The 144,179-nt window shown below is 36.3% G+C and overlaps 2 protein-coding genes and 1 long non-coding RNA gene across 4 annotated transcripts; 2 read left to right on the top strand and 1 right to left on the bottom strand.

The window, feature by feature from the left end:
• Nucleotides 1–24,953: 24,953 nt before the first annotated feature.
• On the bottom strand, nt 24,954–103,054 carry LOC135734358 (uncharacterized). Of its 2 annotated transcripts, XR_010527296.2 has the most exons (6): nt 102,884–103,054; nt 102,752–102,793; nt 102,629–102,666; nt 102,340–102,460; nt 26,606–26,742; nt 24,954–26,240 (listed from the first exon to the last, which is right to left on the bottom strand). It is a non-coding gene; the product is annotated as an uncharacterized lncRNA (long non-coding RNA). The 2 variants fall into 2 exon arrangements; XR_012337067.1 differs by having other exon boundaries at nt 102,752–103,054.
• A 1,325-nt stretch (nt 103,055–104,379) lies between these two features.
• LOC135734357 (uncharacterized) lies at nt 104,380–106,365 on the top strand. Its single transcript, XM_065253244.1, has 3 exons — nt 104,380–104,938; nt 105,178–105,323; nt 105,414–106,365. Exons 1-3 carry the CDS (start codon nt 104,704–104,706, stop codon nt 106,332–106,334), a joined length of 1,302 nt encoding a protein of 433 aa, XP_065109316.1. The 5' UTR covers nt 104,380–104,703; the 3' UTR covers nt 106,335–106,365.
• Nucleotides 106,366–124,407: 18,042 nt separating this feature from the next.
• LOC135734385 (uncharacterized) lies at nt 124,408–135,220 on the top strand. The gene is made up of 3 exons (XM_073815306.1): nt 124,408–125,261; nt 127,364–132,421; nt 135,043–135,220. Exons 1-3 carry the CDS (start codon nt 124,408–124,410, stop codon nt 135,218–135,220), a joined length of 6,090 nt encoding a protein of 2,029 aa, XP_073671407.1.
• Nucleotides 135,221–144,179: the final 8,959 nt, after the last annotated feature.

Raw genomic sequence — 144,179 nt, 5'->3', positions numbered from 1 at the left:
AAACCCGCTGTGCGCCGGGGCAAAATACGAATGATACATGCGTCACTGACAAAGTCAATTGCGCTGGGTGCAAGATAGAGCCCTTTGTCTCATTGTATGTTTATGTGTTGCTAAGGGTGTTGCTAAGGGCGCAGTGATATTAAATAGAACCGTTGGGTGAAGCGGTCATAGCAGTGTTTTATCGTGAATAAAGCACACCTATTGACCAATCAGAATCAAGGATTGGAACTAACCGTTTTATAATGCGCAATAATGACAACACTTTGTGTGTACATAGAAAAAGTAATGGATCTTTGAGTTCAGCTCATGAAAATGAGAGCAAAAACAAAAGTGCTGCGTTTATATTTGTGTTCATGATAACCATTGCTAATACATCAGTGCTCAGGCTGATACTTTGCGACAAACTTTTATCTAATACAATCTAATAATCAAGATTTATAATCAAAATTACACTGTTAATGAAATGATTGATCAATCAATCATTATTTTCCTGATCATGCAGACCTACATTAGAACAAATTGGGTCAATTTCCCAGATGGAGTTTAGTTAAATCCAAGACTACGCCATACTTATATTAGAACATTTAAGTAGTCAACAAATGTTACAAAAACACAATATTGGTGTGCATCTTGAGACTAAACAATGGCACTGACATATGTTAAGATATTTCAGTGCAACATGTTTACAAATTAAAGCAACTCATACATGCATTTTTGTCTGAGACCAGCCTTTAACCCAGTCCGGGAAACTGCCCCATTAAATTGCTAAATTTGTGGATGTAAGCTAATCATACATTTCTGGTCTTAGCTTTCATGTACATATGAATGTGGAATACACTGAAGAAATACAATAACACCATGATCAAAAACACCATTGTATAAAACCAAATATACTAAGTTACTGTCATTTTCTGAACATTGCCTTTACTGGCATTTCTATTTTACTTGTCATTTTATAAAAAATATATCTTTCTATCACTATATAATTGCTTGTTACATTATATTTGTTTTCTGAATTTTTATATCACCACTGGCTAAACTTTAACTTTGCTTTGCATTTGGTAATTTTGTTTTTATTTCTTCAGCAAGGTTGGTGAAATCACAGTGAGAATAACAGAAGATCCAATCTCAGAAATGGTTAAGGTGAACAACAATGACGTTGAGCTACGAAAGATAACATCAGCAGATTCTACAGGTCAGATTAGCCTGGCACTTTGGGAACAACAAATACCCCATGTCAACCAAAGACAATCGTATTCCTTCACCAACCTGGGAGTGACAGACAAAAATGTCCTATACCTAACATGCACTCGAGAAACTTCTGTAAATGCCATGCCAAATATGCACCTACCTAAGGAAATGCTTATGAAACCAAAACAAGAACAAGAAGAACAGCTGTTCAGCATTAAAGGGGAAGTCACTGGGGTCTGCCTCAAACAACAGTGGCAATGTGTAAACTGCAATGGTCGTTACAACCCTGATGAAGACAATCTTGATTATGTACCATGTGAACAATTGTAGACCGCTGCAAAAAGCTGATTCTTTTCTCAAAATTGTCAGTGGAACTCTAAAAATTTACGACAACTAAATGACCACCAAACTAACTCTGTCTAATTCTGCATTACATGCCTTTCAGCAGAAACAACACATTGATGATTGCGTTAACACAAATACACTAGAAATACACATTATGAAATGTAAACCATGCTTGTTCATTACAGTGACAAAAACATTGTAACAGAAATGTCACCTTGTTCTAAGGGATCACAATTAAGCAGCTCAGAGACAGAAATGACACTAACAGATAACGAACCACAGTGCAGTAGCTGGGAAGCTGAGCCAACACCATAGGACAGGGTTCCTCAGATCTTAACCTGGAGATCTGAAGCACTGCAGAGTTTAGCTCCAACCCTACTCAAACTTACCCACCTGTGATTTGGTTTGTAGTCATGAAGACCATGATTACCTTGCTGAGGTGTTTGATTAAGGTTGGATCTAAACTTTGCAGTGCTCTGTACCTCCAAGGTAAGATTTAAAGAAGGGAAGCATAAGAAATAAAGACACTTTTTTTTACAAATTGAAAAATTGAAAGCGTTGAAAAGTTTTCATTTTCTTTTAAACATCTTTTCACAATATACAAAACATTTGTTTTTCCTCAATTGAGTTTATAGCTACAAAATGCAAATTCTAAAATTTGCAGCCAGTGACAATCATTGCAGCTGGTTTTTCTTATATTCTTCATATTTCTGCAGTATTTACTACAGGATTTTGTGGTCAAGTATGTAACATCACTACAGTATTCCTATAATATTCTTGTGGTATTACTTTCATATTTCTATAATACTTACCACAGGATTTTGTTGTAAAGTATAATATTCCTGCAGTATTCTTGTAGGATTGTGTGTCATTACATTAATATTTCTGCTGTAATCACCACATGATTCTGTTATGTAATATTCTTGCCGTATTGCTGGAATATTCTTGTGGTATTACTTTCATATTTCTGCAGTATTTCATCTTTTACCCTGTCTGTGAATAAATTTAAGAGAAATTCAAGAAATTAGTGCAAAACACTGTGGATTTTATTAAACAAACAATGTAAAATCACTGATTAGTAAATACAGGCAACAGTTTCTTTAGTGATTATTAACTTCTATTCCTTCTGCTTTCCCCCTTCATGCTCCTTGTCATTATAGATGCTTGTTGTCAAGTATTTAATATTCATGCAGTATTATTGTGGGATTGTGTGGTATTACTTTCATATTCCTGCTGTAATTACTAAAAGATTCTGTTGTGATGCAGTATTCCTGTAATATACTTGTGGTATTACTTTCATATTTCTATAGTACTTACCAGAGGTGGAAAAAGTAATAAAATATTGTACTCAAGTAAAAGTAAAGTTACTTGTCTAAAAATCTACTCAAGTAAAAGTAAAAAGTAACTCATTTTAACTTTACTCAGAGTAAAAGTTACTTTTTTTACAGCAGCAAGAGGTGGAGGATTCTAGTATAGTTAAAATACGACAAGGGAATATACATCTCAAACTAGTTGTTTTTAATTGTAGGAACATCTTTACAATTAAAGTGCAATAACAAAAAGTTAATAAAATAAAAAACTTTTTTAAAGTAAGAAACATTTATGGAATTGTTTAATGATTTTTACATGTGAGTTATGCACTTTTGAAGGTGGTCAGCAGCTTGTAAATACAATCACTATAGTAAGGTTGTAATTGATGTATTGCTGGTCACATACATTATTTTATTAAACTATATATAGTTTAAATGAGCATATAATAAGATGAGTGCCATGTCTATATACATTTGACACGTATCTTCTTACTTCCCTGACCTGGGTACCTGATGACCTTTATTCCTCTCTCTCTCTCTCTCCCTCTCGCTCTCTCTCTCTCTCTGCAATGTCTAATGACCTGCGCATTCTCGAGGACGTTTTGAAGTTGTGTTTGACTTGACGCGAAGCTGCTAGACCTCGGAAGATAATGCGCATGGTATTAAAAACGCGTCGTGCAATTTCGTACTTAAGAGCATGAATCCTACCTTTCATAGAAATGAAACACTGGCTTCGCGTCAGTGGTCACTTAAATATGACCAGGGGTTTCTTTCATAAGATTTGAACTGAGTCGGGTCTGCATTAGCGCGCGCCTGTCTCGTCTGTCTCCATGGTTCTTTTTGCGCGTTTCCCCGTGCCCCGCCCATTTACATCCATTGCGCGTCTTTATCACCTTGCTTTTTAAAATATTTTTTACTCAGTAACGGATATGATTTAAAATGTAGCGAAGTACAATACTTTAAACAAAACATACTTAAGTAAAAGTAAAAGTACAGATTTTAAAAACTACTCAAAAAAGTAAAAATACACAAAAAAACTACTCAATTACAGTAACGTGAGTAAATGTAATTCGTTACTTTCCACCTCTGGTACTTACCACAGGATTTTGTTTTAAAGTATAATATTCCTGCAGTATTCTTGTAGGATTGTGTGGCAGTACATTCATATTTCTGCTGTTATTACCACATGATTCTGTTATGTAATATTCTTGCCATATTCCTGTAATATTCTTGTGGTATTACTTTCATATTTCTGCAGTATTCCATCTTTTACCCTGTCTGTGAATAAATTTAAGAGAAATTCAAGAAATTAGTCCAAAACACAGTCTGTGGATTTTATTCAAGAAACAACGTAAAATCACTGCTTAGTTAATACAGGCAACAGTTTCTTTAGTGATTATCAACTTCTGGTCCTTCTACTTTCCCCCTTCATGCTCCTTGTCATTATAGATACTGTGCCCTGGTTACCAGGGCGAGACTGGTGCCACTTTTCAGCCTGGGACTTTAAGGTCCAACACCAGCCCACCTTTTCCATGGTGGAATTCCAAATTAGCACTTCTGCCAAATTGGATATATGAAGCATCAGTTTATCACTTACTTTTGTGCAGTTTTTATTAATATCATGGTTCAACAAATAATGTAAAAGTTAAATATTACTTAAATAATAATATACTTATTCACTACAAAAAAATAATTCTACTATCATTTTAAAGCATACACAGATTAAGTTTGAGTTTTGATTTCAATATTAAACTGCATAATATAGTCTATGAATCGCCATGTATTGGGTGATTCACAAAAGGCTAATATTTTGATAACATGCTTGTGAATAGGTAGACAACGATATTAGCAGAATAATTAAGTTGCTATTGCTAATGCATTACTATGCATATCTCTCTTTACCTGTCACCACTTGTGTTTGTCCTCTTGAAAATAAATCGGTAAGCTTGGCACATTTAGCAGCATCCTCCTCCAATGTCTTTCTTCTCTTCAACCTGGCTTTTAAAACGCGTACCGTTAGGTACCGGCCCAGCCTACCTGACAAAAGTCTTAGCAAAGACCCGCTTTGGACCGAACCAACTCTATGGAAGGGGATGGGGGAACTCACTCACATGGTACAACCCATGCAAGAGACTGCGCGCTGCCGGGTCAGGATGCGGAATATGTGTAGTGATTCAAAAAGAAGATAAACTCACTAATGTGACAAATGTAAAAAAAAAAACATTGACCGGCCCAAAAGTAAGACGGACCACCGGGAATTCTCCCGGTTTTTCCGATTATCCACCCCAGGCCTGCTGGTTGCCTTTGTCACAGCATCTGTCAAAACGTACATATTCAAAATGCTAAAATTAAAACACAATGGTTGTCCTAACAAAACTTCATTTATCAAGATTTCTTTCATTGCAGGATAACCCTTTTTAAAGTATTTAAGTAAATGTACTTTGTTGCATACAATTTTATCCAAAGGGACTAACAACAATAAAACATTTATCCTATAAAGACAATATGAAAAGTGTTAAGATATCACAATTCATATGTACTGCACTTTAGCTGTACTTTTTCTTACCATATAGTAAAAATAATTATATATCTTTTGAAATGTTCAAAGTAAAGACAAATGAATTCAGATCACTACATAGTGTTATACAGACTCCGCCACGAGCTCGTGAAGCGATCAAACTGCCAGCGCTCAAGCACCAAATCAACGGATAAAATTTAAGTTTATCATATATTAGTCATATCAAATTATACTAACATCACTGTAAATTAATTTCAATAAATCAACCAAGAGTTTAAGGAAACTTACCTCAGAATCTACCACAGTAACATCTCGCCTGAAGAGAAATTCCGTTATCCAGAATTAACGCGCGTCTCAGTGTTTCAAATGAATCACGTGATGACTCACGAAATGAACGTGCGCTTTCACAAGAAAGCGTTCAGATTTAACTGAATGTACAAAATTTTAGGATAATTAATTATAGTTTTATAATTTGTTATTGGATTGATCACTGTATGTATAACTGAATAGACAGACCCTCATGACAAATTATATATTTTTTTCAATATTTGTATAACCATTATTTTAGGAGTCAGAGTTTGTAATACATTCAAGCACATAATTTAAACATGATTCGAAAATCTCATAAAAATTACAAATTGATAATATTTTGTCTATACAAACATGTAATAGTTTAAAAGACAGCACTTTGATTTATGAGTTTCGTGCAAAATCTGCCTACTTAAGCTTAAAATTAGAAAAGTCGAATGTCCCATTAGTTTGAATGAGCATAACATAAAACAGCGTATGCAATGCTGATGAATTTTATTGCATGAAACGTTTACGTCCACTTTACATTCATATCACAGCGCTCTGTCTACAAGTACATTTCGGTGGCAGGCGCTAGTTCAACCAAGGACCTGTTAGAAAAGCCTGCAAGCTTAAAAATGCAGATATAAAGAATGACAAGAGTTACCAGAGAGACAGTTTTTAATGAATATATTAAAATGTAACCTTACATTCTAGCGACACCCTGTCAAATGTAAACTGTAACTGACTGAGCACAACTGACTGGGTAGAGGCACAACAGACGTCTGGTAAAGATCTGGAGCTCAGGATTCACAAAACATTCTTAAAGGGGCGGTGAATTTGTCGATTTTATTGTTTTATACTGTTGCCTGATGTCTACTTCTGATGTCCGCGTGGTTTTTACATTCAAAAACATCAAAAACAATAAGTAATAGGCTATTTTGTAACATAGATTAGTGGCTGTCTGGAGAAATGGTTCGTTTGAAGGGGCGGGCCGCATTGAAGACCTGGACGTAAACACCCACTGCTATGATTAGACGGCTTCATTCCCCGTCATTACATGTGGGGAAATGTTTTAAAAACATTAATGTGATAAAAATAGCAGCCGAACACAAATATGTTTGAGCCACAAAAGATTCTGGGTGCTAAATATGATACACATAAATGACAATACGTATATTAAAGTAGAAACAAAACTCGACGTGACTAAATTACCACAATATACAACACAGTAAGCGCGCATCAGAATCTAAACTGCGGCTAATAAATCCTTATCAATAACTTTGTATAATTCGATTGTGCTTGTGAGGTTGCTTTTACATTCACGTAATGTTAAATACCACAGTTATATGATAAAATATAGCTGCAAGCAGCAATCACCGGGGTCAAGCCAAAAAGGGCACAGCAGAAAGTAAAGTTGACTTCGTATGAGCAGTTTAAAAAACCTAAGAAAATCTCTTGATTTCAGACAAAACGTTATAACAGTTATCAGCAAAAAAGCTGTGTTCTCATTTAGTGAAATCTCTCCCTCTCTTTCGACGAGCATTGATAACTAGAACACTGACGTAAAAATGAGTGGTGCTTGCAGTGGCAATACTCAGCTCTCAAAATGTTACAGTGTTGTTAATGAGTCAAAAAAGCCCACCCCCGTGTCTCTACGATGTTCTGACGCAGAGTTATAGCTCTTGCAAAACGGTTGATAAGGTATTCTCATTGGTTGCTAGGGAGTGAATTGGCAACCACCAGTGATTATAGTCAAAGCCATGAAAGGAATAATCCATGATGACTCATGGTTTTAGATGTGCTGTTGCAGTAGATTTAGGCAAAAATAGCTATTTTCTATCTCCAAACCACTAGGGGGCGCTATGACAGAATCGTGAATGCAACCTCATGACTGCGTTACATCTAGCTAGTTTCATGACTATACACTTTAGTTCGGCAAAGAAATAGTTGTATGACCATAGGACTTGCTTGATATGAAATATTTTGTTCAATTATAGGGCCACCTAGTGGTTCAGGCATACCAATTTTTTTGTGTGGCCTCAGACTCTGCTCATACATCAGCGTATCAAATCTGGTGAAAAAATCTCTTTTCGTTGCGAAGTTATAACCATTTATGTGTAAAAACCACAAAATCTAAAGGTAATTTTTCGTTTTTTGCAATTTTCGGCCATTTCTGATGAAAATTTTAATATAACGCCAATAAACCTTTTTGTTCAGAAGGTAATGCAATGTTCTTCCTATGGTGTTTTCGAGTCGATCGGAATAACGCTCGCGGAGATATTCGTGCGTGTTTTTTAAGTGCTGTTTTGCTGCGCAGGGCTAACCGTAAAGCGAAATCTGAAATGTTTGGTATCGTTGGACTCGGCGACTACTCAGGACTCCTAAAAATCAAGTCCCGTCAAAATACGTTGATCGCAGCCAAAGTTATAGGTGTATAAATCATCTGTCTGGCCACTAGGTGGCGCTGCGACGAAACTGTGCATGCACACTCAGTTCATGACTGGCATCACAAGTACCAAGTGTCGTGTCAATAGGCCTAAGTTTGACGAAGATACAGCCTAAAATCAGTTTTTTTGCGCTCTACGTAAAATTTGTTGACGTGCTATACAACAACGGATTGATTTATCGAAATTCTTTTAATAACTTTTTGCCGTGAGTGTCTCTAGATGCTACATACCAATTTTTGCGGCAATCGGGTAAAAACTCTAGGACGAGTTCGCAAAAGTAGGTTTTACGAATAATTCAAAATGGCGGAAAAATTTTCATGACGGAAAATGACGTCATAGGGTCCAATCGAATCGTCTTGAGCCAAGGAATCAGAGGAAACAAGAATTTCGTTTCTAGGACTTACGGATCAAAAGTTATAAGCAAAAACATAAGTGCAACTTTGGACTGTTGGTGGCGCTAGCGGGTTTGAGATAGAGACTCCAAATTTGCTGTGGATAATATTTGGACTGTCCTTTATCAGTGTGCCAAATTTCATAACTTTCCTACGTACGGTTCTATGGGCTGCCATAGACCGCAATGGCGGAAGAAGAAGAAGCAGAAATATAGCTGCAAGCAGCAATCACCGGGGTCAAGCCGAAAAGGGCACAGAAGGATGTAAAGTTGCGTTTGGATAAGCAGACTGAAGAACTTAGGTAAACCTAATGATTTCAGATGAAAAAATGCAAAGTAATCAACAAAAATAATCTATGTTCTTGTCTACTGCAACTGTCCTTCGGTTATTGACAATCATGGGACATTAGAGCACTGAAGGACATGTATGTGATGCTTACAGTGGGCAAACATGGGTCACAACATGTTACAACAAGTTAAAAGAGTCAAAAGAGACCATCCCCATGTCTCTGCGATGTTCTGATGCAGAGAAAAAACTCTTGCAAAAACAGTTGATAAGGTATTCTCATTGGTTGCTAGAGAGTAAATGGACATCCACTAGTGATTATAGTCAAAGCCATGAAAGGAATAATCCATGATGACTCATGGTTTTAGATGTGTTGTTGCAGTAGTTTTAGGCCAAAAAAATGCCATATTCTGTCTCAAAACCAGTAGGTGGCGCAATGACAAAATTCGTGCATGCAACCTCAGGTCATAACTGTGTTACATCTTGCTAGTTTTATGACTATACACTTTAGTTTAGTGAAGAAACAGTTGTATGACCATAGGGTGGCTTGATTTCAAAGGTTTTATTCAATTATAAGGCCAACTAGTGGTGCAAGCATACAATTTTTTTTGTGTAGCCTCAGACTGTGGTCGTACATCAGCGTATCAAATATGGTGAAAAAATCTCTTTGCGTTACGAAGTTATAACCATTTATGTGTAAAAACAGAAAATTTAAAGGTAATTTTTCGTTTTTTGCAATTTTCGGCCATTTCTGATGAAAATTTTAATACAACGCCAATAGAACTTTTTGTTCAGAAGGTAATGCAATATTCTTCCTATGATGTTTTCGAGTCGATCAGAATTACGCTCGCGGAGATATTCGCGCGTGTTTTTTAAGTGCTGTTTTGCTGCGCAGGGCTAACCGTAAGGCGAAATCTGGCATGTTTGGTAAGGTTGGACTCGGCAACTATTCTGGACTTCAGCGAAACAAGTCCCGTGAAAAAACACAGATCAGAGCCAAAGTTATAAGCATGCACAACATTCGTATGACCACTAGGTGGTGCTGTGACGAAACTCTGCATGCCCCCTCAGATCCTCACTGGCATCACAACTACCAAGTGTGGCGTCAATAGACATAAGATTGGCAAAGATACACACTAAAACCTGTTTTTTGGGCTCTACGTAAAATTTGTTGACGCGCTATACGAAAACGGAATGGTTTATCAAAATTCTTTTAATAACTTTTTGCCCTGAGTGTCTCTAGATGCTACATACCATTTTTCGTGGCAATTGGGCAAAAGCTCTAGGACAAGTTCGCAAAAGTAGGTTTTATGAATAAATCAAAATGGCGGAAAATTTCTCATGACGGAAAATGACGTCATAGGGTCCAATCGAATCGTCTTGAGCCAAGGAATCAGAGGATACAAGAATTTAGTGTCTAGGACTTACGGGTCAGAAGTTATAGGCAAATACATAAGTGCAAATTTGGACTGTTGGTGGCGCTAGCGGGTTAGAGATACAGACTTCAAATTTGCTGTGGAGACTTTTTGGACAGTCCTCTATCAGTGTGCCAAATTTCATAACTTTCCTACGTACGGTTCTATAGGCTGCCATAGACCGCAATGGCGGAGGAAGAAAAAGAAAAAGAAAAAGAAAAAGAAAACTAACAGAAACAATAGGGGTCTTCGCCCATTCTGGGCTTGACCCCTAATAATAATAAATATAGCTGCAAGCAGCAATGCCGGGGTCAAGCCCAACTAGAGTGCTAAAGGAAATATTTATTAAGAAATGTGATGATAAAGAAAATTAAATTAGAGTAAATCTATGTTGAAAAAACAACTAGAGTGTTTTATTGAATGGAACATTAGAAAAAAATGAAATGGGGCTGCAGAATGATTACCTGTGCCAAATTGTTTGCAAAATTAAAGTTAAGTAATATTTACATGTTTATACATATTTAAATGTAAATATAAGTATACATGTAAAATGTAATGAATTAATTGTTATTGAGCTATAAACTTAACATTGCATTTGTTTAATGAAACAGTCTGAGACCACTGAAAGAAGGACAAGAATTTTTTTGAAATATGCCAAAATGGGTACAGTGTTTGTTTATGAGAAACATGTAATGTACAGTACTGTTCAAAGGTTTGTAGAACAGTTGTAGAACTGTATACAGTTTTGTACAGAGCCCGCGAGGGGACATGGTGGTGGATAATATTTGGGATAAGAGGGAAAAAATTTTTTATAGCTTTTGCGTTCCGCTGATAAGCTTTTTGCGTTCTCTCGCAAAACTTTTGCGTTCCCCCGAGAAACTTTGCGTTCTCTCGCAAAACTTTTGCGTTCCCCCGAGAAACTTTGCGTTCTCTCGCCAAACTTTTGCGTTCCCCCGAGAAACCTTTTGCGTCCCCCTGAGAAACTTTTTGCGTTCCCCCGAGAAACTTTTTGCGTTCGCTCGCAAAAAGAGCCTACGTTTTTGCAAGAAACTACGGCGCTTACAGCGTCACCTGAGGCAGTTCATTGATGCCAGCTGTTTAAATATGATATATAACTACTGTTATTAACTCTTTCCCCGCCATTGACGAGATATCTCGTCAATTAAGAGAAAACGCTTCCCCGCCAATGACGAGATTTTCCGTCTTTCCGCAATACCGCTATTATCCACCAGGTGGCGCCCTTCCACAACTTTTTAAAAGCGGAAGTATTGCCCTATGGCAAGCTGCTGCATGTCCGTGTCTGTTTTTAAGATCGCTCTGAAAGAGATCTCTATGAAAAGTCCGTCATAAAAATGGAATTATCTCTGCTTTTTGCTCAAAATATGGTGTTTTTGCAAAAACCTACCCATATTCAAAAGCTGATTGCAAAAGAACCACTAAAGGTAGGATGAAACGTTTTTTTTTGTTTGAAAGCAGAGGGTCTGTTCTTTCATTTGGTATATTGTATGTTTATATATTTAAAGAAGAACATTTTCTGGAAGGCATTAAACTTTGGTGAAAATCATGAAAAACGCTGGCGCTGGCTGTCAACTTGTTTTAAAAATGCTGGCGGTGAAAGAGTTAAAGAATTATACGGTATTTCTTTGTATTTAAGTCCAAGTTCAAAATAAACAGTGGCATGTAAGTGGCTATAGTCTTGCATAGCCTTAGTTCACTCCAAAATGGTCTAGTATTGTCACTTAACTTATGCTGCTTGGCTCCTCAGCATTAGGATCATTATAGAAATTATATTAATATTTAATATTTCACATTTAGAGGTGGATATAGGCTACCCCATGCCATCTAATAACGGTACTCCGTATAGCTGCGTGTTCCCAGCACTACACCATATGGCATCATTGATGTCCGCTGTTATAACTACTGTTATTAAATAATGATATTGTATTTCTTTGTATTTAAGTCCAAGTTCAAAATAACACTCTTTAAACCACTCCATTGTGAAACAGGTCATGTTTTTAGTTCAGATAAACACTTTATCTCCCGTCAGCAATGGTTCAGACAGCTCAATGCATTCACAATGTAGCGGTTTATAGAGTGTTATTTTGAACTTGGACTTAAATACAAAGAAATACGGTATAATTCTTTAATAACAGTAGTTATATATCATATCTACAAACAGCTGGCATCAATGATGCCATTACCTTGTGAACTGTCTCAGGTGACGCTGTGAAGCGCTGTGGGTCCTCACGGAAACATAGGCTCTTTTTGCGAGCGAACGCAAAAAGTTTCTCGGGGGAACGCAAAAAGTTTCTCAGGGGAACGCAAAAGGTTTCTCGGGGGAACGCAAAAGTTTTGCGAGATAACGCAAAGTTTCTCGGGGGAATGCAAAAGCTATAAAAAAAAAATTCCCTCTCATCCCAAATATTATCCACCACCATGTCCCCTCGCGGTCTCCGTAGTTTTGCAATATCTAGGCAAACGGTAACTGCACTTCTGATACTAAAATATAAAAGAGCTTTGATTTATTTTGTTATGGTTTTAGTTAGCAACATAATTGTTATAGTTACATTTGTGTTATGATGAAACTGTTTTTGAATATTATGTAGATTTTTCTGATCTAACACAAGTGTATTTAAATGCTTGATGAAATGTAAAAAGATGTTAAAAAGAAAATGAAAATATTTGCAATGTTTCAAATTTAAAAAAAAAAACTTTGTCCTGTGTGTTTGTTTGGCCTACTCTTTTTTTGTTTTGTTTAATGTCCTATGGCGATAGATCAGCTTCTCAGCTATTGCACTGTGTTTTAATATCTGTTTGTGTCATTTTCATCTCTTTGCTGCTTCATTGTGATTCCTTAGAACAAGGTGACATTTCTTTTATAATGTGTTTGTCAGTGTCATGAACAAGCATGGTTTCACATTTCATAATATGGATTTATAGTGTCTGTGTGTTGACATGATCATCAATGTTTTGTTTCTGCAGAAAAGTATGTAATGTTGAAGAGGCAGAGGCAGTTTGCTGCTTATTTAGTTGTGGTCAATTTGTAGAGATCCACTGAAAAATCTCAGGAAAGAATCAGGTTTGTGCAGCAGTCTACATTTTTCACATTGTTTATAGTCAAGATTTTCTTCGTCAAGGTTGAAACCAGCATTGCAGTTTATACATTGTCATGGTTGTTGGATGAAGACTCCAGTGATTTCTCCTTTAATGCTGAACAGATGTTCTTCTTGTTCTTGTATTTGTTTCAAAAACATTTCCTTAGGTAGTTGCATATTTGGTATGGCATTGATAGAAGCAGCTTGAGTGTTTGTTAAGGCCATTTCTGTCTCTCATTCCCAGGTTGGTGAAGGAATATGATTGTCCTTTGTTGACAAAGGTTATTTGTTGTTCCAGTGGTGAATGTGTAATGCCAGTTGATCAAGACCTGTAGAATGTGCTGCAGTGAACTCCCTTAGTTCAAAATCATTGTTGTTCACCTTCAGCATCTGTGAGCTTGGGTTGTCTATCATTCTTTGTCTGATTTCACCAACTTGTAGGTAAAAGTAATAGAAAGAGAATTACCAAGTTGAATAAATGTAAGTTTAGTGGTGTAATACAACTTCAGAAAACAAATATAGTTTAAAAAGCAATTATATTTAGACAAAAAGATCATGTTTTATATAAAAATATTGCGGTAAAAGTCAAACTACAACAGAAGTGCAATATTAAAGCAAATGTTCCGAACATGACATTAATTTAGATTTTTTTTTTGCAATGGCATTTTTATCATGGTCTTACTGTATTATGTCAGTCTATTGAGTGACATTTATATGTATGTAAATTCTTGGGACCAGATATGTAAGCTTACCACAACAAGTTTTTATGAGAATTTTAATGTGTTTTAATGTGTGTTAATGTGTTTTAATGTATGGCTGCATGCTCAAGAAAAAAATTATTTGTCAATTATTCCATTGACAATGTTACTTTCATTATTAATCTTGATTATTAGATTGTATTAGATAAAACGTTTAGCAAAGTATCAGCCACAGCACTACCAGTCCATTAGCAATTGTTATCATAAACAAAAATATAATGCAACACTTGTTGTTGGCCTCATTTTTCATGTGCATAACTGAAAGCTCTAAGAATTTTCTATGTACACCAAAAGGCATATTTCCCAGAAATATTGTAAATAAATCTGCTAGTGAGCACATCTTTGCTGAGATGATTCATCATGGTGCTGATTGGACAGTTTGCCTGCCACAATTAAAGGTTAAAGCGTAACTAAACCCCTGGTCAGAACCTGACTTCACCCACTCGCAATATTTGAAAAATGCAAGAAAAGTGGACGGTTCCCAACTGAGATAGAGGGGACGAACTAAGCTTGTACCAAGTGTGTGGTGAGATCGTAACAAGGGCGTGGTGAGATTGAACCTGCTTATGTCACGAGTTATTTTTTGGACCCAACATCCAATAGGAAAATTCAACTGCAATAGCCACCTTTCAACCTGAAGAGGGCAGCACTCAGACGTTTTTACACCATGTATTGCAGTATTGAAACACTTTATATGGAAATGTCAAAAAACTTACTAAAATCAATGAACAGCAGTAATAAAGCATCATTCTTACAGACCATTAACTAAGAAAAGTTGGTTTAGGGTTTAGTTACTCTTTAATTTAAATTGTGAAGACAAGGAGTTTGTTTCACAAAACTTTGTTTATGTTGTTCCTGCTGAATTGTCCATAATGCTGATACGTTTGTGAACCACAGACGTAAGATTTGTAGTTTATGTATTGTAGTGTGAGCTTTTTTGTGTGTTATACAATATATTGTTATATAACCGATTCCATTGGTTGCAGAGCCAAGGTTTCTTTTATGGTCAAACACACAGTTTGAGTGTTGTGTGAAAAGCTGAGATCCACGACTTCAATGTAGCTTTGGTATTTCACCTTTATATCATACTCTTTTCTTGATTGACCTGATTACACAAATGTTTTGTTTAAAAACAAAAGTTGCTGCGCGCATATATATATATATATATATATATATATATATATATATATATATATATATATATATATATATATATATATATATATTTGTCTGAAATATGAAAATATATGTATTTAGTCAGATTATGAGCATGACAAGTAAATCCTGTCCAAGAGACAGAGTTTAGAATCATTTTTATTGTGTTTGCTGAATAATTATACGATAATACTTACTGACAATTTTCTGCACATGTATTATTTTTACCAGTGTTCAGTTCATTGAGGTCTTCAGAAATCTGCTGTGTTTGTAAGTAGCGAAAATAACAATACTACGGTTTTGATCTTCTGCTGTTTGTAGGTCCCAATTGAAATATTTCTCAGTTTTTTGGAGATATCTTCACTGGGCTGAATAGCCTTTGACGTCGTTTGGCTGATCGAAACGCAGTTGTTTAGTTGGAGCTGACATCTTGTTTGTAGCATGAATATAATTATGCAGTTTTGCACGTGTATCCAGAGTAAAGGATTGTTTTGGCGCCCGCAAGGATGCCTGTTTGCATGTGAGTTTATAAAAGACACTATTTTTGTCTTTATTTATATATTTATATTTGATTCTATTGAGTTTTGTACGCTGCTATGGTTGTATTGATCTAAGATATTTGTATTATGTGGCAGTTTCCACGTCTTAATTGAGCATCTTACAAAAAAGTCCCGTTGTAATCCTGTGGTACTGCTTTGGTACAACAAGTAACTACCAGATAAAAAATGAGTGGAGCTATATGACAGGATTACCACAGCACTTTTTGTTGTATTGTATCACACACACACACGACTTTACCATGAAATGCCATATGTGGTTTTTCTATTGTTTTTGTGTGGTAGTCTTACTTAATTACCTGTTAGAAACATTTATTCCTAAAATAATGGTTATACAAATATAGAAAAAATATATGTGTGATGAGGGTCTGTCTATTTAGTTATACATATAGTTATCAATCCAATAACAAATAACTATAATTAATTATCCTAAGGTTTTGTACATTCAGTTAAATCTGAATGAAGCAGCGCTTTCTTGTGAAAGCGCACGTCATTTCGTGAGTCATCTCGTGATTCACTTCAAACACTGAGACGCGCGTTAATTCTGGATAACGGAATTTGTCTTCAGGCGAGATGTTACTGTGGTAGATTCTGAGGTAATTTTCCTTAAACTCTTGGTTAATTTATTCAAATTAATTTACAGTGATGTTAGTATAATTTGATATGACTAATATATGATAAATTTAAATTTAATCTGTTGATTTGGTGCTCGAGCGCTGGCAGTTTGATCGCTTCACGAGCTCGTGGCGGAGCCTGTATAACAAGTGATCTTAATTCATTTGTCTTTACCTTGAACATTTCAAAAGATATATAATTATTTTTACTATATGGTAAGAAAAAGTACAGCTAAAGTGCAGTATACATATGAATTGTGATATCTTAACACTTGTCATATTGTCTTCATAGGATAAATGTTTTATTGTTGTTCAATCCTTTTGGATAAAATTGTATGCAACAAAGTACATTTAGTGAAATACTTTAAAAAGGGTTATCCTGTAATGAAAGAAATATTGATAAATTGTGATAGAAGTTTTGTTAGGACAACCATTGTTTTTTTGTATTTTAGCATTTTGAATATGTACGTTTTCAACCAGCAGGCCCGGGTGGATTATCGGAAGAACCGGGAGAATTCCCGGTTGTCCGCCTCACTTTTGGGCCGGTCAATTTTTTTTTTTTTTACATTTGTCACATTAGTGAGTGTTCTCTTGAAAATCCGCATTCTGACACGGCAGCGCGCAGCCTCTTGCATGGGTGTACCATGTGAGTGAGTTCCCCCATCCCCTTCCATAGAGTTGGTTCGGTCCAAAGCGGGTCTTTGCCAAAACCTTTCTCAGGTAGGCTGGGCCGTTACCTAACGGTACGCGTTTCCGATAGGTAGGAGAGCGGCCAGGAGGGGTTTTAAAAGCCAGGTTGAAGAGAAGAAAGTCATTGGAGGAGGATGCTGCTAAATGTGCCAAGCTTAACGATTTATTTTCAAGAGGACAAACACAAGTGGTGACAGGTAAAGATAGATATGCCTAGTAATGCATTAGCATTAGCAACTTCATTATTCGGCTAATACCGTTGTCTATCTATTCACAAGCATTTTATCAAAATATTAGCCTTTTGTGAATTATCCAATACATGGCGATTTTTAGACTATATTATGCACTTTAATATTGGTAATTACAGCAGAAATATGAATGTAATGCCACACAATCCTACAAGAATACTGAAGGAATATTATACTTTACAACAAAATCCTGTGGTAAGTACTAGGAATATGAAAGTAATACCACAAGTATATTACAGGAATACTCCATCACAACAGAATCTTTTAGTAATTACAGCAGAAATATGAAAGTAATACCACACAATCCCACAATAATACTGCATGAATATTACATACTTGACAACAAGCATCTATAATGACAGGGAGCATGAAGGGGAAAAGCAGAAGGAACAGAAGTTGATAATCACTAAAGAAACTGTTGCCTGTATTTACTAAGCAGTGATTTTACATTGTTTGTTTAATAAAATCCACAGACAGTGTTTTGCACTAATTTCTTGAATTTCTCTTAAATTTATTCACAGACAGGGTAAAAGATGAAATACTGCAGAAATATGAAAGTAATACCACAAGAATATTACAGCAATACGGCAAGAATATTACATAACAGAATCATGTGGTAATTACAGCAGAAATATTAATGTAATGACACACAATCCTACAAGAATATTGCAGGAATATTATACTTTACAACAAAATCCTGTGGTAAGTACTATAGAAATATGAAAGTAATACCACAAGAATATTACAGGAATACTGCATCAGAAGAGAATCTTTTAGTAATTACAGCAGAAATATGAAAGTAATACTGCACAATCTCACAATAACACTGCATGAATATTAAATATTTGACAACAAAATCCTGTGGTACATACTACAGAAATATGAAAGTAATACCACAAGAATATTACAGGAATACTGTAGTGATATTACATACTTGGCCACAAAATCCTGTAGTAAATACTGCAGAAATATGAAGAATATAAGAAAAAACAGCTGCAATGATTGTCACTAGCTGCAAATGTTAGAATTTGCATTTTGTAGCTATAAACTCAATTGAGGAAAAACAAATGTTTTGTATATTGTGAAAAGATGTTTAAAAGAAAATGAAAACTTTTCAACGCTTTCAATTTGTAAAAAACAATGCCTTTTTATTTCTTATGCTTCCGTTCTTGAAATCTTACCCTGGAGGTATGGAGCACTGCAAAGTTTAGCTCCAACCCTGATCAAACACACCTCAGCAAGGTAATCATGGTGTTCATGACTACAAACAAAATCACAGGTGAGTAAGTTTGAGTAGGGTTGGAGCTAAACTCTGCAGTGCTCCAGATCTCCAGGGTAAGATCTGAGGAACCCTATCCTATGGTGTTGGCTCAGCTTCCCAGCTACTGCACTGTGGTTCGTTATCTGTTAGTGTCATTTCTGTCTCTGAGCTGCTTAATTGTGATTCCTTAGAACAAGGTGACATTTCTGTTACAATGTGTTTGTCATTGTAATGAACAAGCATGGTCTCACATTTCATAATGTGTATTTCTAGTGTATTTGTGTTAATGCAATCATCAATGTGTTGTTTCTGCTGAAAGGCATGTAATGCAGAGTTAGTTTGGTGCTCATTTTGTTGTGTTAAATTTTTGGAGTTACACTGATAATTCTGAGGAAAGAATTTGTTTTTTGCAGTAGTTTACATTGTTCACATCGTACATAATCAAGATTGTCTTCATCAGGGTTGTAACGACCATTGCAGTTTACACATTGTCATTGTTGTTTGAGGCAGACCCCAGTGACTTCCTCTTTAATGCTGAACAGCTTTTCTTCTTGTTCTTGTTTTGGTTCCACAAGCATTTCCTTAGGTAGCTGCATATTTGGTATGGCATTTATAGAAGTTTCTTGAGTGTTGTCGTAAATTTTTAGAGTTTAGAGTTCCACTGACAATTCTGAGTAAAGAATCAGCTTTCTGCAGCAGTCTACAATTGTTCACATGGTACATAATCAAGATTGTCTTCATCAGGGTTGTAACGACCATTGCAGTTTACACATTGCCACTGTTGTTTGAGGCAGACCCCAGTGACTTCCCCTTTAATGCTGAACAGCTGTTCTTCTTGTTCTTGTTTTGGTTTCACAAGCATTTCCTTAGGTAGGTGCATATTTGGTGTGGCATTTATAGAAGTTTCTCGAGTGTATGTTAGGTATAGGACATTTTTGTCTGTCACTCCCTGGTTGGTGAAGGAATACGATTGTCCTTGGATGACATGGGGTATTTGTTGTTCCCAAAGTGCCAGGCTAATCTGACCTGTAGAATCTGCTGATGTTATCTTTCGTAGCTCAACGTCATTGTTGTTTACCTTAACCATTTCTGAGATTGGATTTTCTGTTATTCTCACTGTGATTTCACCAACCTTGTTGAAGAAATAAAAACAGAATTACCAAGTTACATAAATGCAAAGCAAAGTTCAAGTTTAGCCAGTGGTGAAATAAAAATTCAGAAAGCAAATATAATGTTACAAGCAATTATATAGTGATAGAAATATATTTTTTTTATAAAATGACAAGTTAAATAGAAATGCCAGTAAAGGCAATGTTCAGAAAATGACAGTAACTTAGTATATTTGGTTTTATACAATGGTGTTTTTGATCATGGTCTTACTGTATTTCTTCAGTGTATTGAGTCACATTCATATGTACATAAAAGCTAAGACCAGAAATTTATGATTAGCTTACATCCACAAATATAGCAGTTAATGGGGCAGTTTCCTAGACTGGGTTAAAGGCTGGTCTCAGACTAAAATGCATGTATGAGTTGCTTTAATTTGTAAACATGTTGCACTGAAATATCTTAACATATGTCAGTGCCATTGTTTAGTCTCAAGATGCACACCAGTATTGTGTTTTGTAACATTTGTTGACTACTTAAATGTTCTAATATAAGTATGGCGTAAACTCCATCTGGGAAATTGACCCAATGTGTTCTAATGTAGGTCTGCATGATCAGGAAAATAATGATTGATCAATCATTTCATTAACATTGTAATTTTGATTATCAATCTTGATTATTAGATTGTATTAGATAAAAGTTTGTCGCAAAGTATCAGCCTGAGCACTCCTGATGTATTAGCAATGGTTATCATGAACACAAATATAAACGCAGCACTTTTGTTTTTGCTCTCATTTTCATGAGCTGAACTCAAAGATCCAAGACTTTTTCTATGTACACACAAAGTGTTGTCATTATTTCGCATTAGACAACATGATTATTGTGACAATGTGCAGAAAAGGAGTTTGTTACACAAAAGTTTGTTTATGTTGTTACTGCTGAAGCATTTATAATACTGACAAGTTTGTGAACCACAGATGCAAAATATAAATTGTTACGTTACCTATTCCATTGGTTGCAGAGCCAAGGCTTCTTTTATGGTCAAACACACAGTTAGAGTCTTCTGTGAAAAGCTGAGATCCATGAGTTCAATGTAGTTCATGTTTATATCATAGTCTTTTTCTGAGCGACCTGATAACACAAAGTGTTTATAAAAAAATTCCTCAAAAATTTATTGAAAAAGTTGTAAAATGTTGTACAGTAGGTTAAGTAATAGTTAACAATAACCATTTTTAATGAATTAAATAACAATGGAAATGATGTAATGTTATTTTTGCTGCATAGTGTTTTATAATGTGGTACAATAACTTTGATGATTAAAAAACATTAAGTAGAAAAGTCATTTTGAAATATTAAAATAAGCAAAAAATTTTGTTAGATTGTGAGCATTTCAAGTACATAAATGCTGCCAATGAGTTGGTTCAAATTGTAAAAACATTTGTTTTATCTTGTTTGCTAAATAATTATGTGATCATACTTACTGAGAACTTTCTGCCCGTGTTTGGTTTGTGGAGGCTTGCTGAAATCTGCTGTTTGTTGGTAGCGAAAATAACAGTAAGATGGTACTGATCTTTTCCTGTTTGTAGGATACAATTGAAATATTTAGCATTTTTTGGAGATATCTTCACTGGGCTTATTGAGTGAATATAGCCATTGATGTCGTTGGACTGATTGAAACGCAGATGTTTAGTTAACATAATCATCAATGTGTTGTTTCTGCTGAAAGGCATGTAATGCAGAATTAGGCAGAGTCAGTTTGGTGCTCATTTTATAGTGGTCAGTTTTTAGAGTTTCACTAACAATTTTAGAAAAGAAACAGCTTTCTGCAGCAGTGTACATTGTACAATGTGGATTAAGTTAAGATTGTGTTCATCAGGGTTGAAATGAGCATTGCAGTCTACACATTTCCAGAGTTGTTTGAGGAAGACTCCAGTGATTTCTCCTTTTTTGCCAAATAGCTGTTATAGAAGTTTCTTGAGTGTTTAGGCCATTTTTATGTCTCATTGCCAGGTTGGTGAAGGAATATGATTCTTCTTGGTTGACAAAGGTTATTTGTTGTTCCCAGATTGCCAGTTGAGCACGACTTGTAGAATCTGCCGTAGTAAAGTCTCTTAGTTCAAAATCATTGTTGTTCATCTTCACCATCTGTGAGCTTGGATTGTTTATTATTCTTTGTCTGATTTCACCAACCTTGTAGGTAAAAGAAATAAAAAACAGAATTACCAAATGTAAAGCAACGTTCAAATGTAGCCAGTGGTGTAATAAAACTGATGTAACAAGCAATTATATAGACATAGAAAAATTAATATAAAAAAATTTGAGAAAAATTTAGAGGAAATACTTAAAATAAAAGAGTGCTAGTACCACAAGAAAATGTTTAGAAAATGAACTTAATTTAGATTATTTAGTTTAGTAACGTGTTAATTATTCCATATAATTTATTAATCTAGATTGTTGGATTGTGTTAGTGTTAGAATAAAAAGTTTGACAAGGTATCAACCAGAGCAGTCACAATGCAGTAGCAATGGTTATCATAAACCAAAACATATAATGCAACATTTGTTTGTGTGCTTATTTTTCACAAACTGAAATTAAAGATCTAACTTTTTTAATGTATATCAAAGTGCACATTTCCCTCAAATGTTGTAAACAAATCTATCTTAATTGGTACTTGTGAGCAGTGGTTTGCGGAGATGATTCATACTGGTGCTGTTTAGACAGCAAGATTATTGCAAATGTGTTCCTTAGACTTGCCACAATTAAAGGGACAGTAAGTAGGATTTCCTTCAATCAAGTGGTGAAATTGTATTTTGCATTTAAATGAATAGTGCTCTCTAGTGTCTTGCTTTTATGTGATGCTTGCAACTAAGGTAGCAGTTATGTACTCACTGATCTTCTTGTCCCTTCCAGCTGGTTCATATGTTCTGAATGAAAACTATTTCTGGAAACATGTTGGTAGGCTAGTGCTTTTTTCCCTCTCTGCTTTTCTTTCAGTAACGAGTAATCAAATAAATTACTTTTTCTCCCTTTATAACGCTGTTAACGTTACAGACATTAAAATGCTGTGTGTTACTATAATTGATCTCACTGAAGCGATTTTCACCAGAGTAGGCGCTTTCTCTCTCTCTCTCTCACCCAGACAGGTAATGTTTTTCTTTGTGTGTGTGTGTGTGTGTGTGTGTGTGTGTGTGTGTGTGTGTGTGTGTGTGTGTGTGTGTGTATAAATGTTGGGGGTGGGACAACCACATAGTTGATAATGAGTGGCTTAATTTCCATCGTTAGCCAACAAAAGGCAGAGTTCATAGAAAAGCACATGCACAGTCAGTCCAAGCAGTGTAAACTACATATTGTCCCTTTAATGGTTCTGTAAAACATTTACAGACAAGGAGTTGTTCCACAAAAGCCATATGTTTATATGATCATTGCTGAACCATCTTTGCTGCCGATAAGAATGACTGACAGAAGATATGTAGTTCATGTATTCTAGTTTAAACTATTTTTTATGTGTTATAATGAAAATTGTTACATTACCGATTCCATTGGTTGCAGAGTCAAGGCTTCATTTATGGTCAAACACACGGGTTGAGTGTTGCGTGAAAAGCTGAGATCGACGACTTCAATGTAGTTCACCTCTATACCATACTGTTTTCTTGAGTGACCTGATAACACAACATTTGGTTTAAAACAAAGAATGTTGCTGCTCAGATGTATATATTCAATTATGTACACTATGTATTTACAAATGGTTTGTTCCTGCAGTACTACATCTATCGATTTGTTTAATATGTAAAAACTCTCTCTTTAAAAATTACTATCAGTAATTCAAACAGTAAATTGAAAAGTTATTTTATTAACTGAAATTTTAAAATAAGATTAGTTAAATTATGAGTATCACAAGTAAATAGATGCTGTCCATGAGACAGAATTTTAAATCATTTTGATTTTGTTTGCTGAATAATTATGCGATAATACTTACTGAAAACGTTCTGCTCGTGTTTTATTTTTACCGGTATTCGGTTCATGGAGGCGTGCTGACATCTTCTGTTTTTGTCGGTATTAAAAATAATACTACAATGGTTCGGATGGTCTGTTGTTTGTAGGACATAACTGAAATATTGAGCTTTTTTTGGAGATATCATCACTGGGCTTTTCGAGTGAATATAGCCTTCGACATCGTTTTTGGCTGATCGAAACGCAGTTGTGTAGTTGGAGCAGACATTTTATTTCTAGCATTGTCGCACGTGTATGCAGCGTTTTAAGTGATTTGTTTCAGGGGCGCCCGCAAAGGTGCCTGTTTGTATGCGAGTTTATAAAAGAAACTATTATTTTATTTTTGTCTTTATTTATATATTTGTTTAATTCTATCTTACTTTTTATGCCGCTGCGGTTGAATTAATCTTGAGATAGATCGTAATATTCGGCATTAGTTTCCATTTGCTTATAGAAAGATTTCATGACAAACATGTATAGTTAAAAGGGGAGGCAGCTGTGAATGATGTGTTTGGCCTAAATAAAACTAACAACACAAAATAAACTTTTAATTAAGTTAAATAAATTATTTCTCTTGAAAACATATTTCAAAAGGTCTTGCTAGCATTATTGACATAATACACTATTTTGAACAGCAGGTGTCCCCGGCGTGTTGTGTTTCGAACGTTTAAACTGAATGAAATTGCACTGCAATAGGTTAAATAGATTCGAAGCTGAGAAAAATTTCGTTTCTCCTTTAATTATTCAGTAGAGCAGAATAATGAGAGAGACTAATAGTTTGTAGAATTAAAGTTTTATTTACATTAAATGTGTGTGTCACAAGTAAAATAATCATGTACATATAAATACACACACATTCATGTAAGCAATATCTACATGCGTGTTAAATATATATATATATATATATATATATATATATATATATACATACATACATACATACATACATACATACATACATACATACATATATATATATATATATATATATATATATATATATATATATGTATATACATACATACATACATACATACATATATATATATATATATATATGTATGTATGTATGTATGTATGTATGTATGTATGTGTGTATGTAAGAGTGTCGTTGCAAAACGAGATAAATCCGGTTTTTTTATATATTTTTATAGACATGCAACAAAAAATTATTCAGGATTAATTGTTATGGAGAAATAAACTTAACATTGCATTTGTTTAATGAAACAACAATAACAAGAGATCACTCAAAGAAAGACAGGAAGTTTGTTGAAATGCTCCAAACAGGGTATAGTGTTTGTTTTATTGATTACACGTTACAATTATAGACAACTCTGTTGTTTGAATCGAACTATGAGCAACAACAGAAAAAGACTGCTGCAATGACTGTGATTGGCAGCAAATGTAAAAAAAAACTTTTTGAAAGCCATGTGTATTTTTGTTATCTACTGTGAGTGTAGATATAAACTCTATTAATGAAAAATATAAATGTTTAATATAATATGAAAAGATGTTTAAATGAAAAGGAAAAATAATGTTCAAGGCTTCCAATTTCTGAAAACATATTTGTCTTCTGTGGTTGTTCAGTCTACTCTTTTTGTTGTTTTTGGTGAATGTCACCCCTTCTTCAAATCTTACCCCGGAGGTACAGATGACTGCAAAGTTTAGGTCCAACCCTGATCAAACACAGCTCAGCAAGCTAATCAACGTTTTCATGATCACAAACAAAATCACAGGTGAGTAAGTTTGATTAGGGTTGGAGCTAAATTCTGCAGTGTTCATGATCTCCGAGGTAAGATTTAAAGAACCCTATGGTGTTGGGTCAGCTTCCCAGCTACTGCACTGTGGTTCGTTATCTGTTAGTGTCATTTCTGTCTCTGAGCTGCTTAATTGTGATTCCTTAGAACAAGGTGACATTTCTGTTACAATGTGTTTGTCATTGTAATGAACAAGCATGGTCTCACATTTCATAATGTGTATTTCTAGTGTATTTGTGTTAACACAATCATCAATGTGTTGTTTCTGCTGAAAGGCATGTAATGCAGAATTAGGCAGAGTTAGTTTGGTGCTCATTTTGTTGTGTTCAATTTTTAGAGTTCCACTGACAATTCTGAGGAAAGAATTTGCTTTCTGCAGTAGTTTACATTGTTCACATCGTACATAATCAAGATTGTCTTCAGCAGGGTTGAAACGACCATTGCAGTTACCACATTGCCACTGTTGTTTAAGGCAGACCCCAGTGATTTCCCCTTTAATGCTGAACAGCTGTTCGTCTTGTTCTTGGTGTGGTTTCACAAGCATTTCCTTGGGTAGGTGCATATGTGGTATGGCATTTATAGAAGTTTCTCGAGTGCATGTTAGGTATAGGCCATTTCTGTCTCTCACTCCCAGGTTGGTGAAGGAATAAGATCGTCCTTGGTTAACAAGGGGTATTTGTTGTTCCCAAAGTGCCAGCTTAATCTGACCTGTAGAATCTGCTGATGTTATCTTCCGTAGCTCAACATCATTGTTGTTCACCTTCACTATCTCTGAGCTTGGATTTTCTATTATTCTCACTCTGATTTCACCAACCTTGTTGAAGAAATAAAAACAGAATTACCAAGTTACATAAATGTATAGCAAAGTTCAAGTTTAGCCTTTGGTGTAACAAAACTTCAGAAAACAAATATCATGTAACAAGTAATTATATAGTGATAGAAAGATCATTTTATTTATATAAAAATATTAAGGAAAAACTTCAAGTAAAATAGAAATGCCAGTACCAAAGGAAATGTTCAAAAAATTTACACTAATTTAGAGTATTTGGTTTGATGCAATGGTGTTTTTGATCATGATCTTATTGTATCTCTTCAGTGTATTGAGTTACATTCATATGTACATGAATGCTGATACGAGAATATTTTATTTATATTGTGTTATAAAATATAAAATGTTACCATTTCCATTGGTTGCAGAGCCAAAGCTTCTTTTATGGTCAAACACACAGTTTGAGTCTTGTGTGAAAAGCTGAGATCCACGACTTCAATGTAGCTTTGGTAGTTCACTTTTATATCATACTCTTTTCCTGAGCGACCTGATAACACAAAGTTTTTATAGAAAATTACTCAAACAATTTATTGAAAACGTTGTAAAATGTTGTATGTTAAGTAATATATGATGTTAGTTAACAATAACCGTTGTTAATTAATTAAATAACAATGGAAATGATGCAATGTTCTTTGTGCTGCGTAGATATTATAATATGGTAAAACAACTTGATTAAAAAACTTTAAATAGAAAAGTAATTTTGAAATATTAAAATAAGCTTAAAAATATGTTAGATTGTGAGCATTTCAAGTACATAAATGCTGCCAATGAGTTGGTAAAAATTTTAAAAACATTTTTTGTTTTATCTTGTTTTCTAAATAATTATGCGATCATACTTACTAAGAACTTTCTGCACGTGTTTTATTTTTACCGGTGTTCGGTTTGTGGAGGCCTGCTGAAATCTGCTGTGTTTGTCGGTAGCGAAAATAACACTACGATGGTACTGATCTTCTCCTGTTTGTAGGATACAATTGAAATATTTCGCATTTTTTTGAGATATTTTCACTGGGCTTACTGAGTGAATATAGCCTTCGACGTCGTTTGACTGATCGAAACGCGGTTGTTTAGATGGAGTTGCCATTTTGTTTGTACTAAGTAACTACGCAGTTACGAACATATATATGTAACGATGGGGACTTTTTTGGGAGGTGACCGCAAATAAGCCTGTTTGCATGTTAAAAACTAGTAGGCTACTTTACTTTTTTGTCTAAATTGATATTTTAATCCATTTAACTTTTGTGCTAGTGTGGTTGTGATCTTGAGATGTATCATATGAGATTTCGTTTCCAAGCCTTAATAGAGCATGAATTAAATGGAAAAAACAAACCAAAAGCAAAAAATAGCCCATTTGCTTATTGCACTAAACTTGAAAAACAAAATAAATAAAATCTCGTATATTTAATCGTGCCTTGTTCGGGAAAAAGCAGAGATACTTTATTTGGTGATATCCCTGATAGGACACATACATCTAGGAGACGTTTATTTGATGTCTATGTTTACATCTGCAAGACGTATTATTTAGATTGTTTGCTCATCTACAATACGTTTCCTAAAAGATGTCATATAGACATATTGAAGACGTCTGCAAGACGTTTTTTATTTAGAATGTATGCAAAGCAGCTCCTTCTAAAAGCTTTATCAGATGTTTTTACACGGGGCCAGATTCACGAAAAGATTATTAAGACAAAAAAATAAGAAAGTTATTAAATTATTAAGAAAATTATTAAGTTAGTAAGAATGTTCCTAAGTGCAATTCTTGAACATTTCTTAAGTTGTTCTCAATTTTTCCTTAAGAATATCTTAAATGTGTGTCTTAAGAATAAAATGACAAGCTTTGAAATGAATTATGATACTCTGCTAATGAGGTAACAATACACTTATATCTATTAATCTTTTGACTACCTTGCGATCATTAACCTGATACAAATGAGTGATGCATTAAGACTATAGAGGATGTTATCCGGTGCGGTGAGTAAATATCATTCTCTAATGTCCCAATCGGTACGTTATGCGGGTAAGCGCTCCCGCGGTCACGCGTCAAGAGTCAGACGCGGAGGGTGAAGCGTGGCCGCGGTTTCCATATACTCGACTCGCATGACGGAGCGATTACCGTTTCGCCTCCCGCTTAGGCCGCGGTATACTTTTTTTCCGCGTCCGCGTCCGGCTCGCGCGCGCACGCGTCCGCGCAGCTTTTCGAGTATATTCCCCGCGGCTACACGCGGATGGCCGCGTTCGACACTATACGCAATACAAATGATTTCTTATTCAAATTATTAGTCTAACAGGCTGTCAGGGCAGCACTGATTTGGCGACATTTACAGTACATTAAAACATTAGGATAGGTGAAGAAAAGTAACTGATCCACCATTGCAAACACAGTTTAGAACAAACAACAAGACAACAAAGAACAGGAATCAAACAAACATGCTCCAGAGCTTTCTGTTCTTTGAAGAAGTAAAAGTTAAAGAAGAAAAACCATAGTGTGTGTGCAAATGCTGTCTGTTTCCTTTGTATAATTGTTTATAGTGGAATGAACTGTATAAATATTTTCTCGCGCATGCGCTGTTGTACGCGGACTGTACGCGCACTGTCCGCGCGGTCTCAAACTTTGGGCTGCACGCGGACGGTCCGCGCGGCCGGCCGCGGACCCTCTCGATGACGAAAATGACGTCATGCGGACGGCGCGCATACGCGGACGTCCCTAGTATACTTTCGGCTATACTTTAGAGCGACTTTCAGCTGTTAAGTAATCTCACGTGTATTACGGAGGAAGTTAAATATTTGCTAATATTATTACTAATACTTATTTGTATTTCATGACATAGGATATTACTGAGTAAGGCATTAAACTTTATTATATGAGTGTGAAATTCCTCTTTAAACTAATGTAAAGTAAATAGATTAAATTGCCATTTCAGACTACACAATACAACTTGTCAAATTTAAAACAATCAAATTAACTTATAAAACATTTAAGACTTAAATTTAAGATTTAAGACTACAGTAAGGTTGTCCTAACTTTAAGATGTTATTTAAGACAGTTTATTTTTCAAGAATTGGAATTCTTAAGTTTTTTCTTAAGAACATACTTAAGGAAAGAAATAAGAACTTTCTTAAGAAGCTTTTTTGAGAATACAAAATATTCTTAACTTTTTTCTTAAGATTGAATTTAAGATAAAAATGGCAGTTAAGAAGATTTTTCTTCTTAAGAATGTTTTGTGAATCCGTACCTCCAGATCTACCAGACGTCTGTTGTGCCTGTACCCAGTCAGTTGTGCTCAGTCAGTTACAGTTTACATTTGACAGGGTGTCGCTAGAATGTAAGGTTACACTTTAATATATTCATTAAAAACTGTCTCTCTGGTAACTCTGTCATTCTTTATATCTGCATTTTTAAGCTTGCAGGCTTTTCTAACGGGTCTATGGTTGAACTAGCGCCTGCCACCGAAATCTATTTGTAGACAGAGCGCTGTGATACGAATGTGAAGTGCTTGTAAACGTTGCATGCAATAAAATTCATCAGCATTAGTATATGCTGTTTTATGTCATGCTCATTCAATGGGACATGCGACTTTTCTTATTTTAAGCTAAAGTAAGCTAGCCTAGAAATCTAGACGCACCCTAGCGGCCGCAAAATAGATGTAGGTCTGGCTAACCAGGCTAAAAGTAAGCGGATTTTGCACAAAACTTGTAAATCAAAGTGCTATCTTTTAAACTATTACTTGGTTGTATAGTCAACATTCGTAATTTTTATGAAATTTTCGAATCATGTTTAAATCATGTGCTTGAATGCAATTAATTATATTACAAACTCTGACGGGTATCAGTATCTGTGCATATGACTTGCTTTACTTTAAATACATAAAATAAAAGCATAATATTGTAATGATTTGGTTCTTTGTAAATAAAAATTATAATAAGTTGTTTTGTTCAATAGGAAATTTTCATCTAATTTAATACCATAAAACAGAAGGTGTGGAAATACATTAATGTTTATTTACACAGACTGTTTAATGCTGCTTAATTGTACCATTAATGACATTTAAAATTAAGCTTCTGCCAATATGTCCGTATTTTGAAAATTTTAATGCACACAGTGTCCTATTAAGCATATTTACTTGCAAGGCGACAATGTCTATAGGCTATATGTTTTATTTCTAAATTAAGAACAGTATGGTCATAAACCTCACAAAAGTTATTATAAAAGGAATATTTCATTATTGTTTCGTGTAAAATAAAGTGTATTGATTTATGAAATAGTAAGTAATTTGTAAATCGGTTTGAATAAAATTGTTTGCGAAATATTTGTAAATTATGTAATGTAATGATGCATCTAACCAGGAAACATTAAAATATTGGAATTCTTATGAATTGAGCAGGGCCCGGTTCCCCGATAACGTTCACTCTTAGCGCGCTAAGAAGACTCAAAAAGATATATCTTAGCAAAGTTGTTTGTGTTCCTAAGTGTGTTCCCCGAAGTGTCTCTTAGGAAGCTTCTTAACACGCTGCCTCTAAGTACGACGTTACAATGTCGCTGTCCCGAGTGAAAGTGCTGAATTATTTGCGATCGATCATTCAGGGATCGATTTTCCACTTCACGCGAAGGTGCATTACGGCATTAAGAAAGACAACACGTTCTATACAAATGGAACATTACTCAAATTATTCCAGTAACATTTATTTTAACATAGTTTAGTTATCCGTAAAATATAGACTATTAATTAAATGATCAAATTGTCAGTAATACGGGTAGACGAACCGGGTATTCCTCGCTATTTATCCACCCTCCTTATCCCGTTGTGCCACTTGTGCCGCTTATTGATGTGGGTTTTGACTTTAAAAAAAATATGTAATACACTTTTATACAAATGTTAAGGTACTTAACAATCAGAATTGATTGGCAAGCAGCTGCAGTTTTTCTGTTTAATGCAGTATTGCTTACCATTAATGTTTTCAATAAAAAGCAACCTAGTTAGATAGAGAATATGGTCTGAGAAGATCTAGCAACTCCATAATGAGTTGTCTTGGAAGGCGATTTATTTTATTTAGCCACGTCAGGCAAAATGTCAAAAGGTTTAAGGGTTGACGAATAAAAAAATTGGCATGGACTAATCAGTTACGCGGCCGGTGTTGTGTGGAAGTCTGTTCCCCTTTGTTTCCCTTTAGTGTTTTTATAGCATTTTTATCACATTATACGTTTATTCTTTATATACATTGAAAGTTTTAATGGCTGAGATGTATATGTTTATGTAATGTATCTTGACTGTTCTTGATTGTAAGTCAATTATTTTTACAGTATGAATCATATTATATGTATAATATATATTTATTATGTTTGGAAACATAACAGTTTTAAAACCAAGAGTAGAGAAAAAAAAGAAAAGAAAAAGGCAGGCTATATGTTAAAAGACATAAAACTGTCAAATATGAAATATTTAATAAATTGTATAATAGAATACATGATATTATTGCTTTTTAGTATAACCAATTGAAATCTATAATCTTTCTAAATAAATTATAAATGTAACGTGATGAAAACGCTATAAACATAGAGGGAACAGACTTCAATGAGGAACAAACACCGGCGCCGTCTTTGATTCATTAGTTCTGATACCAAATAAAGTCAACTGCATAAATAGTCCTGTATCCATTGCAAACATATTTTATTATAAGTCTTAAAAATGTCCATAACATAAAATCATTGTCAGCATACCATAGTTTGACTTGTACTGCGCTGCACTGATTTCTAAAGACTGCGGTGATAGCGTTTTGCGCTCAAACCACGCTAAGAGAGAGCTTACGAATGGTCCAGACCAACCTTACGAAAGTGTGACTTACAGAAGATATACTTAGCGTACGAACGTTTTGGGAACCGTGCCATAGAGTTAAGAGAGAGGTTAAGGAATAGGTTAAGAACTACTTAGCGATAAGAACGTTTTGGGGAACCGGGCCCTGATTTATTATCAGATTTTATTATTATTGTAAAGGTTAAATTAAATGTTAAGAGAAATTTGAAATATTATTTAAGTATTATTCGCAGAAAGCGAATGTGACTAAATAATTGGATAAAGGCGAAATTAACAGCAATGAAAATGAGATGTAAAAGCGTTGTTTGCCTTTAAACTCAGTTATAAAGTGTTAAAGTAGGCTAATTTAATAAATCAGAATAACACCCAAATAAAAGCCCCTGATCAAGCCGTTTGTCGTCGTCTATAAATTAACCCGATATGCCAGCCGCTTAAAAGACATCTGAAAGAAAATGATCGTAGCCTATTTGCTACCGACTGGTGAAATGTGTTGTGTTGGTTTAGGGTTTTTTTTTGCGAAGCTTCTCAAAACAAACACAGAGTCTTCTGTTATTGTTTCATTAACTTTAACGACAGATAATTCAACAAGTAGGCGAACTCTTTGCTTATTAGAACGAATGCAACAGCATAAGCAGTTTTGACAAAATTTAATGTGAAGTCCGTGAGGTTAAAATACGCAATATGAATGTACTAATTTAGGCTCTGTGCTTCAAATATTTAAATGCAGGTAAACAGAATGTTCGTAAAATCGATCTTCTAAGGTTAAGCGCACATGTTTTATGTTTTGTTTTAAAGATAATATTTTTATTATTATTGCTTTGTAATATTGGTGATATTGGTTGATGTAATTTTACATTAGTTCATGTATATTTATATGGCTGTTTTGTAAACACACAGATAAAGGCATTCATTTTCATTTAATACGAGCTTTCTGTTTTGATGAAAATGTATCATAAAATAATAACATTTGATATATGGCTTATATGTTAAGTTTTTTAATAAAAGCGATGTGCCTGGGATTTAATAGCCTCATGTTTTGTGTTTGTTTATGATATGTTTTTCCTGATAGCACACATACATCTCGAAGACGTCTATTTGATGTCTGCATTTACATCTGCAAGACGTATTATTTAGATTGTTGCTCATCTGAAATGCGTTTTTGAGACCTTTCTAATTTCTAAAAGATGTCATATAGATTTAGAATGTATGTGAAGTTGCTCTTTCTAAGACCTTTATAAGATGCTTTTACACAGCAGATGTATTCCAGATCTTAACCAGATATTTTACAGACGTGCGTGTGCTTTCTGTGTTATTACAGTATACGCACATTCTGTTTAGTGAAGTTCGTATTTGTTTTGTGATTTAAATTTTTTAAAATGTGTTAAAAATTAGGTTTGATTTTAGTGATTGTTTATATTAACAATGTACAGCGTTACACCCAAGTAAATAGGCTAAGAACCGGACAATAAATATTAAAATATAAGTTATGACTTTTAGCTGCTGCATGTTGCCAATAGGAATGAGATAACTCGGTTATATTGTATAGCTAAAGTAAATAGTTTGTGTTTTACATGAACGGATATGTGGTTTTATTTGTTTTAGTAATAGGCTATTCATTAAGAATATATGAGTGTGTTTCTTCAGAACTTTACGAGAACTTTTTTCAGTTATATACTTGATTATAGATCTTTAAGATGTACTTTTTCGTGTATGTTCATCTGCAAAATCTGAGACGTTTCCTGACACAAGTCATATAGACATATATGTTCAACGGGGCATTTAAAGGTTAATGACATAAAGATTTGCCTGTCTGGTTGTGGCCTGCTAAACGGAATAATTTAAAATGTGTGATTTCAAGCACTTATCTGAAAATGCTAAAATAAATTTATGAGCACGAGAGCGCATGACGCTAAATTATGGGAATCTCTGGTCAGTGCTTTGTTTGCTTTCATTCATTTCAGTGTAAAATTATAAATTCAGTTATGGTTAGTAGTAGCCTACAATCTATAATATGAACCAGAATCAGTTTCCAGAAAATTCAATTGAAATTTGCAACTACTGTTAGATATGTCTTTAGTTATTGTAATGGCTAATAGTTGTTCTATAAACTGTTAATTTTCTCTGTATTTTTCATAGACATTTTTAAAGTTTAATGCTGTTGTATCATAACTGCATATAGGCCATTTTATAATAAACTATAGGAAACTTAGGTTATTTAGTGAATGTGTGTTTGATTTGAATTAAATCAGTTCTGTTTCACTGTAACTGTAGTATACTCTAAGGTATATAAATAAAAATTGTCAATATTTTAGTATTTATTATAGTAAACTGTACTAAATGTTATGAATAAAACTATTATTTAGTTGATAAAAAGTGTCCTGTCAAAAGTGACAAAAGATATGGCGTGATGAAATAAAAACAAAGTATGTTAACTTTTGTGAATATGGTTGATATGGAGATTAACATGTGTATATTTTTCATTAAGCATTAACTCCATTTGGAAGTTTTACGGAAAAATTAGAAAATTTATTGTTATAAATGTACACAAAAGAGTAGAGCATATTTTACAAAACTGTGATGCATATGAAAGGGAATTCAAATTTAATTGGATAATTGTAAAGTAATAATGTGACTGCATGTTCAGCGAGGCGGTACTAAAACAAAAATACTTGATGTTTTATTGTTCTTTTTATTTGTGTTTACCTTGTGTTGTGTATAATTTCATATTTTAGCTCCAATGCAGTAGGTGGCGGTATCTCTACATGAAATCGACCGATCATTCACTTCCTTTTGATCTATCTCATGGTAAGTAGCATCGTGTTGTTGTGTTTTCCATAATCTTAGTAAATTGTTTACAAATATTGGTCATCTATACAAACTTTAACACTAGTTTATTTGCTAATATGTTATTTGATATGGTTTAAGCGCCATTTTCGGGAAAGACATATATTTAAAGCGGTTATTTTTAATATTTGGGTCATCCGTATGAAGGCCAAGCTAATACGCTATGCCGGTATGTTTTATGTAAGACCATAATGATCAAATCCATTAAATCCAATAAGTAATATGAGAACAGCTGTTTTTGTCAAATATTTGTCTCTTTGTTTTTGTCAATGTTTGTAACGTTATGTGTATATGTGATTTAAAAAAAGTGAGTGAGTAATTTCTGCCTGTCACGATTATGAAAATTGACTGACGGTTAATTGTCTAAAAAAAAATTTGAGAACTTTGACAATTATGACGATTAATTGTCTGTTTTACTGCTTTGACATGTAATTCTCAGAATTCTTTGTTTGTTCATGAAATAATTTTCACACAGCAGAAGTTTTTTCCATTGTATAATGGTGGCATCAGATACTGGCTCATTTGTATATGCGCTGCAGCTCCCCCTTGTGGTTTTGTAAGAGATGTTAATCATTGAAATGATCTATAACCACTGTGATGATGTCAAACAATCGCGATTAGACTATTATTTAATCATTGTGACAACCTTTAATAGCCACCGGCTGATTCTAAGGAGGATATCAGTTTGATATTATGTTTAGGTAGATTTCATTGTTTATATATTTAATTTAATATAGTTATAAAATATATAGCAAATGGTTTGTATATGCTTTATTTGTTTCAAAGTCTTCTGCTTGTTAGGGTCATCTAATGTAAACTTACTGTACTTTAGTGAAGAAAACTGGTCAAGCAGTTTCACTTGCCAGTGTATTAAAGCTTTATATCAGCGTGGCTGTAATTAGGTTAGAGGACTAATATGTGTTGGTATAGCTGTTATAGTCTGTGCTATTAGTTAAAGGCAGTAAGTACAATATCAGGGTGCCAAATGGGGTTAAAATCATTTAAAATGACTGAAATAGCCAACACAATATTTAAGAGAAGTGTTGGGCGATAACCAACAGCTAATAAGATTTGTTTTTGTTTATTTAAGTAGCAATGTGCCACAAGTCACTTCAAGCGTTTTAAACAAACAATTGCATTGTTGCTTATTCAAAAGTAAAATAAGTTAATTTAAGCAACTCATACAACAATTGCAGCTATTTCAGGCTTGAAAGTAAAATGTGCACATTGTGAAAATGTCTTTACTGTCACATCCCTTGTTCTGATTTAAATGTGATCTGTGAGCAAAAAAAGTAATTTGAGTACATTTTCTGAAATGAAGATTTATAAATCATCAGAAAGAAGCTAAACTAATAAGCTTTACATTGACATATGACTTGTTAAGATGAGACACTATTTGGCCAAGCTACAACTTTTTGTTATTATTAATGTTATTGCTACAAACATACTTTTTCCAACTTAAGCAGTTTTTTGTTTTTTTTTTGGTCCAGGGTCACATATCTGAATTAGTTATATTTATAAGATGTTTTCATAGAGGTTATAAACATTGTGTTAGGCATTACTAAATTCAATTATGCTTCTGTGTGTGTATAATTTTAGATGCCTCGCGGAAAAGGTTTTCGCCGGTCTCAGGCTGCTAAGAAGCGGATTGCTGAACGCAACATGCCTTATGAGGTTAAACTTCCTCTTGAAAAAAAGTTTGTAAGTGATGGGGTTATACCTCCCCTGCATGAAAAGGTGCAAGCTGGGGTTATACCTCCCCTTAATCAAAAGGTGCAAGCTGATTTCCAAAAACTATCCCAAAACACATTGGCTAAACATGTTGGCAAATACTTTGGCAAAATGTCTGAATTTCCTGATCAGAAAACTAAGTCATCTGTACATGTTATTAACTCTGCTGTTGATCCACAGACATTTATAGCAGGCTCTTTCCATCAAGGTGATGAGCGATTTGGCTATAACAGAAGCAGACAGTGTGGAGTAAACAGTGTCACAGCATTCCTAATGAGCAAACTAAAAAATGTGCTGACATGGACCACAAATGACATTGATGATGTGTTGATTAAAGGAAATTACCTATATACATGTATGCTCTTACAGGGAAAAATCAGTGATTTAACAGGCCGTGGATATGTTTCTGTTGCAGAATTGCCAAGAATGCACACAATCTGTAGTACAAGGTTCATAATAAACTACAGTGAGTCATACAGTGGTCGTATTGGTGTATCTGTATATGACGAAGAGGTAAAGAATATCTGTATGCCGATAGACGAAGCCCTCCAAATGACGTTACTACAGTCTGATGCTTGTTTGCTAAACATTAAAGATAACATATGTTGTGTCATAAAACAGGGTTCCAGGTTTGCAGTAGTTGATCCTCATGCAAGAAATTGCCATGGCATTTGTGAATATGGTATTGGTACAAGCATGGTGACATATTATGATGATATGCATATGTTGTATGATCATGTTGTTAACCTTGCTAAGTCACTGAATGCTGAGGGAGAACCATTTGAGGTAACTGGGGTTAATGCAACAGTGATAGAGGATAAAGCTGCAAAATCAACTTTGAAGACTGGTAAAGCATGCAGTTCCACACAACAGTCACATGAGGGCAGACATGAACAGAGCAAGTTGGTTGGTGAACATGATGAAGAAATGTTACATGTAATGAAGTCTGATCAAAAGGGTCTTGTTTTGTGTGAGCTTGAGAATAAAGCTAAGTGTGAGTCGACACTAAAACAATTAAATGAGAATTTGCTAATGGATGACGTTCTTATTGGAGACACACTAAATAAAGAGTTTACTTTTCAACCTTTGACATCAGTAGATAAGGATGCATTGTGTACACGTTTACAACGGACTAATGATGACAATTGTGTACAAGGCAAAACTATGTGCCCTTTAAGAGTACCATGTAAAACGAAGAGCATCAGAATCATGGATGGACTATCCCAAAGCACATTGGCTAAACATGTTGGCAAATACTTTGGCAAAATGTCTGAATTTCCTGATCAGAAAACTAAGTCATCTGTACATGTTATTAACTCTGCTGTTGATCCACAGACATTTATAGCAGGGTCTTTCCATCAAGGTGATGAGCAATTTGGCTACAACAGAAACAGACAGTGTGGAGTAAACAGTGTCACAGCAGTCCTAATGAGCAAGATAAAAAATGTGCTGACATGGACCACAAATGACATGAATGATGTGTTGATTAAAGGAAATGACCTATATACACATATGCGCTTACATGGAAAAATCAGTGATTTAACAGGCCGTGGATATGTTTCTGTTGCAGAATTGCCAAGAATGCACACAATCTCTAGTACAAGGTTCATAATAAAGTACAGTGAGTCATACAGTGGTCGTATTGGTGTATCTGTATATGATGAAGAGGTAAAGAATATCTGTATGCCGATAGACGAAGCCCTCCAAATGACGTTACTACAGTCTGATGCTTGTTTGCTAAACATTAAAGATAACATATGTTGTGTCATAAAACAGGGTTCCAGGTTTGCAGTAGTTGATCCTCATGCAAGAAATTGCCATGGCATTTGTGAATATGGTATTGGTACAAGCATGGTGACATATTATGATGATATGCATATGTTGTATGATCATGTTGTTAACCTTGCTAAGTCACTGAATGCTGAGGGAGAACCATTTGAGGTAACTGGGGTTAATGCAACAGTGATAGAGGATAAAGCTGCAAAATCAGATTTGAAGACTGGTAAAGCATGCAGTTCCACACAACAGTCACATGAGGGCAGACATGAACAGAGCAAGTTGGTTGGTGAACATGATGAAGAAATGTTACATGTAATGAAGTCTGATCAAAAGGGTTTTGTTTTGTGTGAGCTTGAGAATAAAGCTAAGTGTGAGTCGAAACTAAAACAATTAAATGAGAATTTGCCAATGGATGACGTTCTTATTGGAGACACTTTAAATAAAGAGTTTACTTTTCAACCTTTGACATCAGTAGATAAGGATGCGTTGTGTACACGTTTACAACTGACTAATGATGACAATTGTGTACAAGGCAAAACTATGTGCCCTTTAAGAGTACCATGTAAAACAAAGAGCATCAGAATGGATGGTAATTGTTTCTTCAGAGGAATAGCACACGCAGTATGTGGCAATGAAGAGAAACACCTGAAAATAAGACGTGCAGTTGTGAAGCATCTTGAAACTAACAGTTCTAAGTTTGTGAGATATTTAAGAGAAGAGTACAGATCAGTGAAAGATTACTTGACACAATGTAAAATGTATTACTCTGGATCGTGGGCAAAAGAAATAGACATTTTTTGTACAGCTGATTTGTTGAAAATAAATATTTTCACTTTCAATAATGGCAGATGGAATGTGCATGCACCTACGGATCAGTTATTTACAGATGATGCAATATATCTGAACCACTCCAACAGTAACCACTATGAAGTTGTTACATGTGTTCAAAACCAGTACAGTGATTGTGTAAAAGAATGTAAAGCTGCAGAGGATGATAAAAGCATTAAACAATGCTTACGAAAAAGAAAGTCAAATGAACCAATTGAACACCTCAAAACTAAAAGGGAACGCGAGAGATACAACTGTGATAACGATTTCAAACAGAGAAAATTACAGAGACAAAAATCCAAATATTCTGAAAACAGTATGTATAAAGAACAAAAACTTAAAAACATAAGACATAAATACAAGAGTGATATAAATGTACAACAATCAAAGTGTGAAAAAGCAAAGATGAAGTATTCCACAAATGTTCATTTTAAAAAACGTGTTCAGCAATATTCCAAGACCAAATATAAAACTGATGTAGACTTTAAAGCAAGAATCTGTGAGTATTCCAAACAAAATTATCACAACAAGCCTACTTTTAAGGCTAGATTGTGTGAGTATTCAAAGAATAAGTACCACAACAACCCTAATTTTAAAGCTAGTTGGTGTCAGTATTTAAAGAATAAGTATCAAAACAATCCTGCTTTTAAAGCTAGATTGTGTCAGTATTCAAAGAATAAGTACCACAACAACCCTAATTTTAAAGCTAGTTTGTGTCAGTATTTAAAGAATAAGTATCAAAACAATCCTGCTTTTAAAGCTAGATTGTGTCAGTATTCAAAGAATAAGTACCACAACAACCCTAATTTCAAAGCTAGTTTGTGTCAGTATTTAAAGAATAAGTATCAAAACAATCCTGCTTTTAAAGATAGATTGTGTCAGTATTCAAAGAATAAGTACCACAACAACCCTAATTTTAAAGCTAGTTTGTGTCAGTATTTAAAGAATAAGTATCACAAAAATCCCATCTTTAAAGCAAAAATTTGTCAAGACTCTAAAACAAAGTATCAAAATGATGAAAACTTTCGCACAAGTAAAATACAGAAAGGATGTCAAATGTACGCAAAACAGAAGGAAAGACAAAATTACATTGATTTCACTATTAATCTATTTCGTCAAGAAGTCAATAGAGGCCCAGATTGTGTTTGTTGTGTATGCCAACGTTTATTGTTCAGAAAACAAGTTATTGAATGTAAATGTGATTGCTATAAACAAAAAGGACGGCACATAGCTGCTTTAAGTGAAAGATGCATCACACTGAAGTATTTACATGTATGTGACAATAAATGTGAGCACAGCTGTAATTTAACTGGTAATTCAGCCTGTAATTTGTGGATATGTTATACATGCCATCGGAAAATCCTTAGAGGAAAACTACCTGAAGAGAGTGTTGCCAACAATATGCATTTGGTGGAAATTCCAGAAGAATTAAAATGTCTAAATTCATTGGAACAACATCTAATAGCACTTAATATTCCTTTCTTACGTCTTCTTTGTCTCCCTCGGGGTCAACAGCGAGGTGTTCATGGGCCAGTTGTCTGCATTCCAGTAAATACTACAAAGATTACCAACATCCTCCCAAGAAATGAATGTGATGACCATATGATAAAGATTAAACTGAAAAGAAAATTGACTTACAAAGGCCATTATGAATATAAATATGTCCACACTGATTATGTGAGAAATGCTTTATGTTATTTAGTAAAAAACAATAAATGGTATAATGATGTGGAGTTCAATGAGCAGTGGGTCAACTCATTGAGTGAACCAGATGATATACAGATTAATGCTAATGATGAAATGAATGACAATAATGTACCTGATGAAACTGGTGATGAGAAGGAAGTTGATGAACCACAGGAAGACCTAACATATATCAAGGAGCAAAGTGGGCTTTTGTCAGACACATCATTGCAGCCTGTTGATATAGGTTCAGAAGTAATTGATCAACATTTTCATGATGTACTAAATGTAGCACCAGCTGAAGGCAACAGTCCTGTTAGGTTGTTATCAGATGAAACAAATGAAGCAAAATGCTTTCCTGTTCTGTATCCTACTGGTGGCCCCACCTTTCATGATAACAGACCGGAAAAAATCACATTGTCACGATACCTCAATGCACGAATATTAAATGCAGATGGACGTTTTGCACAGAACACAGACTTCATTTTTTACGCACAGTATATATCAGAAGTTTATCAGATTGTATGTAATGTTTCAATTGCATTACGCAAAGGTTGTCAGAAAGATGGTTTATCAAAGGTAACACCAGATATGCTGACAAATTCTGATAACTTGCAAAAAATACTAAAGTATGATGAAGGATATAAGTTTTTGAGACCAGTTAGAGGGACGCCTCCCTATTGGATGTCTACACAGAAAGATCTCTTTGCTTTGATTAGACAACTTGGTATACCAACTTTCTTTGCATCTTTTAGTTCTGCTGATCTGAGATGGCCTGAAATGTTAAACACCATTATTAAACAAGAGGGCAAAAATACAAGGGTAGAAGAACTTGACTGGACTGACAAATGTGGATTTTTGAGACGAAATCCTGTCACTGCAGCAAGGATGTTTGACCACAGATGGCATTGTTTTCTTAAACATGTGATTATGTCTCCAGCTGAACCTATTGGTAAAATAAAAGATTATTTTTATCGTGTTGAATTCCAACAGCGTGGTTCTCCTCATGTTCACTGTCTGTTTTGGGTAGAAAATGCTCCAAAGCTTAATGATGACAATGAAGATAATGATCCTGTGGTTGCTGATTTCATTGACACATATATCACCTGTGAGACACCATCAGAACAAGACATTGAACTCTTTGAAACTGTAAACAGTGTGCAGAAGCACAGTACAAGACATTCAAAAACATGTCGCAAGAAAAATACAGTATGTCGTTTTAATTTTCCAAGACCTCCATCTAGCCGTACCTTTATTACAAGAGCATATAATGCAGATGAGTCCAAAGGGAATGATGAAGATGAAACAGCAAGTGCAATTTTAAAGAAAGTTAAAACTGCATTAAACTCTGATGTGAATTTTGATACAGTTGATGCTTTTTTTTCATTTGTGGGTATTGATCAGGCTGTGTTTGAGAAAGCATACAACAAATGTTCTAAAAAGAAAAGCATCATCCTGAAAAGAAATCCAAAAGATATTTGGGTAAACCAGTATAACAGGCATTTACTGTGTGCTTGGCAAGGGAATATGGATATTCAGTATGTCACAGATGCTTTTTCTGTTGTGGTTTATATAATAAGTTACATCACAAAAGCTGAGCAAGAAATGGGATTGTTACTTCAACGTGCACAAAATGAAGCTATGAATGGAAATATTGAAGCTAAAACATCATTAAAACAATTGGGAAGTTTGTATTTGCACAATAGGGATCTTTCCGCCCAAGAAGCGGTGTACAGACTGACAGGCATGCATTTAAAGGAATGTTCACGTAAAGTACAGTTTATTCCAATAGGACCAAATCCTGTAAAGATGAGTTTGCCTTTGCATGTGCTTCAAAAGAAAGTGGTTAAAGACCAGTCTGATGATGAAAGCAGTTTTTGGATGACAAGTGTTGTTGACAGGTACAAGAACAGACCACAGAAAGAACCACTGATAAATCTTTGTCTTGCCAGTTTTTGTTCAGAATACAGAGTTTTGACAAAGTCAGAGGTGTCTTCACAAAAGAAATCTGTAGAAAATCAAGTCATCAAACTCAAGAATGATTGTGGCTATGTGAAAAGAAGGACACGAACTGAACCTGCAGTTGTGAGATATCCAAGATTTTCAACCACAAAAGATCCAGAAAAATATTATCATTCATTATTGCAGCTTTTTCTACCACATTATGATGAATGTCAGCTGAAACCTAGAAAGTATGAGACATATGAGGACTTCTACAGCAGTGGTCTCATAAAAATTAGTTGTACATTGCAAAAAGTAAAATCAATTGTTGATTGCAACAGAGAATTGTTTGAAAAAGAAAGTGACAAAATAGAAAAAGCTAAACAGCTTTTGGACCAGGATATAGATTTAGAGGATGCTTGGGCTGGAATATGTCCTGAAACCGAAAGTCATCGTGATGAATGTATTGAAATCATTAAGAATAAAGTATTACCTGACGAAGATGACACTCAAGAAGTGATTCCAGATCTTACAGGAAACCCTCAAACTAAATGTACTGTAGAAACAATCCGTACCACAATGCCTAGAGATGAAGCGTTACATTTACTGCGGTCATTAAATGATGAACAATCTGAGATATTCTATAAAATCCGGAAGTGGTGTCTACAGAAAGTGCTTGGACAAAATCCCGAACCTTTAAGATTGTTTATTACTGGTGGAGCAGGAACAGGAAAAAGTCATTTAATTAAGGCAATACACTATGAATCTTGTAGATTGTTATCTCAGCTGTCTGAAAATCCTGATGATCTTACTGTGCTTTTAACAGCTTCGACAGGAGTAGCAGCCTTTAATGTTGGTGCTTCAACTATTCATAATACATTTTCAATTGGTGCAAATGTTAGATTGCCATATCAGCCACTCAGTGATGAAAAAATAAATTCTTTACGTGCCAAAATTGGTAATCTACACATTTTGATTATTGATGAAGTCTCTATGGTTGACCATCGTCTGTTCTCATACATTCATGGAAGGCTGCGACAAATAAAACAAACTGGTGATTACTCTCTATTTGGAAATGTCAGCATTGTTGCTGTAGGTGATTTCTATCAGTTACCACCTGTGAAGGGAACTGCTCTTTATTCTGACACAAAAGGAGTAAACCTATGGGAAAACAACTTTGAACTTGTTCAATTAACTAAAGTTGTTAGACAACAAGATACAATTTTTGCAGAGATGTTAAATCGTCTGAGAGTACGTAAAAAAGAACAATGTCTTACATCTACTGATACTGATATGTTGAAAAAATGTGAAACAGGGGAGAAATGTAATGATCTTCACATATTTGCTACAAATGCTGAGGTTGATAAATACAACATAGAAAGACTAAACGAGTGTTGCCCAGAAGCAATCAGTATTAATGCTCAAGATTATATCAGAAATTCAAAAACTGGAAGAATGGAACGTAAAGTTGGATACCACAGTAAAGTTTTTAACTCATGTTTATCTAAATGTATTTCCCTGGGTGTTGGAGCAAAGGTTATGTTAAAGAAAAATATTGATGTTGCTGATGGGCTTGTGAATGGAGCTTTTGGTACAGTTGTCCACATTAGTGAAAGTCAGAAAAAAGGTGAAGACAATGATGATTTCCCATCAGCTATTCATGTGGAGTTTGATAATCCAACAGTTGGTAAAATTCAAAGACACAGAACACGTCAGATGTTTTCTCAAAATTCAACTGTAATTGAAGTCCAAGAAGACCAAGTCACAAATGCTGGTGGCATAAGACGGCAATTTCCTTTGAGATTGGCATGGGCATGTACAGTTCACAAAGTGCAAGGACTCACAGTAGATAAAGCTGTTGTATCACTTAATAAAATATTCACTGCTGGACAAGCATATGTTGCATTGAGCCGTGTGAGATCACTTGATGGACTAATTATTGAGGACTTTAAAGATTCTGTCATATACTGTAATGACAAAATTGAGTTGGCTTTAAGAGATATGCCAAAATTCACTTTGGATGAGTATACTTTCAGTAAATCACTTGGTACATTCAGAATAGCACTGCTTAATGTACAAAGTCTAAAAGCTCACTTTCAGGATGTTACATCACATACAGTTTTGATGAATGCTGATTGTATTTGTTTGACAGAAACATGGCTAAATGTTAATGAAGAAGAACCACAGATACCAGGATTTGTGTTCAGAAACAACCCAAGAGCCAAGTGTTATGACAACAGCACTGCACTTTTTACTGAATTAAAACAACAGAGAGGAGGTGGAGTTGGAGTTTATTACTCTGAAAACATCGGATGTAATATCTTTGTACCTGAGTGCTCCAACTTAGAGTGTTTGTACTTTGTGGTTCCACGTGTCAATTTGACTGCTGTACTTTTGTATAGGCCAAATTCATATAAGGGTGATTTGTTTCGCAAGCAGGTATTGCATGTTATTGATGAGATGGAGAAGCATCCAGGACAAAAAATAATCATGGGAGACTTTAATGAGGACATCTTTACTTCTTCCACAATTGTGAAAGTAATGGAACAACATGGATACACTCAACAAGTACAAAATTCAACCACAGAAAAAGGTACACTAATTGATCATGTGTATACAAAAGATGTGGAAGGTGTAACTCTTGAAATTGTCCAAACGTACTACAGTTTTCATCAGGCAATGCTTGTTACATTAGTGTAAAAATACAAAGACATTTTATAGGTTACTTGGTTGTCAATTTAACTACTTAACTTTTGTATTGACTTAAATTATATAGCTGCTGTTAAAACAAATCAGTTGTAGATCTTAATTATACATAAATATCCAATATATATATAAACATGGGGTAAGTAAATATGTTAATCTATACTTAAATGAAAGGAACAACATGAGTGGAGTCAAGATTGACAATATTCAACCCAACATGAAGATAAATTATGTATATTTATATGAACAATTGTAGGTATGACTATTGATTTGTGCAAATAATTATAGTTTTCATAAGGCTAAAGTTGTTCAAGTGTTTTGTAGAAATGTTCTGCCTCCTATTAAATGTGGTGGCTCCCTGGGGAGGGGAGGGAAGGGGAGACTGGGTTGGCTGGCACAGGGGTTGGTTGATTAATTTTGTCTTATAGGTGATTAATAAAATGTTATCTAGTAATAATTGTTATACTTATCAAAACTTCTACAATGTATTAACATAGATTTATAAAAATATGTTTTAAAAATATTACTTAAAAATAAACAAATGAAAGCACTGAACAAATTAACAAAACTGTTTGTTACTGAAAACAACTTTTAAAACTGTGTTAACCAATTTTAAAACGATTTTAAATGGTATGCCAGTCAACCCAGTGATCCACTTGTTTTTCAGTTATATACAATTAGTCCACATATATTACACGTCAATCAAGATGTTTGTATAACAATTAGTCCACATATATTACACTTCATTCAACATGTTTGTATAAAACCACATCACAGTATTTGTCAGGGCTTTTTATGTCAAAATGGTTATTGTACAGTTAATTGTGCCAAGCACTTTATAGCTGTGTATTTTACATAAATTGTATTTTATAATTTATAATGTTAACATTTTCACAAAGTACTGCAGAAATGATTGTATTTGATGTAAAAAAATCATAAACAATTTGGACATCAAGAACAACTCAGCTAATACACTTCTGTCCAAAAACCTTCGACATCTGCCTAAAACAAAAGCTTTCCTGTGCTGAAATGTTTGTTTTATATTGACCAGCAGAAACTCTTCTGAATGCACAAACAACTCAGCTTGTTAACATCTGTGCAAAAACCTTCTACATCTGCCTAAATGAACAAACCTTCCAGTCCTGTAATGTTCTTTTCTATTGACCAGCAGAAACCTTTCTGAATGCACAAACAATCTGGACCTTATGGACAATTCAGCTTGTGAACATCTGTGCAAAAACCTTCTACATCTGCCTAAAGGAACGAACCTTAATTCCTGTTATTTTCTTTTATATTGCCCAATAGAAACCTTTCTGAATGCACCAACAATCTGGACCTCATGGACAACTCAACTTTTGAACATATGTGTAAAATGTTTCTACATCTGCCATAAGGAACAAACCTTTCATTCCTGTACTTTTGTTTTCTATTGCCCAATAGAAACCTTTGCTCAAAAAGCTTCAACATCTGCCTAAAAGAAAAAGCTTTCCTGTGCTGTAATGTTTGTTTTATAATGACCAGTGGAAACCCTTCTGAATGCACAAACAATCTGGACCTTATGGACAACTCAGCTTGTGAACATATGTGCAAAAACCATTACACCTGCCTAAAGGAACGAACCTTAATTCCTGTAATTTTCTTTTATATTGCCCAATAGAAACCTTTCTGAATCTACAAACCATCTGGACCTTATGGAGAACTTTGCTTATTAACCATTGTTCAAAAATCTTATTAATCTGCGAAAAACTGAAGTTCATATCCATTGTTCGATTAAAAGAACAGTTACTTAATCTTCCAGATTACAAGGCTACAGTACAAACTGGTGAGAGTTGCAAATGGAAAAATCCTCTTCAAAGACACTTGAGGTAAGTATAATTATTTGTAAGAATGATGTTTTACATGAGCTTTCTATTGACACAATAATGTTCATTATGACATAATAATTAAATATTTGTTTATGTTGTAGAAGTCATAGTACAACAAGGAAACTTTATCATTTATCATCTGATGTGCAACAGCACACAACTGGAACAGCAACAGGACATTTCAACACCTCAAAACATCATGGTACTGATTTGACTGTTGATGTGAGTATGTTTATTTTTTCTTTATTATCATTAAAACAGCTTAAGATTAAACATAATTATAGAAAATGTTTGTTATTTTTCTTACCCTGTAGAAATTTGTACTGATGTGAGGACATCAGAAGCGGAAGATATGACCACACAGCTATGACCACATGCATTTTTTTTTTTCAAAGGACAGAGGTTCCGAAAATGATTTAATACCACTTTTAGGGACTATATTAACAATAACCAGAATATGACTCAATGACTAAAGTCTGGTTGCACTTACTCTTATTTTCATAAAGTGCTTTAAAAGTCTGTCCTCACCCTCTCTGGATCCCTTCCAGTTTGCAAATCAGTTCAACCGCTTGACCGATGATGGCATAGCCACTGCACTCCACTCAGCTGGACAAAAAAGACTCATATGTTAAAATGCTGTAGACTTTATTTCAGCATTTAATACTACTATCTCCCAATACACACTGGTTCCCCTAGGGCTTAAAATCTTGCTATGCAACTGGTTGTTGAACTTCATGACTGGGAGTCTTCAGGTAGCATGGGTTGGCAACTACACATCCAGCACAATAAAGCTTACAACAGGGGCTTCTCAAGGATGTTTACTCAGCTGCCTCTTCTTCCCTCTGTTGACTCAACTGCACACCATCACATAGCTCTAAACTTTTCAAGTTTGTCGATGATGCAACTGTGGTGAGCTTTATTAGCAAAACAGATGAGACTTGAACTACAGGAGCTACATAAACTGCATGGCTAGGTGGTGCAAACACAACAATCTCTCTCTGAATGTGGACAAAACAATCTAGATTGTTGTTGATTTCAGGACAATTGCAGTCAGCATGCTCTTCTGATCATCAACAGTTCACTGTAGAGAGAATAAGCAGCACAAAGTTCCTGGGTGCGCATATCACAGAGGACCTTTTCTGGCGTGACAACATGCTTTACTTCCTCTGAAGGAAAACCCTAGACCACATCATGTGCACCTTCTACAGATGCACCATCAAGAGCATCCTCAACATCTGCATCACTGTGTGGTATGGTGCCTGATACACATTCTACCATCAGACCCTCCTCTGCATGTTGGGATCAGCTGAAGAGATTTTGTATTGCTTTTTCCTTGCTTCAAGACTTCTTTAGCAACCATCTCATCCGCAATCTCTCTGCACTGCACATGATTAGACCCACCCGGCAAACAGATTCTTCTATTTGCTGCCATCATGGAAGGAACTGCAGACTGAAAAACAGCTTCATACATCAAGCTGTCAGGAAGCTGAACCCTCTCCAAATCTATGTTCTCCTCTGTTGCTCAATGCACTATATCCTTTCTTAGCCTTTTGATCCTCTTTCAATAGTCCACTACTCCCTCATTTACATTCTGACCTACACTAACTACTTTGTACGACATTGGACTGCTCTTTATCTTATTGAAACATAAGACTGCAAACTACCTGTTTACACAATTCAAATTAATAACTGCACCATACAAATTATATTTGAACAGATACTTCTTTCACTGGTTTAAAACTCTATTTGCCATGTGCCTTGTGTTTTACATTATATTTTATTTCTTTTATATGAATATATCGGCTGTATTTATTTGTTTAATTGTGTCTTTAGTGTTTATATAATGTTTAGCATGTAATGTTTAAAGTCATTAGTATACACCAAGGATTTAAGAGTAACACATAAAGAGTGAAAAATAAAATGTGAACTTAAAATCTTATGCAACATAATGTTTTTGACACTTTGTGTTTAAATTTAGATACAAATTACGTTTAATGTGATTTAACAAATTATTGTATGCTTTTTACAAAGAAACCTTAATTGACAACCAATGTTTATTAGAAAACTCATGATTTAATGCTCAGCTTATGTTCAATGTAATATGAATTATTAACATATGTATATGTGTTGTATTAAATATATAGTATTAAATTATGACATTCTAAATTTGAGTTCTTTGTAAATAATACACTTTATTGTTGTATAGAAAATAAATTACATTTGATTCACACTATTAGTGATTTTGTATTATTTTATTCACAATTTATTTATTATTATTCATTTTTAATAAACAGTGTAGAACAATCAACAGTAACATCATGTTTTAACTATGTTTTATATTTTTACACCAGTAGGTGTCACTATTACAAAACAATGCAGTCTAATGTTATTCAAATCAATTTTATTCATACAGCACTTTTCACAATTGAACTTCATTCCAAAGTAGCTTGTCATAAAATAAAAACAAAGAAAACTAAAACACTAACAACAAAAAGAAAGGCAGAATTTAAGTATATTTTATGATGGAGTAATTCACATTTATTTTTTATTAACATCATATAATAAGACTTACTTCATTCCAAACTATATTATAAAAATAATGAAAGCAGAGCGGGATTCCGTTTTTTTATGAATAAAACAAAACAATAAATAATAACATAATTGTAAACTATATACCTACATGTGTTAAAGGAAATCCTAATTTAAGCTAATTTTACCAATATTCCTGCAAGCAAGCAAACCATTACAGGGTGACCAGTGATTAATGTGCGAAAAAGAAAGTCAGGGAGATAAAACCAGGCTAAGCCAGCCGGGTGTGGCAATTCCTAGTTGGCATGTTATTGCTAGAATCTAGAACACAACTGCTTTCTATAACAGTAAAAAGAGACCCAGTTTTACTGATTACAGCTACAACAAACTGCTGTTACATTAATGCTACAGTCAGCAACTCTGGAAGATTGAGATGATTTCAAATGTTTCCATTTTCATGCCACTCCCATACTACCACTAAGCAATCTCGCATCAAGCTCGTCGTCATCAGTGCAAATATAAGATGAATCTGACACCACAAAGCAACCCATTTAAGTAAGCATACTTACATAACAATCAGAAATACAATCAATGGTGGATAAAGCACAATTACCTGTTGAGAAGAAACGTGGCAAGCTCTGCAACTAGATTGAACCCTTTAAAATTTTGTAGATCCCTGCACCTTTCAAATGCTGGTTGCTTTCTATCTTTGTTTTCTTTTCCTTTGTTGTTCTCCTGGCTCTGGTTGTTGATCAAGGAATTTTGTTAGTGAAGTTTGTTAGTGAATGTTCTCTCTGCCACATTGGGTTCAATCCAACACACCTGTAAACATCATGCATGTGATATTGTAATGCGTGCAATGGTGGAGGGTGGATCTGTGGCATGTACAGGAACTGTGATTGACCGGCAGATTTTACACAGCCCTGCACTGATTGGACCAGATAAACCGGGAGCGTGGATTTTTACCAACCAAATAACAGGCTCTAGGTTAAGGTAAAAGTTTTTTTTTCTTAAACAATCTAAATTATGGTATTCTATTGGAACATAGTGTCGGTGAATATGATCAAAAAAAAATTGCCAACTGCAGCTTTATTGTATTGTATAATTTACTATAAAGTCTGCTATATAGAATAAAGTCAATAATATATTAACAAATTTAACATCACTGCAAATGCATAAGGAAGTGGTCAGTTGTCACTGGACAGTCATCAATTTGGCAGCATGATGAGATCAGGCAGATCATTGGTAGAATGAGCATCACACTAAACTGGAATTGAACCTGTCTATATCAGATGTCTTTAGTGAACCAAGGACAAGACAATGAAACACAAAAAGGTGCTATTACTATAAAGGCAACTCACATGTAATATTAAAGCATACAGTCATACAGTATAACATTTGTGTCACAGCTCATCATGACAATGATGACATGTTAATACACAATTCGGTAATCTCAAAATTGTAATTGTACAAACCAGGTTTTATCATTTTATTTTTAAAATGCACCCATGTTTATCAGTGTTGACCTTTGCAATAATATCAATTGAAACATAGAAACTGCATAGCATTTTTTAGGTCAATGAAGTGCTGGAGATAAATGGATAGATCACCCAATAATGAAAATTCTGTAATCATTTACTCATTTTCATGTTGTTCTAAACCTGTATGATTTTTTTATTTTGATGAACACAAAAGAACATATTTTGATAAATGATAGTAAGCGCACATCTAATCTAACTTTCATAGTAGGAAAACAAATATTATGGAAGTATTGGTTAAATGATAAAGAAGATATTTTAAAAAAAGATGAAAAGCACACAGTTTACATTACCCATTGATTTCCATAGTATTTAGATGTCCTGCTATAAAAGTCAGTGGTTACAATCAGCTGTGTGCTTACCATCATTTATCAAAACATCTTCTTTTGTATTCATCCTAAAAAAACATGAAGATGAGAAAATTATCACAGACGATTCCCTTTTGGTTTAACTATCCCTTTAAAGCCAATTTCATACAATTTGTATCCAGCAATTGGAGCAGTCACACTACACAAAAAACCCTTGTGTTCACTATTTCCCAGCGAGTTATCTTGTCAATTAAAAGAAAACGCATAATATGCTTTTTTACTTCAATCTAGATTTCTGCTATTATCCTCCAAGTAGCACTCTTACCCAACTTATAAAACACAGAAGTATCAAATGAGGCCAAAAACAGTAAAAAATAATGTGTATGTTTTGATCTTCGTTCTGATTCAGATCTTTAACAAATGTCCTTTACAAAAATGCTATTATATTAGCATTTTGCTTAAATTTGTTTATTCTTAAAAAAACCTAAGTATAAAGAGAACTAACTGAGATATGGTCATTGGTTGCTAGTAGTGCTGCACAATTAATCGCATCGCAATCGCAATCGCGATGTCAGCCTGTGCAATTATATGACAGCAAAATGTTGCAATTATATTAAATAAATAACACAAACTTTCTGATAACAGTTTGATGATTTTCCTTGCTGTTTAAAAAAAAGAAAGAAAAATGAACAAAAAAGGCAGTGTACGTGACATGTGGCATGCACGTGTGTGGTGTGCTTCGTCACTTATACCAGAGCGAAGATGGATGCAGAGGAGGTTGACAGTGATCTGCTAGCTAAAAAAAACTCTATGTCTGTTGTATGGCGGTATTTTGGATTTAGGATTACTGACACTGAGCAGTTGCTACATCACGTGGCAATACGAAAAAAATTCTAGTTTTACAAATACAAATTTTAGCTAAACTGTGTGTGGATTTTCTTTAAAACCCATCAAGTTGACTCATGATACCATTTAGTATAATCGCAATCGCACATCGCAATTTTAGCATCAATAACCGCAATGGGAAAAATTACCCAAATCGTGCAGCCCTAGTTGCTAGGGATTGAATTATAATCCACAAATGATTATACTTCAGGCCATGAAAGGAATAATCCATGATGACTCATAATTTCATAAGAAACTTTGTACTAGTAGAATCTCTTGATTTCAGACTAAATAATATAAGTTATCAGCAAAAAAGCTGTGTTTTCATTCAGTGTAATCTCTCCCTCTCTTCTCGAGGAGCATTGACAACTAGAACACTGAAGAAAATGTGAGTGGTGCTTGCAATGTTACAGTGGTGTTAATGAGTCAAAAGAGACCACCCCCATGTCTCTATGATGTTCTGATGCAGAGATATAGCTCTTGTAAAAAGGGTTGATAAGGTATCCTAATTGGATGCTAAGGAGTTAATTCGCATGCACCAATGATCTCCAAGCCATGAATGGAATAATACATGATGACCCAAGATTTTATATGTACTGTTGGAGTAGTTTTAGACAAAAGTACCATATTTCAATCTCAAAACCACTAGGTGGCGCAATGACAAATTTGTGCATGTAACCGCAGGTCATAACTGTGTTACATCTAGCTAGTTTTATGACTATACACTTAAGTTTAGTGAAGAAACAGTTTTATGACCATGGGGTGGCTTGATTTCAAAGGTTTTGTTCAATTATAAGGCCAACTAGTGGTGCAAGCATACAATTTTTTTTGTGTAGCCTCAGACTGTGGTCGTACATCAGCGTATCAAATATGGTGAAAAAATCTCTTTGCATTACGAAGTTATAACCATTTATGTGTAAAAACGGAAAATTTTAAGGTAATTTTTCGTTTTTTGCCATTTTCGGCCATTTCTGATGAAAATTTTAATATAACGCCAATAGAACTTTTTGTTCAGAAGGTAATGCAATGTTCTTCCTATGGTGTTTTCGAGTCGATCAGAAATACGCTCGCGGAGATATTCGCGCGTGTTTTTTAAGGGCTGTTTTGCTGCGCAGGGCTAACCGTAAGGCGAAATCTGGCATGTTTGGTAACGTTGGACTCGGCAACTTTTCTGGACTTCAGCGAAACAAGTCCCGTGAAAAAACACAGATCAGAGCCAAAGTTATAAGCATGTACAACATTCGTATGACCACTAGGTGGTGCTGTGACGAAAGTCTGCATGCCCCCTCAGATCCTCACTGGCATCACAACTACCAAGTTTGGCGTCAATAGACATAAGATTGGCGAAGATACACACTAAAACCTGTTTTTTGGGCTCTACGTAAAATTTGTTGATGCGTTATACAAAAACGGAATGGTTTATCAAAATTCTTTTAATAACTTTTTGCCCTGAGTGTCTCTAGATGCTACATACCGTTTTTCATGGCAATTGGGCAAAAGCTCTAGGACAAGTTCGCAAAAGTAGGTTTTATGAATAAATCAAAATGGCGGAAAATTTTTCATGACGGAAAATGACGTCATAGGGTCCAATCGAATCGTCTTGAGCCAAGGAATCAGAGGATACAAGAATTTAGTGTCTAGGACTTACGGGTCAGAAGTTATAAGCAAATACATAAGTGCAAATTTGGACTGTTGGTGGCGCTAGCGGGTTATAGATACAGACTTCAAATTTGCTGTGGAGACTTTTTGGACAGTCCTCTATCAGTGTGCCAAATTTTATAACTTTCCTATGTACGCTGCTATAGGCTGCCATAGACCGCAATGGCGGAGGAAGAAAAAGAAAAAGAAAAAGAAAAAGAAAACTAACAGAAACAATAGGGGTCTTCGCCCATTCTGGGCTTGACCCCTAAATATAGCTGCAAGCAGCAATGCCGGGGTCAAGCCGAAAAGGGCACAGAAGGGTGTAAAGTTGAATTTGGATAAGAATACTAAAGAACCTAGGTAAACCTCATGATTTCAAATGAAAAAAACGCAAAAATAATCAACAAAAATAATCTATGTTCTTGTCTAATGCAATCGTCCTTCTGTTATTGACAATCATGGAACATTAGAGCACTGAAGGACATGTGAGTGATGTATGCAGTGGCATAACATGGGTCACAACATGTTACAACAAGTTAAATCAGTCAAAAGAGACCATCCCCATGTCTCTACGATGTTCTGATGCAGAGAAAAAGCTCTTTCAAAAACAGTTGATTAGGTAATCTCATTGGTTGCTAGAGAGTAGATTCACATCCACCAGTAATTATAGACCAAGCCATGAAATGAAGAATCCACGATGACTTATGATTTTAGATGTGTTGTTGCAGTAGTTTTAGGCAAAAATTGCTATTTTCTATCTCCAAGCCACTAGGTGGCGCTATGACAAAATTGTGCATGCAACCTCAGGGCATGACTGCGTTACATTTAGCTAGTTTTCTGACTATACACTTTAGTTCAGCAAAGAAATAGTTGTATGACCATAGGGCTTGCTTGATATGAAAGTTTTTGTCCAATTATAAGGCCAACTAGTGGTGAAGGAATACCAATGTTTTTGTGTGACCTCAGACACTGCTCGTACATCAGCGTATCAAATCTGGTGAAAAAATCTCTTTTCGTTGCGAAGTTATAACCATTTATGTGTAAAAAACACAAAATTCAAAGGTAATTTCTCGTTTTTTGCAATATTCAGCCATTTCTGATGAAAATTTTAATATAACGCCAATAGAACTTTTTGTTCAGAACGTAATGCAATATTCTTCCTATGGTGTTTTCGAGTCGATCAGATTAACGCTCGCGAAGATATTCGCGCTTGTTTTTTAAGTGCTGTTTTGCTGCGCAGGGCTAACTGTAAGGCAAAATCTGGCATGTTTGGTATCGTTGGACTCGGCGACTACCCAGGACTCCTAAAAATCAAGTCCCGTCAAAATACGTTTATCACAGCCAAAGTTATAGACCTATAAAACATTTGTCTGGCCAGTAGGTGGCGCTGCGACGAAACTGTGCATGCACCCTCAGTTCCTGACTGGCATCTCAAGTACCAAGTGTCGTGTCAATAGGCCTAAGTTTGACGAAGATACAGCCTAAAATCTGTTTTTTTGCGCTCTACGTAAAATTCGTTAAGGTGGTATTTGACAACGGATTGCTGTATCGAAATTCTTTTGATAACTTTTTGCCATGAGTGTCTCAAGATGATACATACCAATTTTCGTGGCAATCGGACAAAAGCTCTAGGACGAGTTCGAAAAAGTAGGTTTTTCGAATAATTCAAAATGGCGGGAAAATTTTCATGACGGAAAATGACGTCATAGAGTGTAATCGAATCGCCTTGAGCCAAGGAATCAGAGGAAGCAAGAATTTTGTTTCTATGACTTACGGATCAAAAGTTATAAGCAAAAACATAAGTGCAATTTTGGACTGTTGGTGGCGCTAGCGGGTTTGACATAGAGACTCCAAATTTGCTGTGGGGACACATTGGAGTGTCCTTTATCAGTGTGCCAAATTTCATAACTTTCCTACGTACGGTTCTATGGGCTGCCATAGACCGCAATGGCGGAAGAAGAATAACTAATAATAATAATAATTATTATAATAATAAAAAGAAAACTAACGGATACAATAGGGGTCTTCGCCCCTTCGGGGCTTGACCCCTAATAATAAATATAGCTGCAAGCAGCGATACCGGGGTCAAGCCAAACATGTCAAAAAATGATTCATACGTGATGACTGCCATGATTTAACATCTAAGTTTGCATTAGTTTTATGAAAAAAAGCAATTTTTTCGTATCTTGAGACCACTAGGTGGCACTGTGCCGAAGGAATAGATGGTGCCTCAGGTCATGACTGTGATGACACCCACCAAATTTGGTGTAAATACAATAAAGCGATACGGAGATATAGCCTTAAATGACTTGACCACTAGGGGGCACTGACCAAAAAATAAATTGTGACTCAGGTCTTGATTGTGATGACACCCACCAAATTTGGTGTAAATACAATAAAGAGATGCAGAGATATAGCCTTAAATGACTTGACCACTAGGGGGCACTGACCAAAAAATAAATTGTGACTCAGGTCTTGATTGTGATGACACCCACCAAATTTGGTGTAAATACGATAAAGAGATGCAGAGATATAGCTTCAAATCTCTTGACCACTAGGGGGCACCGAAAAGTTTACAAGTCCTCCCAGAACATGTTGCTGATGAACCATACCAAGTTTCATAACAATACACAATTGCGTTTCTGAAATACTTGAACTTAAAGAAAATTCAAAATGGCCGACACACAAAATGGCCGACCAAAAACCATTTGGTATCGTTTGACTCGGCATGCCTCATGAAATCTAACAAGACCAGTCTCATAATTTTACATTCAAATTTGCAGTAGTTATAAGCAAAAATAGACATTTTTTATATCTCGTGACCAGTAGGGGGCAGTGTGACGAAATGGTGCATGCACCCTCAGGTCATCACTGTTATGACATATACCAAGTCTCATATTAATACGCAAAAGTTTTGCGAAGACACAGGCTCAAACACATTTTGGCGTGCTCGCCCTCGCATTCTTTGATGTGTTATACGACAACGGATAGGTCTACCAAAAATCTTTTGATAACTTTTTGTCTAGACTGTCTCTAGATGATGCATACCAAAAATCAAGTCAATCACACGAGCGCTCTAGGAGGAGTTCGAAAAAGTAGCTGTTCAATATAAATCAAAATGGCCGACAGGAAGTAGGTTTGACTCTGACATATTTGGTACAGTCGGACTCAGCATGAGCCAAGGAATCAATAGAGTGAAGTCTTATGTCATAGTGGCAATTTAATCAAATGATATAAAGATTTAAAAAATTTATTTTACATATCCTGACCACTAGGTGGCGCCGTCCTAAAGATTTATAGGTGCGCTCAGAACGAACATGTCACTGATGAACCATGCCTAATTTCGTAGCGATACGCCAATCTGTTTTTGAAATACTGAACTTAATGAGAAAATTCAAAATGGCCGACACCCAAAATGGCCGACCGAAAACTGTTTGGTATCGTTTGACTTGGCATGCCTCAAGGAATCTAACAAGACCACCTTCATGATTTTAGACTCAAGTTTGAAGTAGTTATAAGCAAAAATAGGCATTTTTCGAATCTCGTGACCACTAGGTGGCGCTGCGACGAAACGTTGCAGGCACCCTCAGGTCATGACTGTAATGACAAATACCAAGTTTCGTGTCGATACAATAAAGTTTTGCGAAGATACGGCCTCATGTCCGTTTTGGCGTGCTCGCCGCCATATATGTTGTCAATTTATACGAGAACGCATTGGTCTATCAAAAAGCTTTTGATAACTTTTTGTCTGGGGTGTCTCTAGATGCTACATACCAAAGGACATGCAAATCGGACGAACGCTCTAGGAGGAGTTCGAAAAAGTAGGTTTTACAGAAAATTCAAAATGGCGGAAAGATTTGCATGACACAAATGACATCAATGTGTGCAATTGAATCATCATAAGCAAAGGATTCAGAGGAACCAAGAATTTAGTTTCTAGGACTCACGGGTCAGAAGTTATGAGCATGAACATAAGTGGACTTTTGGACTGTTGGTGGCGCTAGAGGGTTTGAGTTAGACACACCTATGTTGCTATAGTAACTTCTAAGACTGTCCTCTACATGTGTGCCAAATTGCATAACTTTCCTACGTACGGTTCTATGGGCTACCATTGACTTCAATGGCGGAAGAGGAAACATAATAATAATAATAATAATAATAATAAGAAAACTAACAATAACAATAGGTGTCTACGCCACTTCGTGGCTTGACCCCTAATAAGAACACTAACAAATACAATAGGGGTCTTCGCCCCTTCGGGGCTTGACCCCTAAATATAGCTGCAAGCAGCGATACCGGGGTCAAGCCAAACATGGCAAAAAATGATTCATACATGATGACTGTCATGATTTAAGACCTAAGTTTGCATTAGTTTCATGAAAAAAAGCAATTGTTTCGTATCTTGAGACCACTAGGTGGCACTGTGCCGAAAGAATAGATGGTGACTAAGAACATGACACTGATGACACCCACCAAATTTGGTGTAAAAACAATAAAGCGATACAGAGATATAGCCTTAAATGACTTGACCACTAGGGGGCACTGACCAAAAAATAAATTGTGACTCAGGTCTTGATTGTGATGACACCCACCAAATTTGGTGTAAATACAATAAAGAGATGCAGAGATATAGCCTTAAATGACTTGACCACTAGGGGGCACTGACCAAAAAATAAATTGTGACTCAGGTCTTGATTGTGATGACACCCACCAAATTTGGTTTAAATACGATAAAGAGATGCAGAGATATAGCTTCAAATCTCTTGACCACTAGGGGGCACCGGAAAGTTTACAAGTCCTCCCAGAACATGTTGCTGATGAACCATACCAAGTTTCATAACAATACGCAATTGCGTTTCTGAAATACTTGAACTTAAAGAAAAATTCAAAATGGCCGACACACAAAATGGCCGACCAAAAAACATTTGGTATCGTTTGACTCGCCATGCCTCACGAAATCTAACAAGACCAGTCTCATAATTTTACATTCAAATTTGCAGTAGTTATAAGCAAAAATAGACATTTTTTATATCTCGTGACCAGTTGGGGGCAGTGTGACGAAATGGTGCATGCACCCTCAGGTCATCACTGTTATGACATATACCAAGTCTCATATTAATACGCAAAAGTTTTGCGAAGATACAGGCTCAAACACATTTTGGCGTGCTCGCCCTCGCATTCTTTAATGCGTTATACGAGAACGGATAGGTCTAACGAAAATCTTTTGATAACTTTTTGTCTAGAGTGTCTCTAGATGATGCATACCAAAAATCAAGCCAATCACACAAGCGCTCTAGGAGGAGTTCGAAAAAGTAGGTGTTCAATATAATTCAAAATGGCCGACAGGAAGTAGGTTTGACTCAGACATATTTGGTACAGTCGGACTCAGCATGAGCCAAGGAATCAAAAGAGTGAAATCTTATGTCATAGTGGCAATTTAATCAAATGACATAAAGATTTAAAAAATTTTTTTTACATATCCTGACCACTAGGTGGCGCCGTCCTAAAGATTTATAGGTGTCCTCAGAACATGTCACTGATGAACCATGCCAAATTTCGTAGCGATACGCCATTCTGTTTGTGAAATACTGAACTTAATGAGAAAATTCAAAATGGCCGACACCCAAAATGGCCGACCGAAAACGTTTGGTATCGTTTGACTCGGCATGCCTCAAGGAATCTAACAAGACCACCTTCATGATTTTAGACTCAAGTTTGAAGTAGTTATAAGCGAAAATAGGCATTTTTCGAATCTCGTGACCACTAGGTGGCGCTGTGACGAAACGTTGCAGGCACCCTCAGGTCATGACTGTAATGACATATACCAAGTTTCGTGGCGATACAATAAAGTTTTGCGAAGATAAGGCCTCACGTCCGTTTTGGCGTGCTCGCCGCCATATATGTTGTCAATTTATATGAGAACGCATTGGTCTATCAAAAAGCTTTTGATAACTTTTTGTCTTGGGTGTCTCTAGATGCTACATACCAAAGGACATGCAAATCGGACAAACGGTCTAGCAGGAGTTCGAAAAAGTAGGTTTTACGAAAAAATCAAAATGGCGGAAAGATGTGCATGACACAAATGACATCAATGTGTGCATTTGAATCATCATGAGCCAAGGATTCAGAGGAAACAAGAATTTAGTTTCTAGGACTCACGGGTCAGAAGTTATGAGCATGAACATAAGTGGATTTTTGGACTGTTGGTGGCGCTAGAGGGTTTGAGTCAGATACACCAATGTTGCTATAGTAACTTCTAAGACCGTCCTCTACATGTGTGCCAAATTTCATAACTTTCCTATGTACGGTTCTATGGGCTGCCATTGACTTCAATGGCGGAAGAACAAGAAGAAGAATAATATATAATAATAATAATAAATATAGCTGCAAGCAGCGATACCGGGGTCAAGCCAAACATGGCCAAAAATGATTCATACGTGATGACTGTCATGATTTAAGATCTAAGTTTGCATTATTTTTAGTAAAAAATAGCAATTTTTTGTATCTTGAGACCACTAGGTGGCGCTGTGCCGAAACAATAGATGGTGCCTCAAGTCATAACTGTGATGACACATACCAAATTTAGTGTAAATACGATAAAGCGATACGGAGATATAGCCTTAAATTATTTGACCACTAGGGGGCACTGACCAAAACAATAGATGGTGACTCAGGTCATGATTGTGATGACACTCACCAAATTTGGTGTAAATACGACAAAGAGATGCAGAGATATAGCCTTAAATGACTTGACCACTAGGGGGCACTGACCAAACAATAAATTGTGACTCAGGTCTTGATTGTGATGACACCCACCAAATTTGGTGTAAATACGATAAAGAGATGCAGAGATATAGCTTCAAATCTCTTGACCACTAGGGGGCGCCGAAAAGTTTACAAGTCCTCCCGGAACATGTTGCTGATGAACCATACCAAGTTTCATAACAATACGCAATTGCGTTTCTGAAATACTTGAACTTAAAGAAAAAATTCAAAATGGCCGACACACAAAATGGCCGACCAAAAACCATTTGGTATCGTTTGACTCGGCATGCCTCACGAAATCTAACAAGACCAGTCTCATAATTTTACATTCAAGTTTGCAGTAGTTATAAGCAAAATTAGAAATGTTTAATATCTCATGACCAGTAGGGGGCAGTGTGACGAAATGGTGCATGCACCCTCAGGTCATCACTGTTATGACATATACCAAGTCTCATATTAATACGCAAAAGTTTTGCGAAGATACAGGCTCAAACACATTTTGGCGTGCTCGCCCTCGCATTCTTTGATGCGTTATACGACAACGGATAGGTCTACCGAAAAGCTTTTGATAACTTTTTGTCTAGAGTGTCTCTAGATGATGCATACCAAAAATCAAGCCAATCAGATGAGCGCTCCAGGAAGAGTTCGAAAAAGTAGGTGTTCAATATAATTCAAAATGGCCGACAGGAAGTAGGTTTGACTCAGACATATTTGGTACAGTTGGACTCAGCATGAGCCAAGGAATCAATAGAGTGAAGTCTTATGTCATAGTGGCAATTTAATCAAATGATATAAAGATTTTAAACAATTTATTTACATATCCTGACCACTAGGTGGCGCTGTCCTAAAGATTTATAGGTGAGCTCAGAACATGTCACTGATGAACCATGCCAAATTTCGTAGCGATACGCCATTCTGTTTGTGAAATACTGAACTTAATGAGAAAATTCAAAATGGCCGACACCCAAAATGGCCGACCGAAAACTGTTTGGTATCGTTTGACTCGGCATGCCTCAAGGAATCTTACAAGACCACCTTCATGACTTTAGACTCAAGTTTGAAGTAGTTATAAGCGAAAATAAGCATTTTTCGAATCTCGTGACCACTAGGTGGCGCTGTGACGAAACGTTGCAGGCACCCTCAGGTCATGACTGTAATGACATATACCAAGTTTCGTGTCGATACAATAAAGTTTTGCGAAGATACGGCCACACGTCCGTTTTGGCGTGCTCGCCGCCATATATGTTGTGAATTTATACGAGAACGCATTGGTCTATCAAAAAGCTTTTGATAACTTTTTGTCTGGGGTGTCTCTAGATGCTACATACCAAAGGACATGTAAATCGGACGGACGGTCTAGGAGGAGTTCGAAAAAGTAGGTTTTACGGAAAATTCAAAATGGCGGAAAGATGTGCATGACACAAATGACATCAACATGTGCAACTGAATCATCATGAGCCAAGGATTCAGAGGAAACAAGAATTTATTTTCTAGGACTCACGGGTCACAAGTTGTGAGCATGAACATAAGTGGATTTTTGGACTGTTGGTGGCGCTAGAGGGTTTGAGTCAGACACACCAATGTTGCTATAGTAACTTCTGTGACTGTCCTCTACATGTGTGCCAAATTTCATAACTTTCCTATGTACGGTTCTATGGGCTGCCATTGACTTTTGGGTGGAAGAACGAGGAACAAGAATAACAATAATAAATATAGCTGCAAGCAGCGATACCGGGGTCAAGCCAAACATGGCAAAAAATGATTCATACGTGATGACTGTCATGATTTAAGATCTAAGTTTGCATTATTTTTATGAAAAAAAAAACCATTTTTTTGTATCTTGAGACCACTAGGTGGCGCGGTGCAGAAACAATAGATGGTGCCTCAGGTCATGACTGTGATGACACATACCAAATTTAGTGTAAATACGATAAAGCAATACAGAGATATAGCCTTAAATGACTTGACCACTAGGGGGCACTAACCAAACAATAAATTGTGACTCAGGTCTTGATTGTGATGACACCCACCAAATTTGGTGTAAATACAATAAAGAGATGCAGAGAAATAGCCTTAAATGACTTGACCACTAGGGGGCACTGACCAAAAAATAAATTGTGACTCAGGTCTTGATTGTGATGACACCCACCAAATTTGGTGTAAATACGATAAAGAGATGCAGAGATATAGCTTCAAATCTCTTGACCACTAGGGGGCACCGAAAAGTTTACAAGTCCTCCCAGAACATGTAGGTAATGAACCATACCAAGTTTCATAACAATACACAGTTGCGTTTCTGAAATACTTGAACTTAAAGAAAAATTCAAAATGGCCGACACACAAAATGGCCGACCAAAAACCATTTGGTATCGTTTGACTCGCCATGCCTCACGAAATCTAACAAGACCAGTCTCATAATTTTACATTCAAATTTGCAGTAGTTATAAGCAAAAATAGACATTTTTTATATCTCGTGACCAGTAGGGGGCAGTGTGACGAAATGGTGCATGCACCCTCAGGTCATCACTGTTATGACATATACCAAGTCTCATATTAATACGCAAAAGTTTTGCGAAGATACAGGCTCAAACACATTTTGGCGTGCTCGCCCTCGCATTCTTTGATGCGTTATACGACAACGGATAGGTCTACCGAAAATCTTTTGATAACTTTTTGTCTAGAGTGTCTCTAGATGATGCATACCAAAAATCAAGCCAATCACACGAGCGCTCTAGGAGGAGTTCGAAAAAGTAGGTGTTCAATATAATTCAAAATGGCAGACAGGAAGTAGGTTTGACTCAGACATATTTGATACCGTCGGACTCAGCATGAGCCAAGGAATCAATAGAGTGAAGTCTTATGTCATAGTGGCAATTTAATCAAATGATATAAAGATTTTTAACAATTTATTTACATATCCTCACCACTAGGTGGCGCCGTCCTAAAGATTTATAGGTGCGCTCAGAACATGTCACCGATGAACCATGCCAAATTTCGTAGCGATACGCCATTCGGTTTGTGAAATACTGAACTTAATGAGAAAATTCAAAATGGCCGACACCCAAAATGGCCGACCGAAAACGGTTTGGTATCGTTTGACTCGGCATGCCTCAAGGAATCTAACAAGACCTCCTTCATGATTTTAGACTCAAGTTTGAAGTAGTTATAAGCGAAAATAGGCATTTTTCGAATCTCGTGACCACTAGGTGGCGCTGTGACGAAACGTTGCAGGCACCCTCAGGTCATGACTGTAATGACATATACCAAGTTTCGTGTCGATACACCAAAGTGTTGCGAAGATACGGCCTCACGTCCGTTTTGGCGTGCTCGCCGCCGTATATGTTGTCACGGTATACGAGAACGCATTGGTTTATCAAAAAGCTTTTGATAACTTTTTGTCAGGGGTGTCTATAGATGCTAGATACCAAAGGACATGCAAATCGGACAAACACTCTAGGAGGAGTTCGAAAAAGTAGGTTTTACGGAAAATTCAAAATGGCGGAAAGATGTGCATGACACAAATGACATCAATGTGTGCATTTGAATCATCATGAGCCAAGGATTCAGAGGGAACAAGAATTTAGTTTCTAGGACTCACGGGTCAGAAGTTATGAGCATGAACATAAGTGGATGTTTGGACTGTTGGTGGCGCTAGAGGGTTTGAGTCAGACACACCAAAGTTGCTATAGTAACTTCTGAGACTGTCCTCTACATGTGTGCCAAATTTCATAACTTTCCTACGTACGGTTCTATGGGCTGCCATTGACTTTTGGGTGGAAGAACAAGGAACAAGAATAACAATAATAAATATAGCTGCAAGCAGCAATCACCGGGGTCAAGCCAAAAAGGGCACAGCAGAAAGTAAAGTTGACTTCGGATGAGCAGTTTAAAGTACCTAGGAAAATCTCTTGATTTCAGACAAAACAATATAACAGTTATCAGCAAAAAAGCTGTTCTCATTTAGTGAAATCTCTCCCTCTCTTTCGTCGAGCATTGATAACTAGAACACTGACGTAAAAATGAGTGGTGCTTCTAGTGGCAATACTCAGCTCACAAAATGTAACAGTGGTGTTAATGAGTCAAAAGAGCCCACCCCCATGTCTCTGCGATGTTCTGATGCAGAGAAAAAGCTCTTGCAAAAACAGTTGATAACGTATTCTCATTGGTTGCTAGAGAGTAAATGGACATCCACTAGTGATTATAGTCAAAGCCATGAAAGGAATAATCCATGATGACTCATGGTTTTAGATGTGTTGTTGCAGTAGTTTTAGGCAAAAAAATGCCATATTCTATCTCAAAACCAGTAGGTGGCGCAATGACAAAATTGTGCATGCAACCTCAGGTCATAACTGTGTTACATCTAGCTAGTTTTATGACTATACACTTTAGTTTAGTGAAGAAACAGTTGTATGACCATAGGGTGGCTTGATTTCAAAGGTTTTGTTAAATTATAAGGCCAACTAGTGGTGCAACCATACAATTTTTTTTGTGTAGCCTCAGACTGTGGTCGTACATCAGCGTATCAAATATGGTGAAAAAATCTCTTTGCGTTACGAAGTTATAACCATTTATGTGTAAAAACACAAAATTTAAAGGTAATTTTTCGTTTTTTGCAATTTTCAGCCATTTCTGATGAAAATTTTAATACAATGCCAATAGAACTTTTTGTTCAGAAGGTAATGCAATGTTCTTCCTATGGTGTTTTCGAGTCGATCAGAATTACGCTTGCGGAGATATTCGCGTGTGTTTTTTAAGTGCTGTTTTGCTATGCAGGGCTAACCGTAAGACGAAATCTGGCATGTTTGGTAACGTTGGACTCGGCAACTATTCTGGACTTCAGCGAAACAAGTCCCGTGAAAAAACACAGATCAGAGCCAAAGTTATAAGCATGTACAACATTCGTATGACCACTAGGTGGCGCTGTGACGAAACTCTGCATGCCCCCTCAGATCCTCACTGGCATCACAACTACCAAGTGTGGCATCAATAGACATAAGATTGGCGAAGATACACACTAAAACCTGTTTTGTTGCTCTCTACTTAAAAATTGTTGACGCGCTATACGAAAACGGAATGGTTTATCAAAATTCTTTTAATAACTTTTTGCCCTGAGTGTCTCCAGATGCTACATACCGTTTTTCGTGGAAATTGAGCAAAAGCTCTAGGACAAGTTCGCAAAAGTAGGTTTAATGAATAAATCAAAATGGCGGAAAATTTTTCATGACGGAAAATGACGTCATAGGGTCCAATCGAATCGTCTTGAGCCAAGGAATCAGAGGATACAAGAATTTAGTGTCTAGGACTTACGGGTCAGAAGTTATAAGCAAATACATAAGTGCAAATTTGGACTGTTGGTGGCGCTAGCGGGTTAGAGATACAGACTTCAAATTTGCTGTGGAGACTTTTTGGACAGTCCTCTATCAGTGTGCCAAATTTCATAACTTTCCTACGTACGGTTCTATAGGCTGCCATAGACCGCAATGGCGGAGGAAGAAAAAGAAAAAGAAAATATAGCTGCAAGCAGCGATACCGGGGTCAAGCCAAACATGGCAAAAAATTATTCATACGTGATGACTGTCATGATTTAAGATCTAAGTTTGCATTAGTTTTATGAAAAAATAGCAATTTTTTCGTATCTTGAGACCACTAGGTGGCGTTGTGCCGAAACAATAGATGGTACCTCAGGTCATGACTGTGATGACACATACCAAATTTAGTGTAAATACAATAAAGCGATATGGAGATATAGCCTTAAATGACTTGACCACAAGGGGGCACTGACCAAACAATAAATTGTGACTCAGGTCTTGATTGTGATGACACCCACCAAATTTGGTGTTAATACGATAAAGAGATGAAGAGATATAGCTTCAAATCTTTTGACCACTAGGGGGCGCCGAAAAGTTTACAAGTCCTCCCAGAACATGTTGCTGATGAACCATACCAAGTTTCATAACAATACGCAATTGTGTTTCTGAAATACTTCAATTTAAAGAAAAAATTCAAAATGGCCGACACACAAAATGGCCGACCAAAAACCATTTGGTATCGTTTGACTCGGCATGCCTCACGAAATCTTAAAAGACTAGTCTCATAATTTTACATTCAAGTTTGCAGTAGTTATAAGCAAAAACCGACATATTTTATATCTCGTGACCAGTAGGGGGCAGTGTGACGAAATGGTGCATGCACCCTCAGGTCGTCACTGTTATGACATATACCAAGTCTCATATTAATACGCAAAAGTTTTGCGAAGATACAGGCTCAAACACATTTTGGCGTGCTCGCCTCGCATTCTTTGATGCGTTATACGACAACGGATAGGTCTACCGAAAAGCTTTTGATAACTTTTTGTCTAGAGTGTCTCTAGATGATGCCTACCAAAATTCAAGCCAATCAAACAAGCGCTCTAGGAGGAGTTCGAAAAAGTAGGTCTTCAATATAATTCAAAATGGCCGACAGGAAGTAGGTTTGACTCAGACATACTTGGTACAGTCGGACTCAGCATGAGCCAAGGAATCAATAGAGTGAAGTCTTATGTCATAGTGGCAATTTAATCAAATGAAATAAAGATTTTAAACAATTTATTTACATATCCTGACCACTAGGTGGCGCCGTCCTAAAGATTTATAGGTGCGCTCAGAACATGTCACTGATGAACCATGCCAAATTTCGTAGCGATACGCCATTCTGTTTTTGAAATACTGAACTTAATGAGAAAATTCAAAATGGCCGACACCCAAAATGGCCGACCGAAAACCGTTTGGTATCGTTTGACTCGGCATGCCTCAAGGAATCTAACAAGACCACCTTCATGATTTTAGACTCAAGTTTGAAGTAGTTATAAGCGAAAGTAGGCATTTTTCGAATCTCGTGACCACTAGGTGGCGCTGTGACGAAACGTTGCAGGCACCCTCAGGTCATGACTGTAATGACATATACCAAGTTTCGTGTCGATACACCAAAGTGTTGCGAAGATACGGCCTCACGTCCGTTTTGGCGTGCTCGCCGCCGTATATGTTGTCACGGTATACGAGAGCGCATTGGTTTATCAAAAAGCTTTTGATAACTTTTTGTCAGGGGTGTCTATAGATGCTAGATACCAAAGGACATGCAAATCGGACAAACACTCTAGGAGGAGTTCGAAAAAGTAGGTTTTACGGAAAATTCAAAATGGCGGAAAGATGTGCATGACACAAATGACATCAATGTGTGCATTTGAATCATCATGAGCCAAGGATTCAGAGGGAACAAGAATTTAGTTTCTAGGACTCACGGGTCAGAAGTTATGAGCATGAACATAAGTGGATGTTTGGACTGTTGGTGGCGCTAGAGGGTTTGAGTCAGACACACCAAAGTTGCTATAGTAACTTCTGAGACTGTCCTCTACATGTGTGCCAAATTTCATAACTTTCCTACGTACGGTTCTATGGGCTGCCATTGACTTTTGGGTGGAAGAACGAGGAACAAGAATAACAAATATAGCTGCAAGCAGCGATACCGGGGTCAAGCCAAACATGGCAAAAAATGATTCATACGTGATGACTGTCATGATTTAAGATCTAAGTTTGCATTAGTTTTATGAAAAAATAGCAATTTTTTCGTATCTTGAGACCACTAGGTGGCGTTGTGCCGAAACAATAGATGGTACCTCAGGTCATGACTGTGATGACACATACCAAATTTAGTGTAAATACAATAAAGCGATATGGAGATATAGCCTTAAATGACTTGACCACTAGGGGGCACTGACCAAACAATAAATTGTGACTCAGGTCTTGATTGTGATGACACCCACCAAATTTGGTGTTAATACGATAAAGAGATGAAGAGATATAGCTTCAAATCGTTTGACCACTAGGGGGCGCCGAAAAGTTTACAAGTCCTCCCAGAACATGTTGCTGATGAACCATACCAAGTTTCATAACAATACGCAATTGTGTTTCTGAAATACTTCAATTTAAAGAAAAAATTCAAAATGGCCGACACACAAAATGGCCGACCAAAAACCATTTGGTATCGTTTGACTCGGCATGCCTCACGAAATCTTAAAAGACCACTCTCATAATTTTACATTCAAGTTTGCAGTAGTTATAAGCAAAAATAGACATATTTTATATCTCGTGACCAGTAGGGGGCAGTGTGACGAAATGGTGCATGCACCCTCAGGTCATCACTGTTATGACATATACCAAGTCTCATATTAATACACAAAAGTTTTGCGAAGACACAGGCTCAAACACATTTTGGCGTGCTCGCCCTCGCATTCTTTGATGCGTTATACGACAACAAATAGGTCTACCGAAAAGCTTTTGATAACTTTTTGTCTAGAGTGTCTCTAGATGATGCCTACCAAAATTCAAGCCAATCAAACAAGCGCTCTAGGAGGAGTTCGAAAAAGTAGGTCTTCAATATAATTCAAAATGGCCGACAGGAAGTAGGTTTGACTCAGACATACTTGGTACAGTCGGACTCAGCATGAGCCAAGGAATCAATAGAGTGAAGTCTTATGTCATAGTGGCAATTTATTCAAATGATATAAAGATTTTAAACTATTTATTTACATATCCTGACCACTAGGTGGCGCTGTCCTAAAGATTTATAGGTGCGCTCAGAACATGTCACTGATGAACCATGCCAAATTTCGTAGCGATACGCCATTCTGTTTGTGAAATACTGAACTTAATGAGAAAATTCAAAATGGCCGACACCCAAAATGGCCGACCGAAAATCGTTTGGTATCGTTTGACTCGGCATGCCTCAAGGAATCTAACAAGACCAACTTCATGATTTTAGACTCAAGTTTGAAGTAGTTATAAGCGAAAATAGGCATTTTTCGAATCTCGTGACCACTAGGTGGCGCTGTGACGAAACGTTGCAGGCACCCTCAGGTCATGACTGTTATGACATATACCAAGTTTCGTGTCGATACAATAAACTTTTGCGAAGATAAGGCCTCACGTCCGTTTTGGCGTGTTCGCCGCCATATATTTTGTCAATTTATATGAGAACGCATTGGTCTATCAAAAAGCTTTTGATAACTTTTTGTCTTGGGTGTCTCTAGATGCTACATACCAAAGGACATGCAAATCGGACAAACGGTCTAGGAGGAGTTCGAAAAAGTAGGTTTTTCAAAAAATTCAAAATGGCGGAAAGATGTGCATGACACAAATGACATCAATGTGTGCATTTGAATCATCATGAGCCAAGGATTCAGAGGAAACAAGAATTTAGTTTCTAGGACTCATGGGTCAGAAGTTATGAGCATGAACATAAGTGGATTTTTGGACTGTTGGTGGCGCTAGAGGGTTTGAGTCAGACACACCAATGTTGCTATAGTAACTTCTGAGACTGTCCTCTACATGTGTGCCAAAATTCATAACTTTCCTATGTACGGTTCTATGGGCTGCCATTGACTTTCGGCGGAAGAACGAGGAAGAAAAATAATAATAATAATAATAAGAAAACTAACAATAACAATAGGGTTCTACGCCCCTTCGGGGCTTGACCCCTAATAATAATAATAATAATAATAAGAAAACTAACAATAACAATAGGGTTCTACGCCCCTTCGGGGCTTGACCCCTAATAATAATAATAATAAGAAAACTAACAATAACAATAGGGTTCTACGCCCCTTCGGGGCTTGACCCCTAATAATAATAATAATAAGAAAACTAACAATAACAATAGGGTTCTACGCCCCTTCGGGGCTTGACCCCTAAATATAGCTGCAAGCAGCAATCACCGGGGTCAAGCCAAAAAAGGCACAGCAGAAAGTAAAGTTGACTTCGGATGAGCAATTTAAAGCACCTAGGAAAATCTCTTGATTTCAGACAAAACAACATAATAGTTATCAGGAAAAAGCTGTGTTCTCATTTAGTGAAATCTCTCCCTCTTTTTCGACGAGCATTGATAACTAGAACACTGAAGTAAAAATGAGTGGTGCTTCCAGTGGCAATACTCAGCTCACAAAATGTTACAGTGGTGTTAATGAGTCAAAAGAGCCCACCCCCGTGTGTCTACGATGTTCTGACGCAGTGATATAGCTCTTGCAAAAACGGTTGATAAGGCATTCTCATTGGTTGCTAGAGAGTAAATTCACATCCACCAGTGATTATAGTCCAAGCCATGAAATGAAGAATCCATGATGACTCATGGTTTTAGATGTGTTTTTGCAGTAGTTTTAGGCAAAAATAGCTATTTTCTATCTCCAAACCACTAGGTGGCTCTATGACAGAATCGTGCATGCAACCTCGGGTCATATCTGCCTTACATCTAGCTAGTTTCATGACTATACACTTTAGTTCAGCAAAGAAATAGTTGTATGACCATAGGGCTTGCTTGATATGAAAGATTTTGTTCAATTATAGGGCCACCTAGTGGTTCAGGCATACCAATTTTTTTGTGTGGCCTCAGACTCGGCTCATACATCAGCGTATCAAATCTGGTGATAAAATCTCTTTTCGTTGCGAAGTTATAACCATTTATGTGTAAAAAACACAAAATTTAAAGGTAATTTTTCGTTTTTTGCAATTTTCGGCCATTTCTGATGAAAATTTTAATATAACGCCAATAGAACTTTTTGTTCAGAAGGTAATGCAATGTTCTTGCTATGGTGTTTTCGAGTCGATCGGAATAACGCTCGCGGAGATATTCGCGCGTGTTTTTTAAGTGCTGTTTTGCTGCGCAGGGCTAACCGTAAGGCGAAATCTGGCATGTTTGGTATCGTTGGACTCGGCGTCTGCTCAGGACTCCTAAAAATCAAGTCCCGTCAAAATACGTTGATCGCAGCCAAAGTTATAGGTGTATAAAACATCTGTCTGGCCACTAGGTGGCGCTGCAACGAAACTGTGCATGCACACTCAGTTCCTGACTGGCATCACAAGTACCAAGTGTCGTGTCAATAGGCCTAAGTTTGACGAAGATACAGCCTAAAATCTGTTTTTTTTGCGCTCTATGTAAAATTTGTTGACGCACTATACGACAACGGATTGGTTTATCAAAAATCTTTTAATAAATTTTTGCCGTGAGGGTCTCTAGATGCTACATACCAATTTTCGCGGCAATCGGGTAAAAACTCTAGGACGAGTTCGCAAAAGTAGGTTTTACGAATATTTCAAAATGCCGGAAAATTTTTCATGACGGAAAATGACGTCAAAATGACGTCCAATCGAATCGTCTTGAGCCAAGGAATCAGATGAAACAAGAATTTCGTTTCTAGGACTTACGGATCAATAGTTATAAGCAAAAACATAAGTGCAACTTTGGACTGTTGGTGGCGCTAGCGGGTTTGAGATAGAGACTCCAAATTCGCTGTGGATAATATTTGGACTGTCCTTTATCAGTGTGCCAAATTTCATAACTTTCCTACGTACGGTTCTATGGGCTGCCATAGACCGCAATGGCGGAAGAATAATAATAATAATAATAATAATAATAATAAGAACACTAACAAATACAATAGGGGTCTTCGCCCCTTCGGGGCTTGACCCCTAAATATAGCTGCAAGCAGCAATACCGGGGTCAAGCCGACAAGGGCACAGAAGGATGTAAAATTGAGTTTTGATGAGCAGATTAAAGAACCTAGGTAAACCTAATGATAACAGATAAAAAACCGGCAATGTAATCAACCAAAATAATCTATGTTCATGTCTACTGTGATCCTCCATCTGTTATTGACAATCATGGAACATTAGAGCACTGATGGAGATGTGAGTGGTGTTTGCAGTGGTAAAACGTATGTCACATTATGTTACAACAAGTTTAATGAGTCAAAAGAGACCACCCCCGTGTCTCTACGATGTTCTGATGCAGAGATATAGCTCTTGCAAAAACGGTTGATAAGGTATTCTCGTTGGTTGCTAGGGAGTGAATTGGCAACCATCAGTGCTTATAGTCAAAGCCATGAATTGAATAATCCATGATGACTCATGGTTTTATATGTGTTGTTGCAGTAGTTTTAGGCAAAAAATGCCATATTCTATCTCAAAACCAGTAGGTGGCGCAATGACAAAATTGTGCATGCAACATCAGGTCATGATTGTGTTACATCTAGCTAGTTTTATGACTATACACTTTAGCTTAGTGAAGAAACAGTTGTATGACCATAGGGCTGGCTTGATATGAAAGATTTTGTTCAATTATAGGGCCACCTAGTGGTTCAGGCATACCAATTTTTTTGTGTGGCCTCAGACTCCGCTCATACATCAGCGTATCAAATCTGGTGAAAAAATCTTTTTTCGTGGCGAAGTTATAACCCTTTATGTTTAAAACACACAAAATGTAAAGGTAATTTTTCGTTTTTTGCAATTTTCGGCCATTTCTGATGAAAATGTTAATATAACGCCAATAGAACTTTTTGTTCAGAAGGTAATGTAATGTTCTTCCTATGGTGTTTTCGAGTCGATCGGAATAACGCTCGCAGAGATATTCGCGCGTGTTTTTTAAGTGCTATTTTGCTGCACAGGGCTAACCGTATGACGAAACCTGGCATGTTTGGTATCGTTGGACTCGACGACTACTCAGGACTCCAAAAAATCAAGTCCCGTGAAAATACTTTTATCGCAGCCAAAGTTATAGGCGTATAGAACATTCGTCTGGCCACTAGGTGGCGCTGCAACGAAACTGTGCATGCACCCTCAGTTCCTGACTGGCATCTCAAGTACCAAGTGTCGTGTCAATAGGCCTAAGTTTGGCGAAGATACAGCCTAAAATCTGTTAATGTGCGCTCTACCTAAAATCCGTTGACGCGCTATACAACAACGGATTGGTTTATCGAAATTCTTTTAATAACTTTTTGCCTTGAGTGTCTCTAGATTCTGCATACCGATTTTTGAGGCAAACGGGCAAAAACTCTAGGACGAGTTCGCAAAAGTAGGTTTAACGAATAATTCAAAATGGCGGAAAAATTTTCATGACGGAAAATGACGTCATAGGGTCCTATCGAATCGTCTTGAGCCAAGGAATCAGAGGAAACAAGAATTTCATTTCTGGGACTTACGGTTCAGAAGTTATAAGACAAAACGTATGTGCAAATTTGGACTGTTGGTGGCGCTAGTGGGCTTGAGATAGAGTCTCCAAATTTGCTGTGGATATTATTTGGACTGTCCTCTATCAGTGTGCCAAATTTCATAACTTTCCTACGTACGGTTCTATGGGCTGCCATAGACCGCAATGGCGGAAGAAGAAAAATTTACTAACAGAAACAATTGCCAATATAGCTGCAAGCAGCAATCACCGGGGTCAAGCCAAAAAGGGCACAGCAGAAAGTAAAGTTGACTTCGGATGAGCAGTTTAAAGTACCTAAGAAAATCTCTTGATTTCAGACAAAACAATATAACAGTTATCAGCAAAAAAGCTGTGTTCTTATTTAGTGAAATCTCTCCCTCTCTTTCGTCGAGCATTGATAACTAGAACACTGACGTAAAAATGAGTGGTGCTTGCAGTGGCAATACTCAGCTCTCAAAATGTTACAGTGTTGTTAATGAGTCAAAAGAGCCCACCCCCGTGTCTCTACGATGTTCTGATGCAGAGTTATAGCTCTTGCAAAACGGTTGATAAGGTATTCTCATTGATTGCTAGGGAGTGAATTGGCAACCACCAGTGATTATAGTCAAAGCCATGAAAAGAATAATCCATGATGACTCATGGTTTTAGATGTGCTGTTGCAGTAGATTTAGGCAAAAATAGCTATTTTCTATCTCCAAACCTCTAGGGGGCGCTATGACAGAATCGTGCATGCAACCTCAGGTCATGACTGCGTTACATCTAGCTAGTTTCATGACTATACACTTAAGTTTAGTGAAGAAATAGTTGTATGACCATAGGGCTTGCTTGATATGAAATATTTTGTTCAATTATAGGGCCACCTAGTGGTTCAGACATACCAATTTTTTTGTGTGTCCTCAGACTCTGCTCATACATCAGCGTATCAAATCTGGTGAAAAAATCTCTTTTCGTTGCGAAGTTATAACCATTTATGTGTAAAAACCACAAAATCTAAAGTAAATTTTTCGTTTTTTGCAATTTTCGGCCATTTCTGATAAAAATTTTAATATAAGGCCAATAGAACTTTTTGTTCAGAAGGTAATGCAATGTTCTTCCTATGGTGTTTTCGAGTCGATCGGAATAACGCTCGCGGAGATATTCGCGCGTGTTTTTTAAGTGCTGTTTTGCTGTGCAGGGCTAACGGTAAAGCGAAATCTGGCATGTTTGGTATCGTTGGACTCGGCGACTACTCAGGACTCCTAAAAATCAAGTCCCGTCAAAATACGTTGATCGCAGCCAAAGTTATAGGTGTATAAATCATCTGTCTGGCCACTAGGTGGTGCTGCGACGAAACTGTGCATGCACACTCAGTTCATGACTGGCATCACAAGTACCAAGTGTCGTGTCAATAGGCCTAAGTTTGACGAAGATACAGCCTAAAATCAGTTTTTTTGCGCTCTACGTAAAATTTGTTGACGTGCTATACAACAACGGATTGATTTATCAAAATTCTTTTAATAACTTTTTGCCGTGAGTGTCTCTAGATGCTACATACCAATTTTTGCGGCAATCGGGTAAAAACTCTAGGACGAGTTCGCAAAAGTAGGTTTTACGAATAATTCAAAATGGCGGAAAAATTTTCATGACGGAAAATGACGTCATAGGGTCCAATCGAATCGTCTTGAGCCAAGGAATCAGAGGAAACAAGAATTTCATTTCTAGGACTTACGGATCAGAAGGTATAAGCAAAAACATAAGTGCAACTTTGGACTGTTGGTGGCGCTAGCGGGTTTGAGATAGAGACTCCTAATTTGCTGTGGATAATATTTGGACTGTCCTTTATCAGTGTGCCAAATTTCATAACTTTCCTACGTACGGTTCTATGGGCTGCCATAGACCGCAATGGCGGAAGAAGAAGCAGAATAATTATTATAATAATAATAATAAGAACACTAACAAATACAATAGGGGTCTTCGCCCCTTCGGGGCTTGACCCCTAAATATAGCTGCAAGCAGCAATCACCGGGGTCAAGCCAAAAAGGGCACAGCAGAAAGTAAAGTTGAATTCGGATGAGCAGTTTAAAGAACCTGGGAAAATCTCTTGATTTCAGACTAAATAATATAACAGTTATCAGCTAAAAAGCTGTGTTTTCATTCAGTGTCATCTCTCCCTCTCTTTCGTCGAGCATTGTTATCTAGAACACTGACGTAAAAATGAGTGGTGCTTCTAGTGGCAATACTCAGCTCACAAAATGTTACAGTGGTGTTAATGAGTCAAAAGAGACCACCCCCATGTCTCTGCGATGTTCTGATGCAGAGAAAAAGCTCTTGCAAAAACAGTTGATAACGTATTCTCATTGGTTGCTAGAGAGTAAATGGACATCCACTAGTGATTATAGTCAAAGCCATGAAAGGAATAATCCATGATGACTCATGGTTTTAGATGTGTTGTTGCAGTAGTTTTAGGCAAAAAATGCGTTATTCTATCTCAAAACCAGTAGGTGGCGCAATGACAAAATTGTGCATGCAACCTCAGGTCATAACTGTGTTACATCTAGCTAGTTTTATGACTATACACTTTAGTTTAGTGAAGAAACAGTTGTATGACCATAGGGTGGCTTGATTTCAAAGGTTTTGTTCAATTATAAGGCCAACTAGTGGTGCAACCATACAATTTTTTTTGTGTAGCCTCAGACTGTGGTCGTACATCAGCGTATCAAATATGGTGAAAAAATCTCTTTTCGTTACGAAGTTATAGCCATTTATGTGTAAAAACACAAAATTTAAAGGTAATTTTTCGTTTTTTGCAATTTTCAGCCATTTCTGATGAAAATTTTAATACAATGCCAATAGAACTTTTTGTTCAGAAGGTAATGCAATATTCTTCCTATGATGTTTTCGAGTCGATCAGAATTACGCTCGCGGAGATATTCGCGCGTGTTTTTTAAGTGCTATTTTGCCGCGCAGGGTTAACCGTAAGGCCAATTCTGGCATGTTTGGTATCGTTGGACTCGGCAACTATTCAGGACTCCAAGGAAACAAGTCCCATGAAAATACGTCGATCACAGCCAAAGTACTAGGTGTGTAAAACATTCGTCTTACCACTAGGTGGCGCTGCGACGAAACTGGGCATGCGCTCTCAGTTCCTGACTGGCATCACAAGTACCAAGTGTCGTTTCAATAGGCTTAAGTTTGGCGAAGATACAGCCTCAAATCCGTTTTTTTGCACTCTGCGTAAAATTTGTTGACGCGGTTTACGCAAACAGATTGGCGAATCGACATGAATTCCATAACTTTTTGCCGTGAGGGTCTGTAGATGCTACATACCGATTTTCGTGGAAATCGGGCAAAAGCTCTAGGACGAGTTCGCAAAAGTAGGTTTTACGAATAATTCAAAACGTCATAGGGTCCAGTCGAATCGTCTTGAGCCAAGGAATCAGAGGAAACAAGAATTTCGTTTCTAGGACGTACGGGTCAGAAGTTATAAACAAAAACGTAAGTGCAACTTTAGACTGTTGGTGGCGCTAGAGGGTTGGAGTTATAGACTCCAAATTTGCTGTGGGGACACATTGGACTGTCCTTTATCAGTGTGCCAAATTTCATAACTTTCCTACGTACGGTTCTATGGGCTGCCATAGACCGCAATGGCGGAAGAAGAAGAAGAAGAAGAAGAAGAAGAAGAATAAATATAGCTGCAAGCAGCGATACCGGGGTCAAGCCGAAAAGGGCACAGAAGGGTGTAAAGTTGAGTTTGGATAAGCAGACCAAAGAACCTAAGTAAACCTAATGATTTCAGATGAAAAAACGCAAAAGTAATCAACAAAAATAATCTATGTTCTAATCCACTGCAATAATCCTTCTGTTATTGACAGTCATGGAACATTAGAGCACAGAAGGATATGTGAGTGATGTTTGCAGTGGCATAACATGGGTCACAACATGTTACAACAAGTTAAATCAGTCAAAAGAGACCATCCCCATGTCTCTACGATGTTCTGATGCAGAGAAAAAGCTCTTTCAAAACGGTTCATAAGGTATTCTCATTGGTTGCTAGAGAGTAAATTCACATCCACCAGTGATTATAGACCAAGCCATATGAAATGAAGAATCCATGATGACTCATGGTTTTAGATGTGTTGTTGCAGTAGTTTTAGGCAAATATAGCTATTTTCTATCTCCAAACCACTAGGTGGCGCTATGACAGAATCGTGAATGCAACCTCGGGTCATATCTGCGTTACATCTAGCTAGTTTCATGACTAAACACTTTAGTTCAGCAAAGAAATAGTTGTATGACCATAGGGCTTGCTTGATATGAAAGATTTTGTTCAATTATAGGGCCACCTAGTGGTTCAGGCATACCAATTTTTTTGTGTGGCCTCAGACTCTGCTTATACATCAGCGTATCAAATCTGGTGAAAAAATCTCTTTTCGTTGCGAAGTTATAACCATTTATGTGTAAAAAAACACAAAATGTAAAGGTAATTTTTCGTTTTTTGCAATTTTCGGCCATTTCTGATGAAAATTTTAATATAACGCCAATAGAGTTTTTTGTTTAGAAGGTAATGCAATGTTCTTCCTATGGCATTTTCGAGTCGATCGGAATAACGCTCGCGGAGATATTTGCGCATGTTTTTTAAGTGCTATTTTGCTGCGCAGGGTTAACCGTAAGGCGAATTCTGGCATGTTTGGTATCGTTGGACTCGGCAACTATTCAGAACTCCAAAGAAACAAGTCCCGTGAAAATATGTCAATCGGAGCCAAAGTTATAGGCGTTTAAAGCATAAGTCTGACCACTAGGTGGCGCTGTGACGAAACTCTGCATGCACCCTAAGTTCCTGACTCGCATCACAAGTACCAAGTATCGTGTCAATAGGCTTAAGTTTGCCGAAGATACAGCCTCAAATCCGTTTTTTTGCGCTCTACGTAAAATTCGTTGACGCGGTTTACGAAAACAGATTGACGAATTGACATGAATTCCATAAATTTTTGCCGTGAGGGTCTGTAGATGCTACATACCGATTTTTGTTGAAATCGGGCAAAAGCTCTAGGACGAGTTCGCAAAAGTAGGTTTTACGAATAATTCAAAATGGCGGAAAAAATTTCATGACGGAAAATGACGTCATAGGGTCCAATCGAATCGTCTTGAGCCAAGGAATCAGAGGAAGCAAGAATTTTGTTTTTAGGACTTACGGATCAGAAGTTATAAGCAAAAACATAAGTGCAACTTTGGACTGTTGGTGGCGCTAGCGGGTTAGAGATAGAGACTCCAAATTTGCTATGGCGACACATTGGACTGTCCTTTATCAGTGTGCCAAATTTCATAACTTTCCTACGTACGGTTCTATGGGCTGCCATAGACCGCAATGGCGGAAGAAGAAACGGAAGAAGAATAACTAATTAGGGGTCAAGCCCAGAATGGGCGAAGACCCCTATTGTTTCTGTTAGTTTTCTTTTTCTTTTTCTTTTTCTTTTTCTTTTTCTTCCTCCGCCATTGCGGTCTAAGGCAGCCTATAGAACCGTACGTAGGAAAGTTATGAAATTTGGCACACTGATAGAGGACTGTCCAAAAAGTCTCCACAGCAAATTTGAAGTCTGTATCTCTAACCCGCTAGCGCCACCAACAGTCCAAATTTGCACTTATGTATTTGCTTATAACTTCTGACCCGTAAGTCCTAGACACTAAATTCTTGTATCCTCTGATTCCTTGGCTCAAGACGATTCGATTGGACCCTATGACGTCATTTTCCGTCATGAAAAATTTTCCGCCATTTTGATTTATTCATAAAACCTACTTTTCCGAACTTGTCCTAGAGCTTTTGCCCAATTGCCACGAAAAATGGTATGTAGCATCTAGAGACACTCAGGGCAAAAAGTTATTAAAAGAATTTTGATAAACCATTCCGTTTTCGTATAGCGCGTCAACAAATTTTACGTAGAGCCCAAAAAACAGGTTTTAGTGTGTATCTTCGCCAATCTTATGTCTATTGACGCCACACTTGGTAGTTGTGATTGCAGTGAGGATCTGAGGGGGCATGCAGAGTTTCGTCACAGCACCACCTAGTGGTCATACGAATGTTGTACATGCTTATAACTTTGGCTCTGATCTGTGTTTTTTCACGGGACTTGTTTCGCTGAGGTCCAGAATAGTTGCCGAGTCCAACGTTACCAAACATGCCAGATTTCGCCTTACGGTTAGCCCTGCGCAGCAAAACAGCACTTAAAAAACACGCGCGAATATCTCCGCGAGCGTAATTCTGATCGACTCGAAAACATCATAGGAAGAATATTGCATTACCTTCTGAACAAAAAGTTCTATTGGCGTTGTATTAAAATTTTCATCAGAAATGGCCGAAAATTGCAAAAAACGAAAAATTACCTTTAAATTTTCTGTTTTTACACATAAATGGTTATAACTTCGTAACGCAAAGAGATTTTTTCACCATATTTGATACGCTGATGTACGACCACAGTCTGAGGCTACACAAAAAAAATTGTATGCTTGCACCACTAGTTGGCCTTATAATTGAATAAAAACTTTGAAATCAAGCCACCCTATGGTCATACAACTGTTTCTTCACTAAACTAAAGTGTATAGTCATAAAACTAGCTAGATGTAACACAGTTATGACCTGAGGTTGCATGCACGGATTTTGTCATTGCGCCACCTACTGGTTTTGAGATAGAATATGGCATTTTTTTGGCCTAAAACTACTGCAACAACACATCTAAAACCATGAGTCATCATGGATTATTCCTTTCATGGCTTTGACTATAATCACTAGTGGATGTCCATTTACTCTCTAGCAACCAATGAGAATACCTTATCAACTGTTTTTGCAAGAGCTTTTTCTCTGCATCAGAACATCGCAGAGACATGGGGAAGGTCTCTTTTGACTCTTTTAACTTGTTGTAACATGTTGTGACCCATGTTTGCCCACTGTAAGCATCACATACATGTCCTTCACTGCTCTAATGTCCTATGATTGTCAATAACCGAAGGACAGTTGCAGTAGACAAGAACATAGATTATTTTTGTTGATTACTTTGCATTTTTTCATCTGAAATCATTAGGTTTACCTAAGTTCTTCAGTCTGCTTATCCAAACGCAACTTTACATCCTTCTGTGCCCTTTTCGGCTTGACCCCGGTGATTGCTGCATGCAGCTATATTAATAAATATAGCTGCAAGCAGCAATACCGGGGTCAAGCCGAAAAGGGCACTGAAGGGTGTAAAGTTGGGTTTGGATAAGAATACTGAAGAACCTAGGTAAACCTCATGATTTCAATGAAAAAAACACAAAAGTAATCAACAAAAATAATCTATGTTCTTGTCTACTGCAATCGTCCTTCTGTTATTGACAATCATGGAACATTAGAGCACTGAAGGACATGTGAGTGATGTTTGCAGTGGCATAACATGGGTCACAACATGTTACAACAAGTTAAATCAGTCAAAAGAGACCATCCCCATGTCTCTACGATGTTCTGATGCAGAGAAAAAGCTCTTTTAAAAACGGTTGATAAGGTATTCTCATTGGTTGCTAGAGAGTAGATTGACATCCACCAGTGATTATAGTCCAAGCAATGAAATGAAGAAACCATGATGACTTATGATTTTAGATGTGTTGTTGCAGTAGTTTTAGGCAAAAATTGCTATTTTTTATCTCCAACCCACTAGGTGGCGCTATGACAAAATTGTGCATGCAACCTCAGGTCATGACTGCGTTACATCTAGCTAGTTTCCTGACTATACATTTTAGTTCAGCAAAGAAATAGTTGTATGACCATAGGGCTTGCTTGATATGAAAAGTTTTCTCCAATTATAAGGCCAACTAGTGGTGAAGGCATACCAATTTTTTTGTGTGGCCTCAGACTCTGCTCGTACATCAGCGTATCAAATCTGGTGAAAAAATCTTTTTTTGTTGCGAAGTTATAACCATTTATGTGTAAAAAATGCAAAATTTAAAGGTAATTTTTCGTTTTTTGCATTTTTCGGCCAGTTCTGATGAAAATTTTAATATAACGCCAATAGAACTTTTTGTTCAGAAGGTAATGCAATGTTCTTCCTATGGTGTTTTCGAGTCGATCGGAATAACGCTCGCAGAGATATTCGCGCGTGTTTTTTAAGAGCTATTTTGCTGCACAGGGCTAACCGTATGACGAAACCTGGCATGTTTGGTATCGTTGGACTCGACGACTACTCAGGACTCCAAAAAATCAAGTCCCGTGAAAATACTTTTATCGCAGCCAAAGTTATAGGCGTAAAGAACATTCGTCTGGCCACTAGGTGGCGCTGCAACGAAACTGTGCATGCTCCCTCAGTTCCTAACTGGCATCTCAAGTACCAAGTGTCGTGTCAATAGGCCTAAGTTTGGCGATGATACAGCCAAAAATCTGTTATTGTGCGCTCTACCTAAAATTCGTTGACGCGCTATACGACAACGGATTGGTTTATCGAAATTCTTTTAATAACTTTTTGCCTTGAGTGTCTCTAGATGCTGCATACCGATTTTTGTGGCAAACGGGCAAAAACTCTAGGACGAGTTCGCAAAAGTAGGTTTAACAAATAATTCAAAATGGCGTAAAAATTTTCATGACGGAAAATGACGTCATATGGTCCTATCGAATCGTCTTGAGCCAAGGAATCAGAGGAAACAAGAATTTCATTTCTGGGACTTACGGTTCAGAAGTTATAAGACAAAACGTAAGTGCAACTTTGGACTGTTGGTGGCGCTAGTGGGCTTAAGATAGAGACCCCAAATTTGCTGTGGATATTATTTGGACTGTCCTCTATCAGTGTGCCAAATTTCATAACTTTCCTACGTACGGTTCTATGAGCTGCCATAGACCGCAATGGCGGAAGAAGAAAAATTTACTAACAGAAACAATTGCCAATATAGCTGCAAGCAGCAATGCCGGGGTCAAGCCAAAAAGGGCACATAAGAAAGTAAAGTTGAATTCGGATGAACAGGTTAAAGAACCTGGGAAAATCTCTTGATTTCAGACTAAATAATATAACAGTTATCAGCAAAAAAGCTGTGTTTTCATTCAGTGTCATCTCTCCCTCTCTTCTCGAGGAGCATAGACAACTAGAACACTGAAGAAAATGTGAGTGGTGCTTGCAGTGGCAATTCTCAGCTCACAAAATGTTACAGTGGTGTTAATGAGTCAAAAAAGACCACCCCCATGTCTCTACGATGTTCTGATGCAGAGATATAGCTCTTGTAAAAAGGATTGATAAGGTATCCTTATTGGTTGCTAAGGAGTGAATTGGCATGCACCAATGATCTCCAAGCCATGAAAGGAATAATACATGATGACCCAAGATTTTAGATGTACTGTTGGAGTAGTTTCAGGCAAAAATACCATATTTCTATCTCAAAACCACTAGGTGGCGCAATGACAAAGTTGTGCATGCAACCTCAGTTCATAACTGTGTTACATCTAGCTAGTTTTATGACTATACACTTTAGTTTAGTGAAGAAATAGTTGTATGAACATAGGGCTTGCTTGATATGAAAGATTTTGTTCAATTATAGGGCCACCTAGTGGTTCAGGCATACCAATTTTTTTGTGTGGCCTCAGACTCTGCTCATACATCAGCGTATCAAATCTGGTGAAAAAATCTCTTTTCGTTGCGAAGTTATAACCATTTATGTGTAAAAAACACAAAATCTAAAGGTAATTTTTCGTTTTTTGCAATTTTCGGCCATTTCTGATGAAAATTTTAATATAACGCCAATAGAACTTTTTGTTCAGAAGGTAAAGCAATGTTCTTCCTATGGTGTTTTCGAGTCGATCGGAATAACGCTCGCGGAGATATTCGCGCATGTTTTTTAAGTGCTGTTTTGCTGCGCAGGGCTAACCGTAAGGCGAAATCTGGCATGTTTGGTATCGTTGGACTCGGCGACTAATCAGGACTCCTAAAAATCAAGTCCCGTCAAAATACGTTGATCACAGCCAAAGTTATAGGTGTAAAAAACATCTGTCTGGCCACTAGGTGGCGCTGCGACGAAACTGTGCATGCACACTCAGTTCCTGACTGGCATCACAAGTACCAAGTGTCGTGTCAATAGGCCAAAGTTTGACGAAGATACAGCCTAAAATCTGTTTTTTTGTGCTCTACGTAAAATTTGTTGATGCGCTATACGACAACGGATTGGTTTATCGAAATTCTTTTGATAACTTTTTGCCGTGAGGGTCTGTAGATGCTACATACCGATTTTCGTGAAAATTGGGCAAAAGCTCTAGGACGAGTTCGCAAAAGTAGGTTTTACGAATAATTCAAAATGGCGGAAAAATTTATATGATGGAAAATGACGTCATAGGGTCAAATCGAATCGTCTTGAGCCAAGGAATCAGAGGAAACAAGAAATTTGTTTCTAGGACTTACGGATCAGAAGTTATAAGCAAAAACGTAAGTGCATCTTTGGACTGTTGGTGGCGCTAGAGGGTTGGAGATAGAGACCCCAAATTTGCTGTGGGGACACATTGGACTGTCCTTTATCAGTGTGCCAAATTTCATAACTTTCCTACGTACGGTTCTATGGGCTGCCATAGACCGCAATGGCGGAAGAAGAAGAAGAATAACTAATAACAAGCAGCAATGCCGGGGTCAAGCCAAAAAGGGCACATAAGAAAGTAAAGTTGAATTCGGATGAGCAGTTTAAAGAACCTGGGAAAATCTCTTGATTTCAGACTAAATAATATAACAGTTATCAGCAAAAAAGCTGTGTTTTCATTCAGTGTCATCTCTCCCTCTCTTCTTGAGGAGCATTGACAACTAGAACACTGAAGAAAATGTGAGTGGTGCTTGCAGTGGCAATTCTCAGCTCACAAAATGTTACAGTGGTGTTAATGAGTCAAAAGAGACCACCCCCATGTCTCTACGATGTTCTAATGCAGAGATATAGCTCTTGTAAAAAGGATTGATAAGTTATCCTAATTGGTTGCTAAGGAGTTAATTGGCATGCACCAATGATCTCCAAGCCATGAAAGGAATAATACATGATGACCCAAGATTTTAGATGTACTGTTGGAGTAGTTTTAGGCAAAAATACCATATTTCTATCTCAAAACCACTAGGTGGCGCAATGACAAAGTTGTGCATGCAACCTCAGTTCATAACTGTGTTACATCTAGCTAGTTTTATGACTATCCACTTTAGTTTAGTGAAGAAATAGTTGTATGACCATAGGGCTTGCTTGATATGAAAGATTTTGTTCAATTATAGGGCCACCTAGTGGTTCAGGCATACCAATTTTTTTGTGTGGCCTCAGACTCTGCTCATACATCAGCGTATCAAATCTGGTGAAAAAATTTCTTTTAGTTGCGAAGTTATAACCATTTATGTATAAAAACACAAATTGTAAAAGGTAATTTTTCGTTTTTTGCAATTTTCGGCCATTTCTGATGAAAATTTTAATATAACGCCAATGGAACTTTTTGTTCAGAAGGTAATGCAATGTTCTTCCTATGGTGTTTTCGATTCGATCGGAATAACGCTCGCGGAGATATTCACGCATGTTTTTTAAGTGCTGTTTTGCTGCGCAGGGCTAACCGTAAGGCGAAATCTGGCATGTTTGGTATCGTTGGATTCGGCGACTATTCAGGACTCCTAAAAATCAAGTCCCGTCAAAATACGTTGATCACAGCCAAAGTTATAGGCGTATAGAACATTCGTCTGGCCACTAGGTGGCGCTGCAACGAAACTGTGCATGCACCCTCAGTTCCTGACTGGCATCTCAAGTACCAAGTGTCGTGTCAATAGGCCTAAGTTTGGCGAAGATACAGCCTAAAATCTGTTATTGTGCGCTCTACCTAAAATTCGTTGACGCGCTATACGACAACGGATTGGTTTATCGAAATTCTTTTAATAACTTTTTGCCTTGAGTGTCTCTAGATGCTGCATACCGATTTTTGAGGCAAACGGGCAAAAACTCTAGGACGAGTTCGCAAAAGTAGGTTTAAAGAATAATTCAAAATGGCGGAAAACTTTTCATGACGGAAAATGACGTCATGGGGTCCTATCGAATCGTCTTGAGCCAAGGAATCAGAGGAAACAAGAATTTCATTTCTGGGACTTACGGTTCAGAAGTTATAAGACAAAACGTAAGTGCAACTTTGGACTGTTGGTGGCGCTAGTGGGCTTGAGATAGAGACTCCAAATTTGCTGTGGATATTATTTGGACTGTCCTCTATCAGTGTGCCAAATTTCATAACTTTCCTACGTACGGTTCTATGGGCTGCCATAGACCGCAATGGCGGAAGAAGAAAAATTTATTAACAGAAACAATTGCCAATATAGCTGCAAGCAGCAATCACCGGGGTCAAGCCGAAAAGGGCACAGAAGGATGTAAAGTTGCGTTTGGATAAGCAGACTGAAGAACTTAGGTAAACCTAATGATTTCAGATGAAAAAATGCAAAGTAATCAACAAAAATAATCTATGTTCTTGTCTACTGCAACTGTCCTTCGGTTATTGACAATCATGGGACATTAGAGCACTGAAGGACATGTATGTGATGCTTACAGTGGGCAAACATGGGTCACAACATGTTACAACAAGTTAAAAGAGTCAAAAGAGACCATCCCCATGTCTCTGCGATGTTCTGATGCAGAGAAAAAACTCTTGCAAAAACAGTTGATAAGGTATTCTCATTGGTTGCTAGAGAGTAAATGGACATCCACTAGTGATTATAGTCAAAGCCATGAAAGGAATAATCCATGATGACTCATGGTTTTAGATGTGTTGTTGCAGTAGTTTTAGGCCAAAAAAATGCCATATTCTGTCTCAAAACCAGTAGGTGGCGCAATGACAAAATTGTGCATGCAACCTCAGGTCATAACTGTGTTACATCTAGCTAGTTTTATGACTATACACTTTAGTTTAGTGAAGAAACAGTTGTATGACCATAGGGTGGCTTGATTTCAAAGGTTTTATTCAATTATAAGGCCAACTAGTGGTGCAAGCATACAATTTTTTTTGTGTAGCCTCAGACTGTGGTCGTACATCAGCGTATCAAATATGGTGAAAAAATCTCTTTGCGTTACGAAGTTATAACCATTTATGTGTAAAAACAGAAAATTTAAAGGTAATTTTTCGTTTTTTGCAATTTTCGGCCATTTCTGATGAAAATTTTAATACAACGCCAATAGAACTTTTTGTTCAGAAGGTAATGCAATATTCTTCCTATGATGTTTTCGAGTCGATCAGAATTACGCTCGCGGAGATATTCGCGCGTGTTTTTTAAGTGCTGTTTTGCTGCGCAGGGCTAACCGTAAGGCGAAATCTGGCATGTTTGGTAAGGTTGGACTCGGCAACTATTCTGGACTTCAGCGAAACAAGTCCCGTGAAAAAACACAGATCAGAGCCAAAGTTATAAGCATGCACAACATTCGTATGACCACTAGGTGGTGCTGTGACGAAACTCTGCATGCCCCCTCAGATCCTCACTGGCATCACAACTACCAAGTGTGGCGTCAATAGACATAAGATTGGCGAAGATACACACTAAAACCTGTTTTTTGGGCTCTACGTAAAATTTGTTGACGCGCTATACGAAAACGGAATGGTTTATCAAAATTCTTTTAATAACTTTTTGCCCTGAGTGTCTCTAGATGCTATATACCATTTTTCGTGGCAATTGGGCAAAAGCTCTAGGACAAGTTCGCAAAAGTAGGTTTTATGAATAAATCAAAATGGCGGAAAATTTTTCATGACGGAAAATGACGTCATAGGGTCCAATCGAATCGTCTTGAGCCAAGGAATCAGAGGATACAAGAATTTAGTGTCTAGGACTTACGGGTCAGAAGTTATAGGCAAATACATAAGTGCAAATTTGGACTGTTGGTGGCGCTAGCGGGTTAGAGATACAGACTTCAAATTTGCTGTGGAGACTTTTTGGACAGTCCTCTATCAGTGTGCCAAATTTCATAACTTTCCTACGTACGGTTCTATAGGCTGCCATAGACCGCAATGGCGGAGGAAGAAAAAGAAAAAGAAAAAGAAAAAGAAAACTAACAGAAACAATAGGGGTCTTCGCCCATTCTGGGCTTGACCCCTAAATATAGCTGCAAGCAGCAATGCCGGGGTCAAGCCAAAAAGGGCACATAAGAAAGTAAAGTTGAATTCGGATGAGCAGTTTAAAGAACCTGGGAAAATCTTTTGATTTCAGACTAAATAATATAACAGTTATCAGCTAAAAAGCTGTGTTTTCATTCAGTGTCATCTCTCCCTCTCTTTCGTCGAGCATTGATAACTAGAACACTGACGTAAAAATGAGTGGTGCTTCTAGTGGCAATACTCAGCTCACAAAATGTTACAGTGGTGTTAATGAGTCAAAAGAGCCCACCCCCATGTCTCTGCGATGTTCTGATGCAGAGAAAAAGCTCTTGCAAAAACAGTTGATAACGTATTCTCATTGGTTGCTAGAGAGTAAATGGACATCCACTAGTGATTATAGTCAAAGCCATGAAAGGAATAATCCATGATGACTCATGGTTTTAGATGTGTTGTTGCAGTAGTTTTAGGCAAAAAATGCGTTATTCTATCTCAAAACCAGTAGGTGGCGCAATGACAAAATTGTGCATGCAACCTCAGGTCATAACTGTGTTACATCTAGCTAGTTTTATGACTATACACTTTAGATTAGTGAAGAAACAGTTGTATGACCATAGGGTGGCTTGATTTCAAAGGTTTTGTTAAATTATAAGGCCAACTAGTGGTGCAACCATACAATTTTTTTTGTGTAGCCTCAGACTGTGGTCGTACATCAGCGTATCAAATATGGTGAAAAAATCTCTTTGCGTTACGAAGTTATAGCCATTTATGTGTAAAAACACAAAATTTAAAGGTAATTTTTTGTTTTTTGCAATTTTCAGCCATTTCTGATGAAAATTTTAATACAATGCCAATAGAACTTTTTGTTCAGAAGGTAATGCAATATTCTTCCTATGATGTTTTCGAGTCGATCAGAATTACGCTCGCGGAGATATTCGCGCGTGTTTTTTAAGTGCTATTTTGCCGCGCAGGGTTAACCGTAAGGCCAATTCTGGCATGTTTGGTATCGTTGGACTCGGCAACTATTCAGGACTCCAAGGAAATAAGTCCCATGAAAATACGTCGATCACAGCCAAAGTTATAGGTGTGTAAAACATTCGTCTTACCACTAGGTGGCGCTGCGACGAAACTGGGCATGCACTCTCAGTTCCTGACTGGCATCACAAGTAGCAAGTGTCGTTTCAATAGGCTTAAGTTTGGCGAAGATACAGCCTCAAATCCGTTTTTTTGCACTCTACATAAAATTTGTTGACGCGGTTTACGCAAACAGATTGGCGAATCGACATGAATTCCATAACTTTTTGCCGTGAGGGTCTGTAGATGCTACATACCGATTTTCGTGGAAATCGGGCAAAAGCTCTAGGACGAGTTCGCAAAAGTAGGTTTTACGAATAATTCAAAATGGCGGAAAAATTTTCATGACGGAAAATGACGTCATAGGGTCCAGTCGAATCGTCTTGAGCCAAGGAATCAGAGGAAACAAGAATTTCATTTCTAGGACGTACGGGTCAGAAGTTATAAACAAAAACGTAAGTGCAACTTTAGACTGTTGGTGGCGCTAGAGGGTTGGAGTTAGAGACTCCAAATTTGCTGTGGAGACACATTGGACTGTCCTTTATCAGTGTGCCAAATTTCATAACTTTCCTACGTACGGTTCTATGGGCTGCCATAGACCGCAATGGCGGAAGAAGAAGAAGAAGAAGAAGAAGAAGAAGAATAATAAGAAAACTAACAAATACAATAGGGGTCTTCGCCCCTTCGGGGCTTGACCCCTAAATATAGCTGCAAGCAGCAATCACCGGGGTCAAGCCAAAAAGGGCACAGCAGAAAGTAAAGTTGACTTCGGATGAGCAGTTTAAAGTACCTAGGAAAATCTCTTGATTTCAGAAAAACAATATAACAGTTATCAGCAAAAAAGCTGTTCTCATTTAGTGAAATCTCTCCCTCTCTTTCGTCGAGCATTGATAACTAGAACACTGACGTAAAAATGAGTGGTGCTTCTAGTGGCAATACTCAGCTCACAAAATGTTACAGTGGTGTTAATGAGTCAAAAGAGCCCACCCCCATGTCTCTGCGATGTTCTGATGCAGAGAAAAAGCTCTTGCAAAAACAGTTGATAACGTATTCTCATTGGTTGCTAGAGAGTAAATGGACATCCACTAGTGATTATAGTCAAAGCCATGAAAGGAATAATCCATGATGACTCATGGTTTTAGATGTGTTGTTGCAGTAGTTTTAGGCAAAAAAATGCCATATTCTATCTCAAAACCAGTAGGTGGCGCAATGACAAAATTGGGCATGCAACCTCAGGTCATAACTGTGTTACATCGAGCTAGTTTTATGACTATACACTTTAGTTTAGTGAAGAAACAGTTGTATGACCATAGGGTGGCTTGATTTCAAAGGTTTTGTTAAATTATAAGGCCAACTAGTGGTGCAACCATACAATTATTTTTGTGTAGCCTCAGACTGTGGTCGTACATCAGCGTATCAAATATGGTGAAAAAATCTCTTTGCGTTACGAAGTTATAACCATTTATGTGTAAAAACACAAAATTTAAAGGTAATTTTTCGTTTTTTGCAATTTTCAGCCATTTCTGATGAAAATTTTAATACAATGCCAATAGAACTTTTTGTTCAGAAGATAATGCAATATTCTTCCTATGATGTTTTCGAGTCGATCAGAATTACGCTCGCGGAGATATTCGCGCGTGTTTTTTAAGTGCTGTTTTGCTGCGCAGGGCTAACCGTAAGGCGAAATCTGGCATGTTTGGTAACGTTGGACTCGGCAACTTTTCTGGACTTCAGCGAAACAAGTCCCGTGAAAAAACACAGATCAGAGCCAAAGTTATAAGCATGTACAACATTCGTATGACCACTAGGTGGTGCTGTGACGAAAGTCTGCATGCCCCCTCAGATCCTCACTGGCATCACAACTACCAAGTTTGGCGTCAATAGACATAAGATTGGCGAAGATACACACTAAAACCTGTTTTTTTGGGCTCTACGTAAAATTTGTTGACGCGTTATACGAAAACGGAATGGTTTATCAAAATTCTTTTAATAACTTTGTGCCCTGAGTGTCTCTAAATGCTACATACCGTTTTTCATGGCAATTGGGCAAAAGCTCTAGGACAAGTTCGCAAAAGTAGGTTTTATGAATAAATCAAAATGGCGGAAAATTTTTCATGACGGAAAATGACGTCATAGGGTCCAATTGAATCGTCTTGAGCCAAGGAATCAGAGGATACAAGAATTTAGTGTCTAGGACATAAGGGTCAGAAGTTATAAGCAAATACATAAGTGCAAATTTGGACTGTTGGTGGCGCTAGCGGGTTATAGATACAGACTTCAAATTTGCTGTGGAGACTTTTTGGACAGTCCTCTATCAGTGTGCCAAATTTTATAACTTTCCTATGTACGCTGCTATAGGCTGCCATAGACCGCAATGGCGGAGGAAGAAAAAGAAAAAGAAAACTAACAGAAACAATAGGGGTCTTCGCCCATTCTGGGCTTGACCCCTAAATATAGCTGCAAGCAGCGATACCGGGGTCAAGCCGAAAAGGGCACAGAAGGGTGTAAAGTTGAGTTTGGATAAGCAGACCAAAGAACCTAGGTAAACCTAATGATTTCAGATGAAAAAACGCAAAGTAATCAACAAAAATAATCTATGTTCTAATCCACTGCAATAATCCTTCTGTTATTGACAGTCATGGAACATTAGAGCACAGAAGGATATGTGAGTGATGTTTGCAGTGGCATAACATGGGTCACAACATGTTACAACAAGTTAAATCAGTCAAAAGAGACCATCCCCATGTCTCTACGATGTTCTGATGCAGAGAAAAAGCTCTTTCAAAACGATTCATAAGGTATTCTCATTGGTTGCTAGAGAGTAAATTCACATCCACCAGTGATTATAGACCAAGCCATATAAAATGAAGAATCCATGATGACTCATGGTTTTAGATGTGTTGTTGCAGTAGTTTTAGGCAAATATAGCTATTTTCTATCTCCAAACCACTAGGTGGCGCTATGACAGAATCGTGCATGCAACCTTGGGTCATATCTGCATTACATCTAGCTAGTTTCATGACTATACACTTTAGTTCAGCAAAGAAATAGTTGTATGACCATAGGGCTTGCTTGATATGAAATATTTTGTTCAATTATAGGGCCACCTAGTGGTTCAGGCATACCAATTTTTTGTGTGGCCTCAGACTCTGCTCATACATCAGCGTATCAAATCTGGTGAAAGAATCTCTTTTTGTTGCGAAGTTATAACCATTTATGTGTAAAAAACACAAAATGTAAAGGTAATTTTTCGTTTTTTGCAATTTTCGGCCATTTCTGATGAAAATTTTAATATAACGCCAATGGAGTTTTTTGTTCAGAAGGTAATGCAATGTTCTTCCTATGGCATTTTCGAGTCGATCGGAATAACGCTCGCGGATATATTCGCGCGTATTTTTTAAGTGCTATTTTGTCACGCAGGGTTAACCGTAAGGCCAATTCTGGCATGTTTGGTATCGTTGGACTCGGCGACTATCCAGGACTCCTAAAAATTAAGTCCCGTCAAAATACGTCAATCGGAGCCAAAGTTATAGGCGTGTAAAGCATAAGTCTGACCACTAGGTGGCGCTGTGACGAAACTCTGCATGCACTCATAGTTCCTGACTGGCATCACATGTACCAAGTATCGTGTCAATATGCTTAAGTTTGCCGAAGATACAGCCTCAAATCCGTTTTTTTGCGCTCTACGTAAAATTCGTTGACGCGGTTTATGAAAACAGATTGACGAATTGACATGAATTCCATAACTTTTTGCCGTGAGGGTCTGTAGATGCTACATACCGATTTTCGTGAAAATCGGGCAAAAGCTGTAGGACGAGTTCGCAAAAGTAGGTTTTACGAATAATTCAAAATGGCGGAAAAATTTTCATGACGGAAAATGACGTCATAGGGTCCAATCGAATCGTCTTGAGCCAAGGAATCAGAGGAAGCAAGATTTTTGTTTCTAGGACTTACGGATCAGAAGTTATCAGCAAAAACATAAGTGCAACTTTGGACTGTTGGTGGCGCTAGCGGGTTAGAGATAGAGACTCCAAATTTGCTATGGTGACACATTGGACTGTCCTTTATCAGTGTGCCAAATTTCATAACTTTCCTATGTACGGTTCTATGGGCTGCCATAGACCGCAATGGCGGAAGAAGAAACGGAAGAAGAATAACTAATAATAAATATAGCTGCAAGCAGCAATGCCGGGGTCAAGCCAAAAAGGGCACAGAAGAAAGTAAAGTTGAATTCAGATGATCAGTTTAAAGAACCTAAGAAAATCTCTTGATTTCAGACTAAGTAATATAACAGTTATCAGCAAAAAAGCTGTGTTTTCATTCAGTGTAATCTCTCCCTCTCTTCTCGAGGAGCATTGACAACTAGAACACTGAAGAAAATGTGAGTGGTGCTTGCAGTGGCAATTCTCAGCTTACAAAATGTTACAGTGGTGTTAATGAGTCAAAAGAGACCACCCCCATGTCTCTACGATGTTCTGATGCAGAGATATAGCTCTTGTAAAAAGGATTGATAAGGTATCCTAATTGGTTGCTAAGGAATTAATTGGCATGCACCAATGATCTCCAAGCCATGAAACGAATAATACATGATGACCCAAGATTTTAGATGTACTGTTGGAGTAGTTTTAGGCAAAAATACCATATTTCTATCTCAAAACCACTAGGTGGCGCAATGACAAAGTTGTGCATGCAACCTCAGTTCATAACTGTGTTACATCTAGCTAGTTTTATAACTATACACGTTAGTTTAGTGAAGAAATAGTTGTATGACCATAGGGCTTGCTTGATATGTAAGATTTTGTTCAATTATAGGGCCACCTAGTGGTTCAGGCATACCAATTTTTTTGTGTGGCCTCAGACTCTGCTCATACATCAGCGTATCAAATCTGGTGAAAAAAAATCTTTTCGTTGCGAAGTTATAACCATTTATGTATAAAAACACAAATTGTAAAAGGTAATTTTTCGTTTTTTGCAATTTTCGGCCATTTCTGATGAAAATTTTAATATAATGCCAATAGAACTTTTTGTTCAGAAGGTAATGCAATGTTCTTCCTATGGTGTTTTCGAGTCGATCGGAATAACGCTCGCGGAGATATTTGCGCATGTTTTTTTAAGTGCTGTTTTGCTGCGCAGGGCTAACCGTAAAGCGAAATCTGGCATGTTTGTTATCGTTGGACTCGGCAACTATTCAGAACTCCAAAGAAACAAGTCCCGTGAAAATATGTCAATCGGAGCCAAAGTTATAGGCGTTTAAAGCATAAGTCTGACCACTAGGTGGCGCTGTGACGAAACTCTGCATGCACCCTAAGTTCCTGACTCGCATCACAAGTACCAAGTATCGTGTCAATAAGCTTAAGTTTGGCAAAGATACAGCCTCAAATCCGTTTTTTTGCGCTCTACATAAAATTCGTTGACGCGGTTTACGGAAACGGATGGACGAATTGACATGAATTCCATAACTTTTTGCCTTGAGCGTCTCTAGATGCTACATACCAATTTTCGTGGCAATCGGATAAAAGCTCTAGGACGAGTTCGCAAAAGTAGGTTTTACGAATAATTCAAAATGGCGGAAAAATTTTCATGACGGAAAATAACGTCATAGGATCCAGTCGAATCGTCTTGAGCCAAGGAATCAGAGGAAACAAGAATTTCATTTCTAGGACGTACGGGTCAGAAGTTATAAACAAAAACGTAAGTGCAAATTTGGACTGTTGGTGGCGCTAGAGGGTTGGAGTTAGAGACTCCAAATTTGCTGTGGGGACACATTGGACTGTCCTTTATCAGTGTGCCAAATTTCATAACTTTCCTACGTACGGTTCTATGGGCTGCCATAGACCGCAATGGCGGAAGAAGAAGAAGAATAATAATAATAATAAGAAAACTAACAAATACAATAGGGGTCTTCGCCCCTTCGGGGCTTGACCCCTAAATATAGCTGCAAGCAGCAATCACCGGGGTCAAGCCAAAAAGGGCACAGCAGAAAGTAAAGTTGAATTCGGATGAGCAGTTTAAAGAACCTGGGAAAATCTCTTGATTTCAGACTAAATAATATAACAGTTATCAGCTAAAAAGCTGTGTTTTCATTCAGTGTCATCTCTCCCTCTCTTTCGTCGAGCATTGATAACTAGAACACTGACGTAAAAATGAGTGGTGCTTCTAGTGGCAATACTCAGCTCACAAAATGTTACAGTGGTGTTAATGAGTCAAAAGAGCCCACCCCCATGTCTCTGCGATGTTCTGATGCAGAGAAAAAGCTCTTGCAAAAACAGTTGATAATGTATTCTCATTGGTTGCTAGAGAGTAAATGGACATCCACTAGTGATTATAGTCAAAGCCATGAAAGGAATAATCCATGATGACTCATGGTTTTAGATGTGTTGTTGCAGTAGTTTTAGGCAAAAAATGCGTTATTCTATCTCAAAACCAGTAGGTGGCGCAATGACAAAATTGTGCATGCAACCTCAGGTCATAACTGTGTTACATCTAGCTAGTTTTATGACTATACACTTTAGTTTAGTGAAGAAACAGTTGTATGACCATAGGGTGGCTTGATTTCAAAGGTTTTGTTAAATTATAAGGCCAACTAGTGGTGCAACCATACAATTTTTTTTGTGTAGCCTCAGACTGTGGTCGTACATCAGCGTATCAAATATGGTGAAAAAATCTCTTTGCGTTACGAAGTTATAGCCATTTATGTGTAAAAACACAAAATTTAAAGGTAATTTTTCGTTTTTTGCAATTTTCGGCCATTTCTGATGAAAATTTTAATACAATGCCAATAGAACTTTTTGTTCAGAAGGTAATGCAATATTCTTCCTATGATGTTTTCGAGTCGATCAGAATTACGCTCGCGGAGATATTCGCGCGTGTTTTTTAAGTGCTATTTTGCCGCGCAGGGTTAACCGTAAGGCCAATTCTGGCATGTTTGGTATCGTTGGACTCGGCAACTATTCGGGACTCCAAGGAAACAAGTCCCATGAAAATACGTCGATCACAGCCAAAGTTATAGGTGTGTAAAACATTCGTCTAACCACTAGGTGGCGCTGCGACGAAACTGGGCATGCACTCTCAGTTCCTGACTGGCATCACAAGTACCAAGTGTCGTTTCAATAGGCTTAAGTTTGGCGAAGATACAGCCTCAAATCCGTTTTTTTGCACTCTACGTAAAATTTGTTGACGCGGTTTACGCAAACAGATTGGCGAATCGACATGAATTCCATAACTTTTTGCCGTGAGGGTCTGTAGATGCTACATACCGATTTTCGTGGAAATCGGGCAAAAGCTCTAGGACGAGTTCGCAAAAGTAGGTTTTACGAATAATTCAAAATGGCGGAAAAATTTTCATGACGGAAAATGACGTCATAGGGTCCAGTCGAATCGTCTTGAGCCAAGGAATCAGTGGAAACAAGAATTTCATTTCTAGGACGTACGGGTCAGAAGTTATAAACAAAAACGTAAGTGCAACTTTAGACTGTTGGTGGCGCTAGAGGGTTGGAGTTAGAGACTCCAAATTTGCTGTGGAGACACATTGGACTGTCCTTTATCAGTGTGCCAAATTTCATAACTTTCCTACGTACGGTTCTATGGGCTGCCATAGACCGCAATGGCGGAAGAAGAAGAAGAAGAAGAAGAAGAATAAATATAGCTGCAAGCAGCAATTACCGGGGTCAAGCCGAAAAGGGCACAGAAGGAAGTAAAGTTGAGTTTGGATGAGCCGATTAAAGAACATAGGAAAACCTTTTGATTTCAGACAAAGAATATAAAATTTATCAGCAAAAACTAAAACACTGAAGGAATGAGTGGTTTTTGAAGTGGCAAAACTCAAGTCACAAAATGTTACATTGGCTTGCTTGATCAAAGATTTTGTTCAATTACAAGGCTTATTGGTGGTGCAAGAATACAATTTTTGTGGCCTCAGATTCTGCTTATATATCAATGTATCAAATCTGGTGTAAAAATCACATTTTGTTATAACCATTTATGTGTAAAAAAAAAAAAAATCTTGAAATTTTTGTAACATTAAAAAATAACGCCAATAGAGATTTTTGTTTAGAAGGTATTGTAATGATCTTACTATGGTGGTTTGAGTCGATCGGAGTGTTTTTTTGCTGCGCAGGGCTAACCGTAAGGCAAATTCTGGCATGTTTGGTATCGTTGGACTTGGCAACTATTTAGGACTCCAAGGAAAGAAGTCACATTAAATACTTCAACCACAGCCAAAGTTATGTAAGGGATAATCTACAGCTAGCCATGCATTAAATGGTTTGAATTAATGTTTACAGTGTAATTTTTTAACAGACGGTAGTGCCATCATATTTGCTTTTTTTTTAAATCAATTATCACATTTATTTAAATTCATTATTAAAAGAGAGAGCATTTTATTTCATCTTGTGCCTGGGCCCATTTTTCAAAATTTCCATATTCACCATACAAACTAAACAAAATGCAAAAATCAAAAATTTAGCCTACCTAAATTTTCATATGTGTCTCTCACTCAGTTTGCAAGTGTAACTGTGTTACTATGGTTATTAATGTTTATAGTAGCAGATTAATTTCAAACTTCCTGGAACTACCAGTGCATTTAACAGTTTTAATGCACACTTTCCAGCCAATCAGAATTGAGTATTTAAACAGACCATGGTATAAATGTGTGTAATTCATTCATTCGTGTCGAATGGATTAGTGTATTAAAATTCTTTTGATAACTTTTTCATGAGTGTCAACATACCAATTTTTGTTGCAATCGCATAAAAGCTCTAGGACGAGTTAAAAAAAAGTAGGTTTTACAAATCTTTCAAAAACGTCTAAAATGTTTTATGATGGAAAATTACGTGATATGGTCCAATCTTATCGGCTTTAGCTGAGGAATTCGGATTCTAGGATTTTTGGTTCAGAAGTTATAAGCAAAAACCTAAGTGCAAATTTCGACTGTTGGTGGCGTTGGCAAGTTTGATATAGAGACTCTGTGGGAACTTTTTGGACTATCTTTTATCAGTGTGCAAAAATTATAGAGATGCTCCGATCAGCATTTTTGGGGCTGATCACGGATTACGGATCACCAACATCATGATCTGCCAATCGCCGATCAGTGCCGATCACAGAATGGCAGTGGAATGGGAATCTTTTTTCTATAATCTAGCAGAGTTTGCACCATTTGTAGAAATGAAACTAACTATAAATTAGGAATATTATTGTTTTAATAGAGAATCAAATAAATAAGCACAACAAATATTTCTTCTTCTTGAGATCGGCAAATTTAGCGAGTGCCGATCGCGTCATTTAATGCCGTTATCGGCCGATTATGATCGGTGGCCGATTGATCGGAGCATCCCTAAAAAATTTATAACTTTATTACGTATGCTGCTATAAACTGCCATAGATGCAATGGCTGAAGAAGAAGAAGAAGAAAAAGGAAGAATAATAAGAATACTAACAATAACAATAGGGTTCTACGCCCCTTTGCGGCTTGACCCCTAATAAGAAAACTGACAATAACAATAGGGTTGTACACCCCTTCGGGGCTTGACTTCTAACTAGCAGCAGAGGCTTAAAGGTAGGGTATCTGATTTGATCGGTGGCCGATCGATCGGAGCATCCCTAAAAAATTTATAACTTTATTACGTATGCTGCTATAAACTGCCATAGATGCAATGTCTGAAGAAGAAGAAGAAGGAAGAATAATAAGAATACTAACAATAACAATAGGGTTCTACGCCCTTTTGGGGCTTGACCCCGAATAAGAAAACTGACAATAACAATAGGGTTGTACGCACCTTCGGGGCTTGACTTCTAACTAGCAGCAGAGGCTTAAAGGTAGGGTATCTGATTTGATCCAGAAACATTTTTAGTTATGCTGTTTGAAAGTCTCCTTACATCTTGGTAGCAATGACTATGTTAAGTTGTCTAAATGTATTTGTATAAATATGTGTCATCTGTAAAAGGTGTAGGACCAAAAATTGTTTAAAATAATTATTGAACTCTGACCGAATGCAATAAAGACCTTGTACTGTCAGTTCAAATCTGATTTTGATGCATATCCGATTGGAATCCAATCAGATTCAGAACGTGTAAACGACCAAAAAACACATGAAATCTGTTTTTTTTTCTAATCCGTTTCAGGCTACATCCAGAGGTGGTTTGAGATCCTTTTCAAATCGCATTTCTGGGAATCCAATTCAGTCTGGCTGCTCTAATTGCATGTGTAGCTTTTTGGTTACATCATGCTGTGATGTCCTGTAAAAGGTAAACACGTCAGACGTCGGGGCAGATTGTCATGCCAGTGCAACGTCATTGCCATGGAAACAGTGCAGATAATCCAGAACAAGGAAGAATGCTACAGGACGTACAGATTGGATCTGAACAGTTATGATACACAATATGGACAGTGAGTCTGTCAAATTGGATATGGACCATAATCAGATATGGACTGACAGTGTGAATAAGGTATAATTGGAACTATTCAATTTTTGCTCCTCTTCGGTGAATGTGTTTTGCATGCCACTGCATACCCGGTTCACACAGACATCATACGTCATCAGTGCATTCAAAACTTTATTGCTGAATTGACAACCTGCAGAAGAACCACAAAAAAAGACATCTTTTGAAACAAAAAAAAGTCTGGGTCAGCAAAGATAAAAAACCTAAATTAATATTGGTAACTTTACTGCTTTCCCACGAGATGAAAACAGCTGCGGGTCTTAAAGGGTCGTTACAGTGTTTCTTTTGGAAAGGTAGGTACGCGGTGTGATTCTATTTTGATGGATTCATATTGTATTTTGAGTAAACATTGTGTTGCTTATGTAGTTTGTGTACCTTTATGAATTAGCGTAACAATATTTATGTTTTTAAAATAACAAGCAACTACTATAACTACACTATCGAAAACGTGCTGTATCTAATTCTGATTTAAAAAATGTTCATGTTGGTTATTTTGGAAATGTTATTAACGTTGTACTGCAAAGTTTTCTTCTTGGTGAATGAGATATACATGCACCAGCTTCTGGTTCAGTTTACTGTTTGGGTTTTATAAAACTTGGCTTATTCTATACTGTTAAGTTACCTGCAAGAATGTCACGGTTCCTACAATACATAAAGTAACTCAATGTTAAACATGTAAAAACTAATCAAATACACTTACAAGACCAGACTAGTGTGGTAGTTTTTAGGTTGATTTCCTCAACCTTATGCTGCTCGCTGATGTTGATTTTCAAAAATAGTGGTTCTCGCAAGATTGTCATGTCTGTGTACCGTCATGTCTGTGTCATGCCATCTAGTGGTTATGAGTTGTAACTGCATTTTGTTTAACTTTGAAATTGGTAAAATAATATATAAATGTTATGTATGACTGACAGCAAAAATAATGCTAATTCAGATGTTTAGTTGAATTTGATGATGTCATACATCCCACAAGTTTGCGTGGGCAAAAATGGAAAACATTTTAACATCATTTTGGTTATTTAGATTCACTCGATTTGTCCAGGTGGACCAAAATCAGTAGTCAGCTTGCCCGTGTTGTGTGAAATTCAGTTCCCGTTAAAACTGTTCCAATGGGCGGGGCATTCATGCATATTCATAGGTTCGCTCCGCGTTGGAAAAAGCGATTGGATTGCAAATTGTTGTTTGTTTTCCATCTCTTTTTTGATATTTCTATAAGGTAATAAAGACGAAAGATCATATGCCTGGTTGTACAATTGTTTACATTATGCTTTGCGTGTGCATTTTGTAAGAACACTTTTTCATGGCTTAACAATATTGTTTTACTATTTAGCCTACATTTATAATGCTAAACACCAAACTAGAGCACAAATTGAGCACATATTTATCCTCCTTGTTTTTGTTGTATCATGTCCATAGTTGATGTCTTGTTTAGTAGTATTTCGCTGCATTAATGACATGCACTGCAATAAAATGCAAATGAAGCTTACTGCATGTTCTAATAAAGATTTTAAAATGTTCTCTAGTGTTGTTTTTGTTTCATTTTTGAGTTGGACTTTATAAAGCCTTATTGAAAAGAGCTTTGCAATCATTCAAAGGATATGATGCATTATTATGCTGCTCTGTTAAAGCATGATTCAATAAAAATAGCCTAATATTATTTTAAAGTTTATTTACCTATATGCAAGACCAACATTGTTCAGATCAGCTTAAATATGTGTATGAGTGTTTTCCTGTGTTACAAAAGGGCCAAAAAATGAGGACAGACCAAAAGAGAAGAACATTTTAATTTTCTTTCTAAAAAGATCTGTAAGCGGCTTCTACCTAAATGGCATAAACTGTCGGCTTTTGATGTATAAAGCCGCTGAATGCCTGGTTATTGCAGTAGGCTACATATGCGGTTGGATCCGCCAAGCACCCGTTGTACTTTCACACATACGGAAAAGTGCATAAACAATATGGTAAAGCATCCTTTTTTCACAAAACAACATACTTTAGATATTATTTGATAGATTAGTAAGTGTGGATTAAGGATGTTTAAAATCACAAGCCTTGTGGTCAGGACATGAATGAATCCAATCAGCAGATTTGCAAATCATTATTTATCTCCACATATATCATAAATAAAAATTAGTAGGGTAATTTGCAATATACCACGTTTTATATTTCCTACTACGTGATTTACAGACTATAGACGACAGTATTCAATGGCAATAAATGTCTCATATAGCAATAAAAATCCTCACAACATTATTATTTCTCAAAACTTTTACAAAAAATATTTTCAAAGGAACTGTATTCTTACAATTATTTAAAGATGCACACATTATTCCGCATATGATTTGAATATTAGACGAGAGTATTCATATAATGGCAATGAATGTCTCATATGCAGGGGCGGAGCCAGACATTGTAGACATTGGGTGCTTAGCCGAAATCTAGGGGTTTCAAATCATGGTCCCCTGCTGATATTTTGTCTCCATTTACAGAAGCTTATAAAATAATTTTTATGTTCTCTGTATTGTCATGAAACTGTAACATAACGAAATTTTGAAAATTACATTTTAACTTTTCATAATAATAATAATATGTTTGCTGTTGCCTAATCCAGTAACTATAAAGCTATATAATAAAGAATAACAATTTTGACTTCAGTTACAGAGAAATTTCTTACCTGCTTATGGAAGCGTTCTCTTTCTTTCTTTCTTTTTTCTTTTTTTTCTTTCTTTCGCTCTCTCTCTCTCTCTCTCTCTCTGTATGTGATCTCTCTCCACCCTCCTCTCTCCCTATTTGCACTGACAGTTATCACACATAAAAATATGTTAATGTAAGAGATTGTGAGGATTAACATTTTATAACTGTCACCGTGTATCAATGTATTTCTGCGGTGAAATAATTTCGAATTTCAGTTAAATGCATATGGACAAAACATAAGCTGCCTAAGTAACTATATACTTTCTCACCTTCTTAATTCTGACGTCTTAAAAAATCGTATATCCATCTATAAAAAAGTGATATGTGCAATGAGCAATTTTTTTCAAAGTTTTAATTCACTGTAATTAAATCTAGTTTAGAAACAACGTTACCAACGACAGTGTGTTGCAGATCAGGCAGAGTAGATCAGAGCGCTGACAGTAGCCGCGTTAGCCATGCAGATAATATATCAGTTGACGCTATTTAACAGTATTTACATCACATAACTATAAATATACACTTACCGTTATAACGAAGGCACTGTAATAATAAACACTTTAAAACATTGCGTTTACTGTGGGGAGATTCAGCATATTAATTTGCCTTCTACTCGCATCTCTCATTCGTTTTCCCTGGAGTGGGGGACCGGAGAGATTAGAGCTGAATGCCGCCACCTAGCGTAGTGGATGAATTCAGTTTACAGACCTTAAAAGAATCATTTGGTGCTTTTGACAAAACATTAGGGGCTTGAGCCCCAGAAGCCCTCGCTCCGCCCCTGCTCATATGGTAATAAATATTCACACATAACTTAACTTAACAGCATAATGAAATTAATAAATAGACAAGGAAGCAGGATTGACATGTAAATTGTATTATTATTACCGGAAAACAGCAATATATTACTGAAATAAACTCAGGTAAATGCGCCAAACACACTGTTAACCGCACTAACAAGTCTAAATAAGCAATAAAAGTGGAAAAAAACATTTTATCTCTTAAAACTTTATATGACAAAAATTATACTTTAAGGAAATATGTTCTTACAGTTATTCAAAGATGCACAAATTATTCCATATATTATTTCCTATTCAAGAGCACGTTCGTTTCTGGCCTCGCTATGTACCCAGCAAACACAAAACATTTTTTCAACGTTGTGAAAATACGTATTTCTAACGTTAAAAAAACCCGACATTTGGTCGTATTAAGTACGTCGGAAAATAACGTTATCTCAATCTTTTCACAACGTGAAAAAAACATTTTTATAACGTTTTTGTGTTTGCTGGGTAATAGCTGGTTGACAGGTGCGCATCCCCGTCTTTCAATATCATTTTGTATAGTTACTCCCTTAGTTAAATTAGCCATGATTTTATTATTGTGAAAATGTTTTTTTTTTTTGCAGATTGATTACGCTCCGCCCCTTTTAAAAGATGAAAGTGAATTGTTTCTTCCAGTGCTGTACCGGATCGAAATTACCCGTTTAGAGCCCAAATATAACATAGTATATTTGTTTCATTAAAATAAACACAAATATTAATAGGCTTTAGTTAAAGCATTGTTACATTATTGTTCAGTGTGCTCAATATTATTCTTGGTATACATTGATGCAGATTTTGTTAGGATTATTGAAGGAACAGACACTTTATGAACATCACTTATGGTTTCATTGTAGGATATGTGGTCCGAAACAGACGTCGGCTATCTAGACTAAATTATACGGACCGAAAAAAGTTTTTCAACGTCTTTTTTGTAACTAAATAAAAGCTATAACTTGATTAAGCCCAAAAAACAATGTCTAAATGATGTCTTGTGCTTGGTGGGTAAATAATTGAATCACGCAAATATTGAAGCTGTTTATCGGTGGATTTATTGTATATTATTAATCTGTGTGTGAGTGAATTTTGTATTTTACGTGACAATATTAAGTCAAATTCAAGTCAAGTTTTTTATTAATTTATTTAATTGTTCTGTAATTTGAATTTATTAAAAAGAAACCACTTCCATATAGTTTAATGACAAATTATAGCTCTAATATAGGCTAGGCCTTAAATCTACGATTTAACATCAAAGCGACTAGAATCAGACATAACAAGTCTGCTCGTTCTGCAATGAGAACCTAATTTCAATGGCTATTTTGTTCAACATTCACAAATGTTATAGATACGAGAGTGTGTTTGGACCTCTGCGGGCCTTTCATGTTAGGGTAAAATAAAACATGGCTTTGATGAAATGTAGGTTCAAAGTAATTAACCAATAGCATCGGGTCATATTATACTTTGCTGCCTGAGTATCCGCACCATTGTCGATCGAACGCTGGAGAGAGAAGTAGGCTATACCTGCGGTAACCATGGCCAGCCCTGCGAAACGTAAAGAGGAGGATTGGGACGTAGAAGGGTATCTACACAACGTTTCTCCGGCGAAAAACTCCAAAAAGAACCACAAGTATTTTACTGCTGTGATTCAGACCGGGAGAAGGGACTTTCACAAGGTTGTGAGTTTTTCGATGGAAAAACTATCTCCGTTTTCTCACGCTTCAAAGACCGGGACAGCAGTGAAACTTAAGAACGTGCGGCGGTCTCTCAGTAAGTGCACAAATCAGTAACCTAAAAATAGAGTATCCATTTTAAGTTGTTTTCCGTATATATTTTTTAAAGTTGCCTATTTTATAATTTGCAGTGTGTTATTCTTAAAACGAATGCACTGTTAAAAAAAATCTTTATAAGATATGAATTCTGAAAGAAATTTTTTTATAGTGATTGAGCGCAAATGGGGTTGATTTTAGGCTACAGCTTACCGAATATCTTTTGTTGTTTTCTTGCAGGCTACTCCGATCCAAATGGATTCGATGTGATCTGTAATAGAACCACATCTCTTGATGTTGTGAGCGTTTCGTTCTCCCGCATCGCACCTCCAAGCAGTACAAGGCTGAGTGTAGCCGATGTTAAAGCTCTGGGACCCAGACAAAATGTAAGTAGCCTATTCTATATCTTGTTTTAAATTAATATATGCTATTGACAAAGATAACTATTTTTATGAAAATTTTTTATATACTTGCAGGTAGGCGAGCTGGAAGCAAAAGTGATGTCCCGTGCAGCGCTTAGCAAAATCGTGCTGGTGAACAAAGAGGAGTGCGAACTTAAGGAGATATGGGTCAGCGACGGGACCGAAGAAATGAAACTCACACTCTGGGACAGCCTCATTTCTGAAGCTCAAATATCAAAATCATATTTGTTTTCGAATTTGTCTACACGAGAGATAAAAGGAGAAATTCGTCTAACGACAACTCCATCCAGCAAAATCAAAGAAATCCCGCCACTGAACGTACCTGATAGAGACGAAGATCCAGTCGACAGCGCTTCCTCCGCGACCCTGCGCGGTGTCGTCTCCGGTATTAAAATTATAGCCCGACATCGCTGTCCGAAGTGCCACAGCCTGCAGAATAATATTATCCCCAAATCTATTATGCACAGATGTGAAGCCTGCAAACTACTCCAACGGTCATCTTCTTTCAAGTCAACCTACGGAGGAGTTATTGTTCTCACGACAGACCAGGGAGATAACTCGTGTACGTTGTCAGATTTATGCCTGACTACTTACTTTGACAAATACGGCATAAACCATTCACCCAACGATCTGGAGTCCATTGAGGAACACTTCATTAATCGTTCTGAGTTTGAAATTACCATCAACGACGTTTCCCTGGTTACTTGCATAATGCACCCCACTCAGCAAAATGAAGATTGGGAAGATGATCAAGCGTTGATTAAAATGGATGGTGAAGGTGGCGTGGCTGGTGAAGGTGGCGTGGCTGGTGAAGGTGGCGTGGCTGGTGAGGGTGATCGTGTCGCTGGTGCTGAAGGTGGCGTGGCTGGTGACGACGGTGCTGGTGTCGCTAGTGCTAAAGGTGGCGTGGCTGGTAAGGTCGCTGAAGTTGTTGTGGGGTGTTCTTCAGGACGCCAGTATAGACTAATTGAGTAGAGTAGCTAATGTTAAAAAAGATATAAGGCTAGTTAAAATGCACATTTATAGTTAAATTAATTATATTGTTATATGTTATTGTATTTTTATATTGTAGGCTACTCACCCAAGTTGCACGTATGCACTTAATTGTTCTGTGTTGTTGCATTTTTTTTTTTGTTCTATGGTTTGTACCTGTATTTTAAAGTGCCAGGTTAAAACAAGGTTAGTGTTTGTGATTCACTTTTTCATTAGGCTAGAACTACTTTTTTTTAATTGCCAATAAGTTGTTTGGTCTTTTGTTAATAAATTAGTTTGTGTGTAATGAACATTTTTTGTTTCTATTATTCTGTAGCAGGTTTTCCTTTCAGTTTAATTTCCCAGAAGTTAGATTTGATCCTTAAAACATTTGTCGTAGACTAACTTAATAGCTAGCCAATTTAAAGGCTCATTTAAAAAGCATCGGTATTATCCAATACCCAATACTGTTATTATCCAATGTTGTTGGATTTTTTTTTTTGTTGTTCTATGGTTTGAACCTGTATTTAAATGTGCTTTTAAAATTTAAAACAAGGTTAGTGTTTGTGATTCACTTTGTTATTAGTAGGCTAGGTTTACTTTTTTTATTTGCCAATAAGTCGTTTGGTCTTTTGTTAATAAATGAGTTTGTATGTAATAAAAATTGCTTGTTTCCTTTATTCTGTATCAAGCTTGCCTTTCAGTTTAATTTCGCAGAAGTCATTTAAATAACTAATTAAAAAACAGCGGTATTATCCAAACTATTTCAATTATTAGCCTACGTTAAATTTAGCCTATTAAGTTAACCTAGAGTATTTTACTTAGCAATTCAAGTAGCCAAGCCTTAATTGAAAATATGAATTAAAAAAACTTCGTACAATAAACATTTAATTTTTTTCCAAAAAATATCAAGGTTGGCCACACGGCTATATGTAGTAGGCTATGGGTTGTAAAAGCGTGTTTGGTGCATTTACCTCAGTTTATTTCTGTAATATTGCTATTTTTTTGGTAATAGTAATACAATTAACATGTTATTCCTGTTTTCTTCTCTGTTTATTCATGCTGTTAGTTATGTAAATTTGAGACGTTCTTTGTCGTTATTATTTGACCTATAATAAAATACAATAGTAATTTATTGTAAATTCTATTGTTTTGAACCATACCATAGTAAAATACGTTGATTTGTTGTGGTAATTCTGTAGTTGTTTTATAGTAATAACCTATAACAACTATAGTAAAATTAACAAATTACTTTACCCAGTGCTGTACTAAGTTTTCTAAAACTATACACCAGTTTACCTCTAATGAAGGGATCTCCAACCACGCTCCTGTAGAGCTATCTGTCCTGAACACTTTAGTTCCAACCCTGTTCCAACACACCTGCCTATAATTATCATGTAATCCTGAATAGCTTGATTAGCTGGTCCAGGTGTGTTTGATTGGGGTTGGAGCTAAAATTAGAGCCGTTTCTCAATATGCGTTCTTGTCTGTACTTGTGTTCTTGTGAACTTGTGAAACGTCATCAGTCGCGGCCCAAGTACTGTTCCAATTCAAAGTTCGCATCAAGCCCAAGTTCACATAAAATCCCCGGATGTGTTCTTGATCAACCCATTTTATCGAGGATGCATCAGAGGAGACTTGTGTGGACTTATGATAGAGAAGTTTCCCAGAATGCATTTCGCGTCAGGAGTTCGTTCTTCTGAACTTGCAAGTTCGAACTACGAAGGACACAAGTCCGAGTTCGGCGTACTTGGTTTTGAGAAACATCCTAGGATAGTAGCTCTACATGAGAAGGGTTGGAGCCCCCTGCTCTATGTAATCACAATGATCAATAGATTGTATTCTGGAATATTCACACATATAAATCTGTCAGGGTTTGAAATTAACTTTTTGACTCACTGGCTTATTTGGCTACTAAACAGATTTATTTTTATTGAGAAAAAATTAAAGTTAACAACTAATAGAGCTTATATATGTATACAAAACAAACAACAAAATTCATACCATACAAACAAAAGAAAACAATTAAAAAGCAATATAGTGATGTATGCAGGTAGTTTGGTAAGTTTTAGCAATGGAATATTTTAGTGATATAGATGGAGGCAATTTGAGACAACCATAGTAATAGAGTTCAAACTGATTAATACAAATAATAATGATAATAATAGTATTAGTACGTGGTACTGTAGGAACATAAATATCCTAAATAAAAAATAAAAAAACAATGTAACCTAAGGACATTTTTAAAACGTTGAAAAAGCACCCAAGTGGTACGTTTTTTTAAGTAATAAAAAACGTAAATATCACGTCTGTTTACTACAAAAACATACCAAAATGGAAATTTTTTGAGACAATTTATTTAGGTGTCAAAATAACATAATTATAATAACGTTGGATTATAATGTAAATATCACGTTCATTTACTTAGAAAAGAAAAGCAGACCAAAAGTATTGTAATTTATAATAATAATAATAATAATAATACAGACCAGCCAATACAATTATTGTAGATATACAATATTCTCTAGGCGTAGAAACCAATCTGCCAGTGAGCACAAATTTCTACTAGACAAAAGGAAAGGGAAAAAAACGGATTAACTGTCACAGCTTAGTTTTGTTAGTTAAAATAACCTATACCAAAATGTATTTAAAATAAATGTATTTTATACTAGGTATACTACAACCTTACCTCATCATTCTTTATGAGACTTAATAATGAAACATTATTTTGAGAACGTCTTTATTGCCCAATTCAGATTTTTTTATGTTAAGCATAAAATGTGTTTTAATATCACTATTAGTAAGGATAGGATGATCTCTGTATGATAGGCCTACTTGCAAAATTGTTTCGCAAAATCAAATGTAGTTCTAGCATTAAATTACATGTCTATATATTGTTTTACTAGCAATATTACGGACAATTAAAGTGCATTAATCAAACTACTAAATTAATTCCAATTTATTTTTTATATTTTAATTCCAATTTAGCAGATTTTAAATATGTCAATTTAGTATTACAAGCAGGGTATTTTTATAGACTACATAAATACATAAATGTTTGTGTAGTAGGTTATACTTAGCCTACCATAAAATAAATGTATTTCAAATAAATTTCATTGTTCTATATTTATTTTATACAAGGGTGTGTCTGACAAGGCGAACGAACTGTTGCTGGAAATGTATTTCCGGTTTATTAGTGTCGATTGTAACTGACGTCACTTGCAGAGGTAGCCATTTTGTTTTGTACATTTCGAAGGTAAGAAACGTGTCCTTCTACTTTCTATTTAATCTGATTAATCCGTGCTTAATTTGTCGCCATTTATAACATATTTGAAATTACTTTAATTAATTAGATGTAAGATGATATGTTTGTATGGTTTTCTTTGACAAGTAGGTATATATATTGTTTTTTAATAAATAATAGAGACCCACGGTTGCTTACCCTTTCGTCGTTGTAAAGTTGAATGGCCTTAATAAAAAGAATCAGAGGTATCTTAAAGTATTTTTTTACGACATGTGTTACACTATTTTTTAAATTGTTGCGAAAGTATATTAGGGTTTGCTGAAAAGGATCTATATGTAATTTGTCATTTACCGGAAATGTTAGTATCGAATAATGACATGTGCTCTTTAAGGACATAATTTAATTGTATAATAGTACGTGAAGTGTTTATACTGTTTTGAGAAGGTATTATTCATGATCTATAGCGAATGATCTTTCTTTTATTGCTGTATATTTTTATTAGTCGAGTTTAAATCTGATTGAGTCTCCTGTTATAATCTGTGTCATTATGATGGTTTCTTGCAGCTTGAGTGTATTGGTAATTTTGTTGCCTGGACGTGCTATCAGAAATGTAATTTCCATTTCTGAAGTTGTAATTGATTACGATCTTATGCAAGTAAAAAAAGGAGGGCGTCGATGTGCACTTTTTTTTACCTAAGAAACTCGTATGTACGACATTTCTAATGCACGTAGGCCTAATAGGCAGCATTATGGTAGAATCCGTCACGGGAACTCAAGCTTATTGTTACCGTTTTCAATGTTGCACCGGTGGCGGTGACCGCTGAAGTTAGATTTTTAATGTTAACATTTAGTTTACTTCGAGTCGGATGGACTGTCAGCCAGGGATGTCCGTTTGTGAGTAATTTTACTAATGTATTAACTTGTGGATGAGCGCTGACTCACTCAAGACGCGAACGATTCAGTCCATTTGGTGCATTTTTTCGACCGGTTCAAAAGACGATTCGGACATCACGAGTATTGCGTTCATGTAAGCATATACAGATTTACATGTTTATTAGATTGTGTTGCGGATTGTACTCCATATATTTACATTTTGACCGTTTTATGACATTCACGCTAGGTTTTTGCAATCACGTGATTCTGATGACGGGCGAAATTCAGCTGGGGTCAGGGAATAAATGAACTGATAGTAATGTTGTGTTTAGACACGTTAACTACAATGTTGAAATGCCACGGACGTGTGCTGTAACTATTTTGAGAAGGTATGATTGATAAGAAAACAACTGGAAAAGTGTTCCGCTTTTCAGTGCTGATGATACCTGCAGATACCATTAAAAAGTGTCTTGCATTATTATGCATATATTTAGTTAGCCAATGAGTTAAGGCTTTATTAGTCTAAAATAAGTTTGTTATTCCAGGTTCAAAGTCATGAATATTGTTATTCTGGGGCCGGATTCACAAAGCATTCTTAAGAAGAAAAATCTTCTTAACTGCCATTTTTATCTTAAATTCAAGCTTAAGAAAAAAGTTAAGAATATTTTGTATTCTCAAAAAAGCTTCTTAAGAAAGTTCTTATTTTTTCCTTAAGTATGTTCTTAAGAAAACCCTTCAGAAGAATTCCAATTCTTGAAAAATAAACTGTCTTAAATAACATCTTAAAGTTAGGATAACCTTACAGGTTACAGTAGTCTTAAATCTCAAAATGTAAGATGTTTTATAAGTTCATTTGATTGTTTTAAATGTGACATGTTGTATTGTGTAGTCTAAAATTGCAATTTAATCTGTTTACTTCAAATAGATTTCAGAAGTTTAATAGCTTACTCAGTAATATGTCATGAAACACAAATAAGTATTCGTGATAATATTAGCAAACCTTTAACTTCCTTCGTAATACATTCATTGTGAATTTACTTAACAACTAAAAGTTGCTCTAAGCGGGAGGCGAACCGATAATCGCATGTCTAAATTGTTATGTGTATTAGGTTTCCAGCCCCAAGTTCAAGCTTAATTTTCCACCCCCAATGTAGTAACATATTTAGCATTTTAATCACCAGAAAATGTTTGTTAACGTTTTACCATAGGTTTTGAATTATTGGAGTAATATTGTATTGTGACTGTGTAATAGCATGTCAATTTTTTGGTAAACTAAATTTTATCTTTTTGTTGTGTTTTTCAGAAGACATTCAGAAGTGATTCAAGGTAAGTCATGCAGTGTTTCCCACAGGATTTAGAGAGACTTGTGGCGGTGATGACCTCACAAGCTATTTAGCATATATATATATTTGAAGTCATCACGTGTTTGCGTTTCATCGAGTGTTGGCACCTGAAATAAGTTTCACTTTTACTCTTTGAACGGTCAAATATTTCATATTATCCGCTTTGTTTTCAGACATAAAACGAGTGGACTGTAAATTAGTGACTAAACATGACCCAGTAACACCTCATGTTTAATCCAACCACCAGCTGTTCCTTTAAAGGGATAGTTCACACAAAAATGAAAATTCTGTCATCATTTTCTCACCCTCATGTTGTTACAAACCTGTATAAATGTCTTTGTTCTGATAAACACAAAGGAAAATATTTTGATAAATGTTTGTAACCAAAACGTTCGTGGACACCATTCACTTCTATAGTAGGAAAAAGAATACTATGCAAGTAAATGGGGTCCACGAATGGTTTGGTTACAAACATCTCTTAAAATATATTCCTTTGTTTTCATCAGAACAATGAAATGTATGCGGGTTTGTTACAACATTAGGGTGAGAAAATGATGACAGAATTTTCATTTTTTGGTGAACTATCCCTTTAAGTGCTGCTAAAATCCTGATTTATAAACGCGGCATCTTCTGACAAAATCACCATACATTTACATTAAAGCCTTACTGTTGTTGCTCTTCTCATCATGTTATGAGCCTTATTTTATTTTAAATATGAGAGAAAACGTTGTTTTTACACAGACAACTACGTGCATCTGTATGTGCACACCATATCATAGGGAGAGAGAAAGCTCTCACAACAAGAAAATCTGTGTGTTTGTGCGTGGGTGCATGCATAACACTCCTGCTAACCTTTGTTTAGTCATGATAAACTAGATCAGTTGTCTTCTCGGTCAGTAACATCCGTGACTGATGACGTTTGCGTTAAAAAGAAAGTATATCGAAGTACGGACCTTAAAGCACCGCTGCCTTTTCACTGTCATGAGAGAGAGAGAGACATGTGCTGTTGAAGCGCTGCATGCAACACGAGAGAGAGGTGCGTGCTGAGTGCTCACAACAATGAATTTAAGCAGTTTTAAACAGTAAAATATACATGTAAATGGGAATCCTGGAAAATCTATTCATGGCGGCCAGTATTGATTTCGTGGTGCTGCGCCACGAGTAAATCAATGTATGGGAAACACTGTCATGTTATATCATAGCTTCTTGTGTTAAAGTTGTAAATACATTTTATAGTTTAACAGGGAAATAAACGCATATTAACCTTATTGATTATTTATTATTTGACTTTCTTTGAGAAAAGGTATAAGTGTATTTTTGTGTATGTAAACGTGTTCAGGAGAATGTTTTTGTTAAGTGTAGGGGTGTGCCGGTTTCAGAATTGGTGATGACGGTTATGACGTGAGTCAAATGTGACGTTCCTAACATAACCGTCCACGTTTTGCGCGTTGCTCCATTCGTCTGTTATAGGACAACTGACAAATGAGCAGACACTGATTAGCTACTTGCTCTAAGTTTTTTTTAAATTAACAGCAAGACAACTAGCAGTGAATGTGCTTTACCGGGGCTTTGAACCAGATTTTTTTCCCAATTGGTTCGTTCCGAACAGAAACAGTATTTTAACGTTTTTGGTTCAACCCTAAAATTGATGTTCCTGAACCGGTTAAAAAAAAACGTTCATGAACCGGTTAATAACGTTCCATGTCAGCTGTGGGACATACAAATAATTAGGCTGATCATTAAGACATTAAACTTAAATTATTAGTCTGCATAATTTTCCTTTAGTCTCTATGTTGTCATCAAACATTAAAAAAGGCTACATTATGAAAGTGGCATAACTGTAATTCTGACATGCCTACATTTGTTGGGTGCATTTAAACATGCGCACACACACAGATGGAGGACGAATTCCAAAAAGCACTTCGGGAAGAAGATGCAGCATAAACATTCGCTTCACATAAAGTAAAAATTGCATTGTTTTAGTGCTTTATTCGCCAAATGTATTTTACACAGTGGTGACACACTAGTGCAACTCTCTCTCTAGTTTATACATCAAGAGTTCTGATGTTTGTAGGGCATAGGGATAATAACGTTTAATTGTTGGACCGCACACATTCAACCGCATGTGCATCTCTGTGTATAGAAAATTGCTGACTTTAGCGCTTTTTGTGGTGTAATTGTTTAAAATCACTTAAGTGTTAACATTTGCAAGCCTTTGAAACACGTGCAAATTATCAACTTTTACCCTATTTAAATTCGCATATTAATCCGCAAATCGCATTCGAGCCGAACTGTGGGTCGTAATCTGTGCGGATCATGGATCAACTGCGATCCATTACACCTCTAATTAGTATTAAAAAACAAACATCTTGAGATACTTGGTAGCCTACAATATTTACCTCTTATGATTGGGCATTAGAGACTTGGGCTTGAGTAGACTACTTGCTGGTGGCAAGCTTCTCATTTCTCTGATTAGTCAACGATGACCGGAAGTGAACTTCACTGAGTCATATTAGACAGAAATCTTGTCAAAGAACGAAAAAAATAACTGTATTTACAGGTTACCATTATTTTAAATAAACATTTCTGTTCCGGAACATATATTTTTTGAAAGTTTCTGGTTTCGTTCCTGTTCCATGCAAAACATCAAAAGTTTTTGGTTTTCGTTCCGTGAACCGGTTCAAAGCCTTGGCTTTCACCGCATCTCACCCTAACCTGTCATTTAAAACAATTGACCCTTCATAGGGAGCTTGATTCACAGGTGATCTGACCCATCATACTTCTTTCTTTGCCATTCAAAGCAGTCAGGAGAGTTAGCAGATTAACATTGGATGATTTGAACTTTCTGCGGTTAAAACAACATTCCTCCTCATTTATGTTTATTTGATGTTATAAATTAACTAGAAGGAAGAGATGATTTGAAAGGTGAGACTTTGTTTAATATGTTTAATCTCAAAAGTAACCTGGTCTGTCCTGTGTGTTAGCGTGTTGTCAGTGTCCTCTGGGTCAGCGGTGTATTTTTCACTGTGTGTGAATATGGTGGGCCGTGAGAGTGGGGTATCTTGTCGGACATAGCGACAGTAACTAAGGGGGTCGGGTCTTTGCGAACGGTCAATTGACCTGATATATTTTTCAAAAAATATATTTTAATAACACTGTTTTGGCGGTTATAGAGTTCTAATGACGGTGTTCAACCATAACCGTCGGTCTCACGGTTATATAATAACAATCACATCCCTAGTTAAGTGTTTAAATAATCTTTTTGTTCTGTATAAACAATATGTTATTTGTTTCATTAGTGCAATGTTTAAAAAATATTATTTCCCTATTTGTTTACTCTATTCAAAACCATATATCAGATGCATATTACCAGGGTGCGATTTGTGAAAAAAACAGAGGGGGGGATGTTTTCATAGGCGTCGAGTTATTTTGTACCCACCACTAGTTTTTACTTTTTTGACTGTTTTCAGTGGTTATGAAGAGCAATATGAGAGAGAAATTTGGTAATTATTGTCTGACCTAACAAAAATCCATTATAATATTATTATTTTTTATATATTTCTAATTAAAATATTTCTAATATTCAGAAATGCGCTCTCCGCTCACGAGCTCTGATCGGAACAAACCCGAACCTCACTGTCTGCTGAACTTGCGCAGAAACATCAAAATATAACCAGCTTTTTAAAATGGTTTTAAAACTTAACATTTAGACTATTTTAGCCCAAATTATGAGCTTATTGACGATTTTTTATCATTCTTGACATAATGCGTCTCTGTCCACAGCACATTTCAAAACATTTTAATTCATAAAAATAAATAATGAGAACATGAACTCATCACTGCATTTGCAGGAATTGTAAAATCTTTTTTCTTATTAACTCATGAAGCAGCCTTACGCAATATTTTTATTCTAATAGCTTATCTTTCCCCACACATATGAGCTGTGATCATGCACAACGAAAAAACACGCAAGAATTAAATCTTGAATGGCAAAACTGTATGGCACAATGTAGTGTCAACTTAAACATAAATATGAACAATGTATTTATTGCAAAGTTAAACCATTACAGTAGAAACAGTTTTACTGCTGCTTTTAAAGTAATAATATTAACTTTACACCGCAATGCGGAGCTACAGTGAAATGATAGAAAAGACAGATGCATTATGTGTTAGTCACTTAGCCTCATTTGCGCAAACTGGACGCGCCCGCGCCTCGCTAAACACCTCATCTGCGTGTAACTTCGGCCATTCTCAGTGGTGTGACTGGGACACTAACTCTGCTTGTCATCATAAACAGCTAATCAGATTGTGATGTTTATTCCCGCTTTATTAATATGCGGATGAATATGCTGCCTTCCACCGTTTCGACACACAGCTCCATAACCATCTCGCATGTGTTGATAGGCTACTCGTGAGGTGTAACCGGGTCTGTAACCAATCAGATAGCACCGTGGGCCGGACATTGAGCAAGTCTGCAGAGTGGTGAATACAGAGAGGCTGCGCGCGGCAGCTGTATCAGAGCCAGCCAAAGCAGCGCATTTTAAAACAAAATTGACTTTAATCAAACCACGGATCAGTGCTATGTTTTGTGATCCGTCTCGCCACTAGTGTAGTAGCACTGATCACTTTGAGGGGGGGATAAATTTATCCCCACCGGGGATAAAAATAATTAAGCAGAGGCAGGGATACATTGACCAGAAAGGGGGAAATCCCACGCATCCCCCCCGGCAAATCGCACCCTGCATATTACTATACCTTTATTAAGTAAACAAAATGCTTACTCTTCACTTTTGCTTTGCACAGTGACAATGTAAAGATGGTGTAAGGGAATCTGAGATGCATTTTTATCTGTATGTATGAAGTAGTAGAATTCAGCATCATTGTCTAATTTGTTTGTGTGTTGTTTTGTGTTGTCTTTTTTATATGATACGTGGAATGAATGAAGCAGTGCTGAGGTTAGTGTAATTTTACATACCATAATTTTCAGTAAATAGCAGATCAGTCAGATTTAGATTTCACCACTGTCAATGATGTAAAAATTGGGCTGGGCGATATGTCATTAGTAGGGCTGTGCAAAAAAAAAACATAGATTTTTTGATTAATCATTTTTTTTAAATGTGATCGAAGCTAAATCGATTCTTAAAGACAACAAATAGTTTTTTTTTTTGTATTCAGGGCTCTAATTTTGGCGTGGTATTGCGCATCATTTTAATTAGGGCTGGGTATCAATTCAGATGTTTTGATTCAATTTTTATTCACAAGCTCTCAATTCGATTTGATTCAGATTTTGATTATCTGTTCTAAATTAATAAAGAAATTAAGAGCCACAAATCTGTATATTAATTTTTTATTTTAGGAACATTTGGGTACATTAAAAGAACCAAACTCTATTTCAAAATGCATACAATGAATAGACAAGATTTTGATGCAAGTGAGAAAAGTTGCTTGCCTTGATTAAACAGGATCAGGTTATTTTATGTTTAAGATTAATATACATAAAGTCTCACAACATTAGGTGCAACAAGCCTATGAACAGTGTAGGAAAACTAATAATGGCTTTTGGGTGATTGATAGATAAATATCAGGGCCTGAATTTTGGCATTTGTTTTATTTATTTGGGAAGGGGTTTAAAGGGATAGTCAACCATTTTTTTTTAGTTTTGGCAGTAATAACTCACTCTCATGTTGTTCCAACCATGTAACATTTTTGTTCATTTTTGAAAAACAATTTAAGATATTTATGATGAAATCTGAAAGCTGGATTATTCCTCCATAGACCTCTAAGGGATTTTAACTTGCCTGCTCAGAAAACATATTAAAGATAGTGTTAAAATAGTGCAAGTGACTACAGTTGCTCAGCCTTAAGTTTATCAAGTGACGATAGTAGTTTTTGTGCGCCAAAAACAAACAAAAATAACACATTTATTCAACTATACATTTACTCCCCAGTGAGCTTGAGTGTGATTATGTTCTCTAACTGGGCAGAGCTTCTGGGTTCTATGTCACCACGTAGGCTCACTATTAACTGATGCTGTGTTGTGTGTCATGTGTGTGATGTGTGTGACATGAAACACAGAAGCGTTGTGCAGTTAGACCAGTGGTGTTCAACCCCGGTCCTCGAGGACCCCCTTCCAGAAAGTTTGAGATGTCTCCTTATTTGAAACACCTGAACCAACTCATTAGGCTGCTTCCTGAATGTTTCCCTAACAAGTTAATGAGTTTAATCAGGTGTGTTAATTAAGGAGACATCTAAAACATTCTGGAAGGGGGTCCTCGAGGACCAGGGTTGAGGGAAAACTGAGTTAGACTATGTGAACACATTCAAGGCCAACAGAGTAGAAAAAGGAATAGTGGAATAAAGTTATTTTTGTTTGTTTTTGGCGCACAAAAAGTATTCTCGTCGCTTGATAAACTTATTGTTGAGCCACTGTAGTCATGTAGACTGTTTAAAACCATGTCTTTAACATGTTTTCTGGGCAGGCAAGTTTCAGTCTCTTAGAAGCCAATAGAGGAGTGATACAGCTCTCAGATTTCATCATAAATATCTTAATTTGTGTTTCGAAGATTAACTCTTTCGGTGCCAGCGTTTAAAAAAAAAAGTGGCCAGCCAGCGCCAGCGTTTTTCATGATTTTCACAAATGTTTAATGCCTTCCAGAAAATCTTCTTCTTTAAAAATATAAAAATACAATATATCAAATGAAAGAACAGACCCTCTGCTTTCAAAAAAAAAAGTTTCATCTTACCTTCAGTAGTTCTTTTGTAATCAGCTTTTGAATATGGGTAGGTTTCTGCAAAAACACCACATTTTGAGCAAAAAGCAGAGATAATTCCATTTTTGTGACGGACTCTTCATAGAGTTCCCATTCTATAATTCGAAATACTCGTCATTGGCAGGGAAGCGTTTTCTCTTGATTGACTAGATATCTCGTCAATGGCAGCGAAAGAGTTATTAGGGAATGAATTGAGACACATGGATTGTATTTTTACAATTTGAGTTTATGCAAAACATGGAAACTTGATTTCAATGTTTGAATTAAATTTTAAAAAAGTAGCACAAATAAATACAATGAAATAAAGAGAAAAGTGTTTGGGTAGGTCTAACACAGTATTCAGAAATACCACAGTAACTGATAAAAGTAATCAAATGTAAATTAACACTAGATAGTCTTTTAGGTCTGACTAATTTAAATATTAGACTATTAATCCTGATTCTTAACAATTAAAGCTATCTTTTGTTTCGACCACAAATTTAATGACAGACACATATGACTGTGTTCACTTTAAGCAGTGCATGAATCCATTACTGTTTTATTATATGGTCACGTGTGTTATGATTAATACATACCTTACAAGGTTACTCATCAAGACCAGAGTTTAATAGTAATATACAGAGTAATATACAGGTTTGTTGCTCTTAATGTCTTTCTATTAATTAATAATCGAAAATTTAATTGAGAATCGAAATGCGAGTTGAATCAAATTGTGAGTTTGCTAATTGAATCGGAATATCTGAATTAATACCCAGCCCTAGTCATCAGTCAACGGTATCAATATACATCACCGGTATATCATTGTCGGTAACTAACTATATAAAAAAAACGTTTTATGTAGTGCTCGTTATTTTCACGTAACCTTAAATGTGTACTTTCCACACATGTAAAAATGTGTAAAGTACGGCGGTGCCACTTTCTTCTTGTTTCAAGGCACTTGTCCTCCTGTGGCATCTGTCGTTGCTATGCAACCATGATCTGGGCAGGTGCGTTAAATTTGACCGTGATTTGTATGTAGTTAGAGATGGTGCGAGCTCTACAACATTGCACAGCATCAAATTGCAAACATAATGAAAGTGAAACAAAATTGTACTACTTATTATTAGGTGTTTTACGGGCATTTTATCAGTTAAGACTTATTAAGCACAAGTCGATCTTAACCTGATAAGGAACACTGTGTCGTACATGGTACACCCCCTCCCTTGTACGTGAGGCTGCATTACGTCATTGTAACTTTGAAGCATTAAATCTTCAAAATATACGGTCATGTGGCACATTGTTGTAAAGCTTAGACTTTCGGGGTTCCATTAAGCGCACACACAAAGCATAATATGATTTTTAGCAGTCATAAAACTGTAATCTAGTTGTTAGTTATCTGAACCGGGCGGTGCCGATTTAGGATATTTACTTACCTTCAAAATCTTCCCTTTATCCGCTTCGGTGAAATTGTCCAAAACAAATTGTTCCTGAATCCCCAAAAGTCCAAGGAAATGGAATATCCAAGCCTTTTAATCCAAAACGATTTGTTCATCTCACAATCTTGACGTTTCTGACCGAATTACAATATAAATACTGTATACAATTAGTTCACTAAAGGACATTTGTTTGAATCTCATTTTTCATTCACGATTTATAATGAATATATTATGTCACGTTTATTGTGCAACGTCTGAGGAACAAATACGCCCCCTTGTGGAATTTCAGCCATTCCATAAGAGGCTACGCAAGTGACATTGTTATTACCGAGAGAAAGCATTTTAATTTGCCACTGAATTAATAACATTGCTTTGAGATGTATTGAGAAGCATTCAAATATCACACTGTGTTGATGTGGAAACCAGAAGAACCACTGTGCCATTAAAGGAATAGTCTACCCTTTTGCCATATTAAACTATGTTATTACCTCAACTTAGACAAACTAATACATATCTATCTTTTTTTCAATGCGTGCACTGTACAGCGTGTCGTGAATGTGTTAGCATTTAGCCTAGACCCATTCATTCCTATGGTACCAACAGGGAAGCCACCAACAGGGAACTACACTAACCTTTTCCACTGGTGGCACTTGCGCTACCAACTTTTTCAGTTACTGGCGGAAAATATGATTTGGTCGCACATATTTTCTTCAAGTTATATTAAGGTGCTCTGGATAATAATGAACAATAATGAAACTGTATTGCATACAGATATGCTTTTTATTTTAGTTGCCATCTTTTAAACAACATGCCTTCTTGTTTTATTAAACGTTGCAGTGTTTCCCACAGATCTGAAATTTACTTGATGGTGGTAGCCGGTGAAAAGGGCAATTATTACCCACTGACAAATAATGGTCTACTATACATGTGACGAAGAACTAATAATGTGTGACACAACACAATACTTTAATTTATTGAAAATTAATATTAATTTCACATTATATGTCATTAATCTAACCACCCCAAACTTTCTTTGCCATTAACAAAGCTGACACTGTTTGTCAAAGCACCACGAAAACACTTACTGTTTTGCACTGATATATGAAGCAATTAGACCCCTTTTATCAAACTCAATATAATACAATACTATGTATAGTATATTAATAGACAGTGCAGGTCTATAGATTATAAATGTGATTGATGTTATGACTGATGTTATAATGGTAATAATTTCTATTAGATAGGCACTTTTACTGCTTCTGTTCTATCTTTCTATTTCTCTCTTGCCGTTTTAAAAAGCTTAATCCACTCATTATTTCAGATTTAAGTCTACTTGCTGTCCCGGTGACAGACTTTACATTGCTTTGCTCGTTCAGTGCAATTGGCTTGACATTAGCATTGCTTTTTGCTACAATCTCTGTCCAAACTTTATATGGATATGGTTTTTAGAAAAGATATGGTTAATTATTAATAAGATTATTAAAAAAATGTGAGAAAGAAAATGCAGCGCGTGGTCGTAACAAGAACCATCGCCATAGAAACCGAAGGCACGCTGAAACTGCACTCGAGCTTTAGCGCGGTAGCGCTCATGGCCGTTTTCCGATCGACTCGGGTTATAAACACAACATTAATCAGACTTGGGACCCAAAGTAATTAAACTAGGACCTAACCGCACCCGATTGACCATTTAAAATATAAACCCGGAACCATACGGGTCCCGCGTCCTCAGTAAAGAAAGACCTCTGCTCAAGTTCAGAAACATGGAAGACACTGCGCTTGCATCGCGTCGCACCTATTGAGAAACAGCTGAGCACGCAAACGCATACTGATAGGGAGAGACACGACGTGCTTTCACGCAAAATGAAGCCAACGTGTTGATGGCTCAGAGCACGTTATAAAACGTATTCTTAAAATCCACATTTCTGTTTTAATAAATGCTCATAGTAAATCATAGCATATTGTCTAAAACATTAGGTAGCACATTTGCGACCCATTAAAAATTAGGGTCGCAACGGCAGTTCAAAAGGTCGCATATGCGACCATTTTGGTCGCAGTGTAGCTCCCTGACCAAACACTTCTGTGTTTTCCCTATTTAAAGACTGTTACATGAGGAGTTATACCAGTAAGTATGGTGCCACAAAATAAAACTTTTTTTTGGTACCATAGAAATGAATGGGGCTAGGCTAAATGCTAACACATTCACAATGCGCTGTACAGTGCATGCATTGAAAAAAGATAGGTATGTATAAATTAGGGGTGACCCCGAATAGTCGAAGATTCGATGCATCGATAGGAGAAGCCTGATTCGACTACCAATCTCTTAGTCGAATCGTCGCAGATGTGTTATGAAATGAGGATCATTTAATTTTGGCCGTATGGGTGCACACATTATCTGATTTCACATATAACAGCTTTCTCACAATATATTAATATACTGCATATTATGATAATGCTGCAAATAATATGTGAAGTAGCAGCTTTCAATAAATATTTTTAAAATGCGTTAATAAATCCAACAACCCCTGTGACCGGACTTCACGTCCATAAGAGGTCTCTATGTTATTAAAGCCTTGCCTCTTTGTTTCGACATTTAAAAGACAAAGCTGGCAAATTAAACTATGTCTTTCGTTCTTTTAATAATTTCTATATTTTATTTTATTTATAAATCACTTTGGGTTATCTGATTTAACTATTTGGCTTGTGTTTTGTTTCCGTGCACTTGAGGCATTTTGCATATTTGTTCTGCACTTTGTTACTTCTGACCTTATTTTATTAAAAATTTTTTTATTTATTATAAACGTAAATTCCGATCTAATTTAAGTATGTAAATTTTGGATAGCTTTTCGTTGTATCGATGTTGCGCTATTGCGTGCTGGCCATGCTTGCGCATGTAATTTAGCCGAACGGTTAGGTGCTCTGCGTCTCATATTTAGGAGTTCATCAAACTAAACATTAAAAAACGGATGTTTTTCGACGAATATAAGTTTTTAAAATGTATTTAAAACATATATTGTCTATCTTAAAGTTAAACTACAAAACAGGTAAGCCGTTTTTTTTATTTCGGTGATGAAACGGAAACTAGTATCTGCACCGAACCTATTTCTGCCTGACACGAATGTCTTTCTTGTGATTTAATATTATGGTCAGTCGGTGTTCACTTTCAAATTATAGCAAAGAGATTCCTGAAACAAATAATATCATCCGGTCTTTCTGTATCTAAAGTGAATACAGAGATGATCAAAGTCAAAGCAAGCAAGCAGGTATTTCTGTGCTAAATAATAACGCGTAGTGTCTATATAATCATTAATTTAAGTGTTTTTCTTGTTATAAATTAACGTTTAATGAATTGTAAATAAAGATTAGTTTTTATCATTTACAGTCACAATCACAAATTATTTGTTATTTCTCATTTGTCGGGTTTTTTTGGTCATGACTGCTTTGACGCGCTATCTTCAAATTAAATAAAAACACGTAATTGTAGCCGGAGTTTCCAAGGCAGGATTACCTTTGTTATTTTTTTAGGTTTAGTTATCAAAATGTATTTTTGTGTGATGTTCTGTAGATCGTGGCTTTAAAATGTTATGAGGAATAATTAAACAAATGTTGCCTTACATTTTACCTTAAAAAATATATATATAAATGCATCGTCAGTTTTGTCTTCGATTATTACTTGAAAGACAGTTTTGGTCACTTTATCAGACAGTTGTTTATGTGTGCTGTTTGTGAAAGAAAATAAAAGTTACCAATTTGTACCTGGTCTGGCCCCCTCCCAACCCATGCATACAAACATAGATGATTCGACTATCGGTCGACTATGGAAAGATTCGAAAATTCTGATTCGAATATGTAAATCCTTAGTCGAGGACACCCCTAGTATAAATTCGTCTAGGTTGAGGTAATAACATAGTTTAACATGACAAAAGGGTAGACTATTCCTTTAATGTATTAGTTAATATAGGTTTTAAAGGTGCAGTGTGTAATTTTTAGAAGCATCTCTTGACAGAAATGCAAAATAATATACAAAACTAAATTATTAAATAATATACAAAACTAAGAATAAGTGACCTCTAGTGGTGAAATTTAATTTAAGACGTGTTTAGTGGTTCTAATTCAATTAAATAAATTCTGGTAATCACTCAATTGAGTTATTTAGTTTAAAATAAAATTTGTGTCAATATTTACTTGCGGCTAAATAATTATTAGCTACCTTTGAGATACAATTGAAAAAAAATGTATTTGTTCAGGAGGTTTTAGATGAAATGATATGCAAATTCTTAAGGGCACACATCAATTTATTTGCTAAGGTTTTAGTTTGTTTAAATGAATTTGATTAATGTTATAAATTGAATATTACAGGCTAGGGAGTAAAATGAAATAAGAAAGCACTGTGCTAAACTTGTTTTTCTTTGTGTCTTTTTATGTATTTGCAGAATGCCACGCGGAAAGGGTTTCCGTCGGGCCCAGGCGGCGAAGAGGAGAAATGCTGAGCGTCATTTGCTCAGGTCCTTCTTGGACTTAGAAGAGGTTGTGCCTCCTCTGAAAAAAAAGGCACCCCACAGCTCTGTAGAGAATTGTCCAAACTGCCGTGAGGCTCCAAATGCTTGCCAAAACTGCCGTGAGGCTCCAAATGCTTGCCAAAATTGCCATGAGGCTCCAAATGCTTGCCAAAATTGCCGTAAGGCTCCAAATGATTGCCAAAACTGCCGCAAGGCTCCAAATGATTGCCAAAACTGCCGCAAGGCTCCAAATGATTGCCAAAACTGCCGCAAGGCTCCAAATGATTGCCAAAACTGCCGCAAGGGTCCAAATGATTGCCAAAACTGCCGCAAGGCACCAAATGATTGCCAAAACTGCTCCGAGGCACCAAATATTTGTCAAAACTGCCCTGAGGCACCAAATACTTGTCAAAACTCCTCCTGCAAGGCACCAAATACTTGTTATAGTGGCTCAAAGGCTGCTGAAGCTTGTCAAAGTTGGAGTGATATTAACAGTGATTTGCATGTTATTATCTCTGATCCTTTGCCACTGAAAGTCATACAGGGTTCCTTCCATCAGGGTGATTCCCGCTTTGGTTTCAACAGTGGCAGACAGTGTGCAGTAAACAGTGTCACAGCTGTCATGATGAGTGTGATGAAGGATGTGCTGACCTGGACAACAGAAGACCTGAATGCTGTTCTGTTACATGGAGATGATCTGTACACATCTATGAGACAGCAGGGGAAGATCAATGATGACACCGGCCGGGGACATGTTTCTATTGCTGAATTGCCAACCGTGCACACACTGTACAACACAATATTTTCAATAAACCGTGCTGAATCTTTCTCAGGTGTTATTGGTGTTGATCTTTATGATGAAGCTGTACAAAATGTATGTATGCCATTAGATGAAGCGCTTCAGAGGACACTGTTAAATGATGATGCATGTTTGTTAAATATTAAAGACTATATTTGTGCCATTATAAAGGCAGGTACCATATATGCTGTAGTTGATTCTCATTCTCGTAATAGTAAAGGTATGGTACAATATAATGGAAAAAGTGTAGTAGTATACTGTGATGACATATATGTGTTATTTAATCATGTTAATAATCTTGCAATGTCACTGAATGCTCAGGGAACCCCATTCGAAGGGACGGGTGTGAAAGCATCTGTAATTGGTAAGGATTCAACTGCTGAGACAAGTTCTTGTGAGTCTGGTCAACCAAGCAGCGTTTGTCAAGTTTCGCCTAAAGCAACTGGTGACAATAGTAAGTGTATTAAAGGTAATGGTAAACAAACGTTTTCAGACAGGCCAGTAACACTGTGCAAACTGAATCAGACGTACGGGGATTCCAATAAGAAGAGTAAACTACAGGCTGAACCAAAGCTTACACATGTGAGCAAGTTGCATGATAATTTATCAGTGGGTGATGTCATTATTTTAGAAACTGTAAATAAAGAGTTCAATTTCAAACCTTTAATTTCCACAGATCAGGATGCTTTGTGTAAACGTTTACAACTGACTAATGAATACAATGGTGTACAAAATAGAACTTTGTGTTTGTTAAGAATACCGTGTAAAACAAAGAGCATCAAGGCAGACGGTAACTGTTTTTATCGATCAGTAGCACATGCAGTATGTGGCAATGAAGAGAAACACCTTAAAATAAGACGTGCAGTTGTGAAACATCTTGAAGCTAACAGTTCTAAGTTTGTGAGGTATTTAAGAGAAGAATACAGATCAGTAAAAGATTATGTGACGCAGTGTAAAATGTATTACTCCGGATCTTGGGCCACAGAAATTGACATTTTTTGTACGGCTGATTTGTTGAAAATAAATATATTCACCTTCAATAATGGCAGATGGAATGTGCATGCACCCACTGGTCAGTCCTTTACAGATAATGCAATTTATCTGAACCACTGCAACAGTAATCACTATGAAGTTGTTACATGTGTTAAAAATCAGGACAATGTTTGTGCAGAAGCATGCAAAAGTGTAGGAGATGATAATAGCATTAAACAGTGTTTACGAAAAAAAAGTCAAATGAACCAATTGAGCACCTCAAAAATAAGAGAGAACGTGTAAGATACAATAGTTATAATGAATTCAGACAGAGAAAAATACATAACCAAAAATCTAAATATTCTGAAGATGATTTATACAGACAGAGTAAGATTGACAAGTCTAAAACTAAATACTTGGAAAATAGTCAGTATAGACAGAATAAGATTGACAAGTCCAAAACTAAATACTTGGAAAATAGTCAATACAGACAGAATAGGATTGACAAGTCCAAAACTAAATACTTGGAAAATAATCAATACAAACAAAGAAAGATTGAGAACGCCAAAAAGAAGTATGAAAATAGGGACTATAAAGAAAAGAAACTTAAAAATCTCAGAGATAAATATAAGACTGATTTAAATGTACATCAATCAAAGTGTGAAAAATCAAAGATGAAGTATTCCACAAATATTATTTTTCAAAAGTATGTTAAGCTGTATTCTAAGACCAAGTATAAATCAAATGAAGCCTATAGATCAAGAATGTGTGAGTATTCCAAACAAAAGTATTACAGAAATCTAATATTTAAAGCAAAGCTACGCAGGTATTCTCATAAAAAGTATCATGAAAACCCAACATTTAAAGCAAAGGTGCGTCAGTATTCTCATAAAAAATATCATGGAAACTTAACATTTAAAACGACTGTTTGTGAATATTCCAAGCGTAAATACTATAGTGATCAAACGTTTCGCATGAGTAAAATACAGAAAGGATGTGCAATGTATGCAAAACAGAAGGAAAGAAAGAATGATATTGATTTCACTATTAATATGTTTCATCAAGAAGTTAGTAGAGGCCCAGAATGTGTTTGTTGTGTATGTCATCGGTTATTGTTCAGAAAACAGGTTATTGAATGTATAAGAGATTGTTATGAACAAAAAGGACACAAAATAGCTGATTTAAGCAAAAGATGTATCACACTCAAGTATTTACATGCATGTAACAATGAATGTAAATCTAATTGTTATTTATCTGGCAATTTGTCATGTAAATTGTGGATTTGCTATACATGCCATCGAAAAATCCTTAGAGGAAAACTACCTGAAGAGAGTGTTGCCAACAATATGCATTTGGTTGAGATTCCAAAAGAATTAAAATGTTTAAATTCATTGGAACAACATCTAATAGCACTCAATATTCCTTTCTTACGTCTTCTTTGTCTGCCTCGGGGACAACAGCGAGGTGTTCATGGGCCTGTTGTCTGTGTTCCAGTAAATACTACAAAGATGACCAACATTCTTCCACGAAATGAATGTAATGACCATATGATAAAGATTAAACTGAAACGAAAATTAACATACAAAGGCCATTATGAATATAAATATGTCCACACAGATCATGTAAGAAATGCTTTATGGTATCTGGTAAAACAAAATAAATTGTATAATGATGTGGAGTTTAATGAGCAGTGGGTCAACTCATTGAGTGAGCCAGATGATATACAAAGTAAAGCTAATGATGAAATGGATGATGATAATGTATCAGATAAAAGTGGTGATGAAGTTGAAGAAAGTGAAGAATTAGAAATTCAGCCAGAAGAAGACTTAAGTTTCATTGCAGAGCAAAATGGTCTTTTGTCAGACACATCACTACAGCCTGTTGATATTGGTTCAGAGGTTATTGATCAGCATTTTCATGATGTACTAAATGTAGCACCAGCTGAAGGTAACAGTCCTGTTAGATTGTTATCAGATAAAACAAATGAGGCAAAGTGCTTTCCTGTTCTCTATCCGACCGGTGGTCCAACATTTCATGATGCCAGACCAGAAAAAATCACATTGACAAGATACCTGAATGCACGAATACTAAATGCTGATGGACGTTTTGCACAGAACACAGACTTCATTTTTTATGCACAATATATATCAGAAGTTGATCAAATTGTATCTAATGTATCAATTGCATTACGCAAAGGTTGTGAGAAAGATGAGTTATCAAAGGTAACACCAGATATGCTGACAAATTCTGATAACTTACAAAAAATACTGAAGTATAATGAAGGATATAAGTTTTTGAGACCTGTCAGAGGGACACCTCCCTATTGGATGTCTACACAAAAAGATCTCTTTGCACTGATTAGACAACTTGGCATACCGACTTTCTTTGCATCTTTTAGTTCTGCGGATCTGAGATGGCCTGAAATGATGAACACCATTATTAAACAAGAGGGTAAACAAAACATTGTTGAAGAGCTTGAGTGGTCTGAAAAATGTGCATTTTTGAGACGAAATCCTGTCACTGCAGCGAGGATGTTTGATCACAGATGGCATTGTTTTCTGAAACATGTCATTATGTCTCCAGCTGAACCTATTGGTAAAATAAAAGATTATTTTTATCGTGTTGAATTCCAACAACGTGGTTCTCCTCATGTTCACTGTCTGTTTTGGGTAGAAAATGCTCCAAAGCTTAATGATGATGATGAAGCTAATGATCCTGTGGTTGCTGATTTCATTGACACATATATCACCTGTGAGACACCACCAGAGCAAGACACTGAACTCTTTGAAACAGTAAACAGTGTGCAGAAGCACAGTACTAAACATTCAAAAACATGTCGCAAGAAAAATACAGTATGTCGTTTTAATTTCCCAAGACCTCCATCTAGCCGTACCTTTATTACAAGAGCATCTAATGCAGATGAGTCCGAAGGGAATGATGAAGATGAAACAGCAAGTGCAATTATAAGGAAAGTTAAAACTGCATTAAACTCTGATGTGAATTTTGATTCAGTTGATGCATTTTTTTTATTTCTGGGAATTGATCAGACTGTGTTTGAGAAAGCATACAATAAATGTTCTAAAAAGAAAAGCATTGTCCTGAAAAGAAATACAAAAGATATTTGGGTAAACCAGTATAACAGAGATTTATTGCGTGCTTGGCAAGGGAATATGGATATTCAGTATGTCACAGATGCTTTTTCTGTTGTGGTTTATATTATAAGTTACATCACAAAAGCCGAGCAAGAAATGGGACTGTTACTTCAACGTGCACAAAATGAAGCTATGAATGGTAATCTTGAAGCTAAAGCATCATTAAAACAATTGGGAAGCATTTACCTGCACAACAGAGAGCTTTCCTCGCAAGAAGCCGTGTACAGACTGACAGGCATGCATTTAAAGGAATGTTCACGTAAAGTACAATTCATTCCAATAGGACCAAATCCTGTTAAGATGAGTTTGCCTTTGCATCTACTACAAAATAAAGTGGAGAAAGACCAGTCTGATGATGAAAGCAGTTATTGGATGACAAGTGTTGTTGACAGGTACAAGAACAGACCTCATACAGAACCAATGAAAAATCTTTGTCTTGCCAGTTTTTGTTCAGAGTACAGAGTTTTGTCAAAATCTGAAGTTTCTTCACTAAAGCAAGTTATTAAACTCAATAATAATTGTGGTTATGTGAAACGAAGGACACGAACTGAACCTGCAGTTGTGAGATATCCAAGATTTTCACCCACAAAAGATCCAGAAAAATATTATCAGTCATTACTTCAGCTTTTTCTACCATATTATGATGACTGTCATCTTAAGCCTAGCAACTATGAGACATATGAGGACTTTTACAACAGTGGTGTCATAAAAATTGGTTGTACACTGCATAAAGTAAAATCAATTGTTGACTGCAACAGAGAATTGTTTGAAAAAGAAAGTGACAAAATAGAAAAAGCTAAACAGCTTTTGGAGCAGGATATAGATTTAGAGGATGCTTGGGCTGCAATATGTCCTGAAACTGAAAGACAACGTCATGAATGTATTGAAATAATGAAGAATAAAGTATCACCTGATGATGACACTCGAGAAGTGATTCCAGATCTTACAGGAAACCCTCAAACTGTTTGTACTATTGAAACCAACCACACTATTATGCCAAGAGATGCTGCATTGGATTTACTACGGTCATTAAATGAGGAGCAATCTGCTATATTCTATAAAGTCCGGAAGTGGTGTCTACAGAAAATACTTGGACAGAACCCTGACCCTTTCAGATTATTTATTACTGGTGGAGCAGGAACAGGAAAAAGTCATTTAATTAAGGCAATACACTATGAATCATCCAGACTATTATCTCAGTTGTCTGAAAATCCTGATGATGTTACTGTGCTTTTAACAGCTTCAACAGGAGTAGCAGCTTTTAATGTTGGTGCTTCAACTATTCATAATACATTTTCAATTGGTGCAAATGTCAGATTGCCATATCAGCCACTCAGTGATGAAAAATTAAACTCTTTACGTGTGAGCATTGTTAATTTGCAAATCTTGATTATTGATGAAGTCTCTATGGTTGACCATCGTCTGTTGTCATACATTCACGGAAGGCTGCGACAAATAAAACAAACTGGTGATTACTCTCTATTTGGAAAAGTCAGCATTATTGCTGTGGGTGATTTCTATCAGTTACCGCCTGTAAAGGGTACTGCTCTTTATTCTGATGCAAAAGGAGTAAACATATGGGAAAACAACTTTGAACTTGCTCAGTTAACCAAAGTTGTTAGACAAAAAGATTCAGCTTTTGCTGAGATGTTAAATCGTCTGAGAGTACGTAAAAAAGATGAATCTCTTACAGCTACTGACATTGCTACACTGAAAAAATGTGAAACAGGGGAGAAATGTAATGATCTTCACATATTTGCTACAAATGCAGAGGTTGATAAATACAACATTGAAAGACTACATGAATGTTGCCCAGATGCAATTAGTATAAATGCTCAGGATTATATCAGAAATTCAAAAACTGGAAGAATGGAACGTAAAGTTGGATACCACACAAAAGTTTTCAACTCATGTTTGTCTAAATGTATTTCCTTGGGTGTTGGAGCAAGGGTTATGTTAAAGAAAAATATTGATGTTGCTGATGGTCTTGTTAATGGAGCTTTTGGTACAGTTGTCCATATCAGTGAAAGTCAGAAAAAAGGTGAAGATAATGAGGATTTACCATCAGCTATTCATGTGGAGTTTGATAATCCAATTGTTGGAAAAATTCAGAGACACAGAACACGTCAGGCATTTTCTCAGAATTCTACTGTAATTAATGTACAAGAAGATCAAGTAACAAATGATGGTGGAATAAGAAGGCAGTTTCCACTCAGATTGGCGTGGGCATGTACAGTTCACAAAGTGCAAGGACTTACAGTAGATAAAGCTGTTGTATCACTTAATAAAATCTTTACAGCAGGACAGGCATATGTTGCATTGAGCCGTGTTAGATCTCTTGATGGACTGATTATTGAGGACTTTAAAGATTCTGTCATATTTTGTAATGACAAAATTGAGCTGGCATTAAAAGATATGCCAAAATTAACTTTGGAAAAGTATACTTTAAGTAAATCACTTGGTACATTTAGAATAGCACTGCTTAATGTACAAAGTCTGAAAGCTCATTTACCGGATGTTACATCACATACAGTTTTGATGAATGCTGATTGTATTTGTTTGACAGAAACATGGTTAAATGTTAATGACCAAGAACCACAGATACCAGGATTTGTGTTCAAAAACAACCCAAGAGCTAAATGTTATGATGACAGCAATGCACTTTTTACTGAATTAAAACATCAGAGAGGAGGTGGAGTTGGAGTTTATTTTTCTGAAAACATTGAGTGTAATATCTTTGTACCTGAGTGTTGCAACTTAGAGTGTTTGTACTTTGTGCTTCCATGTGTCAAGTTGACTGCTGCACTTTTGTATAGGCCTAATTCATATAAAACTGATTTGTTTCAACAGCAACTATTACATGTTTTTAATGAGATGGAGAAGCAACCAGGACAAAAGATAATCATGGGAGACTTTAATGAGGACATATTTACTTCTTCCACAATTTTGAAAGTAATGGGAGAACATGGATACACTCAACAGGTTCAAAATTCAACAACAGAAAAAGGTACACTAATTGATCATGTGTATACAAAAGATATGGAAGGTGTTACTTTTGAAATTGTACAAACATATTACAGTTATCATCAGGCAATACTTGTTACATTAATGTAAAAATACATAGACACTTTATAGGCATTTTGGTTGTCCTATATGTCAATTTGACTATTGCACTTTTCTATAGGCCTAAATTATATAATATAACTGCTGTTAAAACAATTAAATTGTAAATCGTAATTATATTAAATACATATTTAATATATGTTTATACTTTATAAATGAACGTCAGAACATGAATTAATTAAATCCAGCCACAAAGATATATAGACCATGTTTATGTGAATGATTAGAGTTATAACTATTGATTTGTCCAAAGAACAATAGTTTTCATAAGTTAAAACATTTTGCAGTGATTTTTAGAAATGTTCCGCCACTTATTAAATAGGGGCTAGGGGAGGACACAAACTATTGGCGGCTCCCTGGGGCAGGGGAGGGAGTGGGGCAGGGTAGGGAGACTGGGTTAGCTGGTACAGGGGTTGGTTGATAAAGGGGTGAATTATGTGTTATAGGTTGATTAATAAGTAATTATAATGTTAACTAGTAATTATTGTTATAGTCATTCAAATTTCAACAATGTACTAGCATAGATTAAAATAATTAGCTCTTAAAATATATTAGATTAAAATAGATAAATTAACCAACTGAACAAATGAACAAAACTGTTTGTAAACTTAAAACAACTTTTAAAATTGTGTCAACCAACCCATAAATCCAGTTGTTGTTGAAATTCACTTTGATTAGGGAATGTAGATAAGTTCTAACTCATTTATTCATGCAGTCTTATTTTAAATGTTATTTATGTGTTTTAATACTTTATTTTTTTTCCTTTTGTTTATATTTTTGACATCTTATTTCACAGCTATGACATAATCTACAATGTTTCTACATTATACATGAAATAACTCATTTTTTACAAGGGTCATCATGTGGGAGTTTGTTTTGAATGAGGTGTTTTATGAAGGTATGAATGAGCCTTCACTTTTAAGAAGAATTTCAACTTCATTATGCCAAAACAACTTTTAACACTACAAAGACAAAGAAAAAACAAGAAATTGCATCATATTACCCTTTAATTAACTTAGTTATTTTTATTAAGCAGTATTACTTTATTGTTTGTTTACAATAAATAATTTACAACTATTTTAAATGGTATGCCAGCTAACCCAGTTCTCTCCATTTTTGTTTAATTTTATTTTCAGTTTTTTTAAATAATTCCACATATATTACACGTGGATCAAGATATTTGTATACTATAATTGAAAATCGCACCTATAGGAAATTGTTAAACATTAGTAGCATCTTTTGCAAAGGCAAATTTTATGTATAGTATTTATTTTATTTTTAATCTAAAAACTTTTGTATAAAAGCTACATTGTCTACCTATCATATAATTTGAATTGTGTCACAGAAAAAAAATGTTAAAATTTTTGTTGTGTGGTTAATTATGCCAAGCACTTTTTAAGTATGTAGATCTACTTAACACAAAATATTTTATTTAATATAAAAAAATGAACAAACAATCTGGAGTTTAAGGACAACTCAGCTTATGAACCTCTGTTCAAAAGGTTTCTCTATTTGCTTAAAGCAACTGACTTTCCTATTCCATATTGGTTGTTTTATATTCAACAACAGGAACTCTATTCAATTGACAAATGATCTGGAAGTTATGTACAAATCAACTTATTGCTCAAGAGGGTTCTTTATGAACAATAAAACAACAGAGCTTCTTGTCCAGTAATTGTCATTTTGTATCAACCAGCCTTTTCAATGGACAAACAATCGGGACTTTATGGACAACTCAGCTTCTAAATATCTGTTTAAAAAGCTTTTGTATCTGCTAAAAGCAAGCTTCGTGTCCTTTGATGTTTGCTTTTATATTCACCAGCAGGAACCCTTTTTAATGGACAAACAATCTGAAACTTCTGGACAACTCAGCTTATGAAGCATTGCTTAAAACGGTTCTTCATGGACATTATAACAACTGATCTTCCTGTTTTATGATGTCTTCATTTTGACCAGCAGTAACCTTTTTCAGTTCCCAGACAATCTGAATCTTATGGACAATTCAGCTTCTGAACCTGTGTTCAAAAAGTTAATTCATCTGCACTATATATGCATTGGAACGTATCTACAAACAATCTGGACCTTATGGACAACTCAGCTTCTGAACCTCTTCTCAAAAACTTAAAAGAACAGTGATAACCTGCCGGATTACAAGAATACTGTACACACTTCTGAAAGTTGCTGATGGAAAATCATCTTCAACGACACTTTAGGTAAATATAATTGTTTTTATGAATTATGTTTTACATTAGCTTTTCATTTACACATTCATATTTAATATGGCATAATTATTAAATATTTGTTAATGTTGAAAAATTAAAGTACTAAAACAACACCTTATCATTTAGTATCTGATAAACAATTGCAAAGAGCAGTAACAGCATTAGGATAATTAGTTCACTTTATTACTTAAATAATCTATTCAGTATTATGATATGTTATGTATGTGTATTTTTGTATTTGTTATCATTAAAATAGCTTAACATAATTATAGAAAATATTTGTTGTTTTGTTTACCCTATAGAAATGAAAAGCTTGTCAATTTGATCAAGAACTCTTATGAGGGCATGGCATGCAGGGTGGTTCGTGAAGGACAGCTAACAAAGAGCTTCCAGGTTAAAGACGGGGGTGAGGCAGGGCTGTCTACTGTCACCATTTCTGTTCCTCTTGACCATAGATTGGATAATGAAGCCTGTCACTGACGGAAAGAGGAACGGTATTTAATGGATAGACTTTGCAGACAACAAAACTGCTCAGTGTGTCAGCACAGGTTGGACAAAAATTCTTGAATGCCACAAGTCAGGAGCCAGTGATGCTAGAAGGGGAAGCCCTGGAAGAAGTGGACTCTTTCACATACCTCGGTAGTGTGGTGCACAAGCAGGGTGGAACAGAGGCGGACGTTAAAATCAGGATAAGAAAAGTACGCACAACATTCTTCCAGCTTAAAAACATTTGGAATTCAAAAGAAATCAGCCGCCACACCAAAATTCACTTATTCAACTAAAATATTAAGGCAGATTTGCTTAATGGAGCTGAGATATGTAGATTTAAAAGGACCACTTTAAAGAGGATCCAAACCTTTGTCAATGGATGTCTGCGAAGAATCCTCTCAATCCACTGGCCCAAGACTATATGAAACACTGATTTGTGGCAAATAACTTACCAGTGTCCCATTGAAGGGGAGATTGTAAGACGGAGATGGGCCTGGTTAGGCCACACTCTGCAAAAACTGACAGATAACATCACCAAACAGGCACTCACCTGGACTCCTCAAGGGAAAAGAAAACAGGGAAGGCCAAGAAACACCTGGTGCCATGACCTTGAAGCAGACATCAAAGCGACTGGCCTGTCCTGGTGCGTACTGGTCAGATTAGCACAGAATTGAAAGAGCGAAAGGGAAGTCGTCGATGGGCTATGCACCAGGAGGTGCAATGGGCGTAAGTAAGTCGAAATATGGACATTACAAGAGGAGAATAACACACAGCTTTGACTACATTTATCCTTATTTAACACAAATTACAGAAAATCGTTAAAGGACAGTTTCCAAAAATAGTTTATCATTGCTTTTTGCGACTGTAGGAACCCCTGTCCCAAATCCATTCCAGTTTGTTGATGGTCCAACCTTTCTCCACTGCCGTCTACTCAACCCTTAGTCTTCTGGACAAAAAGACTTGTATGTAGAATGATGTTCATAGACTACACTTCAGCATTTAATACCATCATCCTCCAATACCTCATTCAGAAACTGGTTCAGCTTGGCCTTACCATCTTGTTATGCAACTGGCTGCTGGACTTTCTGACTGTGAGAAAGTCCTGCCAACACATATTCCTCAGGAAATATGTGTTGGCAGTAACACATTTAGCACAATCAAGCTTAACACAGGGGCTACTCAAAGATGTTTGCTTAGCATCTTTCTATTGACTCTGCTCTCCCAGAACTGCATTATCTCTTCAGCTGCATTATCTCATTAACAAAAGAGATAAGATAAACTAGAGGAACAAGGTGAGCCTGTGTCTGGATGTGGACAAGATGAAGCAGATTTTTGTTGACTTCAGGACAGTATTCAGCATGGTCCTCTGATCAAGTGACTTGCAAAAATGTACTCGGTGTACACATCAAATAGGACCTCTCCTGGACTGACAACACCGCATCACTGGCCAAAAAGCACACCAGCGACTATACTTATTCCACAAAAAAAGCCAGAGTCCTAAACCCCATCATGCACACCTTTTACAGAGCCACTATTGAGAAAATCATGACCAGCTGCATCACTGTGTGGTATGACACCATAGGACCCTCCAGTGCATAGTGAGAGCAGCTGAAAAGATCATTGATGTTGCTATCCTCTTGCTTCAAGATATTTATAGCACACATCTCACCTGCAAGCCCTCTGTATTGCAGATGATTCCACCCAGCCAACACACGGATTCTTCAGTTTACTAACATCCGAGAAGAGACTGGTATTTTCCAGGTCAGGACCACCAGACTGAAAGACAGCTTTATATAGAGCTGTGAGAGAGTTGAACTCTCTCACAGCTCTACCCTCCCATCTGCAACTCATTGCATTATATCCTCTCTACTCCTGCTGTTGCCCCTTGATAGATCCCTAACCCACAATTTACATGCTGACTTGCACTAGCTACTTTGTGCATCATTGGACTGCGCATCACCTTATTGCAACATTGGACTGAAAACTCATTACACAGTTTGACTAAATTAGTTCTCTGTCACTTTAAAATGTTTTAAATTAGTCTCTTTGCACAATATCAATTATATTTGAACGGTTACTTATTTCATTGGTTTGTAAATTCTATCTGCACGTGCATTGTGTTCTTACATTATACTTTATTTGTTTTATCTGTATATATTACCTGTATTTATTTGTAATTTGTTTAAAAAGTCTCGCTTTAGTTTTTAATGTTATAGAGCCGGTTTCATGGACAGGGATTAGACTAATCGTAGATTAAAATAAATGTAGGATCAGTCCAAACTGAAAAAAACTTGTACTGACATATCTTAAAATACACCAGTGCCCTTTGTTTTGCCTCAAAATGCACAAAAGTAATGTTTTAGTAAGGTATGTTTGTTAAAACTAGTTATATAATTAAAACTAAGGTGTACTCCTAGTTTAAATCATTCCCTGTCCGGCAAACCACCCCAGAGTGTTTACCATTTAGAGTTTAGAATGTAAAAGTAACATAATTTAAATTCTCTGTTTTTGCTGAACCTGTGGCTGAATTAACAATAAAACAAATTTCACCTTGAACTTACAAACTTATGCAACATGCATTTAATGATGACAAATTGTGTTTTAATGTAAATGCAAAATATGTTTAATGTGATTTTTCTAATTATTGTATGATTTTTACATACAAACCTTACATTACACTTACAAGTACACAAATTGTTTAAACTGAATCCATACTTGTAATTCACACTATTTGGTGACTTGTCCCATTGGTGTGGTTTAGCTTATCAACTAAACTACAGTAGAAATGTCATTATTTTATTATAAGATTATGTTGAATATGAATATGGCATAAACCATCAACATATATATATATATATATATATATATATATATATACTGTAAATATATACAGATATCTTATATTAGGAATATATACTATTACATTATAATATTTTAAGCGTTAGTTCTTATAATTCTAGCAAGTTAAATTAACTTTCTTTTGTTAATAGTTAGTAAGACTTTTATTAACATTTTAAAATTAAAGAGGATATTTGTTTTGTTATTCCTCTTTTGTTTAATTTCTTGATGAATTTGTAATAATACTATGTATTCTATGATTTTAAGATTTTGTCATAACAATACATTGTATAAAAAGTAAATTGAATTTGAATGAAAGTATAAGTGATTTTGCATTCCTTTATTTACAATTTCTTTATTAATATCAATTTAAAATAAGCACTGTAGAACAATCAGCAATAATTTTTAAGTTTTAAATATATTTTATCTGTATGCACCAGAGGTGTCACTGTCACAAAACTGCCATGCATTCTAAGGTTAATCAATTTAATTTAATAATATAGCACTTTTCACAATTGTACATCATTTCAAAGTAGCTTTTTCATGAAAAAAAAACAAAGTAAAGAAAAAAGCTAAGAAAAAAAGTAAGGCAGTTTTTAAATATACTTTATGATGCAGTATATGAATAAACATGGGAATGGACTAATATTACATTATTTAAATAAGAAATAAATTTGAATTGTCCAAAGTATATTATGAACATAATGTAGAAAAGAAAGTATGGAGGTATTCGGTTTTGTTATTAAAGTTTTTCTCAGTCGCTTTGGTACACTTCTCAGATCAGAATTAAAATTCTCAATTGAAATTCTCATTTAGTATTCACTAAGTTATAGAATATAGTCTATAATACATTATAGAATTCAGCATCCCTGCAAAATTCACAAGGAAGTTATCAATTGTCACTGGGATTTCATCAATTTGGTAGCATGATAATAGACATCAAGTGGATCAATTGTGGGATGAACTTCATAGTAAAGTGGAATTGAACCTATTTGTCTTAGATGTCCTCTAGGGCTGCACGTTTTCAAGTTTTTCATTAACCGTTAACCGACACCCTTAGCGGTTAATACTCAGTTAACCATATAATGACCGCCGCAACCCAGAGATACAGACACATAAGAAAGGGGTAGTTAATTTTTAACACCTTTAATAACTGGTTGGACCACATTTAAAACAAAATTAATTTATAGAAATAAAACGCAGTGGGAAGGACAGAGCAGTTTAAGTATGTCACTGACTTTTGCGTTCGCGGGGATGGTAGGCTGGGCGAAGGTACTCGCCGGCTCCGCGGCCGCCTCTCTATGATGTCCGGGTGTTGGCTGGGTTTGTCGCGATAGTCCGTGAAACGGTGATTACCAGTGCTTCAGCCTCTCACCGGTTAGATCACTTGCCCACCCCGACACCGTCTTTCACCGTCGTTTTGATATTTTCTTGTAATTAAATCATCTAGTTTCGTTAGAGAGAGCAAACACTTACAACTGAATGTGTCTGATGCCTGAAGCGGAGCTGAACGCGCTTCACGTCACAAAGCAGCCGTAGGTGTCAGATTTCATTTATTCAGAGTTTGTGAGGCGAGCTGAATGACCAGACGATAGCAGAAGCCGCGTGCTTACTCGTTTTTGTTATAATGTACATATATGATGTTTAATATAAGCGAGATCGTTTTGTTGTATTTTTTATCAAGAAAAATAATAAACCCATCATTTAAGCAGCGCTTTATGGAGGAGTAGCCGGTTGCACTGCTTGGAACTGCCGAGTTCTGAGAGAATTACCTGCCCACATTGACTCAAGCACTTAATTAAACCAGCTGTTGCACTCACATTGCACGCAAATTCATACGCTATTTAACGCAGCTTACGCAAGTGCTGCATTTAAACAGAGTTGCGTAATTCAAAAGTGAAAGTAAAATGCGCACGTCTGCCTGCATTAACAGGTGAGAAAATTCTGTCACCTGATGCCACTTAACCGAGCAAAATGTTTCACTCGGTTAAACAATTTTTAATGGTTAATCGGTTAACCATGGACACCCCTAATGTCCTCTGTGAATCAAGGATAACACAGGGGAACAGACGCAAGATGTTATTAATATAAAGGCTACTTACATTTAATATTAAAGGCATACAGTCATACACTATGATAAATATGTCCATGCTCATTATGACAATGATTCACATCAATATACAAAAGTTTATTTACTTTAGCGTAATGTATTCACTTTAGACAGCTTTAAACTTGTAATTCTATAAACCAGGTTTTGTCATTTTATAATTAAAATGCAGCCACATTATCATTGTACATCTATGTCATAATAGACTATCATAATTGATTGATCAAAATATATTTTCTTTTCATCTGAAAAAATAAATTCATATACGGTAGGTTAAGAACAAGATGCAAATGAGAAAATTTTGAAAAAAAATAATTTATGAGTGATCACTTTAAAGCCAATTTCATAAAATTTATAACCAGCAAGTGGAACTGTCACAATACACAACAAAATCCCCTTTGATAAAATAAAACTCTTACTATTTGAAAATAGGCTGATTTTTACAGCTCCTTCAAACTTAAACATTTGATTTTTACCATTTTGGGATCTATTCAGGCAATCTCCAGATCTGGAGGTACCACTTTTAGCATAGCTTTGCATAATCCATTGAATCCAATTACACAATTAGCATCACATAAAAAAAATAACTGTAGAGTTTTGATATTTTTCCTATTTAAAACTTGACTGTTCTATAGTTCTATAATATTACAGTGAGTGATATTATGCAGTGATATTACGCAGCACCCGAAAATAGCCCTCTGCTATTGAAAGTTACCAAGGGGACTATTTTTGGGCACTGTGTAACATCATTGCACCTCATGCAGCTATGGTACAATAGCAAAGTCCTTGACTATTAAGCAGGAATGAGAGTACAGTACCTTGGATAATTGGCCTAGAAAATTGCAACTTTTAATTTTGTGTCAGTTTTAGGACACAATGTAACTACAGAAGAGTCAAGTTTTTGAAAAAATATTGCAACTCTCCGAAACTCATACAAAAATAATTTTTCTAAGGCATGTTTAAAAAATATCTTAATTTAACTAATTCTTGTCCAGTAGTATTTTCTGTGAAACTAGGCTTTAGTGTATATATAATCTACAGACAGATAGTCTATGTTATATCACACTATATATTAGTGTTAAAAAGTAACATTGTATGAGCATTGAAGTTAATGAGATCGTGAACTGATAAATGAACATTACAGTTTTTCTCAGTTGCTTTGGTGCATTTTGCACATCACTATTTACATTTGCACAACAGTTAATGCAGTTCTCAAAATTTGTACAAACTGCAAAACCTAGTTTATAACCTGCAAAGTGTGTCACCTGTTCAAAATGGATAGGTCATTTCTCAAAAGCAAGTATTCATGTCGATAAAAGTGTCAGTGTCATCAAGATGAAAAGTCCTGACACCATTGTTTATAAACAAGATAGTCAAATGACTTTATCATGTTTTCATTATGAAAGTATACTGTGTAAATGTTTTCCAATGCAAAAAATTCAGATCTTGGTGACACTACCTGAAAATGCTCAAGACAGCACTATATACTATTAGCACAGTCATTTGAAAAATACAATAAAGTTACACATTACTGTATTTAGTGAGGTAACTGAGTACAAGACACCGAATATGTATGTTTCACATTTTACTTCATATGCTCTTAATCCATAATGACTCATGGTTTCAGATGTGTTGTGGCAGTAGTTTTAGGCAAAAAATACCAGATTCTATCTCAAAACCAGTAGGTGGCGCAATGACAAAATTGTGCATGCAACATCAGGTCATGATTCTGTTACATCTAGCTAGTTTTATGACTATGCACTATAGTTTAGTGAAAAAATAGTTGTATGACCATAGGGATGGGTTGACATCAAAGGTTTTGTTCAATTATAAGGCCACCTAGTGGTTCAGGCATACAATTTTTTGTGTGTGGCCTCAGACTCTGCTCATACATCAGCGTATCAAATCTGGTGAAAAAATCTCTTTTCGTTGCGAAGTTATAACCATTTATGTGTAAAAAACACAAAATGTAAAGGTAATTTCTCGTTTTTTGCAATTTTCGGCCATTTCTGATGAAAATTTTAATAAAATGCCAATAGAGTTTTTTGTTCAGAAGGTAATGCAATGTTCTTCCTATGGCATTTTCGAGTCGATCGGAATAACGCTCGCGGAGATATTCGCGCATGTTTTTTAAGTGCTGTTTTGCCACGCAGGGTTAACCGTAAGGCCAATTCTGGCATGTTTGGTATCGTTAGACTCTGCAACTATTCAGAACTCCAAAGAAACAAGTCCCGTGAAAATACGTCAATCGGAGCCAAAGTTATAGGCGTGTAAAGCATAAGTCTGACCACTAGGTGGCGCTGTGACGAAACTCTGCATGCACTCGTAGTTCTTGACTGGCATCACAAGTACCAAGTATCGTGTCAATAGGCTTAAGTTTGCCGAAGATACAGCCTCAAATCCGTTTTTTTGCGCTCTACGTAAAATTCGTTGACGCGGTTTACGAAAACGGATTGACGAATTGACATGAATTCCATAACTTTTAGCCGTGATGGTCTGTAGATGCTACATACCGAATTTCGTGGAAATCGGGCAAAAGCTCTAGGACGAGTTCGCAAAAGTAGGTTTTACGAATAATTCAATACGGATCAGAAGTTATAAGCAAAAACATAAGTGCAACTTTGGACTGTTGGTGGCGCTAGCGGGTTAGAGATAGAGACTCCAAATTTGCTATGTGGACACATTGGACTGTCCTTTATCAGTGTGCCAAATTTCATAATTTTCCTACGTACGGTTCTATGGGCTGCCATAGACCGCAATGGCGGAAGAAGAAACGGAAGAAGAATAACTAATAATAATAAGAAAACTAACAAATACAATAGGGGTCTTCGCCCCTTCGGGGCTTGACCCCTAATAATAATAATAAGAAAACTAACAAATACAATAGGGGTCTTCGCCCCTTCGGGGCTTGACCCCTAATAATAATAATAAGAAAACTAACAAATACAATAGGGGTCTTCGCCCCTTCGGGGCTTGACCCCTAATAATAATAAGAAAACTAACAAATACAATAGGGGTCTTCGCCCCTTCGGGGCTTGACCCCTAATAATAAGAAAACTAACAAATACAATAGGGGTCTTCGCCCCTTCGGGGCTTGACCCCTAATAATAAGAAAACTAACAAATACAATAGGGGTCTTCGCCCCTTCGGGGCTTGACCCCTAAATATAGCTGCAAGCAGCAATCACCGGGGTCAAGCCAAAAAGGGCACAGCAGAAAGTAAAGTTGAATTCGGATGAGCAGTTTAAAGAACCTGGGAAAATCTCTTGATTTCAGACTAAATAATATAACAGTTATCAGCTAAAAAGCTGTGTTTTCATTCAGTGTCATCTCTCCCTCTCTTTCGTCGAGCATTGATAACTAGAACATTGACGTAAAAATGAGTGGTGCTTCTAGTGGCAATACTCAGCTCACAAAATGTTACAGTGGTGTTAATGAGTCAAAAGAGCCCACCCCCATGTCTCTGCGATGTTCTGATGCAGAGAAAAAGCTCTTGCAAAAACAGTTGATAACGTATTCTCATTGGTTGCTAGAGAGTAAATGGACATCCACTAGTGATTATAGTCAAAGCCATGAAAGGAATAATCCATGATGACTTATGGTTTTAGATGTGTTGTTGCAGTAGTTTTAGGCAAAAAATGCGTTATTCTATCTCAAAACCAGTAGGTGGCGCAATGACAAAATTGTGCATGCAACCTCAGGTCATAACTGTGTTACATCTAGCTAGTTTTATGACTATACACTTTAGTTTAGTGAAGAAACAGTTGTATGACCATAGGGTGGCTTGATTTCAAAGGTTTTGTTAAATTATAAGGCCAACTAGTGGTGCAACCATACAATTTTTTTTGTGTAGCCTCAGACTGTGGTCGTACATCAGCGTATCAAATATGGTGAAAAAATCTCTTTGCGTTATGAAGTTATAGCCATTTATGTGTAAAAACACAAAATTTAAAGGTAATTTTTCGTTTTTTTGCAATTTTCGGCCATTTCTGATGAAAATTTTAAT

This window comes from Paramisgurnus dabryanus, chromosome 7 (genome assembly GCF_030506205.2).
Source record: "Paramisgurnus dabryanus chromosome 7, PD_genome_1.1, whole genome shotgun sequence".
In the NCBI taxonomy this organism is placed as follows: Eukaryota; Metazoa; Chordata; class Actinopteri; order Cypriniformes; family Cobitidae; genus Paramisgurnus; species Paramisgurnus dabryanus.
Note: the sequence above shows the minus strand (reverse complement) of the source record. Positions and strands in the feature narration are given on the sequence as shown.

Excerpts from the sequence above, each read along its gene's own strand:
- LOC135734357 (XM_065253244.1), top strand. The coding sequence starts at position 104,704 with ATGGCCAGCCCTGCGAAACGTAAAGAGGAGGATTGGGACGTAGAAGGG. Across the intron at positions 104,939-105,177 it reads GAACGTGCGGCGGTCTCTCA|GCTACTCCGATCCAAATGGA; the intron begins GTAAGTGCACAA and ends GTTTTCTTGCAG. Across the intron at positions 105,324-105,413 it reads CTCTGGGACCCAGACAAAAT|GTAGGCGAGCTGGAAGCAAA; the intron begins GTAAGTAGCCTA and ends ATATACTTGCAG.
- LOC135734385 (XM_073815306.1), top strand. The coding sequence starts at position 124,408 with ATGCCACGCGGAAAGGGTTTCCGTCGGGCCCAGGCGGCGAAGAGGAGA. Across the intron at positions 125,262-127,363 it reads TTGCCAACCGTGCACACACT|AAAACAGGTTATTGAATGTA; the intron begins GTACAACACAAT and ends GTTATTGTTCAG. Across the intron at positions 132,422-135,042 it reads GGTACACTAATTGATCATGT|AAATGAAAAGCTTGTCAATT; the intron begins GTATACAAAAGA and ends TTTACCCTATAG.